The sequence below is a fragment of the Sciurus carolinensis genome, chromosome 6 (assembly GCF_902686445.1).
Source record: "Sciurus carolinensis chromosome 6, mSciCar1.2, whole genome shotgun sequence".
NCBI lineage: Eukaryota > Metazoa > Chordata > Mammalia > Rodentia > Sciuridae > Sciurus > Sciurus carolinensis.
In genome coordinates this window covers 129,216,428-129,360,606 of record NC_062218.1, presented here as the reverse complement: position 1 = coordinate 129,360,606, position 144,179 = coordinate 129,216,428, and the positions used below count along the sequence as shown (strand labels likewise).

Sequence of the window (144,179 nt, the reverse complement as noted above, 5' to 3'; positions counted from 1 at the left end):
AGCTCATGAATGCCTTTGAAGTTACTAAAAATAGTTGTAGTTCTTTATGTTGGCAGTAATGACTGCCACATTCAAGATAAAGGAAAGGAATTCTTTTACAAAAAACAGCTCACTGAAAGACTTTGAGAGTTAAAAATACACAGTAAAAATCGTCAGAAACATCAAGTTTTAGCTTATCCTTAAGAAATTCAAATTTAGTCATGGTCAGAATACATTGAAGCTCCTCCTACTCTCCTACTTTTCAGTGAACCATTTTAAAAGATATTCTTTAATTTGGTAGCCAACACAGGCTATTCTATAACTCTTGGTTTCCATTCATTCCACACTTTTTAGAAACGTGGTTGTCAGTCTGACTTTCTTCAGAATTGTGGCATGCATACTTTCAAAGAAAGAATCAAGAATTGTTAGCTGGCACTCCCTGGAGTGGAAAGAGGAGGGCATTATGAAATGCAAGATTAATGCTTATGTATTATGCAAAGACTGCATACAGGCATTTATACCTGCATATAAATACACATGATGGTTATGCACACAAGGATCTAATAGTGCTGATTCATGTGTTAATAAGATTGAATTCTGAAAATTGGATTGATTTTTAGCTATTTCCTTTTTTAGTTAACTATTTACATGAGTAATTGTCATTAAGTTTCTTGTTCATTCATTTGTTTTTGGATAAACAGAATACAGTACTTATATGTTGACAATAGCAGGAAAGGAAAAACATAGAAGATCCACGCTTCAGAAGTATTCTTTATGTCATTGTCTTTACATTGGAGTACACAGCTTTACACCTGTCCATTTTTGTGTCCTAGTCTTTAAAATACTGTCTTGCCTGGAATTGGCCGTCTATAAATGTGAATTGTCAGAAGCAAAATAACAAACTGAAGGCATAAATTACTGGAGAATATTAAAAGAAATAGAAATGGGTCCTTTTTTTGTTTTTTAATTGTACATCTGATTTTTTAATTTTTTTTTTCCCAGTGCGGTTTGGTATCTGAGTAAAGGATATGTGGCATCATTTTGCCTCTAAAAGCCTAACATAGTGTAAGCTGAGACTATATAGCCTGAGCACTGATAGATTGTGAATGTTCTCATATATTAAGATAAAATGAGGTAAAGGAAGTAAGGTCCAGAAAGAAAGTTTTGTGATACGACTTAAAGAGGAAAGAACTGGGCTAGGCATATAGCTCAGTTGGTAGAGTGCTTGCCTCACAAGCACAAGGCCCTGTGTTCAATCCCCAGCACTGCAAAAAAAATGAAAGAACTGTAAAATATTAAAACAGATTATAGACAAATATTTTCTTCCTTAAGTGGCAATCTTATCTGTGGGAGAAAGAACTTGTACACCATTTGTACTCTATGAGTGTCCCAGCAGGATCAGGATGATTTCTGTTTTGGGGGGGGAAGGGTAGTTGTTTTTACTTCCTTTTTTTTTTTTTTTTTTTTTTTTTTTTTTTTTTTTTTGCAGAGCCAGAAATTGAACCCAGGGCCTCACACATGCTGTGCAAGTACTCTACCATTGAGCTATACCCTAAGCCCAGTTTTCAAATAATAAAGTTGAAAAGGGTTCACTTTTCCTCTTATAGTCCTCTCACAGGTCTGTGGGTTTCTCCTTGTATTTGCATATGATCTCTAGTTCAACTTTATGGGCAATAAACTATTATTTTGATTCCTATTTAGTTCTTGTATATATTTCTCAAGTAGTGTATAAGTTGAGGAGAGAAATGTGTGTGATCCTTTTTTCCCATTTGGAAGGCAAATCTGTCTCTTTATATGTTGCCAACAGAAAGATTTGTTGGTGTTTGTACTGGTAGGGGCTAAAGAGATGAATAAAAATTTAAATAGGAATATTTTTTAAGTTGAGTCTTATGTTTTCATTGTAGTATAGCTAAGTGATTCTTGTGGTGGGGAGTGATTTTGTCCTCCAGGGAACATTTGACGATGTCTGCAGAAATTTTTGGTTGTCACAAATTGGGGGAGTGGGGAGAGAAGATGTTGCTACTGACATCGAGTGAGTGTAGGCCAGGGTTGCTGCTTAACATCTTACAGTGCACAGGACAGACCTCCACAACAATTTTCTTACCCAAATGAGTACTGCTATTGAAAACCCTGTATATGATTTCTATACTATAAATTGTTGGTTCAAAATTCAGATCATCTAAATTCATATTTGACTGTACCATTTCCTGGTGTGTGACCCTGGCAGGTTGCTTAAAAGTCTTTGCCTATTGCTGTAAAAATAGTCAGTAATACAAATTTCTCATAGGATGTCCTGAGAATTGAATCAGATAATGTGCAAAGTACTAAACTTACTGCTGGGCACATACAAAATGCTCAAAAAGTAACTTTAGGTTAATGTTAAAATGTTTGGAACTTATCTTTAAGGTCTCTCCTTACATCTTTTTTTTTTTTTTTTTTTGCGGTACTGGGGATCGAACTCAGGGCCTTGTGCTTGTGAGGCAAGCACTGTACCAACTGAGCTATCTCCCCAGCCCTCTCCTTACATCTTATCTGATATTAGAATTGGAGCTGGTAATGTGATATTTAATAAGCTAGTGCTTTTTATATCTTTGGGAAGTGAGTGAAAAAATATTCTTTTTAGTATGGCCCAGTCTTGTTTTATATTCCCAGGTTTACAAAGCTCTTGCCATAAACAAGTAGCTTCTCATTTTAATTATTTTTCCTTAATAGTTAAGACATTAAACCAGCTGCCCAACTGTTCTATATCTGTTAATTCTCAGAAAACATTTAGTAATCCAACAGAATTTGATTCTATGATTTGATTCCCAATTCCTTTTGCCTTTATGAACTAAAGTAAGTTTATAGTGCAGTCAGTGGCACATGCCTTTAATCTCAGTGACTCAGAAGGTTAAGGTAGGAGGATCACAAGTTCAAGGCCAGTCTGTGCAGCTTAGTGAGACCCTGTCTCAAAAAATAAAAAGAATTGGGGATGTAGCTTTGTGATAAAGTGTCCTTGGGTTTAATCTCCAATACAAAATAAATAAGTAAATAAAGAATAATTAAATAAAATAAAAATTAAAAGGGCTAAGGGCATAGTGTAGCTCTATGGTAGAGTGCCCTTGGGTTCAGTACTACAAAATCATCATCATTATCATAAAAATTTAAAAATAAAATGTGTTTACAGTGCTTTGGGCTCACTGTTTATGACCTCTGGTAGTAACTTTTCATAACTGAGGTCTTGATGCAGTTATACATATATGAAGGGTGCAGGCAAACATTTAACAACTTGAGACTGAACCTTAATATACATTTGTGACTTTTTTTCTAAATCCAAATTGGAATCCATATCCTTTCTTACCTTGTTGCAATGTAATACCATAGTCTCTATAAGGCTATGGCTGTTTAGGGCTGGCTTGTCATGAGATGGTTGCTTTTTTTTTTAAATGGTACTGAGGATTGAACCCAAGGGGGGGCACTTACCTACTGAGCCAAATCCCCAGCCCTTTTTATTTTTTATTTTGAGACAGGGTCTTACCAAGTTGCTTAGGGCCTTGCTAAGTTGCTGAGGCTGACTTTGAACTTGTGATTCTCCTGCCTCAGCCTCTGGAGTCACTGAAATTATGGGCATGCACTGCACGCAACTTAATACATCCTTAATATAGAGAAAGAAATCACAGGGATATCCTCATAGTCAGAGACTTTAGACTGTTCAGGGCTCCTGTAAAGGAAGAAGATCCTCACAATACTTACCATCAGGGAAGAAAGCGGTGTTGCATATTCAAGATTTTGTCTTCAAAATAGGAGGTGTTTTATTATGATTGTTACCCGTATTTTTGTAGTATAAGTCTATGAGAGTGTGTGTGTATGTGTGTGTGTTACATACACATATAAAATGTTCACTCATTTTAGTTAATGGGAACCTTCATTAACCCTTTGTTGGTACTGCCTTCTGTTTTGATAGAGGATGTTTGAAGGGAACATGTACGTTGGGCCAAGAGATTGTGTTCATTGCTTGGCACATTCTGTCCTTTGTAAAGTGTAACACACACTCAGGGTTCTGTATAAATAATAAATGATAATGATGGCATGTCTCTTTTGTGGAAACTGTGGTCAGGTTAGAAATATACATGTTAGAAATATAATAAAAGACCAAAGGGAGGCATTCTAAGAAAGTTAGGCAAAGTGAAAAAAAGAATCAAATTAATGAAAAGTTCTTGGCATTATTTTTATCCTTTTGGGGTTTAATAATCTAAAAGAAAAAACCTACAAAATGTAACACTTGTTTTCTGCTTATACCAGTTCCTAATCAGAGAATATTATGACTACTAAATTAGTATTATAATTGAGTTATCTTATATGATGCTTGTTCTACCCATGATTAAATTGAGAAAAACAAGGATCTTTGAATCTGATGTGTTTGTTTATAAGTGGTCTGGAGTCCTGCCCGTCAGCCTAATTTTAGGTAGTCTACATAGTTGTTGGAAGACAGACTACTTTCCCACTGAATGCTGTCATACAGATATGTATTTGTGTATGTGTATTTATGCATATTTGTCTCTTATTTTTGGTAGAAAATGATGCATCCAGTTGCCAGCAGTAACCCAGCATTCTGTGGGCCTGGCAAGCCTTCCTGCCTCAATGAAGATGCCATGAGAGCTGCTGATCAGTTTGACATATATTCCTCCCAGCAAAGCAAATACAGCCACACTGTCAGCCACAAACCAATGGTTTGTCAGAGGCAAGACCCATTAAATGAAACACACTTGCAGCCTACCAGTGGCAGAAGCATAGAGATAAAAGATGAACTAAAGAAAAAGAAAAATCTCAACCGATCTGGTAAGCGTGGCCGGCCTTCAGGAACCACCAAATCAGCAGGATACCGGACCAGCACAGGCAGACCCCTGGGAACTACCAAAGCGGCTGGATTTAAGACAAGTCCAGGCAGACCTTTGGGTACAACTAAAGCTGCGGGATACAAAGTCAGCCCAGGGAGACCTCCAGGTAGCATTAAAGCTCTATCCCGTCTTGCCGATCTTGGTTATGGCTGTGGCACTGCTGCTTTTCCTTATCCTATGATGCATGGCAGAGCAGTTCATGGGGTAGAGGAAACCAGCAGCGAAGTCAAGCCACCCAATGAGTGAATGAGGCAGGAGAGGAGGGCCAGGTTTAGGAGATTGTGAATAATCCCAAAGCTTCATGGTTTTATTTTGACATGAAATTTTACATCCTGGGCTTTCCAAGTTTCTTTTTCTGTTAGATTTTTTTCCCCCTGCTTTTGCTCAGAAGCTGCCATATGCTGACAGGTTCATTCAGGGCATAGCAGTGGCACTGTATTTGTACATAGATTCAAGCATAACACCTAAGTAAATCAGTTTTGCTTTTCTTTAGAGTTATGATTGCGTCTTGTTTCATTACAACTTTTGGGCCATTCTAATAGATGCTTTATATGCTAAACAACTGAAACCATTATACCTATTAGTTTGTGAAGTAAGCCTACAATATAATAAAGATAATATCTAAGGTATTTTTAACTGGTGGAGCAAAAAAGCAAACTAATAATTCAGGATTACTTGAGGTAATGGCTGTGTGAATTTTTGTAGCATTCACTTTCATGAGACAGTACACAGCTGTTTGTATGCTTTGGAATTTACATAGACTTCAGATGTTAAAAAAAAAAAAACGTCTTTTTGGTGTTCTGAGTTTAAGCAGCTTCTTATTTATTGATCTACATGGCATTAATTGATTTAACCATTATTCCTAAAAGAATTCTTTAGTGTTTGCCTCTTAGCAGTGGTAGGTTATGTATTTTTAATTGCCTAAGAGCATATGTACCAAACACTACAAACAATTCATATTTACAAAAAACTTAAACTATTTTATAAAAACTGCACATTACATTTCTGGTGAAATACAATGCATTCTGAGAATAGCATTTTTAATATAATAGAAAAAAATTTTCTTAAGGTCTGCATGTAGTTATAGTCACTATATTTTGCTTTTCATATACTGGGTGGATTTTAAAGTATTATGTTTAAAAACATGTATTAGTAGTGTTTATTTCTTTAGAATGTTTTTTAGTTTTTCTGAGAAGTTGTCCCATTGCATTAGCACTTACTATGTTTTCAGGTTTATATCTACCAAAGGGCACAATTTGAGTGGTAGACTGTAAAACAGAATGAACTTTCCTGACAGAACCCAAATATTAAGAAATACAGAAATCCATCTATGCATGAAACATGTAAAAGAAAATGTTGCTTAGTCTAATTAAAAATCTTATTGTGGCTCTTGTGAGACCACTTCGTCCAAAACAATTTTTTCCTTCATCAGTGTTTGCTTAAAGCAAAATAGAAAAGAGGAAAAAAAGTGTTGGGCAAATATGTACCGTTGGGGTAGAGGGAAATCTTTCTTCCCTTCTTTCTGAAAGTAATATTCCTTGTTAATAACATTTTATTCATCCTGAGTTTGTTCTAAAAAATATCCTAAACTTCAGATTTGAAAAAAATTCCATTGAACTTTAAAGATACAGTGTTTGTACTTTCCATTTTAAATGCCTTTGAGATTAAAATGTAGATTTGCAGGACCCAGAAACTTTTAAAATAATTAAAAACTTAAAAGGGCAAATAATGTGTTGGTTGAGCTTGCTCTCAGTTAATGCAAACTGATTGCAAATGGATGTCATGTTTCATACCTTTTTTATCAGGAAAAAAGCAGCAAGCCTTCAGGTGTTCCAGTGATGCCTGACACAATGAGCTGGACTTTATGCTGCTCTTTACAGTAAGAGGTGTTGCATTTTATGTGGGGACTTTGTGCACTGGCGACTAAGACAGTGACCTCAACAATATTAGCTTTGCACAAACCATAGCAAACAATGTTGGATGACTACATAATCAATTGTAACATTCTGGCAGCTAAATTGCTACAAAAGTTTCTTCTTGCAGAAGCTTAGAATATAAAACTTTTAATAATTTACTCAGAACATTATAACTTCTGACACACACAAATGCTTGCATCTTTATTCATGTGTTCATGTATCCAGTTCTCTTCCCTTAGTTGTTTCTCAAGATGATGTTTCAGCAGTGGCTGCTTAGAAATCCTTTCAAGCTGGTTCCTGAAGACAGTTGTTTAATGTATACCATTGTCAAGGATTTGGTTGCATGTTGTGTTAAGTCCATTAGACATTACCCCTTTCAGTTTCTTTTCATTCCGATTTTGTTAAACATGCCCTTCCTTTCATCCTCTGCCCTTTCCTGCATTCATTCCCTCTCACCCCAGCACATCTACTCAGTGGTGCTGTGCTGTGTGTCAGAAGATAAAGCAGGTGTATTATTGTATAATGAATTTTGTATACATGTCTATGAAATGGTGAAATCAGCTAAAGGAGGTATGTTTGTAATAGTCTTTATTATCAGGAGCTATGTCCCAGGAAAAAGGGGGGACAAATGGCTACAGTTGTGAATGGATAACATGGTTTAGAAAGCCAAATTACTGTTCATGTGAGCATTTACCTGGAATATTAGATCTATATGCTGGGGAACATCTCCTGATTCCACTTACTTTTCTCCTTGTGAACAGTTTACTGGTGCCATGTTGAAGAGAAAGACATATAAGTGATAACATGAATGAAGTCTTAAAATATAAAATATTTTTACTTCTATAGAATCTAAAGACTACATTGTGCATCTTTTGTAACACTGTCTCTTGTCATGATAAACACTGAAATAGCATGTTAAACAGTTGCCTATACTTTTAATATAATCAGTTGGGGAAAACTGCCCCCCCCCCCACTGTATTATTGTTCCTTAAAAGGTAAATTGCTAATTTTATACTGTGTAATTCTACAAAATAGGTTTCACTATTCTATATTAAAACTTTTGGTCAGAAAATGATCTGCTAGTCAAGTAAGTTTGCTTTACTTTTTTCTTTAAAAAATATTTTAACATGCCTTATTTATTATTATCACATTAACAAACTAATACAGATGAAATTTTTGTTTTTTGACAGATGAAACCTTGCATAACTAATCTTTAGTATGGGATGATTTTGATACTATTTTGGGGGTTTTCACTGCATATTAAAAATATTGGCACAGTGTATTGGAAGAAAATAAGTAGTATCTTGTTTAATTTTTAATATTTGGGGATATTTTTAAAATCAGTGTTTCAATTAGACTAAAAATTCTATTTTTATTTACATTTTAAAAGAAACATCTATCAAAGTAATATTCATTTCAAACTATGTTTGTGTAAATTACACATATTTTCATGAAATAAGAATAGAATTTCTTTGAGCTAACAAGGAAAAAAAACCTGGATCCATTAGGTTAAGGGTGATTCATCCAGTGTAAGAATAACCAGTGTATGAGCAAAAAAAAAAATAAAAATAATAATAAAAAAACTTCTTTATGTTCTGAGAAGCTTTAAAAGAATAATTCAGGGGATATTGATGATAACTGCTACTCTGATAGTCATTGTTTCCATATGCAGTAATTTTATGATCCCTCTATAAATGTAAGTGTTCACAGTAGTTGTTTAAAACATTTTCCTTGGACAAAAAAGTTTCCATGCTATTACGTTTTTGTTTTTATTATAGCTTAAGTATTTGCTCTTATAGTCTAGAATATATCTAAATCTTGCCTCGGTTTTTCCCTTCTCCTTTCAAGTAAACAAACCTATGCTCTCACATATAATGTATTTGAGTTTTGGATAATTTAATGCTATAGTAAATCCAGTGTGTGATTTAAAGTAATCAGACCACTTTGATTCTTTACATTTTCACAATTTCCTTTTCCACAGATAATTATGGCGAAAATAATTACCAATTACCTGATAATAAGCACGCTGTCCTCTGCTGTAAAAAGTCTGAATAGATACTGTGTATGTTTTTATGTCCATGAACTTGAGCTACTCGTGTGCAATTATGTGTATGGGAATGGAGTAGTGTTCATGATTTGTATCTACATCATCATATGGATGTATATTTATTAATAAAGTCATTACTTTAAAACCAACTATGTGTTCACTACTTTATTTTTTAGCATAGTATCTTTTCATGTAGAGTAATAGTAAATAGTAAACCTTTTTCATGATTGTACATAGTATTTTTTTTTAATTTCACATTCTGAAACCTACCCTTCTAAACATTTTTATTTTTCTTAAAATAGTTATACTTTTACATCCTTGCAAGTGTGTTGTTTTCCCATTTTCTTCCAATTATTAAGATACATCAGGCTAATATTCTAAGGCTTATATTTAAATTTAAACATGATTAACCGCTTTAGTTTAAAAAAATTCAGGCCAGGCTTGATGGTGCACGCCTGTAATCACAGCAGCTCTGGAAGCTGAGGCAAGAGGATTGAGAGTTCAGAGTCAGCCTTAGCAACTTAGGGACGCCCTAAGCAATTCAGCAGGATCCTGTCTCTAAATAAAATATAAAAATGGACTGGGAATGGTTAAGCCTGCTGGGTTCAATCCCTGGTACCCGCCCCCCAGAAAAATTTATATATGAAACATGGCTCATTGTATTCTAATTTTTTATGTTAACTTTAAAGAGATCAGCATGTGCATCTTTCATAATTGTCAAATACCTGAGACATTAAACTATATATACTTTCTCCTGAGTATTTGAATGTATAATTGCTTTTCTCATTTTCTCCGAAGCCTGCAGATCATCTAGAACAAAAGTTGGCAAACTACATCCCACTGTTTTTGTAAATAAAGTTTTGCTGAAATATGGATATTTGTTTACAGATCGTCTGTGGCTACTTGTGCATTACAGCAGTGGAGTTGAGTTGTGACATCACACCTGCAAAGCCTAAAATGTTTACTATCTGTTCCTTTCCTTCATGAAAAAAATTTAACAGTCCCTTATGTAGAAGGATAAATTGGAATAGAAAATAGCAAATAAAATTTGAAGTTGAATTTCAAAAACATATAAAAGAATTGATGAGCCAGGCATGGTACATACCTGTAATTCAAGCTACTCCAAAGGCTGAGACTAGAGGTTTGTACATAATCTACCATACATCATAGCCTAGCAACACAGTCCACTGTAGAATGCTGGTTATTTACTGTCATGATTAAGCACATGACTGGGAGCTGCAGCTAGCTGACTACCACTGCCCAGCATCACAAGAGAGTATCATATCCCTATCACTAGTCTGGGAAAAGATAAAAACTCAAAATATAGTTTCTATTGAGTGTATCTAAGTTGACCCATCGTAGTTGGTGACTGTACAAGATATGTACAAGACAATGGCATCTGTGAATGAGGACAGTTTTGTTTCAGAACTATGCAATTTTTATTTTTATTTTTTTTTTTTTTTTTGCGGTGCTGGGGATCAAACCCAGGGCCTTGTGCTTGCAAGGCAAACACTCTACCGACTGAGCTATCTCCCCAGCCATTGAACTATACAATTTTAATTTCCTTTTATTCCCTCTGGCACTTGCTAGAATCATCAATACAATGTTGAACAGAAATAGTGAAAGTAGGTGTCATTGCCATTTTCCTGATGTGAGAGGGAAAATATTCACTCTTAACATTATTAAACATTATTTTAGATATACATTTATGGTAGATGTCTTTTAACAGATTGAGGAAGCTCCCTTTTAATTTTTTTGTTTGTTTGGTACTGGGGATTGAACCAGGGGCCTTAACCACTGGGAAAGGTCTTTTTATATTTTATTTAGAGACAGTCTCACTAAGTTGCTGAGGCTGGCTTTCAACTCAATGATCCTTCTGCCTCAGCCTCCCATTGGGATCACAGGTGTGTGCCACCTCACCCAGTCCATTTTAAGTTTTTTGAGAGTTGTTTTAAATCATGAATACATGTTGGATTTTGTAAAATGTTTTTTCTGCATCTGTGCATCATGTCATTTATTCTGTTATTCTACAAATGTGTTTTCTATAGCTATGGCCTATTACATCCAGTTGATTTTTGGATATTAACCCAGTCCCATATATTTCTAATATATATGTGGTATAAAATTAATTATTTTTATATATGTTGCTGAATTTGGTAGGTTGATGTTTTCATTTTCCTTTTTTCTTTTTCATTTTTTTGTTATTTTTTGAATGTTGGGGATGGGTTCCATCCTTAGACCACATATAAATAAATGATTAAAATAAAGGTCTATCAACATCTAAAAAAATATTTTTAAAAATATTTTTTATTTTGTTTCTGTTGGTACAAAACACATTGAATCTGGATTTGAGTCCCTGCACAGTTACTAGCATGTTACCTTTGTCAAGTTGCTTTTTCTTTCTCACCATCAGAAGTGGGGAGAAAGAAATGAGAACAATGTAAATGGGCAGTTTCCATACTGACTCAGTTTGGAAACTAAAATACTTAACTCAGTACTTGGCATATTTTGTTATGTCGATTTAAATTTTGTTTATTAATTCAAAAATTAAATTTAAATATCTTGAATTAATTTACATGAAAATGTTTTGATGTATTGAAAATGAATGCTGAATTCCTGATCCACACAAATGGTTGGGAATAATAAATTATTATTGTTTTAAGACACCAAGTTTTACTGGCATTGTGGCTCAGTGGTAGAGCACTTGCCTAGTATGTGTGAGGCACTGGGTTTGATTCTCAGCACCACATATAAATAAATAAAATAAAGGTCTATTGACAACTAAAAATATATTTTAAAAAAGACACCAAGTTTTGAGGTAATTCGTTATGCAGCACTAGATAACAACATGAATCACTCACCTAAAGAATATCTAATTCATAAAATTTCCCTCAAAACAAGGTTAAGGGGCTTGGAGGTGTGACTTAGTAGTAAAATCCTTGGTTAGCATGAGCAAAGGCCTGGGTTTGATTCCTAATTCCTCAAACAAGTGGAAGGTTAAAACTAAATCATGCTAATAAATTAATAACCACTTATCAACTATTGCCTTTCTTCTAGACAGAGAAAATAGCTTATCTGCATACATCTTTTTCTCCTGTTACAATGAAGAAGGTCATCCTTTTACTGTCTCAAGTTTATCATTCCCTGGAAGTTTATCTTCCTTCTTAGAGATTATCCTCTTCCCTGTAATCTTAAACCTCTTCCTAAAGGATCTTTTTCATTAGTGTTTAAGTGAAACCAACCTAATTTATTTGAGATGGAGCCTTACTGTGTTGCCCAGGTTTGACCCCACACTTCTTTCTGGGCCCAAGCAATTCCACCTCAGCCTCCTAAGTAACTGGGACTACAAGCATGCAGCACTGTGCCAAGTTTTAAAATCAGCTAACTCAAATCTAATACACAAGCTATTACAAAAGTATTGATTATATGATAGAATGTGTCATCTTTCTGTTACTGACATACCTCTGATAATCAACTTGATAGAGAGGAAAGGCTTATTTTGGCTTACAGTTTTGTAAGTTTTGGAGATTTCAGTCTATGATCATTTGGCCCCATTGCTTTTAGACCTGTAATGAGGCAGCACATCATGACAGGGAGCAAGTATAAGATGGGGCATGGTCTTGTCTCATGGATAGGAGGTGAAAAAAGAGACCAGGGTCTCACAATCTTTTGAGGGCACAGCCCCAAAGACCTGAAGACTTCCTATAAGGCTCTACTTCTTAGATGTTCCACCCCCTCCCAGTGTTGCCAAGCTGGGGACCAAACCTTTACCACATGGGCCTTTGTGGATGTTTCAGATATAAACTACAGCATAACATCTGAAGTAAATTAGTGATTGTATAACGTGTTATGAAGTCTTGAGTTTAGTTGGTGTTTTAACCTTAGCTCTGTCAACAATCCCCTATGTGACACTGACCAAGAAGTTTTCTGTTTCCTACTAAGTCAAATGGAACTTACATCTGTAGGAAAAAGCTATCTGAGAGAAAATGTGCCAAGGACTTAGTGCCCAGATTTGAAATTCAGAATTAATATTTTACTGCTGAAGTTTACACTTGTGATCATACCAGGTATCATCTCATGTATAAGAGTAAAGCCTAATTTTGAGTTGGAACAAAATTAGGGTGCATGTTCTGAACAAAGTTGAGAAGTCTGATTTTTTAAAGTTTTTTTTTTTTTTTTTTAAACTACATTACTCTGATTTACCCTTTGCTTCAGGTCACAAATCTCTAACAGTAAATATTCTGGAAATATAATAGATTATTGAAGAACCTCAGTTTAATCCCCTTTTATTATAATTGTAAGGAGTGTTCAGTATTGACAAAATAGTTCATTGGGTCAACCTAAGTCAATCAAAATACAATATTAAAATGAAAGTTGGAAAAATTACTATGAATATATGTCCAAAGTATTGATTTATAAATTAATTCAGATATTTTCTTCAGATTAAAGATATTTCATTGCAAAATAAAGTAGCTACCTATTTTATAAAACAGAACAATTGTAACTCAGGAGACCAAGGTAGGAGGATTGTGTTCAAAGCCAGCCTTTGCAACATATCAAGGCCCTAAGCAACTTAGCAAGACCCTGTCCCAAAATTAAAATAAAAAGGGCTGGGGATGTTGCTCAGTGGTTAATCACCCCTGGGTTCAATCCCTAGTACCAAAAAAAACCTTTAAGAAAAATGCTAAGGATTGAACCCAGTGCCTCATGCACACATGGCAAGTGCTCTACCACTGAGCCACATTCCCAGCCCAACAATGCTTTTTAAAATCTGTTTCTGAGGGCCAGGAATTTGAGAGGAGCTTAGCTAGACAGGTCCAGTTTCTCAGGCAGTTGTAGTCCGATGGGGAAGTTGGAACAACACAGTAGGCAGCTCTTTTCCTGTAGTCTGGACTTATCTATTCAAGCTAGTTTGAGCTTACTCAGACTATGGCATCCTCAGGATAGCCCAACTACGTAGCCTGATTTATGACTGCAGTGTAAATCTTACCACAAAAAAGGATGGAGAGTATAGCTTCAGGAGTCATTCAGAACCATTTCTGCTATGTTCTCTTGATTGTGAATGAATCACAGACCCATCCAGATTGAAGGATAAGGGAATTAGATTCACCTATTGATAAGGCAAAGTTACATTATGGAACAGCATATCCAGTGGGGGATTGCTGTGGCTCTTTGGAAGATACACTTTCCACTGACCTTAATTAAGCAAAGCAAATATTTGTCTGTGTGTGTGGGTGGGGGTGGGGAAGAGGAGATGGAGAGAGAGGATTTCATAACTCATTAGATTTTGGGCACAGAGACTGAAGCAGGAGGATCACTTGAGCTCATGAGTTTGAGACCAGCCTGGGCAACATAGCAAGACCTTCCACCCCCATCTCAGGAAGAAAAAAAATCTAGGCAAACCAATCAAGAAAGATAAACTAAATACCAGGAGTACAGGTGTGTGTGCACACATAACAATTCCAATTATTATCAACCTCTTGTATCAACAATTCCAGGCCATATGTACTGGTAGATAGATCTAATTCTAGACAAAGGTAGAGAATGTTCAACCTTTTCTATCTGCTAAAAACCTGACAGAAACCAGGATAAACCTGAATGCAATTTTCTCACTGAAAAACAAGTGCACGTGCCACCTGGTGGTGAAATAATCAAATAAGGATTTGATCCTGTTGACTGCATTTACTAGTTGTCTTAGAGGGTGTGTATATAGTATTTATTGAAAGACGATGATAATTCTAACATCTATGATAATATTAGTACAGGTGGGATGTGGTGGCACACACCTTTAATCCCAGTGATTTGGGAAGCTGAGGCAGGAGGATCACAAGTTTGAGGCCAACCTCAGCAACTCAGCAAGGTCCTAAGCAACTTAGCAAGACCCTGTCTCAAGAAATAAAAAGGGCTGGGGATGTGGCTCAGTGGTTAAGCACCCTTGGGTTCAGTCCCCTGTACAAAAAAAACAAAACAAAACAAAAAAACCCCAATGCAAACACATTTAAAGCACAAACATAGGGAGGAGGAGGATATAAGGAAGGAGTAACCACAGTATCCATGTTGGAACATCCAGATGAGTCAAATCAGATCCTTTTTATTAATCTTAAATCCCTTCAGTGCTGTGTCCATTTGGCTTTAAATGCACTCTCAAATCAGGTAGGGAGAGTGTGACAGAAAATTAAAGAAGGATAGATCTGTTAGGTACTATTAGGGATGAGGAGATAGTTATCCAAATGATGACTGTTATGGTTTGGATCTGCTGTGTCCCCCAAAGTCTTATGGTGAAACATGCCCCCCCGATGTACATTCAGATGTTGGGCTTTTAGGTAATATTTAGATCATGAGGACTGTAACCTCGTCAGTGGATTAAATCCATTTGATGGCTGAATGAACTATTGAGAGGTGTGACCTAGTTGGAGGAAGAAGGTCACTGGGGCCCACTCAGCTCTGGAAGGATTTATCTTCTCCCCAGCCCCTTGCAAGTTCCTTCTCTGTTTCTCTCTGTACCCCTTCTCCTTCCTCCTCCCTCCTCCCCAGCTACCATGGGTTGAGCAGCTTTCCTTCTCCATGCTTTTCCACCATGATGTTCTGTTTCACCTCAGGCCCAAAGCAATGGGTCCAGTTTCAAATCGAATCTCTCCTTAACTAGAAATGCTAGGTGGTTTTTTTTGTTTTTTTGTTTTTTTTTTTTTTTTGGTTGTAGATGGACACAATACCTTTATTTAATTTATTTATTTTTATGTGGTGCTGAGGATCAAACCCAGAGCCTCACATATGCTAAGCAAATGCTCCACCATTAAGCCACAACCACAGTCCCATCTAAGGTGCTCTTGTCAGGTATTTGGGCCACAATGATGACAACCTGACCAACACGACTGGAATGATAAACTCTAGGACTGCAGGCTGTTTATCCATGTTGTTCATTCTCTCAGATCCTCCTGAACCACATGAGGACTTACTATATCAAAACCATGACAGCCTATTTAGAATATAAAAATCATCCATAGGGTCAGATTAATGATGTATCTCTCTGGTCTAACAGTCTCTCTTTGAAGGGAACAAGGAGACCACGGTTATTCCAGTGGAATTGTATGATCCAATTAATTATGACTATCACTTGGAAGTGTTTACTGAGCTCATTACTTTTACACTCATTTAATCTCTATGGCTCTATATATTTCAATCCCATTTTTCAGATGAAGAAACTGAACTTTAAAAAAGGTTACATAGCTGCTGACCCAACACTATTATAAGTGCTGGTATTCATCACTTGACCAAACAGCCCAGTTTCCCCTTTACATTGGTATACCATCCAACAGACTGCTGAAAAGATCTTTGAAATATATTTATATTTTTAACCCTCTTATAATAACTTTAAAAGCCACACCCTCTGTATTGATTTAGCACTGGTGGCTCCTCCATATTTGCTTTATTCAATTTTAGGAGGCCCTTCCTGCCAAAATGCCTACTTTCTGACAAGATGGGGGTCATTCTGTCTGTTCCCTTTGAGAATTTCCTCTTAGATACCCCTACCCTGTGCCTCTGCTTGGGAATACAGATCCCTATTCCTCTCCTCCCCAACTATGCCTTATTCATTTTAAGCCCTTTCCTAGCTATATGCTTGAGTAAATTCTACCTCCACCATGACTCAAAGCCAGTGCTTATGTCCCCAACTCTGGGTGAGTCGTTTAGGGAGGAGAAGATTGCCCTGAAAGTGAGTTAGTGTAGGGGCAGAAAGACTATGAACCCTTTCCTTCCCACCGTAAAGATCATGGTTAATACTCCTATAACAAAGAAAAACACAACAAATTAATTTAATCATAGTTCATGATATGAGAGTCTTTGGAAAGAAAACCCAAAGGGGAAAATGCCTTTTTTTGTGCTTACATTGGATGAAGACTGGTCAGTCATGTAGAAATGGAATTGGGAAAAAAGGATAGAATTGCATGTACTAAAGGGGAAACACCTAGCAAGGTCTCACTGTTGTAGTGTTTCTTCCTCCTGGGTTTGGGGCAGGATGCCTCTGGACTGAAGGGTCTGTGGCCTCTTATTAGACAAGAATAGATCAGAAAATATCCTTTTCTTTCTTCTTCTTTTTTTGATTGAATCCAGGAGTTCTCTTATCACTGAATTACATCCCCAGATTTTTAAAAAATTTATTTTGAGACAGGGTCTCACTAAGTTGTCAGACTGGCCTCAAATTTGTAATCCTCCTGCCTCAGCCTCCTAAGTAGCTGGGATTACAGGCCTGCACCATTGTGCCTAGTCAGAGAATATATTTATGGCCAGCTCAGAGACAGAAAATATGGTGATTTTAGAGAGATATTTCTTGGTTTTATGGATGATTTTGGGGAAAAGGAGCCTATTTCTATGACTCATTTTGTGGAAGAGGAATTTTAATTTCTGAGAATAAGGAAGGTTCAATTTCCCAACCATATTTTCCATCTTTAACAAGAAGTCAGTCTATTTATACCAACTACTTCCTTTAAAACTTATAAAGGGTCTTTCCTGCAGCCTTTGTATGGGCAGAACCCCAAGCTCTGACCACTATATGCCCTCCATCCTCCTCCACCTTTCTGTGGAGCACAGATGAATCCAACATGCATGATCAGATGAGATGTGTGTAAAGATCCTGAACCATGAGCAATAATCACCAGTGTACCTGTGCACACAACAGTCAAACCATTAAACTGCCTAATATCTCTCAAAAGCCTGTCCAGGATCCCTATCCACTGTGCTGTTTCTCATAGGCTCAAGCATAGGCATTAATAAAGTCTCATTCCTTTGGTATTATTTGCCTCTTAATGATTTCTATCTTGAAGGGAACAAAAGAACCCTGAGTTGATTGGCAACATTCTCGGTGACCCAGCTGGAACTCTCACCTTAGAGGGTCCCAAAGAAGAGAACTGACAGCAGCGGCAACCAGTGTGGAGCTGCCTTATGGCTGACAAAGCGTCAGCCTGAACCTTTGCTTCACTTCACCATAACCATTAGGCTCTGCCCTGGCGGTCCTCTGCTTGAACGATAGTGTTGCTTTGTGTTCTATTGCTTTTATCCTTTGTTTGACTTCTCTTATGCCTCCATTTTAAGTTCTGTTTATTGTTGTTCTGGTTTAAAGTTTGAGACTTGCATCCCATAGTAGCCATCTGCAGGGAGGGTGGATTTGGGCTGTAGGGTCCCAGTCTTGATCATCCTGGTATTTTAGACTACAGGATGGGTTGCACCTCTCTGGCAGGCACCATTTTGGTTTCAGTTTTAGTTCTGTCCTTGAACCCTCCTGAGCCTGGCACACCCCTGTTTTATGAGTGCCTTTGATTCTTCCTGTTTTCTTCCTGTGGGAACCTGAAACTTGTCAGATCTTGTACCATTTGGCATATCAAAGCCTGTCTGCACCCTCAAGTGTTGTTTCTATGGATGATGTCTGTACTCTCTCTGGGAGATGGCCCTTGGAGATCCTGAGATTCCTGTCTTTCCTCTTTTTGCTGGTCTTATAAAACACCTCCTTTCCTGCTTTTCATTTGAAAGAAAGCATGAACTTGAACTCAGCAGATCTTGGACTTAGTACAGGATTGAGCTTCTTGAGGATTTCTTAAAAGTTCCAAGACACCATCAACACCCAGTGGAAGCTTACTTCCCCCTTTTCTCTTTCTACTCTTACCTGTTTATCTTTTTGCCAACATCTCTATTCACAGGCCTCACAGGACCGCAACAGTTATTGAGCCATTCTCGAGGTTTTACATCTATCGTATGAACCTCTGATTGTTGGCCACTGACTATACAGATATGGGAAATTCTCTGGGCATTCTGAAAGACTCACCCCTTGGCTGTCTGATAGCTAATTGGGACCAATTTAAACTTCATGGTCTTAAGAAAAATAAAAGATTTTTTTCTTTTTTGCGGTGCTGGGGATTGAACCCAGGGCCTTGTGCTTGCAAGGCAAGCACCCTACCAACTGAGCTATCTCCCCAGCCCAACAAAAGATTTTTTTTCCCCAAAATGGCCAGTTTTGTACAAGCTAGGGGACCATTAGTATTGGCTAAACTATAGGTGGTATAGTCCTAAACTATACCACCATCTTCCATCTCTATCTGTAAGAAGAAGAAAAGGTAGACAGAAATTCTCTATGTCCGAACCTTTATGAAACTATGTCAGGACCCAGACTTAGGGACTCCTGTTGGGTCTCTGTGGTTATAACCTCTAAGCCTCCTAAGTCTACAGACCACCACCCAGACATTCTAACTGATTCTTGCCTCCAACCAGTGCCCTGCCAGCAGCCTAGTCCCTCTCCTCAGAATTCTGCACCTCCTTCATATCCAGCACAAAAATCTACTCCACTCCCTTCAGCACCACCCTTTCTGTCCCCTGAACCTACTGACAACTGTTTCCTGGCTCATTCTCCCCTCATCCAAAGCAGAAGCCTCTTCCTCTCTGTCCCTCAGACCACCTAATCCACCCATCCCATCTCTAATGGAACTCAGGTCAGGAAACAAGCAGACACCCATCCTACTCAAGGGAATCTATGGGAATCTATCTGCTATGGGAGGTGTCAGATGGAGATGGAGGAATTATTAGGGTGCATGCCCCCTCCTAAGTAATGGACATGGCCCAAAATAAGGAAATTAACTTTTCAGAAAATCCTAATAGATTCAGGGGTGAGTTCTTTAAATTGAATTTGATCTTTGTCTTTGCTTGGAGGGATGTGATTGTAGTACAAATTGTTGCACTCTTGATGAAAATGAATGGATTCTGTTTTTTTTTTTTTTTTTTTTTTTTTTTTTTTTTTTTTTTTTTGCGGTACTGGGGATCGAACTCAGGGCCTTGTGCTTGCAAGGCAAGCACTCTACCAGCTGAGCCCCAGCCCTGAATGGATTCTTAAAAAGGTTGTTGAAGCAATTGGTGCTGGAAAAACTAGAAATCCATAGCAGCAGAATTAAATTGAACCTCTATCTCTCACTGTGCATAAAACTCATCTCAAAGTGGTTCAAGGACCTAGCTATTAGACCAGACACCCTGCACCTACAAGAAGAAAATGTAGGCCCAATCTTCCATCTTTTGGCTTAGGAACTGACTTCCTCAACAAGACTCCTAAAGTGCAAGAAGTAAAATCAGGAATTAATATATGGGATGATATCAAATTAAAAAGCTTCTTCACAGCAAGCAATCAAGAATGTGAAGAGAGAGTTACAGAATGGAAGAAAAAATCTTTGCCACCTGCACCTCAGATAGAGGATTAATCTCCAGGGTATATAAAGAACTCAAAAAACTTAACTCCAAAAGAACCCCAAATTACTCAATTGATAAATGGGCTAAGGCACTGAACAAGCACTTTACAGAAGAAGAAATGTGAATAGTCAAGAAACATATGAAAAAATGTTCAACTTCTTAGCAATTAGAGAAATGCAAATGAAAACTACATTGAGATTCCATCTCACTCTAGTCAGAATGGCAATTATCAAGAATACAAGTAATGATAAATGTTGGCGAGAATGTGGGGAAAAAGATACACTTATACATTGCTGGTGTTCTGCAAATTGGTGCAACCACTCTGGAAAGCAGTATTGAGATTCCTCAGAAAACTTGGAATGGACCCACCATTTGACTTACTTATCCCACTCCTCAGTGTATACCCACAGGATTTAAAGTCAGCATACTGCAGTAACACAGCCACTTCAATGTTTATGGCAGTTCAATTCACAATAGCTAAACTATGGAACCAACCTAGGTGCCCCTCAACAGATGAATGGATAAATAAAATGTGGTATATATATACAATGGACTATTACTCAGTCATAAAAAGAATGAAATTATAGCATTTGCCAGCAAATGGATGGAACTGGGGACTATCATACTAAGTGAAATAAGCCAATCCCCCAAATCCAAAGGCAGAGTGTTCTCTCTGTGATATGCAGATGCTAACATACAAAGTTCATTAGATTAGACAAAAGGGAATGAAGGGAAGAGAGAGGGTATGGAAATAGGAAAGAGTAGAACGAATTGGACATAACTTCCTGTGTTCATATATGAATACATGACCAGGGTAACTCTATATCATGTACAATCACAAGAATGGGATCCCAATTAGGATAAGTTATACTCTATATATATACATGTCAAAATACACTCTATTGTCATATATGTCTAAAAAGAACAAGTAGAAATAAATTAAAATAAAATAAAAAATAAAAAAGGTTGTTGAAGTAGCTGATGGGTTAAGCAGATAACACCATGGAATATAATGTCCAATAACCTGAGGAATGTGTGGTTCTAGGTGTAGATCTAATTGGGACTCCCAGGAGCCCATACACAGAGCTAGAATGGAATATCTCATAAACTGTGTTTCTTCTCTTTCTGGTACTGGGGGTTAAATCAGGGGTGCTTTACCACTGAGCCACATCCCCAGCCCTTTTTATTATTACTGTATTTTAAATTTTGTGACAGGTTCTTGCTAAGTTGCAGAGGCTGGACTTGAACTTGCAATACTCTTACCTCAGCTTCCTTCATCTGTGGAATTATAGGCATGTGTTATCATGACTGGCTCTAACTTGTGATTCTAAGGGAATGCATAGTCAAACCTGTTAATTAGGACAAAGTTGAAGTCACCCAGGAAAAGGAAGAAAACCCTGTGGTGTTCTTAAGATACCCTATGAGAGGCCTTCTGAAAATACACCAATACTATTCTAGAATTGGTGGAAGGAATGGCTTTGATGATTATGCATTTTATGATGCAAGCTGCCCCAGATAGCTGAAGGAAAGTATAAAAGCTTGGGTAGGACCCCAGGCCCTGCTGTTGGCCTTGGTAGAAGAGGCCTTCAAGGTATGTAACAATAGACATAGGGCAGAGGAGTCCCAGAAGGACAGAAAACTAGAAAAAAAGATAATATCCTGGCTACTCCAATTTGCCCACGAACTCAGGTTAATATACAAGGCTCCCAAGATCTACAGATAGCTTCCAATGCAAGCTGTGGTTCCAAGGTCAAAACCAGTGTGCATACTGACAAAAGGAAGGGCACTAGAAGAAGAATTGTTTTGATTGTCCCAGAGAGGGCCAGCTAGGCAGCAACCCACTTCAAGCCCAAGTCCAAGCATGGTCTCTCAAGTGGGAAAACTGGCACCTGAACTGAAGAGGCTTGAGGATCCTTCATGTTCCACTGTGTCCAAGAAACAGCACCACCATGTCAGTAACTCCTGACATGACAGGTAGGGAAATAATATTTTATTGGACACAAGAGCTACCTATTCTGTCCTGATGCAAGCTATTGGCCCTCTTCCAATGTTGGCTTGCATGATGATGGGTGTAGATGGACAGCTTAAGAGAAGAAGTTTTACTTTTCTCCTCAGTTGTAAAATTGGTCCTAAGCCATTGCCCATTCCTTCCTATATGGTTCACCCCTGTTAGGGAGGAATTTTCTTAATAAACTGGGTGCTTCTATTTTCCTAAAGGAAGAATAGGTAACAGATTTCTGTAGAGCCAGGATAAGGGATTTATCTACTAGTCCTCCTTGAGAGTTCCAATTCTCAACTCCAGAACCTTCCTGACAACATAAAGGCCCAGTGCAGGTTTCAGTTTGGGACACTGACTATATAGATATGCTATAAATATAGACTCAGTTAAGGTACAACTGAAACCTAGAATAGACTAATCTTGGGAAAGGCCATACCCTCTCAAACCCTAAGCTCTAAGAGGACGCCAATGACTATTGCAGAGGGTTCTTTTTTTATTCCACATGTTTTTATTTTTTAATTTATATTTCTCTTATTTATTTATTTTTTTATTATCTTTTTTTGACAGTGATAAATATTTTAAAAAAAATTTTGTACATGTGTATAGGGTAATAATGTCTATCTCATTATGCCATCCTTCCCATCCCCACCACCCTACTCCTCCCTTCACTCCCCTCTGTACAATCCAAAGTTCCTTGCAGAGGGTTCTTAAACACAGGCTCATTAGGCCTTGCTGGTCTTCTTGCAATACTCCTATTTTGTCAGCTAGAAAAAAAAATCCTATGGGGAAATACTGATTTGTTTATCACCCCCATGGTTAATGAAGCAGTCATCACCATCTAGTCCCTAAACTTCATACCCTGCTTACCCAGGTCTCTGGGAATGCCCAATAGTTTATAGTCCTAGCTCTAAAAGATGCTTTCACTTATATTCTCTTCCATTAAGAATCACAGTACTGGGGCTGGGGTAGGACCTCAGTGGTAGAGTGCTTGCCAAGCATGTGTGAAGCACTGGGTTAGACCCTTGGCACCACATTAAAAAAATAAATAAAATAAAGGTATTGCGTCCATCTAAAACTAAAATATATATATTTTATACTGTGATATATATACATATATACATATATATCACAGTATCGGGCACAGTGGCACAAGCCTGTAATCTCAGCTACTTGGGGGACTGAGACAGGAAGACTTCAAATTAGATGCCAGCCTGGGCAACTTAGTGAGACCCTGTCACAAAAGTAAAGTGGGCTGGGAATGTAGCTCAGTGGTAAAGTACCTCTGGTTCAATCCCGAGTCTTACAGGAAAAAAAAGGAAAAAGAAAAAAGAAAAAGAAAAAGAAAAGGAGAAAAGGCTGGTGGGATGGAGGGATAAAAGGGAGCCCCTCTGCTGAGATGAAGATTGCTAGCAGGCACTGAAATCCTCAAAAGTAAGCTTGTCCAGGCCCCTGCATTAGGACTCCCTGACAAGGAGCAAAATTCAGAATTATATAGTGATATACATTGCTTGGAGACATTCACTTACTAAATCATTTCAAAAGCCCTTAGCCTGGGACAAGGTCAGCAACTTAAATATCCTTGTGGAAGTTCATGGCCCATTAACAAGGCCATGCCCTCTTCCCCCAGTATCATGGGGGAAAGACCTAGAGGCCAGGAAAATTCAGCTGCTCTTTCCAGTTGTGCACCCCAGGGCAAGGTCTGGCTATGCAGCCTCCCTGCAAATACCCACCTGGCCACAAATTCTATCACCTGCTTCCTTGATGAGACTCTAGCCTATGATTGTAGTGATAACCTGTGGCTCAAAAGTAATTGCACTGTGGAATTCCTTGCTCCCTAGGACATCTCCATATTTTCCCTAAACCCACTTCTTTTATATGTAACAAAAGGGCTATTGGCCTTATCTTGGCAGGCAAAGGGGCCATAGTAGGTATGGATGCACCATGGAGAGGGTCTGCCTGTCATGAAACCACCCTGCACAATCTAACCACAACTGAAACAGTCACCCCCAAATCCTACAGGACTTAAGGTTTCCTTAACTTAGCAAATTTGGTCCTTGACAATAGTCCAGCACTAGATTATTTCCTAGTAGAACAGGGTGGCACAAGTCCTGCCACTAATACTTTCTGCTGTACTTAGATAAGTACTTGTACTTAGGACAAATTGAGGTAAACATTAAAAAGGTATATGATCAGACCCAGAAGGTCTGCATTTGGAAAGTTGGAAGGGGGGCTTTGCCTGGTATATCAGTGTTTATACCCTTTCTTGGACCCCTGTTAGTTGTCTTACTATTGACGCTCTTTGGTCCTTATGTTATAAACCTCTTGGTTTAAATTTATTTCCTCCAGGTTACAGCAGCTCCATGGGACCTTATTGGTCATTAGAATAGTTAGCAAAAGATTTTTATACCTCCAGGTAACCACAGGTTGGAAGTGCTTGGTCAGCAGGAAAGAGTTACAGAAGATAGGGGGTGGGAAATGAGAGTTAGACACTCTTAGGTTCCCAATCATGTTTTCTGCCTTTAAGAAGCTAGTTTGGCCATATTTACACTACCTTTCTTTATTTAATTTTTTTTTTAGTTGTAGATGGACACAACACCTTTATTTGTTTAGGTGGTGCTCAGGTCGAACCCAATGCCTCATGCATGTGAGGCAAGCGGTCTACCACTGAGCTACAACTCCAGCCCCATACCTACTTTAAAAGTTTGTAAAGGGGCTTTCCAGTAGCCTGTTTTATGACCTTCCTGCGGTGGCAGTAGTGAGTCTTCCAGAAGAGCAGACCGATCCAACATGCATGAGCCTATAACCAATCACCGCGCCAAGTGTAGACCCAGTACCGAGGTGCCTAGAGCAAAGATGAGATGAAACGTGTGTAGAAATCTGAACTGTATGCAACAACCAGTAGTGCGGGCTGTGTACACAACAACCAACCCATAAAAACTTGGCCCGCCATCTCTTCTAGAACTCGGTCCAGAAACCCTATCTGCTGTGCTGTTTCTCTTGTGCTCAAGTACAAGCCCTAATAAAGTCTCATTGCTTTGGTATGATTTGCCTTTCGTATTTTCTGTCTTGGAGTAAAAGACCCTTGGGCTGTTCATCAACATTTCTATGACTTGCTTGGGTGAGGAAGAGAGACCTTGGTTCTGAGGCCGCTTCTGAAGAGGACTTCCAATGTCCCGTACTTCAAAGTACTCAGCATGCCAGAGTGCCATACTTTGGGGGATTGCTGAGAACCTACATTAGTTAAAATGAATCAACAAAAAACTCCTACCATGAGTAGACAGGTAGGGTCAAGGCAGCAAATATAGGAAATAAAGTTGTAGGATATTCAGTATTGTCCTTTGGACATTTCTAAGTTTATGTGAAATTCTAACTTAATTGGGTTTATCCTGTATTCTAGCTGGCAACCCTTGCTAGAGTAGCACGTAAAGTAAGAGATATGAAGATCTGCAGCCTCCAAAGTTTCTGCCCCACCACGAGGTGCCTAAAGGCAACTTCTAGGCCTGTCCCTCTCTGGAAGTTCAGGGTGGAAACTCCTTGGGCTGAAGTGCCTGTTACAAACAGCTGCGGACTTGCGCGGAAAGAATGGGGGCCACAGACCTCTGCTGGAGCCCTGCTCTGGAATTGGGGGTCAGCAGAGTTGTAAAAGACCTGCGACATCTGGGACTGGGTTCCTAAAGCGAGGTTTGGAATGCCAGTCACAGATCAGTGGCCAGAAACCGTCTGCCCGACTCCAAGATGGCGCCCGCGGCGGCCTCCAGAAGCCAAGATGGCGGCGCGGGGCCGCGCCCGCGCTCCCGGCTCTCCTCCCTCTGGCTTCCTCCCACACTAGCGCGGCTCGCGTCGCCGTGCGCCGGTTGCCCTTCGGCCTGGGTGGTGACGGCCGCCCACCGCCCCGCGCTATGCGGCTCCTCGGCTGGTGGCAGGTATCGCTTTGGCTGTTGGGGCTTCCGGCCCGCGGCCTGGAGGGTGAGTTCGGGCCGGGACAGTGACCAGGGCGGCAAGCGGTGGTGTGTAAAAAGGGGGCGAGAAGGAGGTCTGCCCGGGAGGCGCTTTTTACCTGCGCCGAGGCCCACGATGCCCGTCCTCCAGTGCGCTGCTCCCGACCTCGTTCCCCCGGCTCGCTGCAGATCAGTGGTCGGGGGCTGGGGACGGCGGGGCGGGGATCGCCGGCAGTGACCCTGTCAGGAGGAATTGTGTATTAAACGCCGATCGAGGTATACCTTCTTGCTACGAACTCTTAATTATTAATAACCATCATCATAACGAATAGCCGACATTTATTGTAGCCTTATTAGAAGCCAGGAACCGTGCCTCGTGCTGTGCACCTTTATCTCATTTAGTCCTCCCACCAACCCTGTGACATAGGTTTCATTAATATCACCATTCACAGTTGAAATGAAAGTGGCCAAGCAATCTGCTCAAGTTTGCATTTCTGGTAAATGCCAGAACCTGTTTCCGACTCCAAAGCCCACGCTGGAGTTCATTGTGCCTGACCACTTTTAAGAAAGTCTCAGGTGTCTGCATGAAGAACAAACCAGAAAAACCACGGGGAACTACCAGAGCCATGCTTGCAGGGACCCCTTAAATGGGGGAAGGCGGCCATCCTGGAGGATAGCTAGAGTGGGCAGTGGAGGCCTTACTGTTATTGCTCCTCTGCCCCACTCCTCACAGTCTAGGACCTGTGGTTTTGCTTTTGATTCAGACCTTAACAAAAACAGACAGAGGCAGGGCAGCTGACTGTTGCTGAGCCAGGGGAAGGGTGAGGTACAGTAATACTGTTACCATTAATAAAAGCACTCACTGTGTGCCAGGCACTGCTCTTAGTGCTAAGCATCATCTTATTTAATCTTTAAATAATATTATGCAGTAGATATCATTGTTCCCATTTTATAGATGAGTAAACTGAGACTTAAGAGCCAGTAAGTCCTTTGCTAAGGTGGTAGTCAGAAGTTGAAGGGTCACATCTGCCTGACCTCACAGCCAAACCTCTGTATTCCCAGTACCCTTAGCCACCAACCTCAGAGGTATGTTTAGAATAACAGCTGTTCTCCTGTCTTCTTGCTCCCTTTGGGTTGGAGGCGGGTGGGGGATAGTAAGTAAGGTCAGTATGTTTATTTTCTCAGCTCTCTCCCTCCTGGTTAGCCCAGGCAGGTTGCATCCTCTGACTAAAAGGCTATGGTGCTGGAAAGCTGCCTTCTCTGTGCTGCACTTGCTGTTCAAAGTAACTCCTTTTGCCTCTGGGCCTGTCAAGTCCATGTGGTGATTGCTTTCCTCTCTGCTGTTCCTGGCCTTGGAACTCCTTATCACTGCTTTTCGTTTCTCTATACCCTGCCCACATATTGGTGGTCCCTTATTCAGCTGTCAAATTGCCCAAGTTAAATGTGTTGTTCCTGGCTGAATCCTGGCTGACTCAGGGGACTGACTTATTGTTGGAGTCAATGTGAGCCCATTTTGCAGTCGGGGTCCCATTCCTGAGAATAACACCAGCTATGAGGTGGACCATTTGTCATTGTGTACTGCTCATGAGTAGGGTGAGGACAGAGGAAACTTCACCAGAATTTCTTCCCAGAGTGGCTGAAAATCTAAGGCCTTTCTCTACCACTGGTAGATTAGCAACTGGTGTAGCAGTGCCTCAGAATGGGAGTAAACTCCTGGCCTCAAGACACCTGCCACCCAGCCTTCACTAGGCAGTCAGCTAGCAGATTCTTTTTCATTTGGTACTGGGGATTGAACCCACTGAGCCACATCCCTGGCATCTTATATATATGGCCATATGTGTATATATGTATATATATATATTGTTAGAGAAAGTCTCATGAGTTGCTTAGGGTCTTGCTAAGTTGCTGAGACTGACTTTGAACTCTCAATCCTCCTGCCTCAGCCTCCGAAGCTGCTGGGATTACAGGTGTGTGCTACCACTCCTGGCAGCTAGCAGATGCTTATTGCCAGATACATCTGGGTCCTGAGGGTTCAGTGATAAACCAGACAAAGTAGGGACTGGGACTGCAGACAGAGCCATATCATGTGGGGCCTGTTTTTTTTTAAATTTTGAGACAGGGTCTTATTAAGTTGCCCACGCTGGCTTTGGCCTTGAACTTTGGATCCTCATGCTTCAGCTTCCGGAGTAGTTGGGGTTATAGATGTGGGCCACTGCACCCATCCGTCATTGTTTCTTTTTCTTCCTAATAGCTAAATGACAAAATAAGATTGCTGTTGTTCCTAACTTGTACTATGTACACATCTTCATGGGGAAAGGGGTTATATTCCTATAAAATACCAACTCTGTGCATCACTGAGATTCTCTAGGTTTTCTGCAGGGAACATCCATCCAAGGATGATCAGAACGAGTTGGATTCTAAATTGTGCCTGTTGGCATAGTGTATAAGTTTCTTTTTTGCAGTACTAGAAATTGAACCCAGTGCTTTACCACTGAGCTATAGCCCTAGTCCTTTTAAAAATAAATTAAAACAATTTTTTTTCTTTATCTTGAGGTAGGATCTTAGTTGCCCAGGCTGGACTTAAACTTACCATCTTTGTACCTCAATTTCCCAAGATGTTGGGATTATAGGCATGTTGGGCTTTTACCTGGAAGTTAAATTGTATAATCCCAGTGTTTCTGGAGGCTGATATAGGAGGATTGCAAGTTTGAGGCCAGCCTCAACAATTTAGTGAGGGTCTAAGAAACTTAGCAACACCCTGTCTCAAGATTAAAAAATAAATAATAAATAAATAAATAAAGCCCTTTTTAGGGCTGATATGTGACTCAGTGGATTAGCACCCCTAGGTTCAATCCCCAGTACCCAAAACAAAACAACAACAAAAAAATTGTACCTTGAGATTTTTCCTCTGGAGATTCAGTGTTTTATCATTCTCTGTTTACTCCTGGGATCTAAGGGCAGATCTCCATGGAGCTGGGGTGTTTTGGTATAGGGTTGACCCCAAACCTGGCATCCTTCTTTCTTCTCCAAAATCTGGTTTCTTTTCCTGCACAGCAAACTTGTTTGTCTTTTCTTCTGACTATACACGCAGTACATGCTCGTCAACCAAATGCTGTAGAAAGACCACCAGTGTGATCCTGTCCTCACCAAATTGCCAAAAGCTCCTTGCCCGGGCACCCTGCCCCTTCTCTGTGTTGTAGTCACAGAAGTGCTTGACCAGACTCACCTTGCTGCTTAACACTGTCACCTTTCCTTCCTTACCTGTTTTTCCATTGGTGTTTTATATCCTCTGATTGTTCCTATGTCTTAAAAACCCAAATGAAAACCTCTCTTAGTTGTTTGCTTGCTTATAGCAATTACCTCCTCTTCCTTGTCCCCTTCATGACGCAAGACTTTCACAAAGAATTGTATTTATCCCTGTAGTTACCACTTCTTGCATTCTTATGTGGATCTGTATTTCCATTTGATATTAATTTTCTACTGCCTGAAGCTGTCCCTTTAAGATTTCTGCTGTGTGAGTCTTTGGCAGTGAATTATTTCAGCTTTTTTGTTTTTTCTTCTTTTCAGTGCTGGGGGTTGAATCCAGGGCATTATGCATGCTAAGCATACTACCATTGAGTCTCATCCCCAAGCTTTTGGATGTCTTTTTTTTTTTTAATTTTTTTTTTTTAAAGGAGTGGTCTTTTGTTGCCCAGTCAGGTCTTGGACTTATGGACTCAGGCAATTCTCCTGCCTCAGCATCCTGAGTAGTGGGATTATAAGTGTGCACCACTGCAGGGCTATTTTTTTTTTTTTTTAATCTTTGTTTTTGTAAGATATTTTTGATGGATGTAGAATTCTAGATTTGTAATTTTTTTCTTTCAGTACTTTAAAATCCTGCTCTTGCTTATATTATTTCCAATGAGAAATCCACTGTCATCTGTGTCTTTGCTCCTTTCTCCTTCATGTATCTGTTTGTTTTGTTTTTTTTTCCTGGCTGCTTTTAAGATTTTCTTTTTGTCACTGATTTTGAGCAATTTATGATGTGCCTTGGTGTAGTTTGTTGAGCTTGGGGTTTGTTGAGATTCTTGGATATATGGATTTATAGTTTTCCTCAAGTTGAAGAATTTTTCTTTCTTTCTTTTGCTGAGAATTGAACCCAGGGCCCAATGCATGCTAGGCAAGTACTCTACCACTGAGCTACATCCTTAGCCCTGTTTTTTTAAAATATTTTTTTAGTTATTGATGGACCTTTTTTTAAAAAATTTTTATATGGTGCTGAGAATTGAACCCAGTGCCTCACACATGCTGGGCAAGCAGTCTACAACGAGCCACAACCCAGCCCTCAGCCCCTATTTTTTTTTAAACTTTTTTTAAAATATTTTTTTTAGTTGTCAATGGACCTTTATTTTACTTATTTATATGGTGCTGAGGATTGAACCCAGTGCCTCACACATACTAGGCAAGCGCTCTACCACTGAGTCACAACCCCAGCCCAGCCCTATTTTTAAAAAATATTTTTTATTCATTCATTTTTTGTTTACTTGTTTTTTGGTACCAGGAATTGAATCCAGAAGTGCTTAACCTCATCCCCGGCTGTTTTTTTGTTTTTTTGTTTGTTTGTTTGTTTTTGGTACCAGGAATTGAACTCAGGGGCACTTGACCACTGAGCCACATCCCCCCTCAGCCATATTTTGTACTTTGTTTAGAGTCAGGGTCTCACTGAGTTGCTTAGCACCTTGAATTTGCTGAGGCTGACTTTGAACTCTCAATCCTCCTGGCTCAGCCTCCCCAACCACTGGTATTATATGTGTGCGCCACTATGCCTGGCTCTCCAGCTATTTTTTTAATTTTTAATTTTGAGACAGGGTTTCACTAAGTTGCTTAGGGCCTCTCTAAATTGCTGAGACTGGCTTTGAATTTGCAATCCTCCTGCCTTAGCCTCCCAAGCTGCTGGAATTACAGGCATGTGCCACTATGCCAGATTCATTCATTCATTTTATATATATTGTATTATCATATATTATATATCCATATATATAATTTCCTCCCTCATTCTCACTCTGGTGACACACTGTTCACATATAGGGCTTGTTTCACAGCTGGTGGCTCCCAAGTCACATGGTGAGTTTTCCTGAGGGCAGCCAGCATCATTTGTTTCCTCTGGTCAGTGTCTGGCGTCTGGCATTGAATTGATGAGAGTTGGAGAGCAGGAGTCATCTACAGAGGTCTATGGCAATTGCTAAATGGGCATCCAGGATTGCCCGGAACTCTTCCCTTCTCTAAGCTTTTAGCCCAGGACCCACCTTCTGGCTCCATAGTGGGAGGAAAGTTCTCCTCTCCTTCCTGCTGCTGTGGTTGCTCTGCTGGGCCTATCTCCTAGCATTCCAAGAACAGCAGCTCAAGGTTGGCAGGTAGGACAGCAGAGTCCCGCTGTCAAGGGCACCCTAGGAAGGAGATGCTTTGTGGCTTGAGCAGTGTTCCTTAGGCAGAGTGTCCCACCGAGGATTCGTGGTAGGGAGGGTTAAGGCCCATTATGGAGTAGCAACCAAAAACCTTTGTCCTTAGAACTGGCTCTGCCACTCACTAGCTGTGTGCCATCAGGCACTGCACTGAGCTCCTCTGTCTCATCTTGGGCATCTATTATGTGGGCTTGATAACCCTGTCTGGCACATCTCATAGAGCTGTCCCAGTGTGTGCAAAGATGCTTTGACCTAGTAGGGTCTTGCATAAAAGTATTATTTTCTGCTGGGCTTGGTGGCACACGCCTCTAATCCCAGTGGCTTGGGAGGCTGAGGCAGGTGGATTGCAAGTTCAAAGTCAGCCTCAGCAATTTAGAGAGGCCCCAAGCAACTTAGTGAGACCCTCTCTCCGAATTAAGCATAAAAAAGGACTGGGGATGTGGCTCATTGGTTAAATGCCCCTGGGGTTCAATCCCCATTTCCTCTCTCCAAAAAAGCCCTATTATTTTCTTAGGCATTCTCATCAAATAAATGAAAATTTTTGTGTTTACATTTTCCTAATTGGTGTCTGCACCAGAATGTTTTGGTTATAATCCACATGGCAGGTAGTGGGTTCCAGGTGAACCCTCATATTTGTCTACTTATTCAGTATCCATTAATCTAGAACTCTTTTGTGACAATCTTCCTACATTGGAAAATGGTGATCCATCTCTGATAGTGTGATGAGAAGCATAACTTTTTCTCTGTAGGAGAAAATTTCCCTTTTTGAGTTCATTTATTTTCAAGTCATGTATTACTGAACATGCTGGTATGTTTTAGTTGCAGAGGAAAATGGTCACATATGGTCAGAGGAGCAACCGGCTTCCCATCTCCAGGTGGGGGCTGTGTACCTGAGTGAGGAGGAGCCCCCACACGACCCTACGGGCCAGGAGAGGGCTGCAGAAGAGGCTGATGCTGTGCTGGGACTGGACACCAGTGGAGACCCCATGGTGGTGCTGTCTGTGATTCCTGGGGAAGCTGAAGACAAACGGAGCTCGGAGCCCAGCAGTGGCACCTGTGGTGCTGGTGGGGAGGAAGACTCGAGGTGCAGCGTCCGAGAGAGCCTCTTTTCTCTGGACAGTGGTGGGGCAAACTTCCCCGAAAGAGAAGAGGAATACTATGCTGAGCCAGAGGTGGCAGAATCTGACCCTGCACCGGCAGAGGACTCCAATAACACTGAGAGTCTGAAGTCCCCAAAGGTGAACTGTGAGGAGAGAAATGTGACAGGGCTGGAAAATTTTACTCTGAAAATTTTAAATATGTCCCAGGTAAGAAAAAAATCATTTAGCACTTTTCTCCTTTCAGCACATTAATCGGATGATAAATACTCTATCAGCTCTCAAATGGAGGGCCATCATCTTTATCATGTTCTAAGTGAGGGACAGCATTGAGTGGCCCTGTTAGTGAAAATTGACTTTGCTTTTGGTGATGTTTATATGAAAAGGAGGAAAGAGAACTGATGTTAATTATGCTTTTTTTTTTTTTTTTTTGGTGCTGGGGATTGAAACCAGGGGCACTTTACCACTGAGCCACATCCCCAGCCTTTTTTTTTTTTTTTAATTTTCAGTTGTACATGGGCACAATACCTTTATTTTATTTATTTATTTTTATGTGGTGCTGACTATTGAACCCAGTGCCTCACACATGCTAGGCAAGTGCTCTACCACTAAGCCACAACTCCAGCCCCCCAGCACATTTTTATTATTTATTTTGAGACAGGGTCTCACTAAGCTTCTGATGCTGGCTTTGAATTTGTGATCTTCCTGCCTCAGCTTCCCAAGTTGCTGTGATTACAGGTGTGTACCACTTTGCTTAGCTCAGTTATGCTTTTTAGATGGCTAAAATCTAGTCATTCTTGGGGTAATTTTACCATCATGCCATATGATAAAAACCCCAGGGGACAGATGGTTGCTTAGCATCAGAATCATAGATAGCATTTAACTTCTAGGGCTGAGGATACAGCTCGGTGGTATAGCACTTGCCTTGCTTTCAAATGAAGTATTTATTATGGAGGCAACATAAAACACCTGAGTTATAGCTGGTCACAGTGGTTTGTGCCTGTAGTCCTAGCTACTCCAGAGGCTGAGGCAGGAGGACTATTGAGCCCAGAGTTCAAGACTGACCTGAGCAAAGTAGCAAGACCCTTCTCAAAAAAACAAAACAAAACTGAACCTAAAATTACAGCTTAGCATTAGATGAGTAGTGTCCCTGGAAAATATGTCATATTGATGGAAACTTTCTTTCCCCTAAAGAATGTGGACCAGGGCTGGGGAGATAGCTCAGTTGGTAGAGTGCTTGCCTTGCGAGCACAAGGTCCTGGGTTCGATCCCCAGCACCACACACACACACACACACACACCAAAAAAAAAAAAAAAAAAAAAGAATGCGGACCAGTGTTTATTCTGGAGTGAGAGCTGAGATCACTGTCCCAAACCCAGCCATGCTTTTCCAGAGAGTTGTATAAATGATGGGATTCTGGGACAATGGCTGACAGTTTCTGTAAGAATGATCAAGAAGCCAGAAGAGCAGGATGAAATCAGGCTGCTTATATGAGAGAAATAAATCCTAGCTCTGAAAGCTGTGATTGCTTATTGTCAGGGAAGGTATGGTACAGTTTGTGCATGTAGCTTCTCTAGGACCAAGGATCAGCATGGGGAACTCACATCCCCTCCTGAATACCTGGTAAACATTTTGCCTCAGTCCTGCAGGACTGTTTCACTGTGTCACACACATAACCAGGACAGTCTGAGTTACAGTTTAAATAACTGATGGTAGGGACAGTGCACCCCTGACTTGAGGTAACCTTTGGTCTTATACATTGATCCAGTTGCTTGGTACAGATTTAGCTCTGCTAAAATGATAGTTTGGACCTGGTATCATAGCAGTCTAAATACCATCTGAGATTGTCTGATGGATATGTTAGTCAGTTTTCTATTACTCTGACAAAATACCTGAGATAGTCAACTTAAAAAGAGGAAAGGTTTGTTTGGGTTCACAGTTTTGGAGGTTTCGGACCATGGTCAGTTGGCCCTTTTGCTTTGGGGCCTATGGTGAAGCAGTACACCATGTTGGGAGTGTGGCGAAGGAAGCCCTCACCTCATGGACGCGAGGAAGCAAGAGAGAAAGTGAAGAAACCAAGGTCCCCAAATCCCATTCAAGTGCACACCACTAATGCCTAAGCCCTTTCACTAGGTCTTATCCCTACAGGCTTCACCACCTCCCGGTGGCACCATGGGCTAAGGACCAAGTCTCCCACAAATAGGCCTTTGGGAACCTTTTGAGATTTAAATCATAGCATTTGAGATGCACGATTCAAAGGCATGGGCAGTGGTCTATACCCTGTGAGAATTTAGCATTTGAATTGATGAATTAAGAAAAATATTAAAACAGCTCTCTAGTAATTTTAGAAAAGCTTAGAGGAGAGTTTATACCATATCGTTTGGTAGTACTTCTCTACTGATTCCTCGACTCACATGCTTTGAAATCCTAAAGGTTCCTGAGGAAGTTTCCCAACTCTCCCTGCCCCCAGTTGCAGTTCCTCCTCCTGGAGGCAGGAGGGGTTTCTGTTTCTTGGGTATCCTTCCAGAAGCATGTGTATGTACATTTACTGCTGACTTCAATGCTGTTTCTTTTATCACAGGACCTTATGGATTTTCTAAACCCAAACGGTAGTGACTGCACCCTGGTACTGTTCTACACTCCATGGTGCCGATTTTCTGCCAGTTTGGCCCCTCATTTTAATTCTCTGCCCCGGGCGTTTCCAGCTCTTCACTTTTTGGCACTGGATGCGTCTCAGCACAGCAGGTATCTTTCTGTGGTGGGGTTTGTGGCTCCTCCTTTTGGCTGAGCTTGCAGTTATGTGGAAGTTGCAGTCAAATTAGAAGTGGAGGAGGAGACGGGAACTGTGCAATGGAACAGAAGGAAGGAAAAGGCAAGAGTGAGTTGTGTGAGCCAGGCGCGGTGGCACACACCTGTAGCCGCAGCTACTCAGGAGGCTAAGGTGGGAGAATCACTTCAGCCCAGGAATCTGAGAGTAGCCTGAGTAGGGAGATCCTGTCTAAAAAAAAAAGTGAATAGTGCAAGATTGTCAAACTTCTGAGGGAGCCAGTGGCATCACTCTTTGGAAGACCCTTGACAAAAGAGGCTTGTTCTCTGGGGTGGGTTTATAGATAGCAGATGATGGCAGAGGAAGGTCCAGAGGACTTTGGAGGGTCCTGGCAATTAACTACCACAGCATGATGTCTCTTGTGACTAACCTTCATTTTAGGTCCCCATCCTGGCAGCCTAACTCCTAACACCCTTGTTCTGTGTTTACATAGAATTTCTTCCTTTGATTTTTTTCTTTTCTTTCTTCTTTCTTACATCTACTCTTGCATGCAAGTTCCATAGTAAACACTCAATAAAGCGATGAATTAATTTAGTTCATTAAAATAACATTTACTTGTTTCATGTTTCTTTTATATTACTCACTAGGTTTTAGTCTTTTTTGGGAGGGAGGGTAGATGGGGGTCTTGCTGTGTTGCCCAGGCTGACCTTGAGTTTTTAGGCTCAAATGATCCTCCTGCTTCAGTCTCCCTAGTAGCTGGGATTCTGGGCATGTGCCACCACCCCTGGCTTATCTTTTTAAAATGTCCAGTAAAATAAGTTACAGAGAAATTTTTCAGATATTTTGCATTTACCCTAAGTGCTGTGATCATGGCCAGTTTATAAACTGTGTTCTAAATCAGATGTTCCTTACCAGGTCACAAGAGATTGTATGTGAATCAGTCTAGAATGTTGGAAACATGATCAAGTTGATGGCAAAAACTTTATTAACTTGCACTCTACTGATTTTTTTTTTTTTTTTTTTTAGTGTGGGAATATAACTGCCAACGTTTACATGAAACTGTTTATGGAAAAATGATAAAGGAATAAAAGAAATAGAAATTTATTTTTTTCCATGGTTTCAGAGGTTTCAGCCCATGGTCAGTCCAGGCCCTGCCTGTGTGCTAAGGCATGGCAGAAGCACATAGCAGAGGAAGCTGCTCAGCTCTTGGTTGCCAGGAAGTAGAGAGGGAACTTTCTTATACAACAAAGCCTTGGCTCCAAAACACATTAAGTTATGAATCCAGAAATGGATCAATAAATTAATGAGATCAGTCCTTATGATCCAGTTGCTTCCCAAAGTCTCCACTTCTGAACACTGCTGCATTGGGTACCAAGCCTTGAACACATGAGCTTTTGGGGATATTTAAGATCTAAACCATAAAATAGGGGTCACATATACTAATCTCCAAATTATAGCATGTTACTTGTCGAGACTATTTTGATTATCCAATATTATTATTTCACTAATGGGGAAAGCTGAGCTTTAGGGAGGTTAAATAATTTGACCATAGGTCACAGCTGGTTCAGTGGCCTGAGGCTAGAACTCAGACTGGACTGTATTTTGTAGAGGTAAAATAATCCTTCACAGGTCAGATTACTTCCAAGTCCTCCTGCCCTAATTGTGAACTTCCCAGTGCATTAGGTCATATATTCCCTTGCACCAACTTACCAAACTAATTGCTTACTATAAGTTGATTTTTTTGTTTGTTTGTTTTTAAGGGATGGAATTGGGAATTCTGAAGAATTTGAAATTTCTTCTGTCAGATAAATTGACACAGTGTGCCTTGTCCATGAATTAGAATTTTCTGGTCTGATCTCTTTTGACAGTTAGGAACTTAAATAGAGGAATAATTGGGTCAGGGGTAGATCCATATGGTAATAGAAAGCAATTCAGATTGCAGAATAGAAATGCCCCCAACCCTGACCCATAAGGAAAGAGATCAAGAAAAAACTGAAAGCTTCAAGTTTGAATATCAGAAAGCTCCTCAGGTCACACAAATCTGATCCTTTCTGATTTATTTCCAACCATTCTGATATGAGAAAGCCAGGTTTTCTAATTGACTTTTCTCTGACAGCCTTTCTACTAGGTTTGGCACCGTAGCTGTTCCTAACATTTTGTTATTTCAAGGAGCTAAACCAATGGCGAGATTTAATCATACAGATCGAACACTGGAAACACTTAAAATCTTCATTTTTAATCAGACAGGTATGTAGAAATAATATGCTGGGGAAGAAGGTATCTTACTGCTGGGGGTGTATGCCTTTTGATCTACTAAAATCCTTAGATTGACTTCAAAGTGTAAAACTTCTTTTCTAATGAACTGTTATGATCTTGTTAAGTACCTTTCCATCAGTGGTAAGCTTAACATGAGTAGGTTATTTTTTTAAAAAATATATTTTTAGTTGGCAATGGACTTTTATTCTATTTATATGCGGTGCTGAGAATCGAACCCAGTACCTCACACTTGCTAGGCAAGCGCTCTGCCACTGAGCTGAAACCTCAGCCCCATGAGTAGGTAATTTTAGTTATTATAATTTTAATGATTTTTTTTAACCATTTAAAAAAAGCTTTATTAAAATATTATTCACATATCATACACTTCACTTATAGATGCCTTTTTTACAGACATTTTTAGTTATTTAATATTTACACAAAACTATACATAAATCATTATTGATGAATTTTCACAAAGTGAAATTTCAGCATTACATACAACTGAATATGTATGTAAAAAGGTATCTATACCCGGGGTAACCAGTACTCAGTATAAGAAACACATGAGCAAAGATTGCCCTTCTGCAAAGATAGCCAGTCTGGATTCCATTTCATACCATCGACTGTTTTGAACTTTCTATTAGTGTAGATGTAGTGTATATATTCTTTTGTGTCTGGTTTATTTCATCCAACTACTGTGCTTACGAGATGTGTCTGCATTGTTTTTGTTTTGTTGTCATTCATTTATTAATCCATTTGCAGATGTTATTTTAATTCTTTAATTCCTTAATGTTTGCCAAAATATATGGCCAGGGCTGAGGTGTAGGTCAGTGTAGAGCACTTTCCTAGCATGTGCAGGACCCTGGGTTTTATTCTCAGCACTGCCAACAATCAAAATAAAATCAAACAAACAGCCTCACTTTTTACTCTAAGAATTTGAGCACTGTGTGTTGAAAATTTCCTCCATTGTAAAATTTCACTACTCAAGAACCTTCCGTTTTAACTAAGAGCATCCCTTCTTCCTGAAGTGTACTCGGTGGAAGTAAGTACAAATTAGAGCACACTTCCCATATATCGTGAGTTGCATGCAATCACTTTTCTTTTAACACTAAAGAGCAAAGCACTAAGTTAGCTTGGAGGGGTGAAAGTGGGCCACAGGTGGTTAGGAATTCTAGGTCTTGTACTGGATCCCAGACTGATGTGGGAAGAGGAAGCCATTTTCTTCACTGCTCTAGGAAAATTGTAGAACACATAAAATCTAGGACTCCTAGCATCTTTGGTGATTACCAATCCTAATAGTTGCTAGTTCTACCAGTTTTTTCAGTAACTTATTTAAAAGCATTTTGAATTCAGCATTACTTAAACATGTGAAAACATTCTGAGAACTCCTGAAAGTAGCTTTACTAGTTGCTTGTTAAACTTTGGTCTCAGGAGAACAAAAGGCAGCTCTTAACAAGGCATTGACTAAGAAAGCTCTGATGAGTCCACAGAAATTCTGGAGTTTTAGCTTGGAATAGTTGAATGGATTCCTGATCCTTTGATGTGGTGGGGAGAAAGGCAAGCTACAAATTATACTGACAAGCAGGTGAAATTCATCCCAGATATAATAGTGGTGGTGTTTATTTTAGGATTGCATGTCATTTTGCATACCATGCATCATACTTCAGAAAAATCTGTGGCGGATGTGTTTTCTCTCTGATTTGAAACAATTGATTTTTCTTTCAGGTATAGAAGCCAAGAAAAATGTGGTGGTAACTCAAGCTGACCAAATAGGTCCTCTTCCCAGCACTTTGATAAAAAGTGTGGACTGGTTGCTTGTATTTTCCTTATTCTTTTTAATTAGTTTTATTATGTATGCTACCATTAGAACTGAGAGTATTCGGTGGCTAATTCCAGGACAAGAGCAGGAACATGCAGAATAGTGACGGACTGAAAAAAGTTGAAAAGAGGAGGAATTTCAGCCCTTCATTTCAAAAATTAGTGCTGCAATCGCATACATTTTCTCCAGTGAAGTCTGGCTTGCAACTTCAGTCAAGTTAAAAGAATCATGCAGTTGAACAACTGAATGGGTAAAAGAATTATAAACTGGTGTTTTAACTAGTTTTGGAATAAGCAGATGCAAATATACTCATTAGAACTCACTGTTCCTGTTTTTATTACTTGAATATAATCCAATATTTTAAGAATAATTCAGTTTGAAATGTGAAGACATATTATGGTAGAATAGTAAGTAGAATGCCATCGTGATTCCTGTGTACAAGGCAGAAAGAGAAAACTCTTGGTTCCTTGTGTATGTCTAAAGTTGGTTTTCTCTTTGCAGTTTCTCTTCCAGAGTTGATTAAGCAGGAGCATGTTTTGTTTTTGGAAGAATAATTAGAATTGATAAGTGTAACTCTAAAACAGCAACTGATGGAAAATAAAAAAGTCAAATACCTTGGTGTTTGTGATCTCTGTTTATACTGAAAGAATTCAAAGTGATTTCAGTTGTTTCTAGGTAAGACAGATGTTAGGAAAAAATAAATTTTTTTTTTTGGTATTAGGGATTGAACCCAAGACGTTGCACACACTAGACAAGCACTCTGCCACTGAACTGCATCCCCACCTTTTTAAAAATAAAATATTTAAAAACTTTTTTTTGGTTGTGGATGTTTATTTTATTCATTTATTTATATGCTAGGCAAGCGCTCTACTACTGAGCCACAACCCCAGCCCATCCCCAGCCTTTTATAAAAAAAATTATGTTGAGACAGGCTCTAAGTTGCCAGGCTAACTTTGAACTAGTCATCTTGTCCTCTTGTCTCAGCCTTCTGAATAGCTGGAATTACATGCATGCACCACCATGCCCTTTAAAGTAAATGTTTTTATAACTCAGTTACTACTTATTTCCAGTGTTTAGTTAATGTGTATATCATTATACCCTAAGTTTTAGTTTCCCAAGTGTTATATTGAATGAGAGTTGACAGTTTTATATTTATGTGTCATATTGTGAACAGCCGTGGCTGGGATGTCCACTGGCAGGAGGGGACCATAGCTCAGAACTGTACTCTTATGGTGTCCATTTTACAAATCAGCAAACTGAGGCATAGAGGTTAAATAAATTGCTGAAGCTTCGTAGATAGTAAGTTAATGAAGCTGGGATTTGAACCTTCACAAGTATATCTGTAATTCCAGTTTTTTAAAAAAACAAAAAGCAAAAAAACCTTTAGTGATTCCATCTGTGATAGTAACTAACATTTGAGTTGTTACTTTGAGTGCTAGGTACTACTTTAAATGCTTTACTCATTGTTTCATTTATCCATAAAATAACCCTATGTGATGGATACTATTAAATAGCCTCATTTCAAAGAACTACCGGAGGCCCCATAGAACTTGCAGCTTCAAGGGGTGGGACCAAGCTTCAAACTTAAGCTTTCTTACTCTAGAACCTCCTAGAACCTCTGTGAGAGATGGCACCCTGCCCAGCTCTGTGCCATGGCCCAGGTAACCACTGGAAGTTTTTCCCTCTAGTTTTCTCCTGTGTGTTGTAGTCAGTCATAATATTGCTAAAATTTAGTGCCTTGATTTTTTTTTTTCCCCTTAACAAATGATTAACATTTCACTGTTGCTAATAGTTTTCCTAACCTTAGCTGCATAACAGATCTTTGAATAGCCTTAGCCTGTCTTCTTTGGCTGGATATAATTGTTGTATATACTCTCATTTGGGGGGATTAAATTCCCAGTGTTGTAATTATGTATTAAAGATAAAATCAGGAGCTGAAGAAATAGCTCATTTTGGGGAGCGCTCGCCTAGCATGCGCAAGGGTTGTGGTTCGAATCCCGGCGCCTCAGAGGAAAAAAAAAAAACAAAAAACGAAGATAAAAGCGTTTTCATACCTTGTGATGTATACTGGGTTGCTATTCTAGTCTGGAAGGTGAGGGAAGGCTCCCAGGATGACCAACAAATCCATGGCTTTGTTTCTAACACTTGGCTAAGACCAGCTATATGGGGTTCCCCTGGAGTGAAGTAAGGAGCAAGGCTATTTCCTCCAGAGGAGATACAGAGATTTGTCAGGAAACACTGGTTTTGAGGGAAGGGGAAGTAGCAGGAGGAAAGGAAGTGAGTGGTCCAGGATTAGCCTAACCTTTGCAAGCCAAACATGGTGACCACTACAAAGGATGCATCCAGTTGAGTCTTTGCTAAGGGGCTTAAATCCTATTAATCTGGGAGCTATGTGTGAGGGCAGAGCATTCAAAGCCCCCACTGGATGACATCACTCCCCTGACCCCTACCATCTTTCTTTTGCTGTTTTCATGACTAGACATGAGTTGCCACAGTTTCCTAAAGTGTTAAGGAAGGAAAAGGATGAAGGGTCACTAATTTGTTAAATCACACATACCAGTTCATTTTTCAGTTCTCACTTTAATGAGCAAATTTCAAGAGTACTTTTCATGATCATAAACACCCAGTGTAAATACTGAAAATACAAACTTTAATTTATTTCACTTGCAGTCTGTCTGCCTCAGGCACCCTGCAAAAGAAGCCAGCATGTTAAATGCCTTGCCGCCAGTGACATGCGATCAGGCCTCCCCCATCCCCACCCCTGCTTGAACATTCCCCTGGATTTTGCTTTTCAGATAGCTTATCTTGTCAAGTGGGCAAAAGGGAAGAAGGCAGGTCAAGCTAGAAGTCCATGAATTTTGGGCCATTTTGAGGCAAAAGGCTTTATTTTTTCCAAGTTCATATGGGAATAAAACTGACTGCTAACAACTGTTAAATTGATCTTTTGTATATATCTATTCTTTTGTTATATCCTCTACAAAACCATTTATGTTATTAATTTGTTTATTTCAAATACAAGTTAATATACTAAAAACATTAACGTTTTAGAGGGCAAATTTGATAGTTTGTCAATTATATCTCAAAAAGAAAAAATGGCAAGAAGAACAAAATACTAACAAATACACACATACAGTATATAAAAGAATACCTCCCAATACACGAGACAGTTTTCCAGTCTGTCCTCACCTGTCTCTGGAGAGGCTCCACTGTTACGCCAGTTTGTAGGCTAATGATGCAGCTCTTTTTTTGCACCATAAACCAGAATTTTCAGACTTTTATCAAGACAGATAAGGTTGACCACAGATTAGATTCGAATCCACGGCTGCCTGATTAACAAGCTTCCGACGTGAATCACTATGGTTCGCTGCCCCCCCAGTACTGAATTAACCACCGAGGAGGTAGCACCCATGTGCCCGCGGCTCATCACCCCCTTGCCTTCTCCCGCCGGCGTGCCCTGCGCCCTATCGCCTACGAGCGAGTCCGGCGAAGTCGGACGTTGAGCTGCTCCTAGGCAGCCCGAGGCCCGAGGCGAGGGCCGGAGGCTGGGCAAACCTAGCTCCCGCCTGCTGCCTGCCGCGGCGAGCCGACACCCGGCGGATCCACACGGACAGAGCGGGGCGCTCGCAGCTGCAGACTTGCAGCGCCGCGTCTGCCCACCCGGCACCAACCGGGTTAGCGGCCATTGCAGCTCCTGGAGGCCTCCGGGGCGCGCGCCTGGGCCTGCGCGGCGGCTGGGCTCGTGGCTTGGCGCTGGCTGCGCCAGGACTCACCGCCGACCCCGGGAGAGGCGGCCTGGGCGGCGGCAGGCAGCGCGCCCGGCGCCATGGCGGCGGTGCTCGGGGTCCGGGGCGCGACGCGGCACTTGCTGGCGGCGCTGCGGAGCCGGAGCCCGAGTCTAGCGGCCTTGGTGAGTGCGGAGCGCCCGCGGCAATGCTGCGGCGCCGGATTAGGGGCGGGAGGGCCCGGGCTTTCGGGCCGGCGACACGGGGTCGCCGGGGCGCACATCGGTACCTGCCGGACGCGCGGGCTGGAGGAAGGCTGTCCTCAGCAGTGCCACTTCTAACTTGGCTTAAAAAATTGCTACGCAGCTTACAGACTTTCTCACTGGAAACAAACGAGGACGAATTTTTTTTTTTTTTTTAAGTAAACATGAAAATTAATTGCAAAACTGATGCTCACGGCCACTCGGTGTGCTAAGGACCAGAGGCGCTGGTGGGCCCTGGAGATGGTACGCTCTGGGCGAGCAGGCCTTCCGGGGCGGCTCGTAGTCGGCTGGTTTGTCTTAAGTGCTGAGTTGTTGGAGGAATTATTAATGAATTGCCCCCCCCCCTTTTTTTATACCGACCCACATTTTTCTTCTCACTTCCGACGGGGTGTTCAGTTTTCTTGCTGTAGAAATTAATATTTTGGAGTAAATTAACTTGAGGGAAAATTTTAACATGCAGCACCACCTAGTGGAAAAGTTTTGCATTAAACTCACCATTTCATTCCCTCAGGTTGCATGTTAGAAATTGCACTTTTGAAATTTCTTTAAAAGAAGAAATTTAAAATAGCTTCATGATGGAAGGAGACAAGAACTCTGCTTGCATAACCACGAAGGCGAGAACGCGACTTGAGTGCTTACTGTTACCTAGGCATGTCTCACGGCATAACTTTGCCCTGAGTGCGGGTGAACACCTAAAATCATGGTGTCCGGGAAGAAAGGAATAAATAGATTTGATTTGAGTGACTGCCACAAGCCAGGCTCTTTTCTGGTTGCCTTCATATTTAAGCTCTCTTTAAACATTTAAAAAAATCTTGGCAGGTAGATACTGTAATATCCCCACTACAGACACAAAGTCACTGGAATTCAGAGGCCAAGTTCAGCATCCCACAGCAAAAAAATAACAAAGCTAGCCCTTGAGTCAAGTTTACTCTTTCGAATCCAGTGCTTTTCTCTACCCCCACTCCCATTAAAAAATTTTGAGGCCTCCATGGAAGGGTTCTGCTGAGGGTGTGTCCTTAAGAGGGCTGTAAGTGTTATTAGATGAAGTGGCCCCATTTCACAGTCCTGGACATGATTCCTGGTGGGGGAGGGAGGTCAGACATTTGGATGAGCCAGAGTGCATACCCTTGATCTCAATGGGGTTGTGGATGGCACCAGAGAAAAACAGTGCAGAGAAAAATGCAGTGCATTCCACAGCCTTCAAGTGACTACTGTGCAACCAAAGGCATATTTATTTAGTAGTTTTCTTCACCAGCTATGCGAGATGGACAAAGATTCTGATTCTTTTCTGAAATTCTCTGAGTTGACTTAATATAGTTGTGTTCAATAGAAATTTTAGATTAATTCCTGTGGTAGACCTTGGTGTGAAATTTTTCAGAACTTGGTGTAAGACTAATGAATAGCTCTTTTGGCTCTTAATAGTTAATGCTCTTTAATCAACAGGACTTTTTGTTTAAGAGATATTCTAATTTCCCCCTTTTGTTAGTTGTGGGGAAGAGTAGTTGACCTAGCAAGGAATGAAAAACTAGAAAGTTTGTTCATTACCTCCGTTTTACCTCTTCAGGGATGCTTTACCACTGAGCTACATCCCCAATCATTTTTATTTTTTATTTTAAGACAGAGTCTCACTTAGTTGCTCAGAACTTTCCTTAATTGCTGAGGCTGGCCTTACATTTGAGACCCTCCTGCTTCAATCTCCCAAGTCTCAGGGATTAGGGGTGTGTGCCACCACTTGGCAGAACAGTATTGACTATATTAATATTAGTGATAAAAGATTTTAGTATTTCAGAAGTGGGACTGAGTTGCAGTTTCATAGAGAATATGGAGAATCCTTGATTGTACTTTGATGATGAACCCTCACCATTAGTTCAGACTTTCTGGTACCAGTCTCCCACCTGAGCTTACGGTAGCCCTACAAGTAGGTGAGGCATAAGATATTGGTTGACACTTATACTGGAGTGAGACCCTAACTTTCTCAACTTCTAGTATGGTGGTCATCCCTTCTTTCTGGCCATGAGGTTTAGAGTTTTGTTGTTGCTGTTGTTTTGTTATGTTTTTGGTATCAGGGATTGAACCCAGGAGCACTTAACCACTGAGCCACATCCCCAGCCCTTTTTTGTATTTTATTTAGAGACAGGGTCTCACTGAGTTGCTTAGGGCCTCCCTAAGTTGCTGAGGCTGCCTCAGCCTTGTGAGCCACTGGGGTTATAGGCATATGCTACTGTGCACAGCAAGGTTTAGAGTTTTTTTAAGTTAAAAAGCAAATGACATAAGAAATGTGGGTATGTTAACCAAGAGAACCTGAATTTGTGAATGTTATCACCAGGGGGAGTAGGCGCAAGGTGGGCCATGCACTCATGTGCTTTGTTTGGAGTGGGTAGTACTCTAGCAAACTCTGGAAGGAGTTTTTCTTTTCTTTTCTTTTTTTCCCCCTCATTTTAAAAATTGGTGTATTATAGTTGTACATACTGATGGGATTTGTTGTTACGTATTCATACATGCATACAGTACACAGTATAACAGTATGATTTGGCCAGTATCATTCCTGGGAGGTTTTCTTATTGATGCTCTGAGAAAAGGGTTTCCTAAACTCACTCTGTTAAGACAAGGTCTTTTTTATTTATAGTAGAGGATCTGTGAACCCCCAAAGTTATTATACAAAATTCTGTGTAAATGTACATTTGTTTTTCCCTCTGGAGATTAGTTTTTATCAAATGTGAAAGGAATTATTAATCCAAAATAGTTAAAACCCATATGACTAGGTGGCGAAGGCTACCAGGTGACAGAGGACCATCCAGAAAAGCACTAGGACAGGAGTTCAGAGCTTTGAGTTCTAATCCTGCTCCTGCCAGTGGATTTGCAGAGTTTCCTTCAGTGGTGTTTCTACCTCAGTTTCCCGACTACTGGAATTCTGCAAACTGTCTCTGAAGGCTAGTGGCAGTGGTCAGTCTCAGGGGCATCCCTAAGAAACCAGAGTTGCCAAAATGTGAAGTTTGAGGCAGGAGTAAAGGGGTAGGAGATCCATACAATGGAGTTGGCTTATTTTGTATAGAGCTTTTGTCTGAGATTTTTGAGAACAAAGAAATGAAAGCTGGTTAGAATTTGTTGCCCTTGAGACTTTCCTACATCTGTTCTTAAGATAGAGAGCTATGAGTTTATTTAAAGAATTTAATAAGCCTCTACATTTTCAGATATGAAATGTGTTCTCTTTGTAGTCTTCAGATGCCCAGTTGTTGGCAGCAGAGGAGAGGAAACAAGTTATACTTGACCTCAAAGCAGCAGGATGGTCGGAATTAAGTGAGCGGGATGCCATCTACAAGGAGTTTTCCTTCAAAAATTTTAACCAGGTAATTATAAATTCTGGCTCTTGTCATCTCAGGCTGTACCTCTTTTTGTTACTACTGATTGTCTGGTTCATGTGGTTCTGGGATCCACATTCTCCCCTAAGAATTCATTAGTAGAAGCTACATGTGGCGGCACACCCCTGTAATCCCAGAGACTCCTGAGACTGAAGCAGGAGGATTGCAAGTCTGAGACCAGCCTCAGCAACTAAGTGAAGCCCTAAGCAACTTAGCAAGATGCTGTCTCAAAATAAAAAACAAAAGGGCTGGGGATGTGGCTCTGTGGTTAAGTGCCCCTGGGTTCAATCCTTGGTACCCCGCCCCCCCCCCAAAAAAAAAATTTAGTGATAGAGGGCATCCTTGCTGATATTTGCTCCTGCCAGTTGGGTAATTCTCATCTCTGGGGCAAGAGGTAATTTCTGTTATTTGGAAAATCAAATACTGAAACTACTGTTGATGTGATTTAGAGTTGTATAGGATATTTAATTTTGGAATTTAAATAACCTTGAAAGAGGTTTTTATATTTATCAGAGGGGGCATGAATAAGACCAATTGAGAAACGTACACCTGCTTGGCTGATTACTTTTACTTTTGCTGGGCAGTTAGTGAGTTTTCATTCTTCCTATAGTTGTATTTCTAAATCATCTCCTAAGCTATACCCTCTTCTCTAATTGGCCCATTTTCCTCAAGCCCAGTAGCCAATCCTGAAGCTTTTCTAAAAATCTGACCTCCCTCTTGGAGACTCAGCCTTAACAAGGTAACTGTTCCGTTTAGGCCCCACCCTGTTTAGAGAGTCATCTCCCATGACTTACCCTTCAATTATTACTCTGCTGCATTTATATAAGGCAAATGCTTTTGACTATTTCATGTTTGTTCAGTTAGTTTGGTAATCCTTTGGACAGATTTATTGTTTTTATTTATATTAGGTGTCAGCAACTAAAAGTCAGAGACCATGTTTGTTTAAATAACTCTCTATTGTACCTAGCACAGTTCTTGGTACAAACAGGCATTTGATAAATGCAGACATTGATTGTAGTGTTTGCTAGTTTCTAGAAGGGTGTGTGAGGACCAGATTTCCACCAAAGAAACCCTCGGCATGTTTTCCTAGTAAATGCCGTCGGCTCCACTGAGCTGCCTGCCCTATTCTGTTCTCCATCCATCTGGCTGCCAGCCATCCGCGCTGAGTCCCCAACTCCTGAGGAAACCTGGACCAAGCAGGCTCCCTGTCCCTGCTGCCCCACGTGCTCGACAGCTCTTGTCAGGGGCTTAGCACTCTGAGGCTGGTGGCAAGGAATCCCATTGGTACAGTAAGCTTGTGCATAAGCTCTAGGTAGCATTTTCCAAGCTTATTAAAATTCTTACATGTGTACAGCTTGACTTCTTTAAGCCTGGGCTAATTTATTGGGCTTGAACATGTGGCTTAAAGTACTTGAGTGGTGTTGCCTCAGGCCCTGCCCATGAGTCAGTCCTCCAGCACCACTCCAACCTTGCACTCTGGACCACTTTCAGAAATGGGGGAAGGGAAACTTCAGGGCATCCTTGATTAACTAACATTATTCACTGAGACATTTCATTAAGTAGTTCCCGCTGCCTTCACTCAGCTTTTAGGAAAAAGAAGCAGATAGATGCTCAGAAAATCGACTGGTGTCAGGGAATGTATTCAGAGAAGCAGCACTGACATTATATCCCGGGGTCAGTTTTCCAGCAGTCTCCTGTGACTTTTCCTGTAATGGCACTGATGTCATGACAACTGTCACTGCAGTCCAGCCAAAGACAACCAGGAACAGACATCTAGTTGAACAAGTTGGCTTTATTGCTCATTGCAGCGAGGGAGAGCACACCCTACAGGGAACTGTGGGGCATCTCAGGAAGACAGTGTGTTGCAAAGACTTGTGACAGGATTTGGGCTTGTGCTGAGTGGTTTTGGAGAGTGCTGAAGTAATCAGGACTTTGCTCTGAACTGGATGCCGCTTGGAAATAGAGAATTCTATGATTTCGCATTTTAACAAACTTCACCTATGGGAGAATAGACTAGGTGGGGCCAAAGCTGAAACTGGGAAAGAAGCAATAGTTCCTCATTAGCTGGGAAAGGGGGCTCTTTCGTGTTTTGTGGCTTGTATAGCATTTCTGTTTTGTCTGTGTTCAGATATTATTACAGAGTGGTCTATTTTTGTCCTAATCCATCATGGTTACAGAGTGGCTCTGTCTGTTGTTGATGTTGTGTTCGACAGGAGAGCACCAAGGCTTATTTAATATTCCCAGGCCAGCTCCCAGACACCAGGAGCTGCTTTCTCCTGCTTACAGCCCTTATGTAGGATACTGACTCCCTGGCACTGACAGATCCTCACTCATCTTCAGAAAAATCACTGCCTTTTTTTTTTTTCTAGAAACAACATAATATTAAAATAGAATGGTGTAAATTTAAAAAAAACAGATTTCCCATCATAACTACTTTAATTTTTTCCCTGTTTTCTCCTAGTCTTTCTTCATAGGTATAATTTATTCACAATGTGACTGTTGTATATGCAGGTAGATTTTTTAAAAAAGACTTGAATTTTTATCGTAAAAATGATAACTCATTAATTTACCAAATATTTGTTAAGCATCTTCTTTCTCTGTGTTGGACATTCTTCTAAGCTCATGTGGCTTTTTTTTTTTTTTTTTTTTTTTTTACGATGCTGGGGATTGAACCCAGGGCCTTGTACTTGACAGGTAAGCTCTCTGAGGTACTGGCTTCTATTTCAGTGGGGAAGATAGACAAATAAATAGATAATGCAGTTTCAACCCATAAGTGCCATGAAGAAGAACTATGTGGGAGACTGGGATAGAAGGTGAAGGGGAGACACTTTTTGAGATGGAATGGTCTGAAGTGGTCTCTCTGGGAGGAGATATGTGAGGCCTGAGTAATGCAAAGGAGGTTAGTGTGTGAGGATCTGAGGGGAGAAAATTCCAGATGGAGAGAACAGCAAGTACCAAGTTCCTGAAGCAGGATGATCTTGCCATGAGCAGAAGCCAGAAAGCTAGTGTTCTGGAGTAGACAAAGAGAGGAGAAGAAAAGGCTCTGGGGCCTTGTTGGCCTGGTGAAGAGTTTGAATTTTGTTCTGTAGAAAAAAGCTGCTGGAGTAGTTCAAGCAGAGAAATGTCATTATTTGGCTCATGTTCTAAGCAGTCGTGTTTGGCTGTTCTGAGAAAAGGTGGTAGAAGGGCAAGAGTGGAAGCAGGCAGACCACATGCACTATTGCAGTAGTCTAAGCTAGAGACAGCAGGAACCTGGAGGAAGCAGTGGAGGTGGAGAGAGATGTGGGATTCCTCATAGTGTTAGAAGGCAGAGTAATCAAGGCTTGCCGAGAGAGCTGGGGGTGTAGCTCAGTGGTAGAGCACTGGCCTAGCATGTTGCAAGGTCCTGGGTACCACTACAAAACAAAACAAAACAAAACAAAAGACTTGCTTATAGACTGGAAGTGTATCAAGGATAATCCTCAGGTTTTGGTTCAAGCTGTAGGGTGAAGGATGGTGCCATTGGTGCCACTTACTGAGCTGTGAAGACAGCATGGGGGAGGGGAGTAGGGAATGAACCTTGCTTGGGACACTTCAGGCTTGACATACTTACTAGTCATCCAAGTGGAGAAATCAGGTTAGCAGTTGGATACGTGTCATCAGAGGTCAGACTGGAGAGACCAGTGGAGAATTGTCAGAGCGGGTAATTGTGAGAGCACAGTCCTGGATGGGGAAGAGACGGACAGGACTGAAGTGGCAGTGCAGGCCCCCCGGGCTTGGTGTGTCCAAAGTAATAGGAAAGCAGAAAGAGTGACAAGTACAGATGGAGGTAAAGTGGATGTTCGTCTTCGGAAGAAGAGCAAGTGGGCATAGAAGGGAGGTGGATGGGAGGTCAGGGAGAAGCAGAAGGATGATCATCTTGTAGACTAAGATGGTGAATTCCCTGGGGAGGTGTAGGCAGTTGCTGTGAAGTTCTTAGTGTCTCTTCAGATTTTGATCACATTTAAAGTGAAGATTTTGTATGTTTTGTCCAGCCACGTTTAGTTGCTTAGACACTGGAGCTGTGGAGTTGGGCTGAAGGAGAGCTGAACTTTTGTCAAATAGGTAGTGAAGGAAAAAGGCACACAGGAAGGAAGGTTGTGTGCAAAGAAGGGATTAAAACATTGGTCCTTGGATTTCAGGCTGTTGAGGGCGTGCAACTGTGACGGGGAGATGACTGGTGAAAAGCTGGGAGTGTCATTTGATGTAATCTTTTTGGAGGGCAATTTGGCAATGGCTGCTAACCATTTTTGTTTGTTTGTTTTGTTTTTTGTGGTGCTGGGGATCAAACTCAGGGTCTCACACATGCTAGGCAAGAGCCACTGAGCTGTCTACCAGCCTCCATGCCTATCAGTTTTTAAAATCCACATGCCTATGGTCCCAACCGAGGAATGTCTTCTAGATATAGTACCTGTGTGTATGCAAATTGGATATGCGAAGATGTCCATTGAAACTTGGCCTATTTGGTGTGTGTGATGTGAGCAGGCATTTGGGTGTTCACATGTGCACTGTGGTAAGACCACATCTCCCTTACTTCAGCCCTGCCCTCAGCAGGAGTTAAGGGAGGCCTGCTGTGCTCCTTGTGCTGGGGCAATGGCAGCTCTCTTCTGGCCTCAGCTCTGCAAACTGGAGGAAGCCACAGTCACTGCTGGTGGCCCTGTCCCCAAGGATGAACCTTGGGGACATAGTTAAAAAAAAAATCTTTGCTGAATGTATGCATAAAAATACATTCTTTTGCTTGGCAGGTTATGAAAATTTTCAGTTCTTTGCAGCCCTCTTCTGCTTTCAGTAAAATCTTCAGGAGTAGGATTACACTTGGTTGGACATTGTAATTTTCAAATGATTTGCTTATGTAGTGTCTGTAAAATGGTATCATGAATTTGCTTCTGTCTTTATTTCTTTATATTACTTTGGAAAATGAACTGTATATTTTAGGAGCATTTTCAGGGATCCAGGATGGAAACCTATTTCTCAGAGCTTTGGGCTTTTTCAGGTTGAATATAGCCAGCAAAATGTTTGACCTTCTTTTCTCTCAGAGGTTTTATTCCAAGATATGGTTGATTTCACATAACCCAGGTTTATTTGATAGCTCAGATGGGTACAGATCTGAGATGATAAGTGTGAAAATTCCCAATGGATTTTCTCAGCATAGGTAGCTGAAGTAGTCATGGGTGTCAGGTGGCAGTGGTGCATAAGCTGTGCAGTGCGTTGTGGGTTGATGGGCAGTGTGATGGGTGACAGATGGTGACCCTTTGAGGGTAGACAGCATGACAGTGTTGGGACTTGAGGCAGGGAGTTTCCATACTCAGAGTGCTTGGACTCAGACAGGGTGGGGTTGGCATTGTAAAGGAGTTTGACTTTCCTTTTCTATTCATGTAGACATAAGGAGGGAGAGGTCTGTAACTGACATATAAACTTATTCTTGGGTGTTTGGCAACTGCAGGGTGTCTGCATTGAAAGAACAAAATGTTAGAAATGTGGGCGTGAGTGTCCCATAAAGATAAATTTTGTTTTGTATTGTCATGTACAGGGATAAATGGGAAGCTTACAGAATTAGGACGTTTTAAGCTTTACAAGTAGGTGCAGAAGGTGAGGCTCTGGAACTCAGGAAACAGCAATTCCAGGTACCAGCAGGTGGCGCCCTCCAGGGCAGGAGCCTAGCCTGCCACACAAGCCCCCTGGGCAAGCTGTCCCCATTTCTGTACTCCTGGGTACCTGGGACCACCCTTGTTGGGCAGGGAATCTAGCTCAGTGTCAGGAGTAGGTAAGCAGCTGCGGCTGGGCATTGGACTTGGTTTGGTACCAAGTTGGTTTGGTGAATAAAGGATTCTGGGTGGAGGCTACAAGGAGTTTCCTGCTGGTCATGGAGAGGGCCCAAGCTTTGCGAGGAGGCGCTCCAGTTCCCTGCATTCCTGGAGCCTTGTCTCTCCTTTGCGAAGGGACCTTCTGGGTGTCTGAGACTGAATCATATGAACTGTCTGGTACTCCACCAGCTTTCACCTTCAAAGGGACACTTTTCCTGGTTCAGTGTAATAGCTTGTCCAAGTGTAGTGCCTTTTGCAAGGCAAGGCCCAAGCTTTATATGTTCTCCAGCTCGTTCGTCATATTCAGGTCTCTAACTGCTGCCACAGAAAGACTTCTGGGGCTGGTGTGGGAGTGAGGAGGAGCCTCCTGAATGCCTTGCTAGCGTGGCCATGGCTGCGGCTGCGTGGTGGTGGTCTGTGCTCCTGCAGCAGTAGCACCACACCTGGCTTTGGGGTTTGTAAAATGTTTCTCTTCCTGTGCCCAGAGAGGCTCCTGCCTTAGAGCAGTTGAAAGTTACTGTTGCTGACTTTATAAAAATGTTTTATTGAGGAATTTGATAATAGGCTTATGGTTAACATTTTGAAATGTTTAGTGAAGTCAGAGGCTTGATGATACCAGAAGAAAGACAACCATTAATGAATCTTAACAGTCCTCTACAGGCTTTTAGAGGAGGTCTCATTGTGAATGAATTGGTTTGGGTTTTATTATTGTTTGTTGTGCACATCAGAGTTATGAGTCAGCAGTGGACCTGAGCAGTCTTGGAAGAGAGATTTCGCCTGTGGAGGGTAGAGAGGCACTCCCGGAGAGGAGGTGCCCAAGACTTAGGCATGGTGTAGGCTAGAAAGTGCCATTTGTGGGGCTGGGGATATAGCTCAGTTGGTAGAGTGCCTGCCTTGCAAGCACAAGGCCCTGGGTTCAATCCCCAGCACCGCCAAAAAAAAAAAAAAAAAGAAAAGAAAAAAAAAGAAAGTGCCATTTGCTTTAAGGTACAGGCTAATGTTTGTGTGTCTGGAAGCAGGTAAAGTGAAAACTCATGTGGTTATCACATACAGTAGCTTGCATTTGCTATGTGCTTACTGATGGGCTTTATAACTGTAGCAGAATGGAAACCTGAGAAAGTGTCCATAGCTTTCCTTGGAATGGAGAGTAGAGATGAGTGTATTTCAGCAAACATTACCTAGAATTGGAGAAGATAATAAAAATTTCTGTGTGGTGTTCATGTTGACATTCACTTTGGAGTTCTTTCTGAAGTCCTGGTGAGCCCCGGGCAGGACTGCATTTGTGATGTCATGTGGTGGCCGAAACATCATTATCAGTGTCCACCCAGGTGGGGAAACTAGAGCCTAGAATGTTATATCTGGAGTTTTGCTTCTGCTGTTTGTGCCTTACAGTTGGTTTAAACCTGACGTGCATTTGTGCACACACAGTGATGGACAAGAAGAAATGTAAAACAGGTGTCAACGATGCAAATATGATGCCACACTGCAGTGTGAAAACACTGTGGTCATTACACCGTCCTTTAATAAAAATGGACTTTTAACTGCATCGGTTTTTCTTAGTCGTGTAGTAAATCTGTTTACAGAACTTAGCCGGAGTATTTTGTAAAAGTCAAACAGCCAAGACATATAATTTCCTCAACAGTCTTTGTCTTGCCCTTTTACAGATGGTGTAAAATCAGGTGTGTAAAAAATAAAAAAGCAGTTTGAGCTGACGTGAAAGGTATTTCAGATTTATGCTTTGCAGATGATATTGGTATGATTAATGCATTCATTGCTTTTTTTATTGCTTTTCACAGATAATGTACATGATCCTTGGAAAATGTTGTGAGTTTAAATCTTTGCCAGGTTTAGACTGTGAATATCAACAGATGTTATCATATAAGTACCATAATTATTATAAAATAAAAAATTTGTCATGAAGAGCATTGACATAAATTTCATTTATGTAAATTGCTTTCATTAGTATAAAACCTTAGTGTAGTTGTTACGGTTTGTGAAGCACTTTAGATGAGATTAACTTGGTATAAAGTGGTCACAAATGGGTTGCTTTAAATTTAACTGACAAGAAAATAACACTCAAGAGTTAGGAAATTACTGAGGCATTTGTTTCCAGCCCACATTGCTGGTACCGCTTAAATAGGTTGAATATGAATTAATAACAACGGACTGCCAGTTCAATAATTGCAGAAAATAATTGGAAGGAGACCCTAAATAATAAAAGTATTGCGGTCTTGCTCTTTTCCATTCTGTTTCTGTTTTTCTTTGGTATGCCTGCCCACGGCTTCAATATAGCCGTCATCAATAGTGTTCAGGTTTGCACAGCAAGTTTTGGTGCATTTGAACTCTGACAAAGAAACTTGCATTCACATGCTTCAGAATGTGGATGTTGGTACTTACGCAGCAGCCGCGTTAGCTACTCAGTGTTCTCAGCTGCACTCACCTTCTGATGACTGGATAGTGTCCAGTTGCTGACTGTTCACAGGAGGGATTTGGTCCAATGGTGTGGACTGGTAGGTGAGGTCCTTTTCCCCTGGCTCTGAGCTTTCTGCATTCTGCTCTTTTTTGTGTCTTCTTTTAAAGAAAACAGCATAACATCCTCTCCTCTGTTGCAGTTACTTCACCATCATGTTGCCCTTGTCATCTACGCGCACTGATAGGGCATTCTGACTCATTCATGGAATTTATAGGACAACACTGAACCAGACTGAGACCATAGGATTGCATGTGGTCACATTGATTCATGTCACAGTTAGCAGGTGCCAGACTTACATTCCTGGTTCTGCTAACAACACTTTTAGATCTTATTATGATACAGAAAGTTTTTTTTCATTGTTGTTATTTTTGTTTTTTAGCAGATATCTCGTTTTCCAAGGACTACCTGTTGGATTACTTTCCTTCCTTAAATGGGTTTCACCATACTTCCCTGAGAATGGGGATACTCACCACCTGACACAAACAAAGCTGTGCTTGTTTGGGAGTAACCCAGGTATCACTGTTGAGCAACCAGAGGTCATTTAATTGTGTCATCAAAATCAATCCTATGAAAACAGCAAATGCTGCTTAATGAATCTATTTGCCTGTGTGCTCTTAGCCAGCAGGGCAGGATTGTGGTCTTCTACCATATCATTCATCAAACCAGCTTCAAATGCTCTGCCCTTGCCATTGCAGCCCTGGCTGTGGACATGCACCAGGTGGGCAGGCCAGGAACCACATGGTCTGGCTCTGTCCGGCTTAGTGAGTGCTGCAAGGCACTTAAGTTGGCAGCTGTCAAGAGACTGGCACAGTCCAGCCCAAGGCGTGGAAGGAAGAAGATGTAAGAGAAGTACGTGATTCTGTCTCTGCCTACAAGAGCTTCTAGTTTTGCTGGGGAGATGGTGCATCTGAATTTTGCAAGGTGGTTAAGTTTTTCAAGTTGCCCTATTAATCAGCACTGAAATGTGAAATGTGAGTAAGCTGCAGGAGATGTACTCCAGGGTGGCTGCCTGGAGAAGGGGAATTTTAAGTTGGTCTTTGAAGATCTGATAAATTTTGTGAGGGAGTGTTTGGGGAAATGAGGCCCTTGGTTGATTCTGTAAGCTGGGCTGCAGATTGCCTTGTGGGGCAGTCTCCTCCACCTTCAGCATTGCCTCACACTTGGGGTGTCTGAAAGCTAACAGTTGTCTTTCTGTACTTCAGCTTGCTTGTTTCTCTTAGCAGTGCCGTCGACTTTTCAAGCCCTCAGACCTGAAGCTGAATTGTCTTGGTGACCAGTCACCAAGAATTGCTCAGTCATTCTTCAATGTCTTCCTAGGACTCTGCCCTGGTCTGGGTGCCCCTGCCTTCCCCATAGAACTTTGTCAAGAGCTTTCTCACTGTCACCTTTAGACATTCCCTGCTCCAACTGGCCTGCATGTTACTCTCTTGCGACTCATTGGTCTCTGCTCAGAAACCCCAATGTCTTTCTGTTGAGTTTTACAGGATATGTTTCATCTTCTCAGAACTTTTGAAAGTTGCCCACAGTCCTTCCCTAACCCTGCCTCTCATCGATCCTGTAAAAAGTCTCTTTATTTAGGGATTAGAACTATAAGATAGCTGAGAGGTTACCCAGAGGTCACTGACTGAAGAAGTGAGGGGCCACAGACAGGAGAGTACCTTGACCAAGGCCACGGAAAATTAGTGGCCGTGCTGGGACTGAGCCAAGACCCCTGGCATTTCAGTTCCATTCTTGTCTACTTTTATTCAAGCTGTTCTCCCTGCTACCCCCCATCCCAGCCTATCCTGCCCCCCCGTCTGTCCACATTCCACCCACTTCTATGTTTTTATCTACTCCATGCTAATACACAATGACCGATAGTCACTTACTTTAGACTAGTCACTGTGCTAGACACTGGGGTGCAGCATTTAGCAAGGCAGATACTGTCCCCATCTCCATGGAGCTTACAACGTAGTTGAGGAGGGAGCATAAACAAACAAAAAAATGGAAGTATAATCACAGGTTATGGTGAGTGCTGTGAAGGAAAATCCTAATAGCTAATGCCTAATGAACACTTAAGAACTTTACATGTACTTATTCATTTAATCCTCACAAAACCTTGTGAAGTAGATATTTCCCTCACTTTACAGATGGGGAAACTGACGCTTAGCCTAAGTGACTTGGCCAAAGTCCCACAGCCTATAAGCAGGGAGCCAGGATTTGACTCCACCTGATATGTACCATGAGCCAGCCCAGAGGATCACCACCACAACAGGAAGGGGTGCTAAAGAGAGAATAATGGGGAGACCTAATATTATTGAGGAGATATTGGGGAGACCTAATTCTGTTTGAGGAGAGCAGTCAGGGAAGTCGTCAGTAAGGACGTGATAGCGGAGGCATTTTTTTAAAAAGACCAATCAGAGGATGTAGAAGATGGAGTGGAAGAGGCCAAAGTCAAACTGGGAGAATACTAAGAAGGCTGTTGCGTTCTTTCAGGTGAGACATCATTGCTGGGGTGGACTGGGGCAGTGACCCAGTACAGGAGCTGGAACTAGAGTTAGGAGTTCACATGAGGAAAAACCAGAGTTAGTAGCACACTTAACTTTATCAAAAATGCAAATTTAAAAAGAATATGGAGGAGAGATTGATGGGTGATACGGAAGAAGAGCAGAGGTGCTAAGAATGACTCTCAGATTTCAGGCCTGGAGGAGCTGGGTAATTGGAGATACCTGTTACTGAGTGGAAAGTATGGGAGAGGACAGAACTGGGGCACAGGGATTTCTGTGCTGTACACTGTTAAGTGTGAGTTGCTGACATCCAATGTCTACTTCAAGAAGGTAGTTTTATGCCTGAGTTAGGAATCAGAGGTGAGGTCTGGGTCACAGATAATGGGAGGGTCATATGTATGTATGGAAAAAGGTTGAAGTAATAGATGACATTGCTCAGGAAGAAGTTATAGCATGAGAAGATGGCTCAGGACTCAGACTGTTTAGGGGCTGGACGGAAGAGGAGAGGCTAGCAAAAGACTAAGACTTGTTAGAGAAATAAGAAAATGAGGTAAGTGGTGTACCACAGAATTTAAAAGAAGATGGTGGGCTGGGGAGATAGCTCAACTGGTAGAGTGCTTGCCTCGCAAGCACAAGACCCTGAGTTTGATCCCCAGTACCGCAAAAAAAAAAAAAAAAAAAAAAAAAGAAGATGGCATTTTAAAAGGGGAGGGTCAGTTCTGCTGAGATGCCAGGTAAGGTGAATACCAAAGGATAACCATTAGCTCAAATAGCATGGAGGTCATTGGTGACCATAGTGAGGATGGTTTTGGGGTGCAGGCCAGCTTGGAGAGGAAGAGGAGCTCATATGGCTTATACAGATCCTCCCATGCCTCCGATGCTGGTTTGTTATCTATTCTTTCCTTTTAGGACTTGGTCCTTAGTTATTTTGTTTGTGAAGTTCTTTCATCCATGTTTTGATATTAAACCTGTGAATCTTAGAGTTGATATTTATCCTATGAATGTCAGAGCAAAGGAGGAGGTGACCAAAAGACCCAGGAATGCAGGATTTGCCAGGGTGACAGTGTATCAATTGCAGAATTAGGTTCAGAGTAAGTGCACTTTAAATCATGCAGTAGGGCAACATAACTATCACCTGAGTCTCTGTAGCTCAGGTATAAGCACCTTGATGGAGAGACTTGGGTTGGTTGTGCTTGTGTACATCTCCCGTAGGACCCAGCTCAGAGTTACCTACGTGTATTGGAATACATGGGGTTCCTTGATTTGGTTCACTGTGGGTCAGTACTCTTAGCCTCAAAGGGATGAAGCATTTTTCTTCTTTTTGTTTGCTACGGTTATTACTTAAAACCTGTTCTCACTAGGGACATTTCCTCTCCTCCGGTCTCCTTACTCCTAGCCACAGATGGTTCCTGAGATGGCCGCTAAGTGACTGATAGGGGTGAGAGGGAGGTCTGTGTGGGCGCTTGAAGAATGGCAGTGGTGGAACCTTTTTTCTGCATGTAGCTTTGAAGCAGTAGAAAAGGACTTGGGCCCCTCCTGGCACCTCTAGTCAGTTGCTTCTAAGAAAAAGGACTTACACTGGCATTCACTCAGTATTTTTACACCACAGCCTCAGCCACCCACAACCACAACCAGGCTATTGTGAATATTGGTGTCCTGGGGCTCAGGGCAGGTCCTTCCAAGACTCCACGAAGTACCACACTGGGAGGCTGCCATAGGCCTGTTGACCTTATATCTGTTAGGCACTCATTTCTGTTCAGACAGTTCTTTTAATCTCAGATTATTTTCTTTTCTGCGACTACTGGTCCAGCACTCTTGGCTGATCTTTCTTTTTTTTCCCCCTCTTCATCATAACTTGATGGTGTTCTGTATAGAAAACTTAAAAATATATTGAACCTATTTAGGGGAAATTATTTATAGAAATTTTAATGTAAAAATGTTGCTTTAAGGTAATTCTACATATGTGACTCTTGTTTGTTTTGAGATGGGGGTCTCTCTCAGTTGTCCAGGCTGGTCTTGAACTCTTGGGCTCAAGTGAGCTTCTTGCCTCAGCCTCCCGAGTAGCTGACTACAGGTGTGCGACCCTAAGCCCAGCTACCAGGTGACTCTTCATGTTGCGTTATTTACCTGAAACAGCCAGAGTAGTTTTCTTTGTGACAGTTTGGAGAGTCATAAAGTACTTTATGGACTAGTGAGTGAGTGAAGTCTACTAGGTGTCAGTAGCTTGCTATTAGCTACCCCATGAGATAACATCCTTGCAGCCCTGTCAGGATGGGTGTTAGGATTCTCATTTTGCTGGGTTGGGGATATAGCTCAGTTGGTAGAGTGCTTACCTTACATTTACAAGGCCCTGGGTTCAATCCCCAGCACCCCAAAAAAAAAAAAAAAAAAAAAGTAATCCTCATTTTGTGAATGGTGGAAAAGTCAGGGAAGTTAAGGAATGTGCTCAAACTTACAAAGGAAGCAGGCAGTGGGGACATAATTTCAAGTCAGCCTTCCTACCCTAAGGTGATGGCTCGTAACACAAATCTATCTTTTGAAGAATTGTAGAAGGACTCAGAATGTGGATTTCAGTTTTGTTAATAAATGTCTTAGACCTTTGAGTGAACAAATCTGTTATTCCAAATTGAGTGTTTTTCTACACATGGGAGGCTATGTGTTCTTTGCATATTTTGAACAAAAAGGTAGCCAGCTACTGATAGGAATTTGACCTGAAACTTACTACATGGTCACCTGTGCTGGAACTGGAAAACATTAGTTTATAATACTCAATTGATCAGTTATCAGTCTTAAATCTATTACAGATTGGAAGTCAGCTTCAATCTGAAGGGGAAAGTCACTTCCAGATAGAAGGTCTGCAAAAAGCAGCTGAAAACTTTACTTAGAGTAATAGAACTCTGCAGATGCACACATGTCGTGCATTGAGGGATCCATCTTTCTAAGCCACTGAGTATATAGCCATGGATACAAATGTGTAGAAGAGAGGGCCATTGTAATTCTGTCTTACAGTATGATTCTCTAATGTACATTTGAAGGTATGTCCCTTACATCTTCTATTTGTTTAAAACTGCAAGCTGTAAACTGAGGGCTTTAATTTTTGTGGGTTACTCATACCCCATAGAGATCAGTGGAGCCTCTCTCTTTTACAGGAGTGATACCGCCATGCTACATTTGTGTGGTATGTTCAGCTGATTAATAAGTGTCTTTTTCCTGGTTGCATAGTATGTCTTATAATTGGGAAGCAGAAGGATACACTTAAAAATAACATGACTGTGTGTGTGAAGGTACATTTGGAGTCATATTGTAGATAATTTTTAGCCAGTTTCTTTGTTCACTTCCTGTGTGGTAAACATTTCCCTGGGTTAGTTAAACATCTTAAATGGATTTTTAATGGTGGGAGGTACATAGTATCACATTGAACAGAGAGGTTATGTGTAATTTTGGCCAGTACTTTTATAAAGTAAGCATGATCACGGTGGAGATGCTTTGTGAGCCTCCCTTTTGTGAATGCTCCGTGTTAATGCTATTGGTCGAACACACAGATGCCAGGGAGCCACCATGTCCTTCTTGCTGAAGGTACTCAGGATGTTGATGCCATTAAAATCAGGCACAGATCTAGTCACTTGTTAAAAAAGTAAACCGAAATCATCACCTAGATAGAACTGATCTGTTAAAGCTAAAAAAATCAAGACCTTCAAGTTACTTGAGAAGCCCAGAAGGAAAATATTATGTTATAGGGCTTTGTAGCTACTATTCTCACAGCTTAGTGCAAGGGTGTAGGAAATATTTTCATAGAAAGGTTTCACTTTTTGAGATTTTTTTTCAGATAAAGAAGGCTTGTTTAATTCAGGAAGAGTTATTTCATAGGAAATAAAGTCTTTGTAAATCCTCTATCACATTTCCACACTTGCCAGTTATCTGGCAAATGATGGCTTTCAAATGGTTCAGGAAGGGTTTTTTAAAAGCAAACAATTCTATGTTTTATACATATTTATTTAAAAATTTTTAATTGTAGGTAGTAAACTTGCATTTCCCTTTGTATTTGTCTTTGGGTGATATTACTAGTTCCTAAACCCAGAATGGTAATTACTTGTAGTGATTTTTTTAAAAATCAGATTTACTTGGTGAAGATATTGCCTTGGGTATGATGAATGACTCTAAAGAACTAAAAACACAGAAATGCTGTTGGCCAGGCGTTGGAGGGTTGCTTCTGCCTAGAGATCTGTAATCGTAACATCTTAGTTTACTGTGCTCAGTGGTGTCCAATCATGTCGTATGCTTGGGAACCGTGAAAGAATTTTCTTTTCAAGTCTTAACACATAATTTTTTCCAACATTGATCAAAGGTTGGCAAACTAGTATTATATACGTAGCTAGGGTATTCATAACTGTCTTACATTCTTAATCGTTTGACTATTTGGTTGAAATATATCTACGCCTCTTAAATATTGAAAGCATAATATCCTTTAACCTACAACTACAGAGTTAAAATGAATTTTATGTGAAATATTTAGCTGTGGGCCACATCTTCAGCTTTTTATATGCCACAGTGGTCTTGCTCTTTTTCCCCCACTTCCATTGTCTGATAGTGAGGTCATTTTCAGTCCTCTGAGAAATTCTATTCCCAGCCAGATGCGGCTCATATATTAAAAGTAGCACCTGTGGCTAATATCACAGCAGCTTACCATAAATTTACATGGTAACTAGGATTATATCTGTCAAGACTGTTAAAAAACATCTAGATTTAATTTGATTTCCAGTATTGTAGAAGCTATCCAACATTTTGCTTCATAACTATATTTTAAAAGTTAAAAATCACTCCATTGTTAAGTTTTATAGCACTCCTAGTGCCCATTAAGTTGATTTGTTCAATGGAGGTCAGAGTAAAGCAACTTGGCTACATTAAGATCGGAAACCAACCCATTTGTGACAAATTTAGTCCTTTCGTGTGAATCTTCTCAACGTCTCTGTGCTGATTGGATTCAGGTGTAGCTTATGTCAGTAGCATTTAACCTCAAAAGAATGAGCAGCATGATTGGGTTGTTGTAAATTATGAAGCATTTTGCCTTTGGTTGTTTAAGTGTGTCTGTGGACTCTGCAGCCCATGCTCTATTGCATCTTCCTATTCTGCAGTGGTGTGTTTTTAAAGACATCTCAGAAAATTGGGGCATATGTGCTTATCCCTTTTCCTCCTTTATGTGACCCTTCCTAAACTGCCCTAGTCCCAATTATCCTTTGAGTCATCTTCCACGTGTTACGATTTGCACACCTGCAGTTATAAAATTATTTTGGGTTGTCATTATATCATGTTGTTCACCAACTTTCTAGCATTTATGAATACAATAATGATTCACTGTAAATCAAAATAATTTACTTGTAACAGAGAATCTGTTCCTACAAATAAGTATTGAATGATGAATTTCTTTGGTGTCCTCCCATTTCACATGGTTCCTTAAAAAGAAACTGATAGCATATTTCTTTGTATTTGCAAAAATTAATTCATAGACCAGAACTGAATTAAAGATTAAATTCAACCTTCGGGACATTTTGTAGTTTAAAATGTGTAAACAAATATAAACCAATTAAGAAATAAGCAAAATCTGTTTCTTAATTAGTAGTTGCAGTTGGCTTGGCAGTAGTCTTGCTTCTCAACGAGACAGTGGTGATGTTGAGTGTTGGCACCGAGGTTAGGCCAGGGTGCAGTTTCTCTGCACCGTGTCGGTAACCCTGAGTCGACATGCTTACTTTAAATTGGAATTAGTATAGAACAACTTTCTGCTGTTGATCACTTTTCTAGAGGGAAGTTTGTAAGCTCTTTTGAGCTTAAGCATCACCAAGGAAGTGGAACAGTAGCCAAGAATTATACTGGAAAGCTTGTGATGATGAAAGAAATGATGAGGAAAGAGGCTAAATGATGATTTAGTGTGTTACCAGGTATAATTAATCACTTAACAGAAAATGCTCTTAATGACCAGTTTGGAACCTTGTAAAATATTTTTGGGGGGAATTATTACACCTTGTTTGTGTGTCCTAGGATAAGTTGATTCCCTTGGATAACTTAGGTGCCTGATTTATGAATCTAGATGGCTGTTGGAGTTTCTATTTGGACATTGCTGGAGAGGAGTGACAACATCAAGTAGATGTGTCCAGCAGTTTCACACAGCCCTTCTTGATTTTTTGCCTTCCCACTCCTTTACTTCTTTATAGCTCTTCATGGTTGAGCTTTCTGGGCTCTCCCACCACACTGAAAGCTCCTTAAGGGACAGCCCCTGTGACCAGCAGCAGATTGGTAACTGTGGACATCACATATTTTCAGGAACAGACTGTTGGAAAGGTTCTGGAATTTCCAATTACATTGAAGTTTTCAGATCCTGTACAAAAAGCAGAAACTTAAAAAATTGATTTGTTTTGCTGACCAGGATTCTTTTTCTCCTCAACCGTCCATTGCAGTTAGAATCAAATGTATGATTTTGTTTCTAAAGGTATCACTTGATGTTCTGAAAGGAACAGGAATCATGAAGTTGCTGGGGATGAGGCTCCCTCGCCAAATAGCCTTCTTCATTTTGACCTACATTGGGCCCAGAGTTCTCTTTGCCCAGTGACCAGAGATATGACCTTAGAGGCTGGTTTTGAGGATGGAAATAAAACTTATTGTAGAAGACCTGCATATTTTTAGAGAGAAGTATTATTTCCCAACAACTCAGAAATGAGTCTGAATCCTAAAACAATCACTGAAGTGTCCAGTACCAGTTTTTATCACTCATTAATGCCGTATTACCTGGAGTGGTTTAGATAGAGGAGAAATGACTGTAATTTAAAACCAAATAGACCAATGTTATAGCAATAAATAGGTACAAAATACTGTTGCATGCATTGACTTATAAGGCAATATTTAAGTTGATTCTTTCATAAATAACATTCCATGTTGAAAAATGAATACTGGTATTAACTGCATTTTTATTTAGAATTTTGTTTTAAGGCATGTAAAGTTCTCTTGTAAAATTGGGTTTTCAGATTATTGTATGAGAGTAAAGTACATATTTCTTCTAATGAAATCCTTATTTGGCAAAATTTGGCTGTTCTATTTGCTATTTGATGAGCAAATGTATATCCATTTTATATGAAAAAATTTCCATTCCTATGCACAAACGTTTATTTCCTAAATACATGCAACTTTTTCCTTCACTAAATTATTTAAAATGTGTTTTATTTGAGAAATAAATTACTTTGTTATACCAAGACCATGTAATAAATCTAATATTGCAATATTCTAGGACTATAATTAAGAATGGATTCTGCTGGTAAATGTTGGGACAAGGCAAAGGAAGTTACAATACATTGCCTATTTACCAGTTAGCCATTACCTGCCAAAAGCACATCAGACCCACACAGCGGACATCCGCTAATCCAGTGGTTAGCCATTCCGGGCTCTAATGCACACTGTTTTACACGTTAACGGTTTTGAAGTTCCAGGCCAAAGCTGACCTTTCACATGTGCTCCGTTCACAGTAGGAATCTCCACTCACTGCTTCCTGTCAGAATGGATTATGGTGACACAGCCCAGGGCTCACTTTGGCTGCAATTAAGTTTTTGATCAGAATTATTTCGTTCACAAACAATCACATTTGTTAAAATGTTACATCTGCCCTGAGAACCACTGGCAGTCTCTCAGTTTATCAGTGTGATGTGGGTGTAAGTCTTCATTTGTTTTTCATAAAACGGCAAGCTATCTTATGTACGTTATTTAATTCTTTTTTGTTTTCCTTGTTTCTGCCTTTCATTTCATTGGGTCTGGAAGGAAACACTGTCCTGAAATTAGCACAAAGTTACATGAAGACTTTGGGAATTTGAATGGAATTGTTTTTGGTGCAGAACAAAATTATCCAGTTGGGAGCCAAGACTCAAATATTATTTCCAAAAATTGTTAGTGGTAGTTCTGTTTCGCACATGAGGAAATGTTTTAGCTCACAAGTGTGGGGGTTTGAGGACTTGATTCTTGGTCCACAGTTCTTGCGGTCTCCGTGCCATGATGCCGCTGTCTTTCAGCATTTGTCATCATGCACATTTCCAGGTCTGTCACCATCGCCATGTGTTTTGGTGCCAGGAGTGAAGCCAGCGTTGGTTCCCTTATGCTTGCCTCCCGAGGCTCTTTTGCCTTGCTTTTAAAAGTAATTTTCTAAGAAATGGCAGCAGAGATATAATAAAGGAACTTTTTCACCAACTGACCAATTTCTGTCCATAAAAATGATGTGTGTATCTGCATAACTTCTGAGTTTTACAGCTGATTCCCCTCTCTGACAAAGGTGTCATCTCACCCTTTTGCGACCTTACTAATTTTGAAGGAGTCTTTTTGCTTGGTAGTTTGTATATTGGGTGGGATCCTTTGGGGCACAAGATTGGAATTTTAGAGCGTGACTTAGAATGGAAATTAACCTTTGACTTAGTTTTGTGTGAGCAGAGGCTGGGAAGCTTGTCCTGAGGTAGGGCAGGGGTGGGGAGGGTTGGAGTTAGGAGGCTGTGAAATTAGAAAAGCTACAATGATGTCTGAGAAGTTTAGAATTTTTTTTTTTATATTTTCAGTTGTAGATGGACATGATGTCTTTATTTTTTTTATGTGGTGCTGAGAATCGAACCCAGTGCCTCACATGTGCTAGGCAAGTACTCTACCTCTGAGCCACAACCCCAGCCCTAGAAATTTTATTTACTTAAAAATATACATATATGTATTATAAGTATACATATATATGTATATATTTAGTATGCCATTGAAGGAATTTATTACCAGACTTTTAAAGTATTGCATTAAAACCTAATCCATTTCTCATTTGTTTTGGCATAACCAAACTCATTTATGAGTAGTGTATAAAATTACAACTGGCAAAAGAAAGGCATTGCACTTAAAAACACTCTTTATTTAGCTATGATATTTTAAGTGTTTCAATAAAGTAGTCCTAGCTGCACATATAAATAAATTGAATACTGCAAGCATGGGTTATATTATTGTAACCTTCATCTTCCTTCTTGTCAAATTTGTGAGCAGAATTTTCTTAAACCCATTATTATAATTAAAATGCCATATTTGGAATATGCCTGACCATGTTTACTATTTTTGTTGTTGTTGCTTCTTTGTTTCTGAGAGTGGGTCTTTCTCTGTCTCCCAGGCTGGCCTCAAACTCCTGGACTTAGGTGATTCTCTTGCCTCAGCTTCTGAAGTAGCTGGAACTACAGGTGCATCTCATCACATCCAATGTCATTCTTACTGTTTAAAGGAAATATGCTTAAGGAAAACAATGAATAGTATTAAATTTAGAGAATAAACTAACTTGCATGCAGTCTTAGGTGTATGCAGCAGGCATACTTAAGTTTCTTTTATCTGTCGTCAGTCTCTCTTGCCACTCAGAACTTGTAACTCCATTAAAAGCTTATGCTAGGACTGGGATTGTGACTCAGTGCTAGAGTGCCTGCCTGTCGCTTGGGAAACACTGGGTTCCATCCTAGCACCACATAAAAAATAAACAAAATAAAGTTTAAAAAAAAGCTTATGCTAATATAGTCATTTTCTTAGTTTCAGGTTTTTTGACATTCTGAAAATTTTAGAAGTTTGTATTCATAACCTGAGAAGTCCATGTTAATGTGTATGGGGCATCTGCTGGGTCTTAGGAGGAGTCTTCATCTTCTTTGGGGGATGTCTTTAGGGAAATCTGGGGCAATCAGGAGAAGGAGTGCTCCACTCTACAAAAAAGACAGAGACCACTAAAATTCTACACAGCACCCATCATGTGTAGACAGCTTTCCAGGCCTAAAAACCTTAAGTTCATGTAAAGAAGGCACAGCCTTCTGCCTACTTTGAGCAGCAGCTTCACATGAAATATACACAAAGGTTCAAAAATCCTCTTTCTGGAAAGACTGAGACGTCTGTAACTTGGGTCTGTCTCACAGTATATGAATCTGAAAGATAAGTTGAATGCTGCTTGGCTACCCTAAAGTTTTTTTTTTTTTTTTTTTTTTTAATACTGGGTATTGAACTCAGGGGCCCTTGACCACTGAGCCACATCCCCAGCCCTATTTTGTACTTTATTTAGAGACAGGTTCTCACTGAGTTGCTTAGTGCCTCACCATTGCTGAGGCTAGCTTTGAACTCACTATCCTCCTGTCTCAGCCTCCCAAGCCTCTGGGATTACAGGCGTGCACCACTATGCCTGGCTACCTTAAAGTTTTGCTGGAGCTTGTGAAAACATTTCTCAGGCCACACATAGGCCTTTAGGCCAGACAGAGAACTCTGGATTCTGTTCCAACTACCCTGAAAAAAACCCTCACTTCCTAAACAGTATGATTGTTGGCTTTGAGAGATCCCATTCGGTGCTGAGAAGAATCTTTTTTAAGTCATCAGGGAACATACACTTTCCTTCTTATGGTGGTCACACAGTGAGAAGAACCCCACCTATCATTGTGGCAACCCCTCCTCCCATGATGGGGAAGCTGAGGCTGAGAGGGAGCAGTAACCATCCAAGATGAGAGAACTTGGCCTTTCCTTTTCCAGTCTGTGGGATTCCCTATGTCACAGGACTCTGGGTACTTTTCCATTACATTCTGCACGAGTCCGGAAAGATTTAAAGTTAAAGTAGAACACCATGTTTGTAGATAAAATGAATTCAAATTCTAAAAATTGTTAGGCATGCCCTTCTGAGCCTCAGGAATTTGGGGCAGGTAACTCATGTAGTCTCTGCCAGCTCCAACCCTGCGGTCTCTGGATTCTACATTTCCCTCAGAGCCACCCTAGTTTGAACTCATGCCCACACCTCACGGTCACAGCACAGTGTATTTTTATTTTAACTCTGGATTTGCAACTGGTCATAGTTCCGAAGCTTTCAAGGAAGAATGCATCTCAGCACTCCAAGGTAAGAATGGCTCCCGTTAGCACTGAGTGCTTGTGGTAAGATTAGGCAGACCACTAGGAGTAATAAGGCTTTGACCTTATTGTGAAACTCTTCAAATATCTTAATTTTGAAAACTTAAGATGAAAGTTAGTTTAGAGCAGTACTGTGTTCTCTGAACACTAAAGACAGAAACATAGAAAGCTCGATTGCCTCCTGACTCCTCCACCATCTCAGCCCCGCCATTCATGCCTCTTGTTGATGGTGTGGAGGTTGGGTGCCAGGTCCACAGTCATACACATGACTACAAGAATTCATTAGGTCCCCTGAGAAGTCTGCTCTGGGATCCCTCCACAACATACTCTGCCTGCACCTTGGAGGATGTGAAAACAGGGTCCTGCTGGTTCAAGTCTGGTGGATAGATTATTTGTCCCAGAAGTTTAATTGCCATTGTTTTGGCACAACAGACTGTTAATACCTGAAATAATTTGCTGCTTTAATAGGTGCCCTGGTAAGGAGGATTTTATCATATTATCTAAGGTTTTCACAGGGCATTGAGAGAAGGATTTAAAAAGACTTCTCATTCATTCCATAAAGCCCCAATTATGCAATTACTCTTTTTTTTTTTTTTATGCAATTACTCTTTTAATTTTGTCCCTGAAACTCTGCAATGTATATTGGTGAAGAGTTCAAAGAATCTTTATGTTCAGAAAGTCCGGTTTTAAAAGATATATTTGGAATACATGTCTCTTGTCTACTTGATTGAACCATTTACATGAAATACTTTCTAAAACAGAGTTACCCACTTTGAGATTACACAGCGTCTAAAAGTTAAGAAAACCATGGAGCCACATGGAAAATGAGTAGGATGTTTTGCTATAAAGTGGTTTGGTTCAGGATACACAAATAAGTGAATGTTATAACAATTGTGGGGAAAAAGGCACAGGGAAGCAATAAAAACAAAATATATAATAGCTTTTTTCCTTTTTCTAAATCTTCTATAATACTTTTCTCTTGTAATTAAAATTTTAAAATAAAATTCACTGCAAGCCTATTTTGGCTATAATTTACTTTTAGAGAAAGGAAAAAATTTAAAAAGTACAATCTGACATTAGGGATTTGTACCTCAAAGCACACACAGGCTTGGGAGTTGAACATATTTGAATTTGAATCCCAGCCTCACTGTGTTACACAGTGTGTGACCAGGCAAATGGTCTACCTTCTCTGAGGCAGTCCTTTCCTCTGTAAAGTAGGAATGATAAACCTGTTCACAGAGTTGCACATATGACCTGGTGTAGATTAGATTTTTAAATAAATAGTCACTGTATTTCTCCCTTCCCTTTGTCCTCAGACCTGAACAGTGAGAATCAGTCATCAGATCAATAGCCCTGAAATCCAGTAGATCTGCAGTCAGCAAGAATCAGTTATGTTCAGAAGAAGAACTTCTTGACCAGAAGAGTCTACTCAGGTGTTTCCATATAAATGGTGAAAATTTTAAAAAGCAGTTTATGGTTAACACAGAAAAAAATGAGAATACTCTGTTCTTTGTGCTTACTAGATGATGATATCACTACCCAGTTAAAAAAATTTAATTGAACATTAATTACTGTGTGTGTAAGGGATCTGTGCAGTGTGATTGGTACACATCACCTTTTCTTACCCAACCGAGTGATTCAGCTTGCTCAAGGTGTGGAGCACAAGTTTTGGATTTCAGATCTAACAATCTTTCCATTATATTGCACTGCTTCTGATATAGTGGAGGTATTTTTAAAATGTTCTATTCTTCTGTAAATCAGATATTTAAATAAATGAACTATAATCTATCCATTCCCCTATTGATGAACATTTAGATTCTTTCCAGTGTTTGCTATTACTGTCGATTCCATTAATAACTGACTGCAACTTGTATACGCGTTTGTCTCCTTGTGTACAGGTATGAGAGTTTCCATAGGGCATAAACATAGAAATGGAATTGCTGTGGCAACTCTCTGGTATACAGATTAATAAAAATGAAAGTTTTCAGGACTTGTTGACAGTTACATTGTAGCTCAGGGCTAGGCTCTATATTATCAGAGAACCTCTGCCTATGTACAACCTCTGCCATGGTAACCTGAGCCCTTGACATTTCAGAGCAATATGAGCTGAAATTGAAGTGATTTTGAACAACCAGGAAGGTGTATGTAAGATAGAAAGATCATGGAAGCAATTAGCAAGTGGGGCCTCAGTCTAGGTTATGAATGCTTTAGGTAAAAAAAAAAAAATACCATTTTAACAAAAATTCACTCTTGATATCACTAAACTTGGAATGTCATCAGTACAACAGATTTGTAATCTCTTGCCTTAAATTTTTACAAATGCGCAGGATGTCAAGCTCAAACCCAAGTTAGTGAATGTCTGTTGCCTGAGGTTGGGTGTGATGGTACATGTCTGCAGTCTGAGGTACTTCGGAGGCTGAGGCAGGAGGAGCACAAGTTCAAGGCAAGCTTGGGAAATTAAAAAAAAAATAATTTAGTTGTAGGTGAACATATTTCCTTTATTTAATTTTATGTGATACTGAGGATCAAACCCAGTACCTCATATGTGTTAGGCAAGGGCTCTACAACTGAGTCACAACCCAGCCCAAGCTTGGGAAATTTAATGACACCCTATCTCAAAATTAAAAAATAAAAAGGGCGAGGGACATAACTCGTAGAGTGCCTGCCTGCATATGCGAGGTCCTGGGTTCAATCCCCTGTATTGCTCCCCCGACCCCTGCAAAATAATACTCCAAAATTAGATTTTTTTTTTTACCTTCCTAAATCAAAAGGCTGTAGGTTGTGACAGAAGAGTCACGACTTCCTCTCTCCATTCCTGTACAAATACTTGTGAGAGGCTGGACAATGGTGTTGGCCAGGTTTCCTGGGTTCTGTGCCCTCAGGGATGGCAGAGTGGTGTTAGGTGGACCACAGTGGAGCAGGGATCGGGGAGCAGATGCCTGGCACACGCTGGTCGTGTCTCATCGGCTCGTGTTTTAGTAATCTCATTGTGCTGAATGGAGGAGTCCTATTTTACACTGGTCTTTTTGGGCAAAGATAATTATATATATTTGCCTGGGTAAGCAAATTGATAAACTTGTAATAAAGTGTATCAGACCATTTCTTTGGCAGGACCGACCAGAACAGCTTGTGAAGCAGAGCCATTTCCAATGGAGCATGAAAAGCTTTGAAAATTCTCAGTAACAGCAGAAAGCAATATTTGAAACCACCCTTAAACAATTGTTTGTTTTCCTCTTCCCCAACCAAGTTTATAAAAATTTGGTCAGACAGGCGTTTTGTTTTGATTTAAAATATTTTCAGTGAATTGTTATCTGCCGAATGCACATGTGTTCCTGCACTTTTTCTTTCACGATTGAAACTTTAAACCCTTCCCTCAAGTTCCTCTAAAAAGTTCCCTGTGCCTAGTAGGGTTTTGCACATGTGAAGCCGGTGAAGGGATTCAGACCTTGGAGGAACCTCGCAATTTGAAATCTGCCTCTATGGTTGTGTGCCAGAAATGAACATGGCCAGTGCCATATTGAGCTCTTTGTCTTTTTCTTCCACCAGAATTCTTTACCCTAAAAGATCTGGTTAATTTGGGCATCTCAGTTTGGTTAATCAAAGCTTGAGTCCCTGTGAGCATGGTAAGAAGCAGGATTGAAGAAGCACTTAACAAAAATTTGGCTCGTGGTAAACCTCATAATTTGTTTTCAAGAATTACCTTTTCAGTGACATTAAAAAGCAAAAAACAACCAAAAGACTGTGGTTTATAACACTGCACCTGGTCCCGATTGTACTGGATGAATCCATAGTTGCTTCACTGTAAATGATTTTGAGGGTGGAATTCTTGGATTGTTTTCTGTCTTGTAAGCCCTTGACATTGTACTGGTACCTGCATGCTCACAGACTCCCTGACATGGGAAAGGACGGCTCAGCCTCCCACTGAAATGCAGGTTGGCTGCATTTATTCTGCATGTTCCTAGAATGAGGAAATGATATGACAATAAACAGAAATGCCCTTGCTGAAGAGAGAAGGGAAGCTGGTGTTTATCTGGTCAGGTGGTTTAGATTAGCTGTGATGCGGCTCTGTATTATGTTACTTTAAATCATTGTGTCCCAACAGGACATAAATTATGAAGATTGTTACAGTATGTTTCATCCTATGTAAGATCAACAAATTGGAATAATTTTTTTATAGGAAAATCACAGTGCTTTTGGCAAGGCTATTGAAGCCTTTAATTTGACTTGAGTATTTCTCAAATATTATTGCCTAATATATAAAGTATGATTTGCATAAGGTATGAAATAATAAACTTTTAAAAACAAAAGGGAAGAATTTCTCTGTAGCAATTGCATGAAATGGCAGAGCGCTCCCAGTCCATCACATGGTCTCTGCCATGGGGTTTCAGAGCTGGTTGCATTACAGCCCTTGGCTGTGGCGGGATGTGAAGGAGCTCCGCTGCACGCGGCCTGCCGCCAGCCTCACCTGCATGGAGAAAGGGAGTGCTCTGTGGGGAACTGAGTGGGAGCCGGTCCTGAGGAGGACAGCAGACATTCTTGTTTATATACTTTCAGAAAAACAATTTTTTTCTTTCAGGATATTGGGAATTATAAAACCAAACCAAACCAAAACAAAACAAAACAAAAAAACCAATAAAAACAAAACCAAAACAAAAAACAAAAAACAACCCAACAGATCAATAGCCAAAATTAAGATAATTTATAGGAATATTGAAACAAATGGACTTACCAACTCTTCTTACATTTTCTCTATTATTTGTCATTTTCTGAGTTATTAGCATTATCTGTGAATTTTTGAAGACATAATGTCTCATTTGTATTTAGTATGCAGCTAAATTCATTTGGCTGCACAGAAAAAATTTTCTAGATTAAAAAAATGGCACACAATCGCTTCATGTCTGATTCAAGCAAATGGGAACCTGTTTAGAATCTCATAGTGGCATATTTTCTGTGCACAGCACTCTGCATTTTTATGAGGCCTCCTTACACCCCACAGTGAAGTTCTGAAGTAGTCTCAGATTTACAGAGACTAGTAGAGGTGAGAGAGGTCTGGGATTTGCTCAATGCCATGGATCCGGACATGACTGAGATTAGAAATTTTTGGATACTATGATACCACCCACTAGAGACTTGCGAGTCTGATACCAAAAATAGACTTAAGCGCTAAGCTTACTTTACTCTCCATGTGGCCTTAAGCCGGAGATCTTTCTTTAATTATTTAGTAATACCATTTAAAACATAAAAACAAAAAGTCCCTTTTTTCAGTCTATAAGGGTAAGAATTTAACTCTCCTTAAGCCTCCTCATAACAGGTTGTGATAAATTCTGAATATATTTGTGGTTTGCATCAGCTCAGTGTCTGAACACAGGGACCTTTCCAAGTTCACAACCTGTGTGTGCACTTTGAAACAAACACACAGCTTATGAGATGGTCTCTTTCCTGGGCTGCTTCTTGCTTGGCATAGTTTTCTGAAACATGGCTCTGGCAGGCAAAATTTTCTCTTCCAGTATGTCTTGCCACCGTCTGTCACTGGAGGTCCTCTGTGGAGTTATCAGGATTTCTAATTGGGCTCCAACATTTGGGTGATGTATTTTCTTACAGAAAATATTGTCAAATGTTGCAGCAGCCGTGCTTAAAAACTCTTAAAAGGGGAATTGATTCCCAGGTTAAGACTCAGTAAAAGAAAGGATAAATACAGATTCGTTGATGTTTTGCAGACCTCTTTATATATCATGAACTATTTTGTGATGTGAAGTGGGATGATGCTCAAACAGTGTTCTGCTTGCAGAAAATGTATTTACTATACCATTAAGCCAAATTAGGTGTTACTTTGGTTCTTCAAAATATTTTTTGAGCACTGCCCCCCCTTTGCCCTACAGATAATGGGGAGTGGGTGTTCTGTCTGCCCTGAGACCTGGTTCTTTTCCTGTACCCTCTTGATTATCATTACAGGATCTTGACTTTCAGTTTAACATGTCCCAGTGGAGCAGATCTTTTAAAGAGGATGCACTAAGGTTCTTTGCAGTATGATAACAGGGAAAGACTGTTTATGTCAGATATAAACTGGAATTACATGATGTTAGTAGTAGTTGTGTCTCTTGAAAGGAGCCAGTTGATTATAAAGAAGAAAAGGTAGCAAGTAGACTGCCATTTTGCATATCATTCAGTTTTTAAAGATGTGTTTGATCACATGCACATGCTCTCTGTATCCTCTTGGATGCATGGAGTAGAAACCTAGGGATATTTTTCTATATAGAGTTGAATTTTTATGAATTTTATAGTGATGAAAATACCAAGGAGCTTAAATTCTAAACTCTGAAAGGGACTGCTAAAACAAAACAAAAAACTTTGGTAGTGTTTGAATTACTTCTCACCTCATGAGACCCTGAAAGCTAACGAATTGGATTATCAGCAGATTAGGGAAGAAAGCCTCCACCAGGCGTGGGTTGGTGATAAAGAGCAGCAGCCCGCCTCCGTCCGTCCTGACCAGCAAGGCTTCAGAGGCTATTTTGATGTAAGACAACTCTGGTAAGTGGCTTCTCTGGTGGATTCGTCTTAGGGCGGTTTGGAAACCAGCGTTTTGGTCTGCATTAGAAGGAAAGAGTGGACAGAGAACTGGTGAAATGTGCTGATTCAAAGGGAGGAAAATTGAAGGATTGTGAGAAATCCAAGAAGCAGATAATCGGACTGGGTAGTTGGTCTGTCCAGTAGTAGCCGATGAAGATACAGGGAAATGTAACTTAAACTTATGTTTAGAGGAATTCGGAAATGAGTAGTGTTTTTTCAGGGAAAAGATCCTCTTGGCCAGAATATTTTTGGCACACATTAGCTGTGTTGAAATCTATCTAGTTAGAGAACTTTCACTAAAAATAGAAAAGAAATAAAGAGCTCATAGGTAAAATTGTGTTTTGTGATGCTTATTCTGCTGCTTGCAGAAGGTGGACTTAAATTAGTAGAACCTGTCAAAGGGGAGCTCCCCTAGCCTGGGAACTCAAGAGGAATTTACTAGTGTAATGATAAGTACTAATCCTGCAAAGGAAAACTGTTTTGTGCCTTGCTATTTCATGTAACGGTATATATCGAGGATGGTATCATGTCATTAGCTAAAGAGCTGCCTTGTTTTGCCAATTGGCTGTTTAGGACATTATGGTAATTACCAGAAATGGTGACTTAAGGATTTCTTTTTAAGGCTCTAAAATGTTATGGTCTGTGAACACAGGGTTTGAAGGACATGTTTAGAAGTGTGCATGCTATGTCACAGGTGATGTCCTTAATTCCACTAGCTGAGGGGGAACTAATTCAACCTGGGGCATGGTAGAGCATGCTTCTCTTACAGTGGCTTGTGGACATTGTCTCTGGTGCCTGGGAAAGCCAGGTCAGTTTTAGAGTTGGATGTTCTCTCCTGAATTACTGAAATATTGAGCTCTGTAGTGGATCCAATAGAGGTAAATTAGTAACCCAGGATCGGTGGGGTTGCCTCTGCTCCCAGATCCACATGATGGCCCGTCCAGGCAGTGGGCCTCAGGACAGGCCTTTAGTCCTGCTTCCTCAAGGAGACAGGCTCGGCTAAGATGTTCACTGACAGATTTCCGAAAGGAAATCTTCCAGTGCTGACACCCACTCAGAGAAATAATTCTAAAGATGTTTTTGGTTTTCTTGCAAATTTTTTTTGGCCTTCAGTTTGGTCTTCTGCTAGGTTTTAAAGGAAGAATTCCTTTTCAGGCCACAATACTATAATGTTGAAGTGTTGATGATGATGATGATACTAACATTAACTGAGTATCATCAGGGTGTAAGGGATGTTACATGAATTACATTTGAGGAAACTGAAGCTTGATTAAAAGGTGGAGTAACTTTTCTGAGATCACATAGCTAGTGACTAGTGGGGCTAGGAATTAAACCCAGGTTGCTGATTCTGAAGCCTCTGCAGTTGACTTCTGGGCTCAAAATATGGCTCAGAGTCAGAGGTGGGGTGGGGGTGGGGGACATGGATGAAATATATCTTTGGCTGGGATCTGTTCCTCACAATTCTAGTTGAGAATATTCTTGTGTTACCTGCAAATTAAGATCTGATGTTTCCTTTGTAGTGGCTAGAACAGTGAATAGTGTTTTTCATGTGAAAGTCATGGTGAGACATGTAATCATATTTTGGGGCAAAGATTGCCTTTCCTCAGTGCACCAAGCAATGTTTATATGATTGATAAGTCACCAACACCAAGGGAAGGTCCTGTCCTGTGACATGTGCGTGCTTGGCAATGATCTTGCCTTGCATTTTGCTTAATAATTTTCATTATTTTTAATTAAAGTTGAAGAAGTGCAGACTCTAGCTGAAATTAAGGTAGGTTGTGTTGCCGGAATCTGGTAATTACTTTAATTGATCACAAGATAGTTTCCTTGATCACCAATTAGAGTAAATTGCCGATCATGTTTCAAGACGTGAAGAAATGCCCAAACTGATTTATGTAATAGTGTTTTCATTTCTAATCAGACATAAATATCATTTCCTTCCATAGCAATTGTGTTTTTGAAAAGAAGGGTTATAGGCCCACAAACATAGAGGTGATTCATAAACAATAGAGTTCTAATTCATTGAATTAGTAAAGGAAGTATTTAGAGGCTTAATGGAGATTGTACTGGGGAAATTACTTTGGAGTAGCTGGTGCTCATTTTCTTAGTGGGAGATATGTTCTTTTTTAGTACATAATTAAAATAGTCTATAATCAAAATATAAAAGGCAGCTGATTTAAAGAGCATATATCAAAGAGAATTGCTCTGAGTAATGAAAGATTTGTATTGTAAATATGTGCTACAAGTCTCAGAACTTTAATAAATCATATATGGTATTTGGACTCAAGCTGCATTTTAAATTCAGGGTGCTGTTAAACATTTCACAGACTGATACAGGATTTTTGTTTTGGTTTGTGCATCTGATAGTCTTTCATAGTTCCATGGAATAAAATGAAACAAAAGGAACTTTAAGAAAAATTAAAGTTCCCAAAGAATACTTGATTTGGGGTTCATGGAAAAATCTTTAATTGCTGATGGTTTGGAGATTTCCAAATGACAAACTTCATTGGCCCAATTTACTGTGATTGTAATGCTTACTTTCCTGAAAATGGCAGAGTGACTTAAAAAGTCATACTTCATCATGCATTCATTGACTTGTTCATAAAATGTTTGTAATTTGCAATAGAGGAAAGACTGAAACTATTATCAGCCATTATATGTTATTTGTTGGCCATATGTTTGTTTGAAATGGCCGTAGCTCAACAGAACATGGCTCATAGACAAACTATGCTGTAAATTGGCACTAAAAACCCACCTAAACAGGTAGGCATATGTTAAGAAGTTAACATGAGCCAAAATATTTTAATATGAACCATATTACATATTTTGTAGGATCCTGACTCTCTTTGCAGTGGGAACTTCATTTGCATGACTCGTTCATTTTTTTCCCCAAACTAGTTTTTTAAAATAGGTCATGTATGTACAAATTCATACATGGTACATACATTGACATAGGTACCAAAGTGTATAATAGGTCTCTTCTTGTTTCTAATAATCACCCAATTCCCACTCTCTATTCCCTGCATCATTCACTGCTACCCCATCATTCTTGCACATTGTTCCAGAGATTTTCTTTCCTTTTATGCACTTCATAGACAATTATGCATCTTTTTTTTTTTCTTTTAGTTATTTATCTTGGATATATTTCCATGTCAGATGCTAGTTACCTCATTTTGCTTAATGGCTGCATAGTATTCCAGTGTAATCTGGAATAATCTGCTTAATTATTTTCCTGTAGATGGACATTTGACTGTTTCAAGTCTATAGCTATTAGAAGCAGTACTGCAGTGACCATTCTTGTAATTATGTATGTGTGTGTCTGCAGGACAGAGTCCACAGGCCTGTTTGGTTTAAAGGCCTGAATATTTTTTTCCCTAAGGGTATGGACTTTTCCCCCCTTTTCTCTATTGGTATTGGGAATTGAACTCAGGGGTGCTCTACCACTCAGTTATATCTCCAGTCCTTTTTTTATTTTTGTTTTTGAGACAGGGTCTCACTAAATTGCTGAGGCTGACCTTGAACTTGTGATTTCTCTTGAACTTATGCAGGAGTTCTTTTATCCTCAGGAAATATAAAGTGCAAGTGCCCTGTTTATCTTTGATTTTGTTGGTTGGGTTGTATTGCTATATAAATAAATATTTTCAATGTAGTAAGATTTATCTAGTGTTTAGTAGCAGTTTAAAGTTTTCCGCTTACTAGTGTTTAGTAGTAGTTTAAAGTTTTCTGCTTATAAAATGTATACATTTCTTTTTAAGTTTATTTCTAAGTAATTTTTTGGTATCATTTTAAATAGGATATTTCTACCAAATATTTTTTCTTTCTTTTTTTTTTTTTTTGGTTACCAGGGATTGAACTTGGGAGCACTCAACCACTGAGCCACATCCACAGCCCTATTTTGTATTTTATTTAGAGACAGTGTCTCACTGAGTTGCTTAGCACCTTGCTTTTGCTGAGGCTGGCTTTGAACTCTTGATCCTCCTGCCTCAGTTTCCTAAGCCACTGGGATTATAGGCATGTGCCATCATGCCCAGCCCAATGTATTTTCTAATTAGTTGTTGTTTGTTCAAGAATGCTGTTGACTGTTTTTGGTCTTATTCTTTAATGAGGTTTCTTCTAATGTTTTTCTATCAAGAATGATGCTGACTTTGGACTGTTCTATCACATTAATGAAGAGTCCACCTATTCCTATAATTAAAAATAGCTTTATTTATTTATTTTTTTGTTTTGGAGATGGAACCTGTGTTGTCCAGACTGGCCACAAACTCCTGGATTCTAGTGGTCCTCCTACTGTATCCTTCTCAGCTTCCTGAGACTATAGGTTCACATTCAATTCTGAGAGTTTTAAAAAATAACAAATATTTATCCATCATCTTTTCAGAATTTATGAGACTCATTGTATGATTTTTCCCTTGACTTTACTATGGTAAATTTCATTAATATATTGTCTAATATTGATCCATCCTTGCATTCTTACAATAAATCTTACTTGATCATGCTCTTTCGTTCTTTTATTATGTTACTCGGTTTTATTTTTTAGGATTTTTACTACTATGATATCACTCTACAGTTTCATTATATAAGCTATCTTTTGGGGATCATGGAGACAATATTATGTTGGATTATAAAAATAATTCAGGATTATTTCTTTAACTATGACCTGGAATAGTTTAAGTGATGTTAGAATGAACCAACTATTTCTTTTTCTTTTCTTTTTTTTTTTTTTTTTTTGCGGTGCTAGGGATCGAACCCAGGGCCTTGTGCTTACAAGGCAAGCACTCTACCGACTGAGCTATCTCCCCAGCCCCCAACTATTTCTTGAAGGTTAGACATTTTTTGTATTCAAAGAATCTAAATCTGTGAAATGATCTGGATCTGTTCTGTTCTTTTTTATTTTTTGGGGAGGGTGTCATTCCTAATCACATTTCTCTTATAATTATTTGTTTAGATTATTTTTTATATTCTGGGATTTTTTTTAATTTTAATTTTTTATTTTTTTTTGTATGAGGGATTGAACCCCCAGGGGTGTGCTTTACCACTGAGCCACATCCCCAGCCCTTTTTATTTATTTTTTTGGTACTGGGGATTGAACTCAGGGGCACTTGACCACTAAGCCACATCCCCAGCCCTATTTTGTATTTTATTTAGAGATAGGGTCTCACTGAGTTGCTTAGTACCTTGATTTTGCTGAGGCTGACTTTGAACTCAAAATCCTCCTACCTCAGCTGCCTGAATCGCTGGGATTACAGGCATGCACCACCGCACCTGGCTGTTTATTCATTTGTTGAGACAGGGTTTCCCTAAGTTGTTTAGGGCCTCAGTAAATTGCTGAGGCTGTCTTCAAACTTGTGATCCTCTTGCCTCAGACTCCAGAGTTGCTGGGATTACAGGTAAGTGCCAGTACTTGCCTTGACCCAAGAGTTTTAAAAGAAGGATTTGAAAAAATTTCCTGGTAGTTTTTTTTATTGCTTTATGTCTGAATTTTATTTTTAATTTTATCATAGAATGTTGCCAGTATTCTTTCTACTTTTTGCAATTGCAAGAGATTTTCTTTGTGGGCTAATAAGTAAGTTTGATTTCTGTGAATGTTCAGTGGATACTTTAAAAACTATGTTCTCAGTTTTTAGAGTTTAAAATAAACCAGTTAGGTCTACCTTTTATTATTATTTAAATAGTCCATATCTTTTTGATTCCTTAATCTGTCTTAGGTTAAAGACATAGGAATTAAAGTCACCAACCATAAATGTTTCTATTTGTCCTATATTTTCTATAGTTTCTGTCTTATTTTTTGGTCTTATTATTTTGATACTGTTATTTATAGTATAGAATTTATAATTATTCAGTCTTCATTTTGAATATACATTATAAATATTAATTGCCCTTCTTTTGTAACTTTTAGTATTTTGTCCTAAATCAGCCTGTCCAAATTATTTTTTTCTATTACTTTTTTTTATTAGAGCATTATTATTATAGTCTTTGGGTTCATTTTGACAAAATAATGCATGCAAGGAATTTCAGTTCCCATAGTCCCCACTTTCCCTTCCCTCCTCCCTGTCCCTATTCTCTCTTCCCTCTTCCCTTTCTTTTCCTTTCACTCCTTTACTTATATATTTTGGTACTGGGGATTAAATCCACAGGGTCTTTGCCACTGAGCTACATCCCCAGCCCTTTTTATTTTTTTATTTTGAGATAGATTCTCGATAAGTTGCTTAGAGCCTTGGTAAGTTGCTGAGGCCTATCTTGAACTTGCCATCCCTCCTGTCTCAGCCTCCTGAGTTGCTGGGATTATAGGTGTGCACCACCGCACCCAGCTCTTTATTTACTTTTGATTGGTATTTTCTATATATACATGCAGGTGGAATTCTTTTGGTACATTTATGTATATAACATGCTATTGTTTAATTCATTCCATATTTCTACCCCTTTCTGTTTTTTCCTCCCTCCCTCTCAGTCTTGGTCTTCTACTCTACTGATCTACCTTATATTTTTATCATATCCAATCTCCTCCCCTGCCACCTTCTTTCCCTTATTTTACTCTAGCTTCCACATATGAGAGAAAACAATCAGCTCTTGATTTTCTGAGTCTGGCATATTTCACTTAGTATAATTTTCTCCATTTCTATTCACTTACCAGCAAATGCCATTATTTCATTCTCATTTATGCCTGAATGTATATGTATCACATTTAAAAAAAATTTTTTTGTACTTGCCCATGTGCTTTTATTTTCATCCATTGAACTTTACTTTGTGATCTAGTAAGAAAGTTTTTTTTCTTTTTTTTAATTGCTGAACTTAGTCTCTTTACATTTGTTGATTAGACAGATATTTGGTCTTAAAAAACACAGAACCGAATACTTTTTCTTCCTTATTTTATTTTATTTATTTATTTATTTTTTGTGGTGCTGGGGATTTGAACCCAGGGCCTTGTGCTTGCGAGGCAAGCACTCTACCAACTGAGCTATATCCCCAGCTCTCTCCCTTATTTTAAATCATGATATAGATGATATTATTTAAAATCCATTTTTTGGTATGTTTTAAAATTTTAATTGTTTTTTGCCTTTACTTAGTTTGGAATGTTTATTTTTATCTCGAATATTGTGGTTACTGTTATAACTTTACATAAAAATTTTGTCCTCTGTTTTTTTAGATAGCATTCCCATTAAGCAATTTCAGAATTATATTTCTACTGTATCCTTCTTTACTCTTCAATTTTAGTTTATATTACTTTAAATTATATTATTTTAGTGCTTATGTTTTATAACCTTTAATTTACTTATTTACCTAACACTGAATCTTGTTTTACTCAAAAAATTTAATTTACTCTCATCTATCTTCTTTATTCTTTCCCTTTTTGTTTCAATCCCTTTAATAGTTTATAACATTTACATTTTATTCTGTAACTTTATTCCCCACAGTTGTGTTAAATGAATTCCTGGAGCTGAATGAATTTATTATTTACTGCCAGTGCCTTTGATATAGTTTTCTCATTCATCTCTTAGTTATAGTTCATCATTAAGTAAAGTTTTCTCAAGATGGACGAATGGGAAATATTCCCGAGATCATTTCTAAAATGTCTATTGTATTTATTTTCTGAATAACAGTTTAGCTGGGTATAAAATTATGTTTGCACTTTCATTTTCTAAAAAGTCCTTGTGGTTATTGCTTCTCTGACTTCTAATGTTGAATGTTGGTGTATAAAAGATGAGGTCAGCAGATTATTTTCATCCTACACATGAATTAATCTTTTTGATTAGATTCCAAAGGATGTTTTAAAATTTTCGGAGACCTGGTTAAATTCTTAAAATTTATAGATTTATATCTCTTATTTCTGGAAAAAATTTAAATTTTGTCTTCATTTTTTTCCTGTTCCTTTTTTTTTTTTTTTTTAGTACTGGTAATTGACCCCAGGTGTACTTAACCATTGAGCCACATCCCCAGCCCTTTTTATTTTTAATTTTTTAATTTTTTTTTTTTTTTTTGAGACAGGGTCTTGCTAAGTTGCCTAGGACCTTGATAAGTTGCTGAGGCTGGCTTTGAATTCCCAGTCTTCCTGCCTCAGCCTCCTGAGCTGCTGGGATTACAGGTGTGCACCACCACCCCTGTCTGTTCCATTTTTTTGTTCTGTTGTGACAATTAACTTTGTTAGTTCTCCTTTATTTGCTTTGTATATTTATTATTGTGTAATTCTTCTAACCTCTTGTTGTTTTCTATTTCATTTTTACCCACTTTCTTGGTTCTGTCCTCTAAGTCTCTTACCAAGTTGTTAGTGGTTGTCTAATCTGCCTAGAGCTATTTACAATTTTCTTAGAGGCAGTGGTTTTAGAGGCCTATATTTCAGTAACTCAGGCCCTTCCATTTCAGCTAGAGTCCTTGCAAGCAAATAGCTTGGACCATAAAAATAAATCTTTTAAAGAAGGGACAGATGCCTTTCATCATCTGTTGAGATGTTTGGTCATGTTTCTTCATTGTATTCCACATACTCAAAATTCCCTTTGAATTTTTTCTTTTTTCCTCTTTTCTATTCATCTAAATTCCTTGTCATGGTAGTTCTTATAATTTGAATGTATATTATTATGTATGTTTTAGATTTGTAGTTTTAAAAATAAATATTTTGGAAATTAATTGGTTCTTTTATGTAGAAGGAAGATTATGGAATTGTCTCTTTGCCCCCAAATCAGATTGAATATTCTTCTCCCTAAGGAAGAATTATGACTAGATCCTATGTAATGGTTTATCAGGTTTGTGATACTTTTTTAAAAAATATTTTTTAGGTGTTGATAGACCTTTATTTTATTCATTTATTTATATGTGGTGCTGAGGATGGAACCCAGTGCCTCACACATGCTAGGCAAGCGCTCTACCACTGAGCCACAACGCTGGCCCTACTTGTGTTACTTTCTGTCAGTTGAAAGGAAATATGAGGAAGATACAAAATTTTGAATGGTCTATTTATTTTTCCTCTGAGGGGTTTATTGGCCTGTAACCTGAAGAAAAAGTCACACTTACAGCCAAAGTATGACAACCAATGTTTTTATTGCCTTTTCAGTCTTGTAGTATCCACAATAGTGAAGACAATCCATATCTGTCCAAAACAGCCACAAATCCGTGTTTCCTTTGTTATGGGTCCAGGGGTAGGAGGTGACAGGTTCACCGTTGGTATATCAGTGACTTGGTAGGCCTTTCTTGGTAGGCTGTGTCAGGATAGCTATACCCACAAGTCATGCTGATGACCTGGTCCCGGGGTATAGCCCAGCTTCATGGCCTTGTGCACCACCAAGTACATGGAAAGGCCTGCAGCCTGTCAGCCCCCACTCAGAAAGCATCTGGCAGCTCCAGCAGTTATTAAGCAAGGGAACTTGTGACAGGAGGTCAGCACTCTGCAGCATCTCGGGGGTCGGGGTTGGTGGGAGCGGGAGGGGCAGGGGAGGTAGCTCCAGAAGCTGGGAAAAATCCATGTTCTGGAACTTGGCCCAGCCATAACAAAACTTCAGTTCTTGAATGGTCTTTAGATGTGTGCTTAAAAAAAAAAAAAAAAAAAAAAATATATATATATATATATATATGTATATATTTTAGATGTGGTACAATAGACACTTTTTCTTTGATCACTGTGCCTCTTGGGCTCTGGAAATTCCCTTTTAAGTCTCATATCTATGGTGGAATAGCTTTGCAGGTTGATAGTCAAAAGATTTGAAGAGCACTTCTGACCATGTTCGGGTCATCCACTTTATCCATTTGGCTCTTAGGAAATGGTAAGGGATTCTAGTTATGTTTTTAGTTAGCTTTTTGTTGCTGTGACCAAAATACCTGACAAGAGCAACTTAGAGGAGAAAATGTTTATCTGGAGCTCACTGATTCAGAGGTCCATAGCTAGCTCCATTTCTCTGAGCTGAAATTGAAGCAGCACATCATGGAGGAAGTGGCTGGTGGAGGAAAGTTGTTCATGGCAGGGTCAGGAAGGGGAGAGAGAGAGAGAAAGAGACTCTGTGTGTATGTGTGTGTGTGTGTGTGTGTGTGTGCATGTGAGCACACTGTGATGGGGACACAGGGAAGATGCCCCCTTCCAGGGCATACCCTCAATGACCCACCTGCCTATAGTTACCACCCTGTCAGTTCATTCAAACTAGGAATGGACTGAAGGAAAGGTCACAATTTTCCAATACAATCACTTCACCTCTGAACATTCCTGCTTTGACACAGGAGCTTTTGGGGACACCTCACATCCAAATCATAACAAGGCATCACTTTGAACCTTTTAGGATGACATGGCTCAAAGAAATTATGGCCACAGGGCTTATGAACTTGGGCAGTGACCAACTGTGTACACATAATTTCTTGCCATTAAGCTTGTTTCTCCATACATTGTGCATCAGGGTGTTACCCACAGTGTGTTATCTGCTTGATTCATGTATGTTGGGAGTGGGGGTCTCTATTTGTTGCAATGGGAAAACAAAGGCCATTCTTCCCAGAGACAGCAACTGAATCTTAGATTCTCAGGCCAGTAGAAAACTTTTCTCTGCTCATTGTGTTTTGTAAAGCCTATCTTATTCAGCTTGACCAGAAGCAGTGGTAGTAGCAAGTATGTGCCATTGTTGAGCTCTTATTCTGTGCCAGATACTTGCTAAGTGCCTGTGTATACCTACATCATTTTTTATTAGAATGATTGCATGAGTTTTATCTCTATTTTACTAATAAGGAAGCAGACTTGAAGTTAGGTTACATGACAGTTAAATGTTAGAGTCAGTTTCAATCCAGGATTCCCTGGCTCCAAAGACCAGTCCCTTAAGAGCTGTATTGTGTATATATGCCTATAGGCCATATTGATAAAAGAAAAAGATTCTATCATGTAAATACAATTTATTTAAAAAAAAAACACATCTAAAGAGCTATACATTGTACCTCTGCTACTGCTTAACAAGAATAAGGCACTGTTGGCAGAGTAGAAATTTTCATTATACATTATTTAATGCAGGTTAACTGTGTTTGAAAATTAAAACAGACTTTCCCCTCCTGCTTGTACCCTACACATAATCAGGATTGTGGATTGAGAAGGGCTGGGAGAATGAATACTGTTTTTCCACAAATAATTCCATACATGGTTAGGTGGATTTTGCTTGAACTTCCTTTTCCTAATGGGGAAAACATTCAGTTCTTTTTTTTTTTAATTTTTTTAGTTTTAGATGGACACAATACTTTTATTTTATTTATTTTTATGTGGTGCTGACGATTGAACCCAGTGCCTCACGTGTGCTTGGCAAGTGCTCTACCACTGAGCCACAACCCCAGTCCCAACATTCAGTTCTTAAATGTCAAAATGGAAATCTTTTTTTTTTAAATGGGAATTTTTTAAATTGTTTGTTCTACTTAGTTATTCATGGCAGCAGAATGCAATTTGATTTGTTTTACATAAATAGAGCACAACTTTTCATTTCTCTGTTGTATACAATGTAGAATCACACCATTCATAGGGTAATAATGTTTGTCTCATTCCACCATCTTTCCTTCCCTGCATCCCCTCCCTTCCCCTCATTTCTCTCTACAAAAATGGAAATCTTTATCCCAAATAAAGGGATAGGAGCTGTAACGAACAGTATAGAATTGTTTAAAACGGCATCAAACATATTTCTCACTGTAACTAGGAAACGTGCTCTTATGTCATTTGGTGATCCAAAAAACATTGCCCAGCCAACATCGTATTGGTTTTTCTGGATGGGGTAATGAAGTTAAATATTTATTTATGTGGGTGTAATGGGTACTGCCCTGTGAATTCCACTCTAACTTTGTAATTAATGTGCCATTGTCTTAACCTAAGTATTTCTGCATTTTGCACACAAGAGATAGACTTCTGCTATTGTTTGCAGTTATCCTCATAAAAATCTGAAAGCAGGCAAGAAATTTGTCTTCTGCCTTAAGTTTCCATCTTTCCTATGGTAGGAAGACAGAACCCCATAGATTCACACTTCAGCCTGTGACTGGTTCTCAGTCCTCTGCTCCTTTGCAGGCTTGTCTTGTGTCCTACAGCAGATGCACTGTTACCTCAGAGCAGCAGTGCAGGGCAGTAGCAAGAAGACCCAGAGCAGGCAGGCTATTCTTTTCTGTTTTGCTCTAGAGTGCAGTGAAAAATAGTCCTTCAATCCTCCCACCTGAGGGCTGGGGAGAGAAGTCATTCAGTTCTGCCAGTGCTTTTGTTCAAGTCACACTCAGAGGACCTTTTCCCAGTCTTGTGGTTGATGCCTTAGCAACCCCGTCGCTAAAAACAAATGAAACAGAGCTGTAAGCAGAGTGGCTCCTAAAATTTGGGGCCAGGTAGTGAAACCCAGGGCACTGAGTTGGGGAAATTATTCCTGTGCTATTTTGGAGAGTCTTGTCCTGAGGACAATTAAACAGTCCAGACAGGTCACTGGGTGAGACCAATTTCCTGGTTTGTTTATTCGAGCCTGATTGTTTTCACCACTGAGCAGCAGGGCATAGTCTGCTACACCGTTACCTGAGGCCTGCAGAGAGCAATCCTTTCATTTTTGATTTCTCCAGGCTTCCTAAGGACCCCAGCATGTCTTTATCTGGTTTGAGTGCTCTGGAGTCTCTCTCAGGCACAGGGTGGAGGACAATATCAGTAATTGCTCTTGACTTCATCTTATACAGGCATTTGGCTTTATGTCCCGAGTTGCCCTACAAGCAGAGAAGATGAATCACCACCCGGAGTGGCTCAATATGTACAACAAGGTAAATGTATTACTTTATTTTGAGATCACTTTAATTATGGAGTTTGAGAAACTTCTTTCTCGTCATCTTGTGCAACTGAATGTGATTGTGCTTAAGAAAGTATTCTTTTTCTTTCTCTTAGAATCCCTATGTATTCAAATTTGTGTGCCAGTTAGTAACAAATTTCAGGTCTGCTCATGAGAACAGTGAATAAGCTCTTTCTTTTTATGCTTGTCTTCTTCTGAAACTAATAAAAGAAAGTTGGGCCAAATTAGGTTCCTGAATTAAACTTGGATATCGGCCATGCAGGTTAATTTTTAAATTGAAAAGAATTTATTGAAAGAAATGGTTGCAAATAAGATAGCTATGCCCTAATTATGTCATTGAAATATATTTTCTCAGGAACTGTACTTCATAAAATAACATTTTTTAAAATTCTGGATCCTCAAAATTTAAAAAGTTTTAGGGACCACAGTGAGAAGAATCATATCCCCCCCACAGTGTGTCCTTGTCTTTATGGTCACACCATTTGAAATATCTTACCATCCAGGCTTCTGTGAGAGTTTATTTTCTCTTTGGAAGTCCTCTTTGAAAAAAGAAACATCACCATTCTTGTGTGTGTATTTTAATAATTCAAGGCTCCCCCATACTAGGATCAACTATTATTTCCTAGTTGCCTCTCTTTGCCTATAATTTTGATTTTACTTTTTAACCAGTTTAAGAGGCAATGTTCCACACACATACCCCTTCCCTAATTTGGAAGTGTGCTTTTTTTAATATCACTGCTAAAATATTACATTTGATAGCTTGGCTTTTCTCAGTGGCCAGAAAATAGTTGGTGTAATCAAAGTAATGGGAGTTAGAATGGAACCCCAGTCTCTCTTTTTTTCTGGAGAAACAAGGTTTGAGATTCTGGCAGCTAAATTCCCTCACTGTATGAGACAACTTTTTATCCTGGGTGGCTGCTGGGCCCAGTCTGATGAAGACTGTGGCCCTGGAGATCGCTGGGTTTTGGAAATGCTGTGTTTATTGTTCTTAATGTAGTATTTTCTAAATCATTTAATCCCCCTGATTCTCAAATATGAATGTTGGATAATAGATTGATTTCTGAACCACCCATGGAGAATTCCATGAATTGTAGCTCAGGGTTTTAAAAACTGCTTTCCTCTTTCTTAGGTCCAGATAACTCTCACCTCTCATGACTCCGGTGGACTGACCAAAAGAGATGTGAAACTGGCTAAGTTTATTGAGAAAGTGGCTGCTTCTGTGTGATTTCCAAAATTCATGTAAAATCTTATATACTGTTGCAGTATATCTTAAAGGCAATTTACATGAACAAAAATTAAGTTGTAAAGGAGTTCATCCTTCTACATTTTGTATAATTGGTGTTTAAATACAAGATGACTTAAACCTGAACTGAAGATATTTTTTATTACATCTATTCATACGCATAAGATAACCAACCTAGGTAATTACATTAATAATATTTAAAGAGAGAAATGGATTCTTAAAAGCCAGAAATTGGTAAAGGGGAGTAGTCACACATTTTGTAACCCAGAAATTCAAAATCATGGCTGTACAAAAGCATGGTGTTGAAGAATGATTGTAAGGTACAGGAGTCGGGTTCTCTATAGGTAATGGGTTTTAACCTTACATAACAAATCATGGGACGCTAAAGTTAATTTGGAGTTTGGTTGCTGTTAGTACTTAAGTAATCAATTAGATGACGAAAGTCACAAAATTGAGTGAGCTGTCTTGGTGTGTCTTATCTTTACCTTTCAGACAGGGAGTTGGAGGACGAGTGTCTCACTTGTGGCTTCTTACAAGATATGGCAACACAGGACTCCCTGTCATGGTGATTACTTACCAGGCCATTATTGAACTTACAGGGCTAAGAATGAATTGAGGGTCATTTCTTTGCATCATTTGTATGTTGTGACCCCTGAAATAAGGGTCTGCAGCCTTGGGATCTCAGGGTTCAACAAGGGCCTTCTTTGTAAGATGGCACCTTACTTCAGCAGCCAGAAGCAGCATTCTGTTATAACACGCAAGTCTTCCCTTCCTCAGCCCACCCCCTGCTCCAGCAGGACAAGGAGGCTGAGTTCTTTTGGAACTCAGTTCTTGGCTGGTTCTGTTAGCCAAGGAAAGGCAGCTTTGGTCAGTTTGCCCCATGGGCTTGGAATGTGCAGGGAGCAGAAGAGAGAAGAGAGCCAGCCCCAGACTCCATGGCCCCCAGGGGAGCAAAAACATTAATACTATAACTTCTGTTTCCTGATATTTTTCAGAGGAAAAGGCAAAGCTGTGTGTTTTTGTAAACTCTTTTCTATATTACAGATTTGGAACTTTTTATACGTTTTATTACCAAAAACTTTAGTTCCATTGCTTCAATTTTTACTTGAACTTTTTAAACATGAAAAAATTTAATCATATACAAAAGTAGAGTGAATAGTACATTGAACCTTTATGTATTGATCACCCAGATATAGCAGTTATCAAGATTATGCCCTCTTCCTTCATATAATAACATTTCCATTTTCTTTGCTAAACTGTGTAAAAACAAATACCAAATAGCATGTCATTATTCTTTTGTATTCTTCAGTAAGCATTTCTAGGAAAATATCATCATTATCTTATATAAAACTACAATGCCATCATCACATATAACAATATAAACCATGATTCCCTGGCACCACCAAATACCCAGGCCAAACCAAGTTGCTCTGAAGGTCAAGAAAGTCTTTGGACAGTAATTGGTTCTAGTTAGGCTCCATATGAAGTCCATCCATCAAATCTGGAGGCTGTGTCTTTATTCTCTCTGAGCTTAGAGCAGCCACCCCTCTCCCCTGACCCTTTTTCCATGTAATTGACTTATCAAAACTGGTTTAGTTGTCTGGTAGAATATTTGCCTCTGGTTTTGTCTGGTGTCATTTAACTTGTTCTACTGTATCACCAATGTAAGCCTCTCCCCCTATTTTGAATGTAAGTCTGAGGCTAGACAGGACAGCTGTGTTAACATATGCCACATATAGCATAGAAAGGATATAGTGGAGAAGGATATAGCTCATAATTACAAATACCAGTTACTGATTAGCATCTATGTGAGGGGTTGACATAAGGTCCATGTTAAGGGGATTGCATCTGCTGGAACTCACAAACAGTAGAGAATTAAAGGTCCTGTATCAGAAGTTGGAGGAGATACTCACAGTACCAGATTTCAGCAGAATGAATCCCCAGACTTACTTCAAGTAACTGACGTTGCAACTTGAAAGAGACTTTGTCAAAGTTGAAGGCCTCCAAATCTTTGTGTGCTGACAGTGGTTTCTCTGATGTGGTAAGCTTTGGTTTCCTTCCTTTTTCTCTCTAAATGATCACCAGAGTAGAGGGGAGTTGAACAGACATCGCCTATCCCTTGTCTGACCCCCACATAACAAACCAAGGCCATGTTTGACTTTGTCCTTTTCTAAAATAAAGTTAATGAAAGTTCTGAAAATAATGGCTACTTTCTGTCATTGATATGATGTAAGAAATCTGGAAATAAATAGAATAAGCATGGTTCATTGTATTTTCACTATACAGAAAGCAGCAGCCTGTATATTATATTTGAAATAAGCCTGACTTCAAACTGTATTGAACAGTTGGACCACAGTATTAGTATGGAACAGTCTGAATACTTTCTAATCCACATTCAAAAATGTAATTGTTGGAACTTTCAGTTTTGTCAACTTTCCTATGAAACATCGAGAGCTGTAATAGGGTTTGGTTATTACAATATGTGAACTTTGGGTTTCAGCGCCAATTACTTGGGACCATGATGGAAGAGTCCCCAGGCTGTTGTGCCTGCTGAGGCAGCTGAGGTAGTGCTCCAGAGTGAGCTGCTGCTGACAGGGCAGGAGAGGTGGCCCTTGGGCTTTTCATCCTGGGATGCCTGTCCTGCCTACCTGTCCATGAGAAGTTACGGATTTCAGGAGGCCCTGGATGAGCTTATCACCTCCAAGTTCCTGTTGCAGTCCCCTCACACAGCTGGTGTATCATTCCCACACTGTCTTCATCAGTGGCTTCAGAAACTGCACTCAGCTGTGATGGACTGTGCTGATGTGGTTCACTAGGAACAACTGGGCTCTTGTCTGCTGCCTTCAGCTGGGCGTCTTTCTTCACCCCCAGATTTACATTTTTAATCTCCTCTCTTCTTCCCGGAACAGTGTGCTTTGGTACTTAAAGAAGGCCCAGAAGTGTGCCTCTGAGGTCCTTGCAGATGCACCCCCCACCGTGCCTCACTGATCCAGTGATGCCACTTAGTGGCGCACACATCTAGCACACACATGGAGCATTTGTGAGCTGCAGGGAATGAGGCGTGTTGACACGTTGGGGCAGGTGGAAATGGGGATGCAGAACTGACTCAGCCCTTCTAAGCAGCTGCTGCAAAAGGCCACTGTGGAGAGGTGGGGCAGGAACCCCTGAGGCATTAGAGGGACTACATGACCAAGGAAGGCAATAGGAATCATAGAAGTACTGATCTCTGAGGGAGAAAGTAGAACCAGGGGGTGCAGCCAAAGTGTGAATCTTGGGTAATCTTGGTGATCAAACTGATTAAAGTTTTGCCAGTAATATATTTTGTTGTTGTTCATGTTGTTTTTCCTAATGGCACCTGACCACTGAGCCACATTCCCAGCCCTAGTTTGTATTTTATTTGGAGACAGGGTCCTACTGAGTTGCTTAGTGTCCTGCTTTTGCTGAAGCTGGCTTTGAACTCAAGATCCTCCTGCCTCAACCTCCCAAGCTGCAGGGATTACAGGTGTGTGTCACCGCACCTGGCTTAATGATTTGTTTTTAATTAATAGGTAATAATTGTGTGTCTTTATGGGGTACAGTGTGATGTTTTGGTACATTTATACATTGTACATTGATCAACTCTGGATGCTTAGATTCTCCATCATCTCAAACATCTATCATTTTAAAATGTTAGAATGTTAAAAATTCTCTCTTCTGTTTTGAGTTTTATGATACACTGTTAACCATAATCACTCTCTGTGTAATAAATCACCAGAACTTTTTCTTCCTATCTGATTGAGATAAATAAGATGTTATTAACCTAGTTCAGTATATTTTCCTACCAGAAATGGACATATGCACTTATTTTAGAATACCAAGGACAGCAGAGATGGTGGGGTGGTTACCTCATTTTTTATGGTCCAAGAATTTAGGTTTCCAGGAAATTGAGCCACTAAACTGTTAGCCACTAAACATTTAATACAACATACAACTAAGCAGATCTGTCTGTCTTAATTTGCCGCAAAGGCCAAATGGGCTAGGGGAAGGATATATTAATCCTGAGAGTTGAACAGAACAAGAATCCTAATATCTCTTATACATAGAACATCTCCAGTACATGGCCTATCCCTTACACTCTAGGTGTTTCATACATACACATCCTGTGCTCCAGATGAGCTGATATAGGGCCTATGTTACTTTCTCTGCTCCTCCTGTTTCTTTTGTCCTGGCCCCAAATGGATCACAATCTTTCCAGATGTTTCCAATGTTAGTCCCGAATGTGTTCATTCACTCACAGAACCCTAGATGTTTTAGTCAGCTTTTTTGCTGCTGTGACAAAATGACCTGACCAGCACAAATGTTGTGAAGGAAAGGTTTATTTGAGGGTTCATGGTTTCAGAGGTCCATAGAAGGCCAGCTCCATTCCTTGGGGTCAAGGTGAGGCAGAACATCATGGTGGAAGAGTGTGGTGGAGGGAAGCAGCTTACATGGTGATCAGGAAGCAGAGAGGGATCTCCACTCACCAGATACAGATATATACCCAAAGCCACGCCCCAATTCCCACTTCCTCCAGCTACACCCTTCCACTTTAGTTCCCACTCGGTTAATTCCAATCAGGGGATTAAATCACTGATTGGGTTAAGACTATGACCCAAATATTTTCCCTCCAAACCTTCCTTGCATTGCCTCACATGTGAGTTTTTTGGGGACAAACCATCGAAACTATAACACTAGAGAGCTTTGCTTTTTTTCTTACATGACCTTCAACTTTTTCTAACACATCATTAAGAGTCTAACAAGATGTAACACTTCTTAAAGTGGGGGCCTCTGACCTATCTCTAGTGTTGTCCAGTGTTCGTCCAGAGCTTTATCATTGCTGGGTGCCTGTGACCCTCTTGCTCACCTGAAGCAATTAAGTTTCCTTGAGAAAAAGGACCTGGGACGAGCTTGCTGGGGAGTTCCCCACTCAGCAGTCTCTAGGCCAGAAATGTGCTGGAATGCCCACAAGTGACCTCATAAAGCAAAGATTCCCTCATGGACCCTTCTCTGCTCTCTCTTGGAATCCAGACACCAAAGGGATCTCTAAGAGATTTTTGGTTGGATATAAAAGCAAGGAATAAAAAATTGAAAATTTAAAAAATGTCTCAGGCCATTTACGAAGACATGACACTAAAGTCTACTTCCAGTTCGCTGTTTGGTGCTGCATCAAAGGCGTTCTATGGGAGATTCAGGAAACTTAAGTAAATATTTCTACCTCCATTGTTAAGAAGCGTGTGAAGGGTAGGGTGCAGGAGGGCATCGGCATTCTAGCCTCTTCCACAATCTCATGGGCTTCCAAGGTGACTGTTGGTTTTCCTATTTGGTGAGGCTGGCACACTGACCTGCAGACTGAATGACTAGTTTGCCTCAGTGTTGTCTTTTCCTGTTAGATAATTTGAAGCCTTTTAAAATTTTGTAATAGATTCCATTTCAGACCAAATAATGAAAATTACACATCCTGTTTTTATAAATCACAAAGGTATATACATTTCATTCATACATACATCATACTTTTGTTTTTGGAGACATGATCTTGCTATGTTGCCCAGGGGTGGTCTTTAGCTTGTGATCTCAAGTGATCCTCCTGCTTCAGCCTTCCAAGTAGTTGGAACTATAGGTACTAGCCACTATGCTTGGTTACATTCTGTATTTATTTTTTACCTTAATGAAAATATGTCCATCTAATGGGAAAATATTATTCTTTGAGAAAATTTACAGAACAAGAGAATGACTTATAACTTCACCACTGTTAACACTTTGGCATATTTCCTGCCGAGTGCTTTCTACCCATTTTTGCCCAGGTGAGATAATTTTGCACTGGGGACTTTATATTCTGTTTTTTTTTTTTTTTTTTTTTATTGTTTTGATGTCTACCAGATTGTAAGCATTTTTCTAGGTCATGAAAAAGTACATAGACATATTTTAAGGTCTATATTTCATGAGGTGGAGATGCCAGAGTTTACTTAACCACTCCTTTTTGTTAGATTTTAAAATCATTTTCAATTTCTCACAACTATAAATAATGCAGGGATAAACATCTTTAGCTAATTCACTTTCTTCATTTTAGGTTGTTTTCTTGGAATAGATTCTGCAAGTGAGAGGATAGGAACAGTTCTGGGCTCTTCAGAAAAACTGGTCAACTTAGCTGGTGGTGCAGGCCTGTAATACTAGTAACTTTGGAGGTTAAGGCAGGAAGACTACAGGCTTGAGGCCAACCTGGGCAACTTAGGAAGACTCTCCCTGTCTCAAAATACAGTAAACAAAACCCAAAAAACTGGTCAACCTAGATTTCCCTGGAGGCTTATGAGAATACCCCATTATATTCCACTTTTGCCAGCATTAAATACTATCATGTTTAAGTCTTTGCTGATTTTATAAGCAAAAATGATTTAAAAAAAACAAAAACAAAAAAACTCCCTGACATTTTGGGGGTTATTTCGGCCTCTTGTATTTCTTTCATACGTTGTGTGCCCATTTTCTCTTAAGGTGTTGAATATTTTTTATCATTGATTTGTGAGCATTTGTATGGATGATTATTTTATTGTTATCAGTTTTTCCTATTAGCCTGATATTGTTTTTTTCACATTGTATTTCTAGTGCTTCCTGTATTGCTTGGCATGTAATAATCACCCAATAAAAATTTATTGAATGAGTAAATGAAGGCTATTGCTTGAGAAGGAGCAAATGTTCTTTTACTAAAGAGATCTGTGAAGAGGGGGGACAGACCACTGGTGATGATCACACATATTTCAGTTGTCATTTGTTCAGCCTTCATTGCTATTTTAAAGTATATGTGAATTTATACTCACAAAAGAGGAGAAGCAGACCCTGATCCCTACAAAAAGATGTGCATTGTGTGGGAAGTTCACTCTGCTATATGGTAACCATACCTCTTATTCACCTTTTTGATAGGAGGAAAGACAATCAATGTCAGGCATTTGTGAAGAAAGTCATAACGAGTCGTCTCTTTCACATAATTATGATTAGCACCATCTCATTGAATGCCTTTTTAACAGTCTTGTGGACCAGTTATAGAATAAGATATCGCTTGTTCAGAGTTTTCGAGGTAAGCTGAAAAAAATGGGTCCATTTTCTTCTGTTTTATTTCTGGAAATTATTCTAAAATTCTGAAGGCATTTTGTTTCAAGAAATTTTCCACAGGAAAATTCTAAGGACCTTTATTTAGAATACACTCTAAACCCTAGGCAGATGGTAACAGGCATGGAAGTGATGACATGGATTTTAAATTTCCCTAAATTCTTTTTAAAACAGCCACTAGAGAGTAAAACCAAAAACCCATGGGCAAAATTTACAGCAAAACTAGTTACAAAGAGCCAATAAGATACATGGCATCAGCCTCTGTGGGGGAGGAGGCAGAGGGGAACTGGTAGGTATTCACTGGAATGTGTGGTGGGCTGACCTGAGAACAGCTGCTGGGAATAGTGTTGCCTAGTCCAATGCTGGGTAAGTGCAAAGAGATCCGGGTAATTCCTGAAGGAGCTGTGGTAGTCCAGACCCAGTGAACTTTCAAAACTGACCAAACCTGCAGGACTCCCTTCAAAGGCAGGGCTGCACATTTAGGAAAAATATTTGAAGTGGAATAATGAGCAAGTTAGAGACAGCTGAAGAAAAAGATGTCCCAGAAAAAATTGAACTAGGAAACCTCAAAATCAAATTACCACATTTTAGAACATAACCTCAAAGCAGAAGAGAGCTCAGTGAAGTTAGAACCATACTTTCTTCTAAAAGTGCAGGAAAATTAATGGTGCATAAAAAAGTACACTAGAAAATGACAAGTGAAACAGCAAACAAAATTTTTATAAGAAAAAAAGAAAAAGTGGAGAATCACATTTCTATGAATAAGGAAAGTGCACGGCAAAGACACGCCCACAACAGATAGACTATAGCCCATGATTTTAAACAGGGTAAATGTTTAAGAAAATGATCAAGTTAGGAAAAGAATAGAAGTGAAGTGACAAAATCAAGAAAGAATTCGAAAGCAAAGAAAAATAATTTAAAAAATGGAGACTAATATAGAGTAAGGGCAATTAAATACAACAGACAATCACTTAAGAGAAATACATAAGTGGAAGATGTTTTTTAAAAACGAAGAAATGAACAGATGGAAAGAATTTAAGAGAAAACAATGAACATTGACAATGGGAAAAAATTCAATATAAAGATAATAGGAGCCCCTGAATTTCAGAACAAACACTGAAATCTATCACCCCCTCCCAAATTACTTTAAATAAAAGACTTAAAGTTTTATGTTGAAAGAGCACACATCACCTACCTGAGAATATGGATTTAGAACAAGCACCAAAACATATCTAGTAAAATTTTGGGACTTTAAAGGAAAGAGGAGTGGAGGAAACTATAACCATCTGGGCAATGTGGCTTCTAAGGAGAAGAAAATTAATTATCATCAGACTTCACTATGGTCATGCTTTAGGCCAAAAGATAATGGAGATAATTTCAGATTCTTCAGCAAAGAAAATGTGAACCAAGATTTTTAGATCAGTAAAACTGACTTCCAAGTACAAAGAGCACAAACTGTCATTGACATTCAAAAACTTGGAGAATATTCTTCCCAGGAACCCTTTCTTAGGCATCTACTAAAGAAAAAGTTGCAGCCAACCAAAACAATTTGATGCTTCTGTTGATAGCATTAAATAAATAGTTACCAATTAATTATGGTTAAACAGGGAAAGAATATAGCATATAACGATATATATCATCTGACAACAATAATACAGTATGACTACAAAAAATGGGAGGCATTGGGGAGAGCCAGCGCAAAAAATTTTAAAACCATTTTCAGTAATCAACTTGGTGGTGCTATTAGTAGTGTTATTCTGAGAGGGATAAGCACATGGTAATTATGGGATCGTTTCTTTCATCGTCTGTGTTCTTGAGAACAGGATGCTATTGGAAGAAAGGAGATACAGATGTGTAGATGAAAGTTAAATAAAAACTCTGTAGTTGTACATTTGGATTGGAAGTATCATCATAAACTACTGAAGTATTTTATTTTATACTTTGAATGACTTTGAACATTGACCAACTTAGCAATTATGCATTTTTAGTGCCTATAATGTGATGTTGAAATGTCATTTCTTACTAAAAGAAACCAGAGTGTCTTAGAGAAATAACTTATTCCAGGTCTAGGGCAGGGAATATACCAGATGAGGCAGAAATATCTTGTCATATACCTACAAGGAAGCTATCAAAATGTATCAAGTGAAAATTTCAGGAAAAATAATTTCACATAAAAAAAAACTTATGATCATATCAAAAGGATGAAGGAGAAAACTTGAAGAGGCTTCTACTGGCTAAAGATGGTACAATTTGAGCTGTAAGGAAGGCAGCAATTACCATGGATTGAAATGCATCAAATAATCTATGAGGTTATAATGATATACAACATAACTGGCTATTTGGGGTGTTTTTTTTTAACATATATTTTTTAGTTGTAGGTAGACACAATAGTTTTATTTTATTTTTATGTGGTGCTGAGGATTGAACCCAGGGCCTTACGTCTGCTAGGTAAGTGCTCTACCATTGAGCCACAACCCAACCCCATTTTGAGTGTTTCAAAAGAGCAATCCTTGATCATTTTTTCCCCCCAGTCCTGGGGATTGAACTCAGGGACACTTTACCACTGAGCTACACCCGCCCCCCAGCCCTTTTTATTTCTTATTTTTGAGATAAAGTCTTGCTAAATTGCCAAGGCTGGCCTCAAATTGTGATCCTCCTATGTCAGCCTCTGGAGTTCCTGGGATTACAAGTGTGCACCTCCACACCTGGCCAATTCTTTATCTTGAAACCTACCAAATTAAGGGAAAGAATCAAGATTTATTAACTTCTCTTAGATTAACTGTAACCCTGAGAGGGTCACCTACTATGTAACTACTTAGTATTATAGTTCATATCTTTATAAAGTATCCCAGTTACTAAATGAAAAAAAAAAACTGATAGAAAATCACCATTTTTCCAGTATAGTAGTGGATCTAGGCATTCAGCATCAATGACTGCTGCCATCATTAAAGGTGAGCTAGTCAGATGTTATATGCCTTCTATGAAGGAATATCACTTATAACTTTCTCAGAGATCCAACGTGAATCTAATCAAGCCTTTGGAGAACATTTTCCTATTTTCAGGAAATTTGGAAGATAGAGAAGCATGCTGAGTGGCACCATAAGTGTGCAGTCAACAAAATCCAGACTGGAATGTTCTACCAGTTAAATTAGCTGGACTCTTTAACAAATAAAGAAGAAAAAAGGAATGGGAGATTTAAAAAAGATAAACCAAAGTTTAAAAATATCAAAAGGCAAGACTAAATTATTGGTTCTTAGGATGCATATATATGTTTCTATCCATAAATGCAAGAAAAAAATTACAATAAAAATCCAGATAATGGTTAATTTTGTAGGTAGGGAAGGAATCGATTGAGATGGGTACATTGAGAGGCCTCTGGGATGGCTGTCAAAGTTGTACTTCTTGACCCGGATGGTAGGGCTAGGAGTGGTGACCTTTTCATAATTCAATAAGCCAATTCATGTGGTTCTATGTGTATTTTTTTCTTTTTACTCTTTTTTTTTTTTTTTTTTCATGGTGCTGGGGATTGAACCCAGGGCTTTGTGCTTTCGAGGAAAGTACTCTACCAACTGAGCTATATCCCCAACTGTCTGTATATTTATTTTTATAACAAAAAAATTAAAATATACTTCGTTCAGGGTAAAATTCACATTTTTTTCTTATTGGTAAAAATGGTTAGCTCAACATAATGTGCTTTCAGAGGTGGTAGAGGTGGGTGGCACACACAAATTAATACTTGAAATTCATGGAGTCCATTTGGGGATGCTTCTGTGAATGTGCTGGCATGGTAGCAAATTCCACACCACCATTCCACAGAGTGTGATCGTGGACTGTGGGAGATCATGTTAGGTATAAGACTGGGTAGGGCCAGGGAGAGAGATGCATTGAGAAACCTAAATCCTGGTTGTCCTCCAGAGGCCATAACGGTCACCAGGTTTGTGTCCTGTAGGGACCCTGGTTTGCAAGCCTAGTTCTGTGTTGTGGGCAGGATTTGGACTTTGGGATTATATAGTTTTGTGTTCAAGCCTCAGCTCTCCTACCTTTTTACTAGCTGGGAAAATTTAGGCAAGTTATATAATTTTTTTGTGGCTCAGGTGCAACATTTGTAAAATGATGATACTAATACACACCTTACAGGATGCTGTGAGACCATGGAGCCAAACATGTGTGAAAGCCCCTGGTTAACTATGAACATGAGAAATTATAAACACTCTTGAGATCCCTCTGAAGGTTCTAAGAAAGACCTGAGAAGGGCCTGATCTTTCATCTCTGGATAATCTTGAGGCGCTGGGTAAGCAGGAAATGAGGGTAAATTGCTAGTATCAGCAAATTGCTGGAGCACTGAATGCAGGCCCTAATACACAGAGCAAAGAGCCTTGGCAAAGACCAGGAGGCTTATTGGTTCCAGGCATTTAGAGAAATCTCCAGCCAAGCATTAGGAGGCCTGTAAGCTAACTGAAGGACTGGGGCTGTAGCTCAGTGGTAGAGTGCTTGCCTTGCATGTACAAGGCCCTGAGTTCAGTCCCCAGCACTGCAGTAAATAACAAGCTGACTGAGCAGAGGCTTTGGTGACCACACACTAACAAAGACTGTAGGCTTTACAGAATTCAGGAAGGCACTTTGAAAAGAAAGAAACAATCAACAGTAATAGAAACAAACCTTGGGGAAAGGGGAGAATCTGATTCCAATTGTGACATATTATTTAAAAAGTCAATTTTTCAACAATGAAAAAATCATGAGACATGCAAAAAATGAGCATTAAAGCTTAAAAAGTTGATTCTCAATAGAGTAGAACCATAATTACTAGAAGCTAGGAGGGGTATAGGTAGGGAGGATAGAAAGAGGTTGGAAAACAGGTACAAAATACAGTTAAATAGGAATAAGTTTTATTATTCCACAGCATAGTAGGTGACTAGTTTATAACAACTTCTTATACATTTTATGAGGGACTAGAAGAGAGGAGTTTGTAGACCCCAAACACAAAGATAAGAAGATGGAAATGCTAGTTATTCCAATTTGATCATTATACATTGTATACATACATTGAATACTGTCACTCTGTAGCCTATTAGCATGTACCACTATTATGTGTAAATTAAAAAGAAAAAATATCAGACTTGGTATGTAACTCAGTGGTAAAGTGATTGTTTAGCATTCTTGAGACTTTGGGTTCTTTTGCTAGTTCTGTAATAAAAGAAAAGGAAATAAAAACAAAACAAACAAAAAACTATGCATAAAAAAGAATGTATGGCCCATATACAAGAAGAGAAGCAATCAATGGAAACTCTTCTTAAGGAAGTCCATTTGTTGGACATATTAAACAAATACTTTATTATTTATTTGTTTATTTTGTGGTGCTGGGAATTGAACTCAAGTTCTTGCTAATGCTAGGCAAGCACTCTACACAGAGCTATTTTCCCAGTCCTTTAGACAAAGTCTTTAAAAAAGAAGCTATAATAAACATTTTCAAAGAACTAAAGAAAAACATGTATACAGAACTAAAGGAAAATATGAGAAAAATTTCTCACCAAATAGAGATTATGGATAGATAGAAATTATTACAAAGAGCTAAATACAAACTTCATGCACTGGTGCACACTTACAGTGCCAGTGACTCAGAAGGCTGAGTCACAATTCAAGGCCAACCTCTGCAACTTAGACCCTGTCTCAAAATTGAAAAAAAAAAAAAAAAAAGTGGGAAGCTCAGTAGTAGATTGTCTCTGGAAAAAGAAGAAAAACAACCAAATCGAAATTATGTAGTTGGAAAGTATAATAATTAAAATTAAAAATTTATTTGCATATTTGAGCTGGTAGAAGAACCAATGAACAGGAAGACAGGTTAATTGAGATTCTTCATCCTGAGAGGCAGAAAAAACAAACAAATGAACAGAGTCTAAGAGACATGGACACCATCAAGCATACCAACATACACATAATGGGAGTTTCAGAGGTATGAGATGCCCAAAACTCCCCAAATTTTAAGGAAGACAGATATATATGCATTCAAGAATCCTAGTGAACTCCAAGAAAGAGAACAAAGAGATCCATACTGAGACTCATTATAGTCAAACTATCAAAAGTCAGAGAATCCTGAAAGCAGCAAGAGATAAGCAACTTGTCACAAACAAGGGAGACTCAGTAAGACTAACAGTTGATTTCTTATTAGAGGATATGGAAATCAGGAGGCAGTGAAATGACATGTGAAAAGTACTGAGAAAAATACTGTCAACTAGGAATTGTATGTCTTGAAAAACTATTCTTCAAAAATGAAGGTGAAATTAAGACATTCTGGATAAATGAAAGGAGCATTTGGCGCTAGTATGTGTGAACTAAAAGAAATGCTAGATAATCTTAGGTGGAAGTGAAATAAGACAGTAACTTGAAGCCATAATAAGAAATAAAGAATACTGGTAAATTCAAAGACCAGTATTGTTATATTTTTTATTTCTATATGATTAAAAATACAAATGCATAAAGCAGTAATTATAGTTAAAAGACACATGATGTATAAAGATATAGTTTGTGAAAATGAAGAGAAATGGAGCTGTGTTGGAGTAGGATTGTTATATATTAATAAAACTAAGCTTATAATTAATGTAAAAATATATTATAGTAAATTTAAGAGATTAATTGCCACAGCTAAGACATAACCCAGAAAATATGTTGAACTATAACAACAGCAACAGCAACAACAACAACAACAAAAAAAAAACAGTGAAAAAGGAATCAAAATGCCCTACAAAAAGATCAATTAAACACAAAAAGCAGTATTTTGAGGAATAAAAATATATGACAGAAAACAAAGCAAAGTAACAGAATTATGTCCTTTATCAGTAATTAAATGTAAATGGTTGAACTCTCCAATTTAAAGGCAGAGATTAGAAGAATTTTTTATAATTTACTTTTAACTTTTTTATGAGGAAAAGTTAATTTTGCCTCACAGTTTCAGGGGTTCAGCTAAAGGTTGGCCAACTCCATAGCCCTGGGTCTATGATGTGGCAGAACATCATGGTGGAGGAAAGCAGCTCAGGACATGGCAACCCAGAAGCAGAGAGAGGGCTTTGCTCACCAGGGACAAAATATAAACCACAAAGCCATCCCGTCCTAGTGACCTACTGCCTCCAGCCACAAACTTCCTGTGTATAGTTACCCAGTAAATCTATAATAGTGGATTAATTCTCTGATTAGGTTACAATTCTCAAATTCCAATCATTTCATCTCTGAAAATTATTGCATTGTCTCACATGTGAGCTTTTGAGGGACACCTTATATCTAAACCATAACATTCTGCACTGGCCTCCAAAAGCTCATGCCTAATGAGCAATGAAAAATATATTTAGTCAATTTTCAAGAGTTCCCATAGTCTTAACAGTTCCAGAATTACCCAAAAATCCAAAAAGTCAAATAAGACTGAAGGCAAACTCATGAATGCTTTCCACTATAAATATCAAAAGCAAGTCATATATATCCAATATATAATAGCATAAATATTTCCATTCTACAAGGGAGAAATAAGGGCATAGAAAGAAGGGATGAGACTAAAGCAAGATTGAAATCCAGCTATGCAAATAAGTCCTGCAGCTTCATATCCAGGTGTGTGGGGCACATGACATTGTGATGTTCTCACCAAAAGGTTTCTGTAGCTGCATCCTATGACCTTGCTGGTTGCAGCCCACATGGCCTCTCTCTTGGCTCCTTTCTGCTCAATTCCTATAACTTTCCTCAGCAGATGTTCCATGACACTGACATCTCTTAATCTTGGGTGTCTCCACTGCAGCTTCAGCTTCCTACTCACATCTTCATGTATTGCCCTCTCAGGGGCTGCCTGCAGTGATTATAATCCTACTACACTTTGCCTGTCCTCCCTAGCCATCCTTTGAAATGTTGGTGGAAGCCTCCATGAGCTCCTAACTCCACCACCCTGCATTCCTGCAGAACCAGCCCCACATGGTTTATGACAAGGTCTTCCAGTATCTCAAGCAGTATCAAGCCTCCTGGGACCATGGCTGTAGCAGCTTTTGAGTGTCTGGGTAGCTGAGCACAATGAAACAACTTTCTGTCCTGTGCAAGCCAGGTGCCCTCATGGTTTCTTCTCAAAGAAAGTTTTACTTTTAAACCTTGAACCTGAGATGGGTATGGACTTGTCAATTCCTGAGATGCCCTCAAGCCATTTTTCCTATTATCTCTGTGCAAAGTACTTAGCATCTCATTAGTGGTTATAATGTCTTTAACAACCACAACTTCCTTTGCCCCAGTTTGACTCACACTTTTCTGTAAAACTGCAAGTTGTTAAAATCTTTCTGTTCCTGATTATCACAGTAAACTTGGATAAAAGATGCCAGCAATATCCATGCCACTGCTTGAATATGGTGCTGCCTTGAAATTTCCTCAGCCACATTAATTAGTACATCACCTTCAAATTCAGTCTCACAGAAATTCTCAGGACATGAGAAAAATGTTGACAACTTTTTTTTTAATTGTGTTTTTTTTTTAATTGTAAACAAATGGAATACAACTTGTTTCTCTGTTTGTACATGAAGTAGAGGCATACCATTTGTGTAATCATACATTTACATAGAGCAATGGTGTTTAATTCATTCTGTTATTTTTTCATTCCCCTCACCCCCCACCCCTCTTTTCCCTCTATACAGTCCCTCCTTCCTTCATTCTTGCCTCCCTCCCACCCCCCATTATGTATCATCATCCGATTATTAGCGAGATCATTCGTCCTTTGGTTTTTTGAGATTGGCTTATCTCTCTTAGCATGATATTCTCCAATTTCATCCATTTGCCTGCAAATGCCATAATTTTATTATTCTTTATGGCTGAGTAATATTCCATTGTATATATGTATTGACAACTTCTTTGCCAGAATGTAGCATGAATGGCCTCTAGTCTAATTTTCAAGAGTCTTCCTTCTCTGAAACCTTGTGAACCCAGACTTCACTGTCCACAGTACTATTGTCATTCTGGTCTTCTAAGCTCCCACAAGAATTCCCCATTAAACTCCACTTAGAATATTCTGAAGATTTCCCAGCTTGTATCTTCAAACTTCAAAATTCCTCCCTCCACAAACCAGTTCCAAAGCCTTCTGAACCACATGATCATGTAAGTCATAACAATGGCCCCACTTTATGGTACCATTTTCTTTTTCAGCCAGATTTCCCATTGCTGTGACCAAAATACCTGACAAGAAAAACATAGAGGAAGAAAAGTTTATTTTGGCTCATGGTTTCCAAGTTTCAGTTCATAATTGGCTGACTTCATAGTTCTGGGTCCAAGGTGAGGCAGAATATCATGACAAAGTGTAACTATGGATTTTTAAAAATCCAACTAAATGTTATCTACAAGAGACTCATTTTAGATCCAAAGATACAAATAGGTCAAAAGTGAAAGAATGGAAAAAGATATTCCATGCAACCAGAAACCAAGAGAGCTGGGGTGGCTATACTAATATCAGACAAAATAGAAGATAAGGCAAACCATTACAAGAGACAAAGAGGAGCATTTTCTACTGGTGAAGGTCAATTCATCAAGAAGATAAAACAATTTTTCTCTAGCACATATGGTGCATTCTGCAAAACAGATCATATGTTAGGCTGTAGTATAAATACCAATAATTGTTTTAAAATATTAAAATCATAGAAAGTATCTTCTCTGACAATAGTGGAATAAAACTAGAAATCAATAATGGATAACCGGAACTTTTAAAAATATTCGTAAATTAACACAATCATAAAAAACAATAGTTTGAAGTAGAAAGCACAAGGGCAATTAGAAAATATTTTAAGAGTAGCCAGGGGTGGTGGTGCATGTCTATAATCCCAGCAACTTGCGAAACTGAGGCAAGAGGATCTCAAGTTTGAGGCCAGCATTTGAAACTTAGGGCAATCCTGTCTCAAATTTTTAAAAAGGGCTGGGGATGTAGCTCAGTGGTAAAAACACCCTTACATTCAATCTCCAGGACTGGAAAAGAAGAAGAAAAAAAAAATAACTTAAGATGAATGAAAATTAAAACAATATAACAAAACTTATAGAATATAGTGAAAGTAGCACTCAGAGGGAAATTCATACCTATAAATGCATACATTAGAAAAGAAGAAATAAATCAATAACCTAACATTATACCTTAAAGCACTAAAAAAAGAAGATTGGACTAAATCTAAAACTGGCAGAAGGAAAGAAATAAAAAAAAAGGTTAGACATAAACAAAATAGAGAACAGAGAAACAATAGAGAAAATCAACAAAATTAAACATTGGTGCTTTGAAAATATCAACAAAATTGACAAATCTTTAGCTAGATTTATCAAGCAAAATAAGAATATTCAATTAGTCAGAAATAAAAATTGGTACATCAATAATGACCTTATAGAAATGAAGTGGGTTATGGGAGACTATAACAAACAATAGTAGTCAATGAATTAATCTAAAAGAGTTCTAGAAGTTTTCTGGTGGAGTTTGTTGGGTCTTCTAAATATAGGATCATGACACTGGTAAACAGAGATGGTTTGAGCTCTTCTTTTCCTATTCATATTCCTTTAATTTCTTTCCTTTGCCTGATTACTCTGACTAGAGTTTCAAGGACTTCGTTGAATAGAAGTGGTGAAAGAAGGTATCCCTGTCTAGTTCCAGTTTTTAGAGGGAATGCTTTTAGCTTTTCTCTGCTTAGAATGATGTTGGCCTTGGGTTTGTCGTATATAGCTTTTGCAATGTTGAGGCATATTCCTACTACTCCTAGTTTTTCTAGTGTTTCAAACATCAATGGATGCTGTATTTTGCCAAATGCTTTTTCTGCATCTATTGAGATAATCATGTGACTCTTGTCTTTAAGTCTATTTATGTGGTGAATTATGTTTATTGATTTCTGTATGTTGAACCATCCTTTCACCCTCAGTCTGTGGATGTCTTTGCCTATGAGGTGAGTCTCTTGGAGGCAGCATATTGTTGGGTCTTGTTTCTTTAATCCAATCTGCCAGAATATGTCTTCAATTAATGAGGTTAGACCATTTATATTCAATATTATTATTGAGAGATGATTTTTGTTCCCTGTCATTTTGATTTATTTCTAATTTTTAAGTTGAATTTTATTCTCCTTTAATTGTCTACTCCTCTAGTGTAGTTCCTCCCCCTGCTGGTTTTCATTTTTATTTTTTATTTCTTCTTCATGAAGTATTTTATTGAGTATGTTTTGTAATGCAGGCTTTCTAGTTGTGAATTCTTTAATGTTCCTTTATTGTGGAAGATTTTTATCTAATCTTCAATTCTGAAGCTTAATTTTCCTGGGTATTCTGTTCTTGTTTGGCATCCATTTTCTTTCAGAGCTTGGTATATATTATTCGAAGACCTTCTAGTGTTTAGGGCCTGGAATGAAAAATCAGCTGAGATCTGATTTGGTTTACCTTTAAATATGACCTGTCATTTTTCTCTTGCAGATTTAAAATTCTATCCTTATTCTGTATGTGAGGCATTTTCATAATAATACACCTTGGTGTGGGTCTCTTGTAATTTTGTATATTTGGAGTCAGGTATGCCTTCTGAATTTGATTTTCCATTTTATTCTTAAAGTTTGGAAATTTTTCTGATATTATTTCATTAAAAAGATTGTGCATTCCTTTAGTGTGCATTTGAGATTCTATCCTCTTGAATCTTAAATTCATCCTTCTAATGTTATCCTATTTTCTTGAAAATTCAGTTCATGGTCTTGTAACATCTTTTCTCCATTATCAACTTTATTTTCAAGATTATGTGCTTTGTCTTCATTGCCTGAAAATCTTCCATGTGGTCTAGTCTATTGGTTATGCTTTACATTGAATTTTTAATTTGGTTTATTGATCCCTTCATTTCAAGGATTTCCCATTGGTTCTTTTTCAGAATCCCTATCTTCTCATTGAGGTGATCTTTCACATTTTGTATTTTGTCTCTGATTTTACTCCTTTACATAGTCTTTTACCTCATAGATCAGTTTAACTATGAACTTTCCAAATTCCTTCTCTGACATTTCCTCCACTATGGTGTCAATGGAGTCTATTACTGAGACACTTTGGTATGTTTGTGACGGTTTGTTCCCTTGATTTTTTCATATTGTGTGTCTACCCATCTATCAGTGTGAATCTGAAGCAGCAGCATTTCTATCCAATGAACTTATAGTATCCATGAAGTTTTCCAGTACCTCACAGTTTATAGGGAGATAAATAATAACAACAACCAAATGCAAACAGTATTCAGCATTAAACTTAATACTTAATTTCTACCAAGACATCTACAACGTCAATTGGCACAATAAACAGAAGTGGTGTGGTCAGCAATTGCCATCAATAAAAACAGTAAATTTGCAAAAGATTTTGCAATTTCAAAAAGTGAACAGGGAGAATGCAGAAGAGATGTAGGATGTGATGTTTATGAGGGAGAAGGATAGAAAATAGAAGTAAAAAAGGAAGAATGAAAGAGAATACTAGAATTTGGCTATCAGCAAAAGAAAGAGAGAAAGAGAATCAAGGGAAACAAACAAGTGAAAAGCAATACAAAACAAACCCCAAATATACTAATCAAAAATCCTAGCCCTTATGCCCTCTTTCACCACTTCTATTCAATATCGTCCTTGAAACTCTAGTCAGAGCAATTAGACAGACCAAAGAAATTAAAGGGATACGAATAGGAAAAGAAGAACTCAAACTATCCCTATTTGCTGATGATATGATTGTATACTTAGAGGAACCAGGAAATTCCACCAGAAAACTTTTAGATCTCATAAGTGAATTCAGTAAAGTAGCGGGATATAAGATCAATGCCCATAAATTTAAGGCATTTTTATACATAAGCGATGAATCTTCAGAAAGAGAAATCAGGAAAACTACCCCATTCACAATAGCTTCGAAAAAAATAAAATACTTGGGAATCAATCTCACAAAAGAGGTGAAAGACCTCTACAATGAGAACTACAGAACACTAAAGAAAGAAATTGAAGAAAACCTTAGAAGATGGAAAGATCTCCCATGTTCTTGGATAGGAAGAATTAATATTGTCAAAATGGCCATAGTACCACAAGTGCTATACAGATTCAATGCAATTCCAATTAAAATCCCAATGATGTACCTTACAGAAATAGAGCAAGCAATTATGAAATTCATCTGGAAGAATAAAAAACCCAGAATAGCTAAAGCAATCCTTGGCAGAAAGAGTGAAGCAGGGGGTATCGCAATACCAGATCTTCAACTCTACTACAAAGCAATAGTAACAAAAACGGCATGGGTATTGGTACCAAAATAGAAAGGTGGATCAATGGTACAGAATAGAGGACATGGACACAAACCCAAATAAATACAATTTTCTCATACTAGACAAAGGTGCCAAAAATATGCAATGGAGAAAAGATAGCCTCTTCAACAAATGGTGCTGGGAGAATTGGAAATCCATTTGCAACAGAATGAAACTAAACCCATATCTCTCACCATGCATGAAACTAAACTCAAAATGGATTAAGGATCTCGGAATCAGACCAGAGACCTTGCATCTTATAGAAGAAAAAGTAGGTCCAGAGCTTCAACATGTCGGCTTAGGACCAGACTTCCTCAACAGGACTCCCATAGCACAAGAAATAAAAGCAAGAATTAATAACTGGGATAGATTCAAACTGAAAAGCTTTCTCTCAGCAAAGGAAAATATCAGCAATGCGAAGAAAGAGCCTACAGAGTGGGAGAAAATCTTTGCCAATCATACTTCAGATAGAGCGCTAATCTCCAGAATCTATAAAGAACTCAAAAAACTCTACACCAAGAATGCAAATAATCCAATCGACAAATGGGCTAAGGAAATGAATAGACACTTCACAGAAGAAGATCTACAAGCAATCAACAAACATATGGAAAAATGTTCAACATCTCTAGTAATAAGAGAAATGCAAATCAAAACCACCCTAAGATTCCATCTCACCCCAATTAGAATGGCGATTATCAAGAATACAAGCAACAACAGGTGTTGACGAGGATGTGGGGAGAAAGGTACACTCATACATTGCTGGTGGGGTTGCAAATTAGTGCAGCCACTCTGGAAAGCAGTGTGGAGACTCCTTGGAAAACTTGGAATGGAACCACCATTTGACCCAGCTATCCCACTCCTTGGCCTATACCCAAGGGACTTAAAATCAGCATATTACAGAGATACAGCCACATCAATGTTCATAGCTGCTCAGTTCACAATAGCCAGATTGTGGAACCAACCTAGATGTCCTTCAATTGATGAATGGATAAAGAAAATGTGGTATATATATACAATGGAATATTACTCAGCCATAAAGAGTGATAAAATTATGGCATTTGCAGGCAAATGGATGAAACTGGAGAATATCATGCTAAGTGAGATAAGCCAATCTCAAAAAACCAATGGACGAATGATATCGCTAATAAGTGGATGATGACACATAATGGGGGGTGGGAGGGGTTAGTGTTAGGGTTAGAGTTAGGGTTAGGGAGGGGGGCAGGAATGGAAGAAGGAAGGACTGTATATAGGGAAAAGAAGGGTGGGAGGGGTAGAGGGGAAGGGGAAAAAATAACAGAATGAATCAAACAACATTACCCTATGTAAATTTATGATTACACAAATGGTATGCCTTTACGCCATGTACAAACAGAGAAACAACATGTATCCCATTTGTTTACAATAAAAAAAAAAAATGGACCTGGAAGATTCTTGCCCCATGAACTACATTGTTCGTAAGAGACCAGGAGAGATTCAAATCCCAGTGGGGAATTTGAATGCATAGGTGGGTGTGACTGCACTCTTGGGGACTGAACTGGGAGGCTGGAAAGGGCACAGTTCATGGGCTGCTAAGGGGACAAGAGATTTGCTCCTCTACCTTAGGAATAGATCCCAGGGAAGACTCCTAGGGTACAGTCTCCCAGCGTGGATCCTTAGCTGCAGGGCCCTAGAGGTGGGATAATTTAATTCCTTTGGGCCAATCACCAATCAAGGAAACACCTGGGATCATAAGCCCCACCTTCAGGAGCTCTGCCTAGGGGAACTCCTCTCACAGAACTCTATAGTGACCCCATCTTGTGAGTGGAGCAGACAACACTCTCCAACCCACTCTACATCACATACGGCTGAGAGGGGAAGCTGAAAACTTTTGAACTACAACTGGCAACTTGATGAGCAACACAAAAAGAGGAAGAATCTGACAGCTGGCAGCTACTACTCCAGTACCTCAAGAAGAAACGGAAAGACAGCTGGGCATAGGCAACAAATGTATATTTCTATTGACAATTCTTGACCAGTAATGAAAATGATTCCTTAATTTTTTCATTAGGAATTCCCTACCCTTTTTTCTTTTTGTTGTTGTTGTGTGTGTGTGTGTGTGTGTGTGTGTGTGTACTGTACTGAATGGTTCATGGGCATTTACACATATACATATTTGTTTCTTTGTAATTATTTTTTAGGGCTCTGTCTTTCAATGGCTAGGATTTTTTTTTTTTTGTAAACAAATGGGATACATGTTGTTTCTCTGTTTGTACATGGCGTAAAGGCATACCATTTGTGTAATCATAAATTTACATAGGGTAATGCTGTTTGATTCATTCTGTTATTTTTTCCCCTTCCCCTCCACCCCTCCCACCCCTCTTTTCCCTCTATACAGTCCTTCCTTCTTCCATTCTTGCCCCCCTCCCTAACCCTAACTCTAACCCTAACACTAACCCCTCCCACCCCCCATTATGTGTCATCATCCACTTATTAGCGATATCATTCGTCCATTGGTTTTTTGAGATTGGCTTATCTCACTTAGCATGATATTCTCCAGTTTCATCCATTTGCCTGCAAATGCCATAATTTTATCACTCTTTATGGCTGAGTAATATTCCATTGTATATATATACCACATTTTCTTTATCCATTCATCAATTGAAGGACATCTAGGTTGGTTCCACAATCTGGCTATTGTGAACTGAGCAGCTATGAACATTGATGTGGCTGTATCTCTGTAATATGCTGATTTTAAGTCCCTTGGGTATAGGCCAAGGAGTGGGATAGCTGGGTCAAATGGTGGTTCCATTCCAAGTTTTCCAAGGAGTCTCCACACTGCTTTCCAGAGTGGCTGCACTAATTTGCAACCCCACCAGCAATGTATGAGTGTACCTTTCTCCCCACATCCTCGTCAACACCTGTTGTTGCTTGTATTCTTGATAATCGCCATTCTAATTGGGGTGAGATGGAATCTTAGGGTGGTTTTGATTTGCATTTCTCTTATTACTAGAGATGTTGAACATTTTTCCATATGTTTGTTGATTGCTTGTAGATCTTCTTCTGTGAAGTGTCTATTCATTTCCTTAGCCCATTTGTCGATTGGATTATTTGCATTCTTGGTGTAGAGTTTTTTGAGTTCTTTATAGATTCTGGAGATTAGCGCTCTATCTGAAGTATGATTGGCAAAGATTTTCTCCCACTCTGTAGGCTCTTTCTTCGCATTGCTGATATTTTCCTTTGCTGAGAGAAAGCTTTTCAGTTTGAATCTATCCCAGTTATTAATTCTTACTTTTATTTCTTGTGCTATGGGAGTCCTGTTGAGGAAGTCTGGTCCTAAGCCGACATGTTGAAGCTCTGGACCTACTTTTTCTTCTATAAGATGTAAGGTCTCTGGTCTGATTCTGAGATCCTTAATCCATTTTGAGTTTAGTTTCATGCATGGTGAGAGATATGGGTTTAGTTTCATTCTGTTGCAAATGGATTTCCAATTCTCCCAGCACCATTTGTTGAAGAGGCTATCTTTTCTCCATTGCATATTTTTGGCACCTTTGTCTAGTATGAGAAAATTGTATTTATTTGGGTTTGTGTCCATGTCCTCTATTCTGTACCATTGATCTACCTGTCTATTTTGGTGCCGATACCATGCTGTTTTTGTTACTATTGCTTTGTAGTAGAGTTGAAGATCTGGTATTGTGATACCCCCTGTTTCATTCTTCCTGCTAAGGATTGCTTTAGCTATTCTGGGTTTCTTATTCTTCCAGATGAATTTCATAATTGCTTGCTCTATTTCTGTAAGGTACATCATTGGGATTTTTTTTTTTTTTTTGGGTGCTGGGGATCGAACCCAGGGCCTTGTGCTTGCAAGGCAAGCACTCTACCGACTGAGCTATCTCCCAGCCCCCATCATTGGGATTTTAATTGGAATTGCATTGAATCTGTATAGCACTTTTGGTAGTATGGCCATTTTGACAATATTAATTCTTCCTATCCAAGAACACGACGCAAAAATTCTCAACAAAATTTTAGCAAATCGCATACAAAAACATATTAAAAAGATAGTGCACCATGATCAAGTGGGTTTCATCCCAGGGATGCAAGGTTGGTTCATCATCAGGAAATCATTAAATGTAATTCACCATATCAATAGACTTAAAGTCAAGAATCACATGATTATTTCGATAGATGCAGAAAAAGCATTTGATAAAATACAGCACCCCTTCATGCTCAAAACACTAGAAAAAATAGGGATAGTGGGAACATTCCTTAACATTCTAAAGGCCATCTATGCTAAGCCCATGGCTAATATCATTCTAAATGGTGAAAAACTGAAAGCATTCCCTCTAAAAACAGGTCCGTTTTTTGAATCCAGCTCAGATTTCCTGGGTCTTGGCTCCTGGTTCCCATAGCTGCAGCTGCCACAGCACAGTAGCAAGATGGCTCATGCCTGGGTTCTCCATGGGCAATGGGGATGTGCGGCATCTTTCCCGCACAAGAATGTTGTGCAACACAGTCTCTGGATCAGTTCAGCAGTGTCCTTGACCTCTGATTTCTCCATACCAAGATACACCATGGTACCACCTGAAATGTGGTTTTCCTCAGTCTCTCTCCTGCTTTGCCTGCAGTGGGTCAGCTCTGGCAGCTGCGGCTGCAGGTGGTGGGCTTTCTTCGTTCTTTTATTGTATCCAATCTTCTGAGTCCCCAAGCTGCTCTTGAATGTCCAGTATTAAATCCCAGTGAAATCCCTCTTTCACCCACCTCACTGAGAAGCTGTTTATCTACTATCTTGTTCTCATGCCATACAGCAGCTTAGAAAGCAACCTCCTTTACTCTGCCATCTTCCTCTCTTCAGCCAAGGAATGGATTTCTTACATGTGCTATCATGTGGATGAACCTTAAAATCATTGTACTAAGTGAAACAAGCCAAACACAAAAGGCCAAATATTATATTGTTTCCCTTATATGACATACCTATAGAACGGATCAATTCATATAGATAGTAAAATAGAATAGAGGTTACGAAGGGTGGTGATGGTAGAGGGAAATGGGTAGTATATTGGGTCCAGAGTTTCTCTTTGGGATAATGAAATAGTTCTGGAAATGGTAGTGAGAGTTAATGTGAATGGTACACCTTAAAATGGTTGAAATGTTAAGTTTTATGTTATATATGTTTGACCACAATAAAAACAAAGGTAATACATACTCAAAACTAAGGAAGCAAAATAAAACCCTCTGAATGCTATACTTAAATGGGGGAATTTTATGGTATGTAAATTTTATCTTCAATTTAAAAATTCATGAGCTGAAATGTTGGGAAAAGAGCAACAAAACAAAACCAAAAACAGTAGAAGGAGGGAAATATAGAAAAAGCAGAAATTAATGAAATAGAAAACAGAGAGTCAAGAGAAAGTATAAGAAAACATCATCAAAGCCAAAGGTTAGATCTTAGAAAATGGTTATAAAATAAAGAACTTTCTTCATGAGACAATCAAGACAAATAGAAGATCTGAATCATGTTAGGAATTAAAAAGAGAAAGAACAAGTTGGGTGTGGTGGTGCATGCTTGCAATTCCAGGGACTCAAAACGCTGAGGTAGGATGATTGCAAGTTCAAGGCCAGCCTCAACAACTTAGTGAGACCCTGTCACAAAATAAAAAATAAAAAGAACTGGGAATGTAACTCAGTAGTAAAACATCCCTGGGTTAAATCCACAGTACAAAAAAAAAAAAAAAGTAAATGATATAGTATTAAAGTCAATAAATTTAAAAAATTAGAAAACTTTCAGTAAGAAAGTAAAAACCTGAAGTGAACTTTATATGTCCATATATGTCCTATACTGGCTATAAAGCATTGACCTAGTAGCTCGAAATTTCAATCTCACCTTCAAAAATAAAATAATAATAAAAAAAACTAACCTGCACTAGATGATTTTACATGTTTCCATAAGATTAATTCAAGAAATGCAGAAAAAGTTTATCATAATTGTACTTCTTGAAAAAACGTAGCAAACTAAGAATAGAAGGGATTTATTTTTATGCAATTAAGGACACCTATGAAAATCCTATATCAAAATTCACATTTAGTGGTGAAACTTGGGCTGTGTTCCCTTTGAAGCAGTATGTTAGTTGTTATTAATAAGATTTTTATTAAAGCCCTAGCCAGTTTATCATACAAAAAAGAATAAGAATAGAAAGCTTTTTAAAACTGTCATTATTCATAATGATATATAATTTCTGCATAGAAATCCAAAATAATTAGTAACATTAATTGAATTAATACTACTATAATATTGATATATAATAAATTCAGCATTTTCTGAGCATTTTAATAATAAATATAATTATATTTGATGTATCAGCAACAAAAAGATAACTTATAATAACTATAAAATATAAAAAGTACTTAGATGCAAATCTAAATTTATGTGACTTTTAAATAGAAAAATATAAAAATGTGTAAGGTCATTAAAGAAGACAAAGAAAAAAGATAGATTATGTATAGAAAGGTTCAGTTTCTTAAATATGTGATCTCCCTTTTTTAAGCATCTTGTTATTGAAAGACCATTTAAAGTTGGGTGTGGTGACCCAAACCTGTCATCCCAGATACTCTGGAACCTGAGGCAGGAGGATTGTGAGTTTGAAGTCAGCAGACAGTTTTGCAAGACCCTGGAAAAAGAGAGGGGAGGGGTGAGGAAGAATCAATAAAAAAGGTGAAAGAGTGTGTTAAGTCAGTGTGGAGATGTTTGCACACATAACAGTCAAAGGATTAGTATTCAAAATCTGTAAGATGGCTTTCAAATCAATATGAAAGTAACAACAATCCAGCAGAAAATTTAACCAAAGATTAAAAACAGGCAATTCACAAATTAAACATATGCAAAAATGCCCAACTTCATTAATGCAGAAATGAAAAATTAAAAATGAGATAACCGTTTATATTTATCAGGCTGACAAAAATTAAGTATGATAGTAGGAAGTAGTGGCAAGGATGTAAAACGACAGGAGCATTGCTGATATCAAAGCAAATTGGATCAGCAACTTCAGAAAATCAATTTGTTAATATCTAATGTAGTTGAAGATGCTCACATCTTACAACCCAGAAATTCTACTTTTAGATATATAACAGAGAGACTTTACACATGTGTATAATGTATAAAGAATTGTTTAAGCTTTTTGTACTATCGCACTATTTGCAACAGTAAAAAAATTATGAACAGGCTAAATTTCACTCAATCAGGATAAATAAAGGGTAGTATTCTCATAAGTGGAATTGCTAAATAAGGTCAAAACAGTAAACTTGGTTTATACACATAAACATGGATGAATCTCACAAACATGATTTTACATGTTTTTTATTGACAGAAAATGATTGTACCTCTTCATGGGATATGATGTGATGTTTTGGGACACTTAAACATTGTGTATTGATCAACTCAGGATACTTAGGTTATTCATCATTTCAAACATATAATCATTTCTTTGTGATGAGAACATTCCAAATCCTCTCCTCTAGTTGTTTTGTGAATTCTGATCACTCTTCTGTGTCATAGACACTGTACCATATTCCTCCTCTCTGGCTGTGACCTGGAAACCCAGCTCCCCCATGCTCCTTCTCCTACCCTCCCTGGCCTCTGAGAACTACTATTCTGCTCTCTACTTCTATGAGCTCTGATTTTTAGATCCATGCATGTGTGAAAACATGCAATATTTGTGTTTCTGTGTCTGGCTCATTTCACTTGACATTTGGATCCCCAGGTTTGTCCATGTTGCCACATATGACAAGATTTAATCCTTCATGTGTATGATATTGGAGGTTGAACCCAGGGACTCGCTCAAGCCAGACAAGTACTCAACCACTAAGCTACATCCCCAGCCCTTTTGAAAATTTTATTTTGAGACTAAGTTGCCCAGTCTGGCCTCAACTTGTGATCTTCCTGCTTCAGGGATGGAGTCCTTTGTAATGGCTGAATAGTATTACCTTGTATATAGAGATCACATTTTCTTTATCCACTTACAATCAACAGATACCTCGGTTGACTTCATTTCTTGACTATAGTGATTAGTGCTACAATAAACATGGGAGTGAAGGTGTCTCCTTGATATATTGGTTTCGTTTCCTTTGTATATATATCCATAGTAGTATTGCTGGATTGTATGGTAGTTCTCTCTCTCTCTTAAAAAGAGGATTAAATCTAGGAGTGCTCTACTATTGAGCTATACCCCCAGTTCTTTTTATTTTGAGTCACGTTCTCACTAAGTTGCTGAGGCTGGTCTTGAACTTGTGATCCTCCTGCCTCAGACTCCTAAATGGTAATTTTATTTTTAAGTTTTTGAGGAAACTCCACACTGTTATTTGTAATGGCTGTACTGATTTACATCTCCCCAACAGTGTGTTCTTTTTTCTCCACATCCTCATCAGCATTTGTTATTTAATTTTTTGGCTTTTTGATTTTAGTCATTGTAATTGAGGTGAGATGATATCCCAGTGTTTGTGTGCTTTTAAAAAAATTATTATTATTTTTGTACCCAGCATATATTATTTTGTTTTACCCAGTTATACCCCAACCTTTTTTTTTTTTTTTGGTATCAGGAATTGAACCCAGGGACACTTAACCACTGAGCCCATCCCCAACCCCTTTTTATATTTTATTTAGAGACAGAGTGTCTCTAAGTTGCTTAGGGCCTTACTAAGTTGCTGAGGTGGGCCTCAAACTTGTGATCCTCTTGCCTCAGGTCTCTAGTTGCTGGGATTGCAGGCATACAATGTTTTGGATTTGTATTTCCTTGATTAGTGATATTAAGCATTTTTTCATATACTGTTGGGCATTTTTATCTTCTTTTGAGAAATGTCTACTCAGATCATTGGCCTGTTTTAAAATGAATTATTTGGTTTTTCTTTTGAGTTTTTTGAGTTCATTATATATTCTGGACATTAATTCCTTGTCAGATGAAAACTTTTATATATTTTCTCCCATTCTATAGGTTGTCCTTCCACTCTGTTGTTTCCTTTGCTGAGCAGCAGCTTTTAATTTGATGTAATCCTACTTGTCTACTTTTTCTTTTGTTGACTATGCTTTTACATTTTTGTCCAAATGTCCTTGCCTAAACCAATTTTCTTCTAATAAACAAACATAATTTAAATGAAAAAAAAAAAAAAAAAGAATTGTCAAGGAATATGCTAGTATATAGGCCATTAATGTAATGCCTAAAAAATGCAAAACAACAACACATCTTTTTATTTTATATGTTTACCCCATTTTACCTATGGGCTAAAAATATAAAATACATGAGCATGACAAGTTTCAAATTTACGATTGGGTTACCTTTGTGGAAAGGAATTTGATTAATGAAAGACTCACAAGAGATTGCCTGTAATACTTTATTTCTTAAGCTGAGTGGTAAGTATATGGTTGTTTGTTTTATTATTCTCTGTCTTTTTATGTATGTTAAATGTTACATAGTAGTTTCAGAAACTAAAAGTATATGTAAATGGTTGTCATGTGGAGACTACAAATACAAGTTCAAGGGACAAACACAAACACCGACTGCCCTAATGTTATTCAAATGGAGAGTTGTGACCTGAGGTAGTTTCCAGTGACCACCTATGACATATATTTAAAAGACCATGTGTCTCAAAAACCTTTCCCTCTCCCTTCAGAAACCCTCTGTCCCCTTCACGCCACTGCTTACACAGTTGCTCCCTCTGGAACCCTAGAAGTCTTGCTGTCCTTCTGTCTTTTTTGTGCATCTTGGAGTCCAACAGCAAGTCCTATCCTCACTGCCCACACAAACTATCTGGAACCTGTCCTCTTCACTCCCATACTGGCACTGTCCCGCAACAGATCCAGTTCACCCTGGATGACTGCTAGGAATGACTGTGCTACTCACCGTTACCTCCCTGCCCAGTTGCTCCCTCAGTCTCTTATACTGAGCAGCAGCCCAGATCTCTTAAAAATGAGTGTCAGTTAAAAAGTGTGGTATATATACACAATGGAATATTACTCAGCCATTAAAAGAATGACTTGATGACTTTTGCTGGTAGATGGATGGATCTGGAGACTAACATGCTAAGTGAAATAAGCCAATCCCAAAAAACCAAAGGCTGGATGTTCTCTCTGATATATGACTGCTAACATACAACAAGTGGGGCAGGGGAAGAACAGAAGTTCATTGGATTAGACAAAGGGGAATGAAGGGAAAGGAGGGGAGATGGGAATAGGAAAGACAGTAGAATGAATTGGACACAACTTCCCTATGTTCGTATATGAATACAGGACCAGGGTAACTCCACATCATGTACAACCGCAAGAATGGGATCCTAATTAGAATAAGTTATACTCCATGTTTATGTAATATGTCAGAGTACACTCTACTGTCACATACATCTAACAAGGACAAATAAAAAATAAATCTTGAAAAAAAAATGAGCATCAGGGGGGCTGGGAATGTAATTCAATGGCAGAGTGCATGACTAGCAGGTGCAAAGTCCTTGGTTCAACCCCCAGAACTACCAAGAAAAAAAAAAAAAGAAAGAAAAGAAATATACATCAGTTCTAATCACTCCCTTGCTCAAAATCCTCCAAGGCTGCCAGGACAGTGGTTGTTTGTCTCTGGGGCTCCAGGGCCCCACGGTCTGTCCTCCAACTACTTCTCTGGCCCTGTTCTCCCGTCTACTGACTGGGGCCGTACAGTCATTCTTTCTGCCAGTCAATGATTCCCGAGCATCTTGTTTCAAACATAGGGCTCAGAGTCACAGTAGGGAAGACACAGAAGGGGAGGGAGTTGGGTACATCGAGAGTCCCCTGTGTGCCAGGGACTCTGTCTGGGTTTCTCGAGCAAGGGATGACCCTAATTGGGTGGCCCAGGCAGGGAGTGGACCAGGACTCTAGGGCTTTGCATTTTGGTTGGAACTCTTCAACCCTTGCCACCCCGCAGATCTCAGAGATCATCTTTGTGTCCATCTGCACCTCTGAGTTCCTCATGAAGGTCTATGTGGACCCCGTCAACTACTGGAAGGATGGCTATAGCATGCTGGATGTGTTGATTATCATCATTATCTTCATCCCCTATTTGCTCCGCAAGATCAAGGGCGAACACTACCCTTACCTCAACATCGCCGAGGGAATACAGTCCCTGCGCATCCTCAAGCTCATCCCCTATAGCCGAGGCATCAGGGTGAGTGCCAGAGAGCTGAGAGGTCAGTCTTAGGCCACACCTACCACTGGCCCCTTAACAAAAGGTAATTTGACTGCAATCTTCCAACTAATGAGCCCTTCTGTGTGGCTTGATCTTAAGATTACCTGGACCTGGTGGCACATGACTGCAATCCCAGAGATCCAGAAGGCTGAGGCAGGAGGATGGCAAATTCTAGGTCAGCCTCAGCAATTTAGTGAGACTCTGTCTCAAAATAAAAAATAAAAAGGGCTGGGGATGTAGCTCAGTGGTAATTGTTCCTGGGTTCAATCCTAGCAGGGAGGTTAGGAGGAATACTTGGTTGCAATCGTAAGATTAACAATGGCAAGAAAGATTATTAACTCCATTTTACAGATGAGTAAATAGAGACCTAAGGTCACTCAGCAGTTCAATGTCAGGGCTGAGGTTTGAAAGGTATGTCTGACAGCAAAGGCCATCTGAACTTTTATTCTCTTAAGTTGCAGACTGACTTTCTTCTTCTTCTTCTTCTTCTTCTTCTTCTTCTTCTTCTTCTTCTTCTTCTTCTTCTTCTTCTCCTCCTCCTCCTCCTCCTCCTCCTCCTCCTCCTCCTTCTCCTCCTCCTCCTTCTCCTCCTCCTCCTCCTTTTTCTTCTTTTCTGAGGTTTTTTTGGGGCTAGGGATGGAACCCAGGGTCTTGCACTCTACCAATGAGCTCCATCCCCAGCCAGTGACTGGCTTTCTTATGGTACAGATGCTTTGAACTACATGCCCAGGTACCTCCAGCTTTTTTGGTGACTTTGGCCAGTGGCCGCTTTACCCAGACAGCAGAAGGTCTACTGCTCCTCTCAATGGGAATAGTCTCCTCACTTCGTTGAGCAGACCTGCAAGTGCTGCTTCCCCTGAGAAGTCTTCCTGGGTTGCCCAAGTCACAGGGCTCCTGGCCTTGCCTGAGCTCAGAAGGCTTCAGAACAAGTCTTGGAGCTGACCCCTTGTCCTCACCCAGGCTGCCAGGCATGCGTCCTAGACACACTGTGTTTGCCCTGGCAGCAGTTCTCCAGGAAGCTGCTGGTCTGGGCCTATTTGTCCAGTCAGGGTGTGTCACGTATCCTGCTGTGATAGCCCCAAGCCCTAGTCCTAGAGGGAGAAGGGATGGGCATGTGAGCGAGTCTCCCCCCAACTGCCACATCCCCAGTCACTCATCTCTTGCCCTCTTGTGGTTACATGCCTGTGTGTCCAGCCCTCCCTCTACTCCTTTCCTGGCCAGACTCCTGGAAAAAGGTGTCTGCTTCCAGTCTGCACTTCCTTGTCTCTCACTAAGCCCTAGCTTCTTCCCCTCCCTCCAGAGTGACCAGCCTTTCTGAGGTTGCCAAATCCAGTGGCCATTTCCCTTGGCATCCTGGTCACTGCTTTCTCTTTCTCCATCTTGACTTCTCATGGCATTGTTTTCTCAGGTTCTTGTCCTATGTTCTCTTTCCTTTTACCCTCTGCATATTTTTCTGGGTGATCTTTTCTGCTTCTAGGACTCTCTACCGCCCACGCCTCTCTCTGTTTCCTTCAGACCCAATCACCTCCTGAACATCTCATGGGTTCCTCAAACATATGCCTAACTGTAAGTTCATCACGTGCCCCACCCCCTCCTGCAGATCCCCAAACCCTGGTTCCTTCTCTAGTAATTTATCTTTTGGTGAGGAGGGTCCCGCATTCTTATTCAGTAGCTAAGTCATAAATCTGAGTGTCAGCTTGGCTCTTCTCTCTCAAAGTCTTGTCACATGGCCCTCTAAATAGTTATTGACTTGTCCACGTCTTTAGTCTCCACCTGGATTCCCAGATGTCCAAGAACAGAAATGCCTCAGCAGCAGGGGCCAATCTTCTAAAGGCAACTTAAATCATGATACCCTTTACATCAAATCCCTTCTACATAGGCTAGGGACAGCCCCTGTGATGTGCCCTAGAAGGACCGGAGAGAAATTTCTGGGGTGCTGGGTATCTGAGTTCGTGTCAGGTAGGGACAAGAGTAAGGCAGGTGAACGGAAAAGAAGATTGGCAGTCCAGGGGTCAGTACCAGGTACCTCAGAGTGAGGGAGTGATCAGGCAGTGGGAAGTGTTGCTCAGTTTTTCCAGGAGTTGGATACAAAGGAAGTAGGGGCCTGGAATGCTTCAAGAATCACGGAAGATAAAGAAGTTCAGGGAGGAAGAGGCCTGGCAGATGGTGTGTCATCTGCAGAGATGCTGAAGTCCCCAGCCTAACAGCAAGATGGGGTGGGGAAGGAGCTGGTGAGCCTGGAAGCAGAGATTTCAAGTCATGAGAAGGAGTGGGAAGCCAGAAGTTTGACCCTGCCCAGAAAGAGGGACTTTGCCCATGGAGACAGGGGCTCCAAGGACAAGGCAGAGGGTAGCTCCCTGAATCCCAGGTCAGTGAGGGATAGGCAGCCTCCCTGGAGAGGGCTGCTGGGGTAATCCTCAGGTAAGAGAGGATTCTTCAATGAAGCCAGGAGAGAGGGCGCCTTGGCAGATGGGTGCCAAACACCTGAGGGAGTCACGTGAAGAAGAGAGCGGTGGGTGGTGGGCTGAGGGAAGAGAAGCCCAGGGACACTCAGGGGGAAGGGTGCAGAAAGGACTGATGCCAGAAGGGGCTTTATTTTGAAAGGAAGTTGTTGTGACCCAGCTGGGCACCTTGTGAGGCTAAGGGCACTAACTGCCTGCCAAATGCACCCGTCTTGGCTGTGTGGTGGCAGCTGGTCAGAAGGCAAAGCACTGAAAGTGCCCGGGGTTGAGGGTCTGCCAGGGGCAGCGCCTCCTTCCAGCCCAGGGAAACTCCCTGCTGGCCCAGGGCTGTATCCCAGGGCAAGCTAGGCTTTCTTTGTGAATTCAGGCCCCTGCTCAGCCTTTGGTCCTTGTCCTTTTCATCAGGGATGGAACCCAGGGGTGCTGAACAACTGAGCCACATCCCCAGCCCTTTTTATGTTTTATTTTGAGTCAGGGTCTCACAGAGTTGCTCAGGGCCTTGCTAAGTTACTAAGACTGGCTTTGAACTTATAATCCTCCTGCCTCAGCCTCCCAAGTCTCTGGGATTACAGGAGGGTGCCACTGCACCCAGAGGTTTCTGCCCCTCTCAGAACCTGTTCATTAGCAAGGCTGCCTGGATTGTGCTTGAAGAATGGGGCCTCAGCCAGCTGGTGGGGGTCCCGCTGGACAGTGTCACCTTATTACAACTGCTACTCTCAAGGCTGCTTGGTTGTGACCTCAGGCCCATGGACTGACCTGGAGGTGAGCCAGCCAGTCAGACCTCTCCCCAGCACTCTGCACGGGCCTCAGGTTCTGCCACTTGGATGCCCCCTGCCCACCTGTGCAGACTGAATCTGCAGGCCATTGCTGGGTTTCCTGTGAGCATTTACGGGTTTACTCTTCCAATCCTTGGGAAGAAGTTCTGCCTCTGGCTAGCAGGCAGAGAGGCAAGTTTTTGTTTGTTTGTTTGTTTGTTTTAACAGCTCAGCTCTTTTGGAGTGAATCTGAAAACACTGATTTTTCTTTCCCCAGAGGGAAGAAATGTGTTCATTCCTGCCAAACCATCCTGCATGTGGAACAGCCTGGGGCTCTGGGGGTGTCTGCTTCCTGGCATACTGCCAACTGTCCAGACTTCACTGTCCTGTGTCCAGTGTGCTAATTGGTCTCTGTACTCAGGGCTGCTGGTGGTTGGAGGTAGTGGCATGGGGCAAAGGGTTTGGGAATTGGTCCCAGTTCTGCTGCTATACTGGAATGGGACCCTGGCCAAGACAGTTTGCTTTTTTCAGCTTCTGACCCCTCATCCTGGAAAACTGACACTATCTATCTACCTTGAAATTATGTCTGTGAAACCATTCTAGGTAAGCAAACACATATGCAGCACCTACTGCATGCAAGATTCCAGAGCATGGAGAAGAATAATGGGAAGCCATGCAATGTGCTCCCCATGGTGGGGAAGCAGGGAAGACAAGCCAAATCCCATCGCACAGGGGGAAGCCTTGGGACCTGCCTGCAAAGGCGGGGCCCAGAATCAATGGGAGCCGCATTCCTCTTGGCCTTCTCTATTCTCACCTGCAGGGTGGTTCCCCTGCTCCTCCTGGGCCTGGGGCAAAGAGCTGACCCTCAGCTGAGAAACAGGAGCAGCACACCCCAGGATGATCACAGAGCCAGATGGGGTTCAAGTGGAGTGGTTAGTGGTGACCTGAGATCTATGACTTGAGATCCGCATGTACCATCTGCCCTTAGGTGACTAATAGTGAATGTCAGGGCTGGGGAGATAGCTCAGCTGGTGGAGTGCAAGCACAAGGCCCTGAGTTCGATCCCCAGTACCACCAAAAAAAAAAAAAAAAAAAAAAAAAAAATAGTGAATGTCAGATGCTGGTAAATCAGATAGATTGATGCAGACCTTAATCTGCACATTTCTGATTCACTTCATTCATTCAGCCACTAATTATTCATCATCTGCTTTGTGCCAGGCATGGTACTGGATGCTGGCCCAGTTGTGAACTGGGCATACTGGATCTCTGGTCTCTGAGACCACCCCGCCTGGCACCCTGCCTAGCTGCATGTCCCTGCCTTGCAGACGCTCATCATTGCTGTGGGGCAGACAGTCTACACCGTGGCCTCCGTGCTCACACTCCTCTTCGTGCTGATGTACATCTTTGCTATCTTGGGCTTCTGCCTGTTTGGAATTGTAGAGAAGGGTGACATGAATAACTGGGGGAACCTGGCTGTGGCTTTCTTCACCCTCTTCAGCTTGGCCACGGTACTGTGTTTGGGAACAATGGCGAGGGTGGGGGCCTTAAGGGACTGCCAGGTGGATGTGAGTGGCCTAATGTGGGCTTTCCCCACATTCGGGTACTTAGTTGAGACTGGAGAAGACGGGGGCTGGTCTTCTAGGACTAGTCAGAGGCCAATGCCCTGGATAGAGATTCATCTCTGTCTCCGATCTTGTGACTCCTTGTAGCATTCCCTTATGTCCCACAAGGTCATAAAACTTGTCAAAGAGTTCTCAAATGATACTTCATTTGGATTAAGTTTAAGTTATAAATGAAATCCATGTTACATGACCTTTTTGGAAACTGGCTGTTACAAACCCACCCAAGAATCAGGATGCAAGGCCCAAGTCCAGAATTTCAGACGTTGTTGAACTCTTACAAAGCATGGGGTCTTTTCAAAGGTGGGCCTAGTAAGAGGCAATGTCCTCCCAAGGAAAATGACAGACCTCGAGTGGGGAGACCCCAGGGCAAGTTTGTCTCCATCCAGAGGTGCCCTGCATTTCTAAGCCACCATGTAGAGGGGCTGAAGGGCTGAGGTGGGGGCAGAGGCAGCCTCCCCTTAGTGGGTCTGGAGATACCGTGGCATAGATGAGACGAAGCCTTGCTCTGCTGGGGCCTGGAACTCAGTATTCCCTGCCCTGCCTGACAGGTGGATGGCTGGACAAACCTACAGGAACAGTTGGATGTGAGGAATTTTACTCTGAGCCGGGTGTTCACCATTGCCTTCATTTTGCTTGCCTCCTTCATCTTTCTCAACATGTTTGTGGGGGTGATGATCATGCACACTGAGGTGAGGCTGTGCTTGGAGGTGGGAAGTGGGAATGCCAGGTATGGAAGGTGGAGGTGTGGGCTGGGCCTCTGGGGGGAACCCGAGCTGTGTCTCCCTCTGAAGCCAAGTGAAGGTGGCCTGGTGGGCCCTTCTTGGGCCTCCCCAACTCTTGGCCCTGAGCTCATGCATTTGCCTAGTCTCATGATGGTGGCCAATAGGACAGTTGGCAGCTTGGGTTGGGGGCTGGCTCTGTGGGGGTGGATCCTTCTGCTGAGGGTCTGAGCTGCAGGCAAGGAAAGACAAGGGCAAGACCAGGTAGAGGACAGTATTCAGCGAGAGCCTGCTCCTTACCTCCACCCTGACTCACTAGGACTCCATCAAAAAGTTTGAGCGAGAACTGATGCTGGAGAGGCAAGTCACTCTTATGGAAGAGAAGCAGGTGATTCTGAAACGGCAGCAGGAGGAGGTGGAGAGTCTGATGAAGACACAGGTAGGCAGTCCCCCAGGCAGGGCAATGGACAGATAGAGGGACAGTCAGGGGTGAAGTAGTAGCCAGGAAGAGGGGCCTGAAGTGGAGAGAGCAGGTGGCCTCTGGCCTGCGTGGCCTTAGGTGAGGCAGGTACCTTCCCCTGTATCTTCCAGAGCCAAGCTTTTCTTCTTATGTTTGTTTGTTTGTTTCTCTGAACCTCTTAAAGTGTTGAGTGCTGTGATTTTTAACTTCTCCTTTGTGGCAGAACTGCCTTGTGAGGCCTTTTGGTCATCCAGTCTGTGCTCACTGGGTGCCAGGCAGCACATTCCCAGGTCACTGGGTGGACGAGGATGAAAAGACTCTGACAGGTTGTCACTCAATCTCAGTTTTCCCACACTTCTAAAGCCAAAGGAAAAATGAACACAATAGTCTGGAGGTTTTTGGTCAAGCATGATGAAACTGTGAGGCCTGGGTGCTGCTTCTTTGTTCTGCCTAAGTGCTCTTGGCCCAGCTTGGGTGCCCTGCTGGGTCCCCTCATCTTTAGTATGACCCTCTTCAGCCTCTTCTCTGAGGTGGAAACATCTGCCTGTCTAGGCTGTGTCTAGGGTTTGTCCAGATCTGGAGCCACACTTAGCCACTCTGAGACTCTCACTGCTTCCTTTGTGTGTCACCTGCCTCACATTGGTGATGGTGGCTCATGAGGTCACTTTACCCATGAAGGTTCAGGCTGGGAGCAGGCCTCTCTCTGGGACCTATCATGGAGGGTCCCCAAGATCTCCTTGTAGCGTGGTTACCACCTTTTTTGTCATTATGCTCTTATTTTGCTTCCTTCTCTAGAACAATGTTGGTAAGAATTTCAGTGAGTTGGTGGAGGACTTCAAGAAGACTCTGCAGCACACTGATCCCATGGTCTTGGATGACTTTGGCACTAGCCTACCCTTCATTGATGTCTACTTATCCACTCTGGACAACCAGGACGCTACTGTCAACAAGTCAGTCCCAGCCCCAGCCTTTCCTGGTGCCCAGGGCTTCCTCAAGGTGGGGGCTGTGTTGAGGGCCATGGGAGGGTGAAGCATTCATGACCCAAGTGTAGGGCAGATGTGTGGACCAAAGCTCTTCTTGGAAGTGCAGGAATCCATGTATAGGTGGGCTGGGCTTCAAGTGGACAGGCCTGTGGTTGGGAGACTCTGATGTCCCTCCCCAACCCTCTATTTTTTTGCGGTGCTGGGGATTGAACTCAGGGCCTTGTACTTGCAAGGTCCCCAACCCTCTTTGACAGATATATAGGTGTTGGCTCCTTCAGCTCTCCAGGGCCTCCTCACTAACCCCTCTTCAGGGGACAGAGAAAGCGCACTGGGTGGCAAGTCAGGAGCTGAGGACTCTCCTGGCCTGGTTCTGCAAATACCTTCCTGTGTGACCTTGGGCAGATCTCTGTCCCTTTCCCACCTATCCCACAAGGAGCCACCAGTCTGATTAAATAACAAAAATGTGCGTGGAGCTCTGAGCTAGGCCAGGCCCAGGGCTTGTAAGCTATCTGGGGTTATGACTGGCCATTACTGAGCAGGAAGGATATCAAATATTGGCTATGGGCACTAGTGACCACAGTGGGATCTTGGGTAAGGCTAGACATAATTAGCTCTGTTTCTCATTGGAAATCCTCTAGAGGGCTTCAGAGACTGGAGAAACTAAAGAGGAGGGACCAGGCACTTTGGGCTCAAAAGTGGTTCGGGCACTGTCTGGGCACCACAGTATGGTTCCTGCTCTTAAAACTCTCAACTTGACATGTGAGATGAAACAAATGACTTCAGGGGGCCAGAGGCAGAGTAGCAGACCTGGGATCCCAACCCGCCTGATCTGGCTCTCTGAGGTCCTTCTCTTCACTGATCCCACATCTGTTAGGAGTGGTGAATGCACAGGTGCCAGCACTGGTGGGTGGGGCCTGGGTGGCAGGAGCCTGCCCTGTGCTCAGATCCCCTCCCCTCCTGCGGCATCTTTCAGGCTTCAAGAGCTATACTATGAGATCGTGAACGTGCTGTGCCTGATACTCGAAGACTTGCCCAAGAAGTCCCAGTCCTTGGAAGGGTTGGAGGAGAAGTAGCTGGTGCGTGTGGGGGGAGGGGGATTGCCAGGTCACAGGACCTCGCCAGCTGTGAGGGTCCTCATTAAACAATGGCTGTTGGAGCTGGACTCTAACTGCTCTGATGCTTCCCTGTCTTTGTGGGTTGGGCTGGAGAGGGGCCCATGAAGTCTGATTTCCCAGGCCCCCACAACCCAACTGACCTGGGGAATGGAAGCTCACCCTGGTTAGAGGCCACATCTAGTGTCACTATGGCTCTAGTCTCCCTGGACCCAGCAGCAAGGATCCACTGGGCTGCTGGAGGACTGCAGGCTAAGAAGGACCTCCAGCAGTCCCATAAAGCTGTGGCCCTGCTGATGCTGGATCCTCAGAGGGCTGATCGGTGTGAGGACCCCGCGCCTCACATGGCTGCTACTTTGTGAACCCACTGCTGTGGAGCCCTGTCTTTGGAAGTCCGCTCTGATTTCCCCTTTGGCTCCTTGAAAGGGGAACTGCAGACAGTGGCAGGGTTCTTTGTGTGGGCATAGGGAGCAACCAGGGAGCTCAGCTTGGGGAGCAGCCCACTAGCAAGGGCAGAGCTTCACATCCCACGGCCCAGAGCAATGGCAGTAATAGGTACTTCAGACCACTTTCCTCCTGGGGGTAGTTAGGACTATTTTCTGCATCATTCCTGGCCACATGACCACCAGAGTTGCCAAGGTCTCGATACCATTCTGGCCCAGACATGATAGAGCTATATGAAGGCCCCGGAGGGACAGGAAAGTTGATACTCCTTGCTCCAGACTGGCCATCACAGCCCTGGCAGTGCCTATCTGCTTCCACTGTAAGAGAGTATACCTGAAGCCTGTCATCTCGGCCATGTCACCTGGGACAGAGCGGGAGGTAGGTTCTAGGTAGAGTTGGGGTTAGAGATTGGTACCGATAGCTGGGTACAGAAAGATCCCAGACACACATCAGGGAGTTGGGTCAGTAGAAAAAACATGGGATGAAAAGCATGTGGCTGGACAACAGGGTCCTATGGTGAGGCCTGTGGGTTCCTGGCCTGGGTGATGGCACCCCAAGTCCATAGGACAAGGGCAGGTTGAAGGATCCTGTCCTTGTGGTTCATCTACATATCAGTAAACTACTGTTTACTGAGTTGTGCTGGGTACTGGGGTTCAGTGATGAGGATTCCACAGTCCAGCCCTGGCCCTCTTTTTATTTTTTTATAGTACTAGGATTGAACCTAAGATACTCTATCACTAAGCCACATCCCCAGCCCTTTTTATATTTTTAATTTTGAGATAGGGTCTTGCTAAGTTGCCAAGGCTGGCCTTGAACTTATGATTCTCCTGAGCTGCTAGAATTACAGGTATGCACCACCATGCTCAGTCAGTCCTGGCCCTCTTAATGCACGGGGAAAACATTAATTCAGCTAATTTCCCTGAGGAGGTGACAAGAATTATTCCAGTGCATAGAGCACCTGCCTTCTAAGATACTCAAATCATTTCCATTTGCAAATGTTCACACTCTCAGGGTCACAGTGAAAATTGCCAAAAGGGATTGCTGCTGAGCATTGCCTCTCCAGACAAGGGATGGAGCCTTCTTAGGGATGAATTTGTGCCTATACCTGAGAGTTGGGCCTGAGGTAGGTGGGGGAGAAGTTTGGGGTTCCACCATGGGGATGACTCCAGGCTAAGAGCTTCTCTAAGAGATTTAAAAATTTGCCTAAGAGGGCTAAGGTGGAAAGTACCAAGGTTTTAGAGTCAGGAGATCTGGCTTCTTTAATTGGTTGACCTTGGGGGAGGTGTCTGGTCTTTTGAAGCCTCAGCTATTTCCTCTGAGAAATGGGAAGATAAAACTGACTAGCTACAAGGATCAAATAAAACAGACGTAAAAATGTGAGCAAAGGTGTTACCCACTCATGATTGGTGCTTTCTGACCATTGGCTCCCTCTACCTGTGCTGGGGACAGCTGCTGTTGGCTGTGCTCATCAGGGGCTGAGGAGCAAACATTAAAGTGTCAGAGAGGAAAAGATGGAGCCAAGGGAAAAAGTGGAGGTCAGAGACCTGCAGAGGGGTGCGAGTGGATTTCCAGATGGAACTGGTTCAGAATGGGCAGACTGTATGTCAGATCTGGAGACCTGGGTTCTGGGTCTAGCAAGGTGACCCTGGGAATGGGCCACTGGGTTGTGGATCATAAGAGGGCAAGCCACCTCTAAGGGCACGAAAAGAAGACTTTCGGAGAGCAGAGAACTGGGAGTGGGTGGCATGCACGGGGCTGGCCCTGCACTGCTGGCAGAACAAACTGATGGATATTTGGCATGAAGTCCCAAAGCTGCATTTCTGTTTGGCTCTATTGGCCAACAGAGCAAACACTGGCAGATTGGAATTCCCACTTGGGCTCTCACCAACTCAAACAAGCTTGGCCAAGGCCTTCGATTGATTTGCTTGGGGCAGAAGTGCTCTGCTTGGCCTGGCCTGGCTATGGGTAGCAGGACCCTCCTCCTCACCTCCCAGTCCCGGAATCCAGCAAGCTGTCTCCAGTGACTAGCTCATTTCCAGACTGCCCATTTGGGACTTTTTGAGGGGTGCAGAGGGAAGCAGGGGATCTTGGTCTGAGTCTCCTGCTTATGCCCAGACCCTCTCCAGCTCTTGTGGGAAAGATCTGGAATCCAAGACTGGAGGTGTTTGGAGAGTGAACAGGTTATGTGCGTGTGTGTGTGTTTAACTATTTGTTAATCCCATCCACAGAGAACAGTGTCTATAGTGTGGCAATCCAGGGAGTGACTGAGAATGTAAGTTCTTTCTGTTTATTCCAATAATCCCTAGAAATCTGTTACTGAGACACAGGAAACTTCACGCCTTGATGTTGTCTTTAAATGTGGGCAAGATAGGATGCCTGCTAGACCAAACGTGCCTTCAACAAGTCAAGTCTTACTCTCAATAGAGTCTCCACCTATTTTAGGCTCTTTCCTGGCCCCAAATGGACTTGCTCCATTATCCTTTCTTTCCTTTTTTTTTTTGGTACTGGAGCTTGAACCCAGGGGTACTTAACCACTGAGTCACATTCCCAGTTCTTTTAAAAATATTTTATTCAGAGGCAGGGTCTCACTAAGTTGCTTAGGCCTAAGTTGCTGAGGCTGACTTTGAACTGGTGATCCTCCTGCCTTAGCCTCCTGAGTCCTGGGATTACAGGTGTGCACCACTGCACAAGGCTCCTGCAGGCTTTCGAAAGAGATGATTTTGAATTCCTAATCAGTCTTCTCAAAAAGGAGAGGTTATTGTGGCTGATTCTAGTCACAGGGTCAGAAAACAGGCCAGGGTGAGGTAGGGAAAGATAAATATCAACTTGCGAATGTCTTTGCTTTTCCCTGCAGAGAATTTTCTCTTTGTCTGGTCAGCCCTGGGCCACCCCTTCCCCACCTCTTTTATTTGGGGCTTGTGCGACGCTGCCCTTAGGAGAATGGCACAGCACATTTCTTGGAGTGCAAGAAAAATGGGTTGTTCTTGCTTCCTTGGCTAGCTCCTGGGTTCTCCTCCATGGTGGAGAATCAGGATAGCTATCCCAGCAGAGAGAAATCTGACAGACCACCAGGCCTGTTGAGTCTGCCCATCGAGAAGCTGGAACAGAGGAGGGAAGAAAGAGGCAAAAGCTGAGGGCTGGGAGTCTGGAACTTCAACACAACTAGCCTGAGAGACCCGGAGGAGAAAGGGGGTTCTTCGGTATCCTTGTCGGCTAAGAATTGGATCCCTGTTGATGTTCTCTGGGAGAGGCAAATAATGATTGGAATTATTTAAAAACTACTTTAAGTTGCCACATTAAAAAAATGGAATTCCATGAATAACAGAATAGACCATGTGGGGTCTGGATTTTATCTGGTTTATATACAAGCTCTCCCTGGGGGCTGGAGCAATAGCTCAGCGGTGGAGCACTTGCTGAGCATGCACAAGGCCCTGGGTTTCATCCCCAGCACTGGAGGGAAAAAGCCCCTTTATAACAGAGATCTCTGAGGCTAACACAAGGAAATGTTAAGAGGGCTTTACAAACCATGGACTGAGCCCCTGCACCAGTGACCTTGAAAGTGAAGTATTCTAGAGGTGAGTGGAACCCAGTGTGACTGGCTTCTTGAAAAAAGAAATTGAAGTCTCAAAAGGAGAGTGTGGAAGAGGCCAGAGGGGGATGAAAAATCTAAAATTCTGAAATTCTGGGAACCTAGGGGATTGACTGCAGCCTGTGTAGACTGGTTACAGGCAGTGGGGTCTCACACCTGAGATGCCCCATTGAGCCACAGGCCAGCATCCTGAGACTGCCCCTGCTCCTGACTCCCACTCTCCCCAGGGTGACTTTATTGCTTGGGATTAGGGCAAAAGATAAAAAAAACCTCTTCAAAACTTGATGCTGGACCAGAGAAGGAAGAACCTAAGCAGAGGTCAAGCTAGTACTCCAAAGGTACAGCCCGTTCTCTTTAAATTTTTTTCTTGTGTGTGTGTGTGGTGCTAGGGATTGAACTTGGGGCTTGCACATGCTAGGCAAGTGCTCTATAACCGATCTACACTCCCACCCCCTTTTAAAAATTCTATTTTGAGACAGGGTCTCAATAAGTTGTCCAGGCTGACTTTGAACTTCTGATCCTCTTGCCTCAGCCTCCTGAGTAGCTTGAATTATGGAATGCACCACCTTGCCTGGCCCAGTTGTCTGCATTGACTGTGGAAATACTGCCTTCTGATTTTCCAGCATTTCTGTTTATCAGATATATTCACACAAGCAATTTCAATCACATAACAACACTTAGGTATTGCCCTTATTCCCATTAAAGAGGTGGCAAAATTGAGGTACAAAGAGGTGATGTAATCTACCCATGGTTGCACAACTAAGGGGTAAGAACCAGGATTCCCAACCGAATGCATTTGACTCTAACCTCTCTTCTGTAAGGCTGTGCAACTATCTCATGAGGAATCCTTATTCCCGTTTTATAGGTGGGCAAGCTGGTACTCAGAGAAACTCACGAGGCCAAGATCAGCATGAAAGGGCAGAGGTAGTTTTTTATTTTATTTTATTTATTATTTATTTATTTTTTATTGTAAACAGGAGATAGTTTTGAATGCAGGCCACACATGTACCCCTCTGCTCCACTGGCTCATAGCAACCTTTTTCTTTCTTGTTAAAGCTACTTCTTGAACTTTAAAAATCAAGCCACAATTCCCTTCTGAGCAGGGCCTGACTGTAGGAGGAGGCAGGTGGCTGCTCAGATGGCCTTGGTTTGGCCAGTTCCTTGGATCCTTCTTGCTGCCTGGTCAAGGCTCTGAAGTTTGCTGGCCCTGGAAGTCCAGGGAGCCTTAGAGATTGAGAAGATGGCAGGAAGCAATCAGTGTGTGCAGAAAGGGTGGTGACTGCAGCACCTAATCAGGAAATTACAGCCTGGGCAGAGAGAGTGCTTGGCTTAGGCTGGCCTTTCCCTGGGCCTCACTGCAGGCCCACATGGAGTGACGTGCTGAGCAGGCGTGGGCAGCTCAGCATCACGGTGAGCCAGCTCAGCACCCATTGATAACTCCTTGGCAGGGCAAGTGATGGGGCACTTGGAGTGGCACCTGGAAGCTGTTGGCCAGGTGTTTTTTTTACTTGACCCTTGAAAGAGCAAGTCGAAAAGGAAGGAAAGAATTGTCAGGTGGGAAAGTCAGTTGCAGAGCTGCATATATATGACACCATCTGTAGTAAAAAGAAAACAAAGAAGCTGGGGTTGTGGCTCAATGGTAGAGCACTTGCCTCACACTTGTGAGGCATTGGGTTTGGTCCTTAGCATCACATAAAAATAAATAAATAAAATGGGGGTATTGTATACATTTATAAAAAAATTTAAAAAAGAAAGCAAAAAGGAGAAATAAATAAAACCATGCACACAAAGTAGCAGTGAGGTTTTTTTTTTTTTTCCCTTTCAGGTGACAAAGATGATAGATAAAACCTAGTACTGCCTGGGCCTGGAGAGAGGGCACCCTTGTCCTCATCTGGCAATGCAGAAAGTTGTGGCCTTGTCAAAAGGCCATATGGGTTAGATTTTATGTATTCATTTCTAGGGCTCAGCAGTTCTAATTCTTGAAATTATTCTAAGGAGCCCCAGTGACAAATGCACAGAAGTACCTGGATAAGGGTGCTTACTGTGGCTACTGTAGCTGGTTATAATAGAAACAAGATGAAAGAAAACACAGAATTAGGACTGGGGATATAGTTCAGTTGGTAGAGTGCATGTCTCGTAAGTACAAGGCCCTGGGTTCAATCCCCAGCACCGTAAAAAAAAAAACAAAAAAACCACAAAAAACTCAAAAACACGGAATTACCCAAATGCTCATTGGTGAGAAAATAGGCTGAATTATTACAAATCCTACACATATGACTATCGGAAGTAATAGTTTATTTATAAAAAGAGATGCTATTTTATTGACTGAAAAAGTGACTTCTAGAGCAACCCCCGATATGACATCTATGATACCATGAGTGAGCATCCAGGATGTGCTCATATGCATGTCTATGCTGAGGGACATCTGGAAGGATAATCATGAACATATCAATTGTGATTTGGATGATCTTAACTTTTGGCCTCACATTTCATTGAAATTTTTGAATTTTAAGAATGAGTGGGGCTGGAGTTGTGGCTCAGTGGCAGAGCGCTTGCCTAGCATGTGTGAGGCACTGGGTTCGATTCTCAGCACCGCATATAAATAAAAGAATAAAATAAAGATCTGTCAACATCTAAAAACATTTAAAAAAAAAGAATGAGTATGTCTTTTATGATTAGGGAAAACAATACAGTTTTACTCTAAAAAAATGTTAAGCAATGCATGTGTGCATGCACATTCAGGTAAGTATGTACCTGTGGCAGGGGGAAGGGCATTCCAGGTGGAAGGAACCATTTGCACAATGGAAAGATGGCAGGACCATGCAGAGGGTTTGGGGAGTGCCGGGAGGTTGGTGAGGCTGCAGCTTGCAGTGAGGCGGTGCTGTTGGGGGATGGCAGGGCAGGGTGGATTGGAGCAGGACACCGAGGACCTTGAGTGATCAGCTGGGTGGTTTGAATTTCAAGGGATGGAAGGACTGCAAGCAGGGTGGTGACCTGGTCAGATTTGATTCCCACTGCCTCTCTGAAGTTTGCCATATCTCCCTCACATGGCATTTCTTTAAAAAAATTTTTTTTGTACTGGGGATTGAACCCAGGGATACTTAATCACTGAGCCACATCCCCAGTCCTTTTATATTTTTTATTTAGAGAGAGGGTCTCGCCAAGTTGCTTAGGGCCTTGCTAAGTTGCTGAGGCTGGTTTCGAACTCACAATCCTCCAGCCTCAGCTTCCCAAGCCGCTGGGATTATAGGCATGAGCCACCACGTTCCGTCTTGCACAGCATTTCAGTCTCCCCTATTCTGTGTCCCCATATCTCCCAGGGCTCCCCCTTGCCTGGCTCAGTCTCACCTCTGTGTCTATGCACCCATCCCAATCCTGCCTGTCCTGAGAGTCTTAGTCCCAGAACTCGCTAGTGAGAAGCGGTCCCAGATTGCTCCCATTCGCCTTGATTTCTTCTTTTTCAAACTCTCACATCTGACCTTTCCCCCTTACCTTAAAGCAGATTTTAATTCTTCTGTCCATAGATATTTCTTCTCCCTGCATCAGTTGGAGAAAGCTGTGGACTGAGAGGTCATATCCTAGCAGCTGGATGCCAGTGACCAGTCTGCCTGAGACATGCCAGCTTTAGAATCCCGATAGAGGGAGGGAGAACATGGGTAGCAAAGAGCTCCAGAGCTTATTTTGAGTTTATTGTGTCACAGGCATGGTGCCAAACACCAACATACCTTTTCACATTTATTCCTGTTTTACGGAGAGGTTATGTGGCAGTGACTAAGTGGTGGTGCTGTGAGTTGAACCCAGGCTCCCCTATCTCCAAAGCTCATGCTCTTAACATCTGCGATCTTCCAGTCTCTGGCCCTTACCCAGTAGGGATGGCTGGGTGGGGCCAAGGTGGGACCTTCCTGTGCCTTGCTGACCAGAGCCAAGTGGAAATGCAGCAGCTAGTGGAAGTGCAGGACTCAGGTGACTTCAGGGAGGGATGGTGATTCCATCTCACCCAAGTGGTAGCTCTTGACCCCCGTGGAAGATCCTGGAATAATGCAATGTCCTTAGGAGTGCCACTGTCCCCAAGGAAACAGAATGAGATACTTCCCTAAGGGGAGTGGCACTGTGATGAAATCTGGAGGGGAGGGAGATTGGACATGTTGGCCAAGGGAGTGTCCTCAGAAATTCTCCAGAAGTGGAAGATCAGGAAGATGATGAAGAAAATTTTGAAAAGCCACATGTACTGGTCACCCCCAGGGTATCTTTAAACCCTGACAGTAAACCCCAAGAAGCAGGCAGATGGATCCAGCACCTGTTTGACAGAAGAGACTCAGGCTCTGTGAGGGAAAGTTGCGCCATGGGGCAGAGCCCACCCTCAGGACTGGAATCTGGGTCTCTTGATTCCCAAGAGGCCCCACCCTATTTCAAGTCCCTCCACCAGTCTTGGCTCAGTGGGCATTCCTGCCTCCAGGGACTGCTGAGTCTGGAGGGTGAGGATGAGGGGGCCTGGTGCACCAGGGGTTCTTGGTGAATTGTGTCTGTCTGCATTCACAGCAGCCTGGATGACTCAATGGGAATGCCAGCCTGGGGGACGGAGGAGGGATCCTTGGTCATACAGTGTGTGGGCTGGGGTCTTTTGTGTAAAGTAGCCTTTATTAAATTGTGTGTGTGTGTGTGTGTGTGTGTGTGTGCGCGCGCACGTGTCCAAGTGAGCATGGGTGTGCATGAAAAGGCTGGAGTCTGGGTGGGGATGAGTATCCAACCCAGTGTGTCTTGGAATGTTCCCAGATAGGCCACAGGCGGGAACAGTCTGGGGAAACCCTTGCTGGTCCCAGGCAGTGAAGTGGCCAGCCGTGCTGTGGCTGTGACGTCTTGAAGTTTGCCAAGCACTTTCCGTGAAGCCAGTGGGACATTAAACCCCTGGTTCAATTAAATGGGTTAATAAGCTTTGTCTGATTTTGATGACTAATAATAATATAATGTGATAATAGCAATAATGGTGCTATTAGCTGTGATTATCACACGTGCCGCACCGTCCCAGGCACGGAGGGGAGGTGCAGCACACACACCCCAAGCTCAGGCCCCATTTTCCACTCATAAAACCCCATTCTTCAAAGCTGTTCCAGTCCAACTCCCTATATCCATTTTCAGGACAAATTACCAACACTTAAAAAAATTGGTCCGTTTTGCGTGAAAGCCAAGTTGAAATTACTGTTACTTTCCTCTTTATGTTTGAAACAGAAAAAAAAGGTAGGGGTAGGGAGCGGAGGGGGACACAGGGGACAGATGGATAGAGGAAGAGAGATGGGAGCGGAGAAAGGGAGAACAGTATGAACGAAGAGGAAAAAAGCAAGCCTTCTTGTTGCAGTAAAAATGTATTTCTGGAATGATGTTTCAGTTTACTCAGGCAGAAAAATTAGAAATGGTGTGCTTATTAAACAGGCTAAGTAAGCATGACTATTTTTAGTAGTGTAGTAAAACCTCGGTAATTTGGACCTCTTTAATAAAGATTCCATGATCAGGCTGGCTGGCAGGCACTGTGTGTGTGTGTGTGTGTGTGTGTGTGTGTGTGTGTGTGTAGGCCAGGTAGGTGTGTGGATAGGTTGCTGACTTGGAGAGGGGATGGTGGGGCAGGGTATGCACTAAGGGACAAAGGGGAGAGGGATGGACTCCCTCTTAAAAGAGAGCCCTTCTCAAAGGCTGAGCTCCCTTTGCTTAGTAATCAGATCATTAGAAATTATGCTTCTCTCTGCATGTTCTCCTTGCAGAGAGTACCTTCAAGCTTGACATCTGCTAAAAGAAGAATGTATTTGAAAACAAAAATTTCATTTCTGCAAAAATCTATATAGATTTATTTGACACCTGTCACACTGGCCTTCCCCAGGCAAGGCTGACTCCTAAGGGAGTTGATGCATCCCAGGTGGGTAATAACTGACACTTTGGGTGGAGGATAGGGACACTGTGGGCAGAAGATCACTTCCTGTCCTGTGGCTCACAGGTTATTGTATTTTGAATAGATTTAATATTTTATTTTTCGTTACAAATATAATACACGCTCAGTGCAAAAAACTTGGGAAAGTGAAAAAAAATCCTCATTTTCCCTCTTCCAGAGGTAGCTGGTATTAACACTTTGTACACACTCAGAAATTTCTGTGTGTGTGTATATATATATGAAAGAACAAAAACGACTCTGTGCTTATAAACTATTTTGTAGTTCACTTGTTTAGATTTTGAAAGAGAAGCTCATTCAAAAATACAATAGCAAAGCTTTTACTTGTATGCTAAACTTAGAGAAAAGTCATACATTGTGAATTGACACTCAGTAAAAGAAATGTTTTTAATGGATTCCCACTGCAGCACTGCATTAAACGGATGGAGAATGAGGCCTCTGGATGGCGCTTGCCTGTAATTCCAGCAACTGAGGAGGCAGAGGCAGGAAGATCGAAAGTTCAAGGCCAGCCTCAACAGCTTAGTGAGGCTCTAAGCAACTTAGTGAGACCCTGTCTCAAAATAAAAAATAAAAAGGGCTGGGATGTGGCTCAGTGGTAGAGCGTTCCTGGGTTCTATTCCCGGTACTGGGGTGGGGGTAGGGAAATGATGGAGAACTAGAGCAAGGGCTCTGTGGGTGTCAGCTTTGCTGGGGCTTTTAAGGGGCTGCCAGTAGGACAGTTGTTGGGAAAGGTTTGCCAACAAGCAGTGGGCCAGCTCTGGTAGTGGACCCATCCCTGGGAGTCCTGAGTACCAGCCTCAGATGCTTCTGAAAAAGATGGGTTTGTAAACAGAGACATTTTGAAAGAAAATTTATAGTAATATATACACAACATAAAACTTACCATTTTAACCTTTCATTGTGCATAGTTCAGTGGCACTAAGTACATTCACATTGTTGTACCACATTTGCCACCATCCATCTCCAGAACTTTTTCATTTTTCCCAATTGAAACCCTATACCTGTGAAACTGTTATTCCCCATTCCCCTTCCCTCAATCTCTGGCAGTCACAATTCTACTGTATGAATTTGCTTATTCTAGGTACCTCATATAAGTAGAATCATAGTATTTGTCATTTCATATCGGCTAATGTCACCTTATCATGGGTCAGAATTTCCTTCCTTTTTCAGGCTGAATAATATTCCATGGAGTGCATCCAGCACACTTTGTTTATCCATTCACCTGTTAATGAACACTAGGGTTGCTTCTACTTTTTCTATTGTGAAAAACATGTTTTAGGTACTGTGTCAGCATGGGTGCACAAATCTCTCTTCAAATCCCTGTTTTCATGAGAGTATACACCCAGAAGTTGAATTGCTGGGTCATATGACAATTCTGTGTTCAATTTTTTGAGGAATCATTACACCATTTTCCCTGGCAGCTGACCATGTTACATTTCCATCTGCAAGGCACAAGGATTCCACATTCTCATCAATATTTATTATTTTCTGCTTTTTTCCCTTTTGATAATAACCATCCTTATGAAGCAGAGCTGAGCAGGAGGTGATATCTCATGGTGGTTTTGATTTGCACTTCTCTGATAAACAGTGATGCGGAGCATCTTTTCATTTGTATATCTTCTTTGGAGAAATGTCTATACAAGTCCTTTACCCATTTTGAATTGGGTGGTTTAATTTTCCATTGTTCAGATACACTTTGAAAAGCAATACCAAGACCGCCTCTGCTGAGAGGGAGGAGGGGGAAAGAGTGAGTGAGGAAGAAAGAAGCAAAGGGGAGGAGAAAAGGGAGTGGGGAGAGGGAGAAAGGGTTGAGAGATGTTTGGGGAGCGTGGAGGAGAGGGAAGCAGCCCTCGACTTTTTTACTCAGATAATATTTATTGAGCGCCTACAGAGTGCCAGCATTTCTGCAGTGCTCCAGTCTGCATCTGTTCCCCTTGCTGGCTCTCCATGACTGCAGCGACCCTACCCAGCTGCTAGTGCCAACCTCCAGGAGGCAGTGCTGGGGGTCCTTAATCCCATAGTTTCTGCGGTCAGATAGGCTAGAGTTTGAGTCCTTAAAGTGGCACGTGTGCCTTTGGACAGGTTACAGGACCTCCCTGAGCCTCACCTCCTCCATCTGCAAAATAAGGCTGGTATGAGAAATAAAATGTGTAAAGTACAGAGCAGGGACAGCACAGGGACATGTGCCTCCATGTGCCTCCTATCTTCTCCCTCCACCTTGCTCCAAATGCAACTTCCTGCATCCTGACCTGTTCCTCTGTAGCAGTCTGAGAGACTCAAAGCCCTTTCAACTGACGAGGCTGGGGAAGCCATGTCTCCTGGGTGCCCTGCAGTTACTTGATAGCTGGATACTTGCTGGGCCAAGCCAGCCTCAGAGAGGCAAGATCTAGGGGCCTGCAGAGGTGGTGCGGGACTGTGAAGAGTGGGGTTTCCATGGTGAGAGGGCTAAGGGGGCAGGCCCACAGGGGCAGGGAGGAGGCCTGGGAGGGCTTCCTTTCCTGGGAGGCACTACTGCAAACATCCATCTAGGAAATGAGAAGCTGTAATACTGACTGAGGTGGGTTGAGATTCTGGGTGATATTCCAGGGCCCTTGGTTCACCAGAGCTTCCTCAGTCTTCCGCTGCCAATGCCCTCTGCAGTGTCATGCAGCCCTAAGCGTGGGAGGGCAAATCCTGGGGCCTGGGCCTTTTCTTTCTCTCTCCTAGAGCACGGTTGAGCCAGCCTTCTTGTAGTGAATTAAAAATGTTAAATTTCCTTTCCTGTCTGAATGTAAATGTGATTCACATCAGGGTAGCATATAGTGCAGTGGGTAGGAGCTTGGGTCCTGATCAGGGGTTCTCAGTTTAAGTTCTGACTCTACCCCTCACTAGCTAGGCCATCTTGGGCAAGTTATTAATTTCCTCTGAGCTTCAGTTTCTTCCTGTGAAAAATAAGGATAATGAGCCTCTCTTTCATGAGGTTGCTGTGAGAAACGGGTGCTATAATTCTTGTAAAGTGCTTGCATGGGGCCTGGTGCTCTGGAGGGGCCTGCTGTTAGCAATTGATAACATGATATAGAAGTGTTCAGGTGTCTTCAGTCCAGTGTCAGGAGCCCTTAGAGGAGCATTCTGGGGCAAGTGTACACCAGTACTCTGGTGACTCATCTCTGAGTACTGACTGGGCTGATTGACCTCTTTCTGTAGGCCCAGAGGACTGTAGGAATCGGGCCTGGTTCCTCTGAATCTCCTAGGGGCTGGCCCAAGGAGGATGGTGGGAAAACAGGACTCTGAGATAACTGGCTAGGTTTCTGAGGGCCCAAGACTAGTATGGCTCCTGGGGTTGGGTAGGAGAAGGTGGGGTAGGGTTGGTCAGCAGGACTGTCAATCATAACTCACATGACACCCAGTGAAGCCGGAGGAAGAAAAATCCAGTTGAGCCTCAAATGACATTTTCAGATATGACCCTGTTGAGAAACTTTCACAGAGAATCTCTATTAATGCAGAAAGGGGGAAAGGTGTCCTCCGGAGAAGAACCAGGACATTTCACTTTAATAATAACAACAATAATAGTAATACTATCAATAATAACCATTTATTGAGTGCTTTCTACATGCCAGCACTACCACTAAAACCTTCTATCATTTCAATTAATTCTTTGAACAACAGGGTGAGGTAATTGTTATTTGCTTTTGTGGAAAAGGTAAAGGGAGGTTCAGAGATATTAATGAAGTCTCTTGCCCATGGGCAACCTAAGAGTCAGCCCAGAACTCAAATTCTTGCATTCCAAGACAACAGCCAAACTTCCATGGATGCCAGGGTCCAGTGACTGGTTCAGAAAATGGGGAGGGCTAGTGACATCAAAATACCCCAATCTCATTTCCCAAACTGGCCCCTTGGTGACTGAGTCCCTTGGGCTGCTGTCTCTGAGACAGGGGTGGGGGTGTGCAGCAGGTTTAGCCAGGACAGCTCAAGGGCAACACAGAGCTAGCTGGGGGCCTGGTCTTTCTGGGTGATGCCTCCTCCAGTGCACATCTTCCCCTAAAAAACCCTGGTAGCTAGGCTCCAGGAGGAGGTCTGCAGCCTGATTGGGGCCATAAATCCAGGGGAGGTCACTTGATTCCTTTTCCTCAGTGACTGCATGCTCCTAGGGTTGTGTTTAGTGGCTGATCTTGCTTTCCTTTGGTGCCCACAGTGCCTGGGGACAACTTGTGGCCTCTCTAAATCTGTAGCCACCTTTTTGGGGCTCTGTGTGTCAGGACCAGATAAGAAAAATCTGCTTGCCTGTTTCTTGGGGACTAAGAGATCCTATAAGGATTTCTTCAAGGTCAGAAACCATCCCTTTTTGCCCATGATAGTTTCCATGGGGCATGCCAATGCAGAGGGCAGAGGGTGGGCACTGGCTGGGTTTGAATTGGTTCCATTATTTCTTCATCTTTATTTATTATTTGGTTCCAGCACTTCTTGCTATGTGACCTTAGGCAAGTGACCTGACATCTTTAAGCCTCAGGTCATATCAGGGAAAGGGGATAATGAGGACCTTCCTCACAGGGTTCTTTTGCAGGCCAAGAGGCTCATTGGTGAGGTGTGTACACTTAGCACAAGGCCCTGGCCCAGCCATGCCTGACCACCCTGTTGAAGGCAGGATTCCCATTTATTTTTGCTCACTGCACTGTTATTTCTTCAGCCCAGTTTGTAATTACAGTATACTTGTGTTTGTTTACTAGTCCAGGAGAGCAGGGACCATGTCTGTTTTCCACTGCCTGATCACTGGTACCATTAGCAGGAGCACAGTCAATGTTGAGTGAGTGAATGACAGCCCCTCCCCAATCTCCTTCAGGCAGAGCAGCTTTTATTTCCCCAGAGGACATGGCCTGCAGAGTCCCCTGTCTTCCCTACTCCCTCCAGAGAGACCTCTGCAGCTTGAAGGGCTGCGCCAGCCACAGAGCAGCCTGTGAGAACAACTGGCTGGGGCCAAGGCAGGGCCTTCCACTCACCTGGATGGCCATGGTCCGTGATGGATCATGGGGCTATTCTAGGGCTACTTCTGCCCTCCACTGTCCACAGCTCTCTGGCCAGTGTCTCCACAGCCATAGTACTCCACCAGAGTCCTACATAGTTCCCTCTCACCTGGATTTGGGCCTGGCTTTCAGGAGAGATTTCCTTTCCACTTCCTACTTTCTTCCAGTTCTACCTCCTCCTAGGTCTCCCCTGCCTCCTGCCCTCATCTAAGACCAGGGCCCCCAGGACTTGGCAGATGTGTGGGGCTGGGGGAGGCACTGCAAGTCCAGATGTGTCTGTGTTTATGTTTCCAGAGAGTAAGGGTCGGAGTTCTGGGCTGGAACTGTTGGGGGAGGGGTCAGGCTGCAGCCCCCTACCCCAGTCTTCCCTCCCCCACCTTCCTCCTCCAGCCTGTGTATCTGGCCCTGTCCATCACAGAACCCCACACTCTTAAGTCCCACAGCATCAGGTTGGGCCATCCTCCAGGAAGAACCTCTCTTCATCGCTCATCTGAAGATGAGAAGAGCAGTGGAAAGACATCTGGCTTTAGAATCTCAAGGCCTATTGGCTCTGTGTGACCTTGGCCAGGTTACAAAGTCTCATGGAACCCCAATTCCATGTGTAAGAGGGATA

General features: G+C 40.9%; 4 protein-coding genes across 5 annotated transcripts in view; all 4 read left to right on the top strand.

Moving 5' to 3' along the window:
• C6H5orf24 (chromosome 6 C5orf24 homolog) overlaps window positions 1-8,969 on the top strand; it is a 10,081-nt gene extending 1,112 nt beyond the window's left edge. Inside the window, exons 2-3 of one of the 2 annotated variants that reach the window (XM_047556538.1) lie at window positions 4,533-4,962; window positions 6,662-8,969. In XM_047556538.1, the coding sequence (XP_047412494.1) occupies window positions 4,536-4,962; window positions 6,662-6,702 (468 nt within the window). In that variant the 5' untranslated portion in view covers window positions 4,533-4,535 and the 3' untranslated portion in view covers window positions 6,703-8,969. Of the gene's footprint in view, window positions 1-4,532 lie in introns of both variants that reach the window. The other variant, XM_047556537.1, reaches the window with a different exon arrangement.
• Window positions 8,970-25,807: 16,838 nt separating this feature from the next.
• Txndc15 (thioredoxin domain containing 15) lies at window positions 25,808-39,972 on the top strand. Its single transcript, XM_047556960.1, has 5 exons — window positions 25,808-26,004; window positions 32,237-32,724; window positions 35,097-35,260; window positions 37,399-37,529; window positions 39,264-39,972. Exons 1-5 carry the CDS (start codon window positions 25,938-25,940, stop codon window positions 39,458-39,460), a joined length of 1,047 nt encoding a protein of 348 aa, XP_047412916.1. The 5' UTR covers window positions 25,808-25,937; the 3' UTR covers window positions 39,461-39,972.
• Window positions 39,973-42,831: 2,859 nt separating this feature from the next.
• Pcbd2 (pterin-4 alpha-carbinolamine dehydratase 2) lies at window positions 42,832-89,072 on the top strand. The gene is made up of 4 exons (XM_047556821.1): window positions 42,832-43,264; window positions 46,558-46,689; window positions 87,597-87,677; window positions 88,833-89,072. The coding sequence occupies exons 1-4, from the start codon at window positions 43,181-43,183 to the stop codon at window positions 88,926-88,928; spliced, it is 393 nt and encodes a 130-aa protein (XP_047412777.1). The 5' UTR covers window positions 42,832-43,180; the 3' UTR covers window positions 88,929-89,072.
• Window positions 89,073-93,387: 4,315 nt separating this feature from the next.
• On the top strand, window positions 93,388-128,569 carry Catsper3 (cation channel sperm associated 3). The gene is made up of 8 exons (XM_047555843.1): window positions 93,388-94,165; window positions 95,877-96,030; window positions 120,267-120,467; window positions 125,031-125,213; window positions 125,876-126,016; window positions 126,366-126,485; window positions 127,302-127,456; window positions 128,463-128,569. Exons 1-8 carry the CDS (start codon window positions 94,065-94,067, stop codon window positions 128,560-128,562), a joined length of 1,155 nt encoding a protein of 384 aa, XP_047411799.1. The 5' UTR covers window positions 93,388-94,064; the 3' UTR covers window positions 128,563-128,569.
• The last annotated feature ends 15,610 nt before the right edge of the window (window positions 128,570-144,179 follow it).

Excerpts from the sequence above, each read along its gene's own strand:
- Txndc15 (XM_047556960.1), top strand. The coding sequence starts at position 25,938 with ATGCGGCTCCTCGGCTGGTGGCAGGTATCGCTTTGGCTGTTGGGGCTT. Across the intron at positions 26,005-32,236 it reads TCCGGCCCGCGGCCTGGAGG|TTGCAGAGGAAAATGGTCAC; the intron begins GTGAGTTCGGGC and ends GGTATGTTTTAG. Across the intron at positions 37,530-39,263 it reads CTTCATTTTTAATCAGACAG|GTATAGAAGCCAAGAAAAAT; the intron begins GTATGTAGAAAT and ends TTTTTCTTTCAG.
- Pcbd2 (XM_047556821.1), top strand. The coding sequence starts at position 43,181 with ATGGCGGCGGTGCTCGGGGTCCGGGGCGCGACGCGGCACTTGCTGGCG. Across the intron at positions 46,690-87,596 it reads CCTTCAAAAATTTTAACCAG|GCATTTGGCTTTATGTCCCG; the intron begins GTAATTATAAAT and ends CATCTTATACAG. Across the intron at positions 87,678-88,832 it reads GGCTCAATATGTACAACAAG|GTCCAGATAACTCTCACCTC; the intron begins GTAAATGTATTA and ends CCTCTTTCTTAG.
- Catsper3 (XM_047555843.1), top strand. The coding sequence starts at position 94,065 with ATGTCTCAGGCCATTTACGAAGACATGACACTAAAGTCTACTTCCAGT. Across the intron at positions 125,214-125,875 it reads CCCTCTTCAGCTTGGCCACG|GTGGATGGCTGGACAAACCT; the intron begins GTACTGTGTTTG and ends CCTGCCTGACAG. Across the intron at positions 126,486-127,301 it reads AGAGTCTGATGAAGACACAG|AACAATGTTGGTAAGAATTT; the intron begins GTAGGCAGTCCC and ends TTCCTTCTCTAG.